Source organism: Pipra filicauda, unplaced genomic scaffold (assembly GCF_003945595.2).
Source record: "Pipra filicauda isolate LSUMZ 115617 unplaced genomic scaffold, ASM394559v2 scaffold253_size2546935_pilon, whole genome shotgun sequence".
NCBI lineage: Eukaryota > Metazoa > Chordata > Aves > Passeriformes > Pipridae > Pipra > Pipra filicauda.
The window spans coordinates 2,243,135-2,387,313 of NW_024104369.1; the positions used below are offsets into that span (position 1 = coordinate 2,243,135).

At 35.5% G+C, this 144,179-nt stretch overlaps 2 protein-coding genes across 12 annotated transcripts in view; one reads left to right on the forward strand and one right to left on the reverse strand.

The window, feature by feature from the left end:
- Positions 1 to 3,303: 3,303 nt before the first annotated feature.
- On the reverse strand, positions 3,304 to 76,797 carry LOC113994484 (sodium channel protein type 2 subunit alpha). 5 transcript variants are annotated; one of them, XM_027733586.2, is made up of 29 exons: positions 76,589 to 76,797; positions 68,064 to 68,314; positions 67,224 to 67,478; positions 61,370 to 61,686; positions 57,580 to 57,698; positions 56,614 to 56,703; positions 54,892 to 55,020; positions 54,108 to 54,199; positions 52,991 to 53,263; positions 52,641 to 52,704; positions 51,607 to 51,748; positions 51,254 to 51,460; positions 48,283 to 48,582; positions 44,734 to 45,081; positions 42,831 to 42,963; positions 40,183 to 40,421; positions 37,176 to 37,349; positions 35,567 to 35,923; positions 34,005 to 34,490; positions 23,827 to 23,947; positions 23,076 to 23,230; positions 21,851 to 22,024; positions 16,089 to 16,211; positions 14,346 to 14,627; positions 11,977 to 12,030; positions 10,685 to 10,822; positions 8,874 to 8,978; positions 7,508 to 7,778; positions 3,304 to 6,673 (listed from the first exon to the last, which is right to left on the reverse strand). In XM_027733586.2, the coding sequence occupies exons 4-29, from the start codon at positions 61,634 to 61,636 to the stop codon at positions 5,481 to 5,483; spliced, it is 6,036 nt and encodes a 2,011-aa protein (XP_027589387.1). In that variant the 5' UTR covers positions 61,637 to 61,686; positions 67,224 to 67,478; positions 68,064 to 68,314; positions 76,589 to 76,797; the 3' UTR covers positions 3,304 to 5,480. The 5 variants fall into 5 exon arrangements, with proteins under 5 accessions (XP_027589387.1, XP_027589392.1, XP_027589389.1 ...); XM_027733591.2 differs by lacking the exon at positions 54,108 to 54,199 and adding an exon at positions 54,296 to 54,387; XM_027733588.2 differs by lacking the exon at positions 68,064 to 68,314.
- A 9,895-nt stretch (positions 76,798 to 86,692) lies between these two features.
- Positions 86,693 to 144,179, forward strand: part of SCN2A (sodium voltage-gated channel alpha subunit 2) — a 76,786-nt gene continuing 19,299 nt past the window's right edge. Inside the window, exons 1-17 of one of the 7 annotated variants that reach the window (XM_027733532.2) lie at positions 86,693 to 86,938; positions 107,696 to 108,015; positions 110,875 to 110,993; positions 113,524 to 113,613; positions 115,300 to 115,428; positions 115,920 to 116,011; positions 117,105 to 117,377; positions 120,855 to 120,918; positions 121,489 to 121,630; positions 122,419 to 122,625; positions 124,029 to 124,319; positions 127,474 to 127,854; positions 128,964 to 129,096; positions 130,615 to 130,853; positions 131,718 to 131,891; positions 133,609 to 133,965; positions 135,586 to 136,065. In XM_027733532.2, coding sequence (XP_027589333.1) covers positions 107,749 to 108,015; positions 110,875 to 110,993; positions 113,524 to 113,613; positions 115,300 to 115,428; positions 115,920 to 116,011; positions 117,105 to 117,377; positions 120,855 to 120,918; positions 121,489 to 121,630; positions 122,419 to 122,625; positions 124,029 to 124,319; positions 127,474 to 127,854; positions 128,964 to 129,096; positions 130,615 to 130,853; positions 131,718 to 131,891; positions 133,609 to 133,965; positions 135,586 to 136,065 — 3,438 coding nt within the window. In that variant the 5' untranslated portion in view covers positions 86,693 to 86,938; positions 107,696 to 107,748. Of the gene's footprint in view, positions 86,939 to 106,119; positions 106,187 to 106,653; positions 107,230 to 107,695; positions 108,016 to 110,874; positions 110,994 to 113,523; positions 113,614 to 115,299; positions 115,429 to 115,919; positions 116,012 to 116,107; positions 116,200 to 117,104; positions 117,378 to 120,854; positions 120,919 to 121,488; positions 121,631 to 122,418; positions 122,626 to 124,028; positions 124,320 to 127,473; positions 127,855 to 128,963; positions 129,097 to 130,614; positions 130,854 to 131,717; positions 131,892 to 133,608; positions 133,966 to 135,585; positions 136,066 to 144,179 lie in introns of those variants that run through there. The other 6 variants (XM_027733534.2, XM_027733529.2, XM_027733533.2 and 3 more) reach the window with 6 other exon arrangements.

Consider the following 144,179-nt stretch of genomic DNA (forward strand, 5'->3'; position numbering starts at 1 on the left):
ATGTCTTTTCTTATATGCATCAAACATAGCACTTGCTGCAGAGATGCATGTGATTTGTCTTCTCTCCTGAGAGATGGTAATTGGCTTCAGTTTACTTAGGCTACTGCAGTACAATTTATTTTCTTAACTTAGCCAAGCCTAATGTTGCAGTATGTTTTCTTCTATGAGGGTGAAGTATTTAATTTGTTAAGTATTGGAGAGTATGCGTTACATTACAAAGATGAAGCACACCCCTGCTCTGTGGTGTTTAGTGGAAACAGATCACAGCACTCCACCATCTCCCTTTACCTTATCTTGTCTTGTTATTAAATTGTACGTAAACTAATTATGATCTTTTAGAAAACATCCATTGTAACTAGCTCAGTAATTTGAACACATGACTAATGAACTGTGGTTGCTATTTGTTGTGTCTATTTATAATTAAGTATTTCTGTGGTTTTGAGCCTTACTTGGTGTTATTTATCTTTTCGGAGGCTTATCTTTGTCTGGATAACCAAACATTCTTCAAAATGGCAAAAATTAGAAAATAATAAAAACTTATTTTAAGTATAAGATTTTGTTGTTAGTTAATAATCTTTCCTGCTTAGATTTATGGTTTTTTTTAAATTTTATCTATCCAGATGAAGAACTAAAAAGATGAACATAAAAATAGCAAATGACACTTCAAGAGAGTTAAGCCCTAAATGTAAAAGCCTTTACACAATTGTGACAATTCATGTATCAATAATAATAATGTATCATGTAAATAATATACTAGAGATGAACCCTCTGAGGGCTTTCTTCATTTTATTTATTCCCATCATGATTTTACCTTCCAAATGATTAAATTTTTTTTTCAATAAAGTACAGTATGCAATTAATGATGGACTAAGAAGTGTTGAGTACTCACCATTTCCATTAATGGATTAATGAATTTCACAGTAAATACATTTGACTGTTCAGGATCTTACCTTGCTATAATGGGAGTGCTGCTTTTCTTTGTTGTGGCCAGTCTGCTCCTTCTTGGAGGAAATGGTTGGGCTTTTTTTGCCACAACACACTGATCTTTCCTCCTTTGTTAATATTACTTCAGTGCTGAATTAGCTTCAGTTAGTTCTGTAAGCTCATTACTCTTTTATGACTGTGCATGTTAGTACTGCCACATTAGTGCATGTGAGACACCGGGACTTCTGTGAACGCTTGCTTGGGAACAGCATTAAGCTGTGCTGCCCTGTGAATTAATTTGTAATGGACTGAACAGGAATATGTCTCCTTTCTGGGCATCCATGTGGAAATTCTTTCATCTAAAAACTCATTAAGGAAAAGTACCGAGCAATGAACTTATACTAGGAGAGTTACCCAGCTCTACTGTCAGCATTACTAATGCTCTCGTTTTGGCAATACGTGCAGATAAGGAGTTTAATACAGAGTGGAAGGCATTTTGTCTGTGATTGGACATGTTGAAAATTCACCTGGATCACTATAGTTATACAATGACAATTTTAGGAGCTAATAAAATACAGGACCCCCCTTTGCTGACTGGAAACAAAGGAGGACAAACAGTGGAGAAGGACTACACGTACAATGTGATGGGAGTATATGACCATGCTTGACTGGAATAGCCATCACTACTGGCTTGCCTAGTAGCACGTAGAGAGTTCTTTCAAGTGGCAAATGTCTTTCAAATGTTCTGGAAGCGTAGGAGAAGAGTAATGTGAGATTTAAATTATACAAACTTGATTGATTTCTGTGGGAAAAGGAATAGGTAGAAGGGAAGAAGTTGTTCACAGAAGTAGCAAAGTGTAATTAGGAGGACACACATGCCCTCAAAGCAGTTAGCCTATTTCCAGTCCAGGTTAAACCAAGACCCTCAGCCATTCCTGCTACTGCACCAAAAGGATTGTCAGTGTTTTCGCACATATAGTACTTGGTAATGAAGATGGATACAATAACCTTAATTTGCAGAGTATTCTAAGAGACTCCAGGTTCCTGAAAATGAATTATGAACTGTCATTCCTCATTAGAACACTTGCCAACCTGTTCACAGAGCAAAAGTTCTGTGGATTTTAGATGCTGTTTTGAACAGGTAATATGAACAGATAAAAGTAAAATACAGTTGTTAGATATGAAGTCAGGAACCATAGAAGCAGAAGAGCTCCAAAAGTATCTGGAAGTAAATTGAATCATTTATAAGGTTAGATGAGGTAGTCAGAGGAGCAGTGGAATAAATAATGTACGTGACTTTGACTTCAAGGATGTGCATACTGGCACTGACAGAAGGTAGAGGATTCTCGCATTTGGGCCTGCAGGCCAGGTGCTTGTAGGGATGCCCAGCCAAATGTGGAAGGCCATGTCTTGAGCTTTAACCCTGTATTCTAAGAGGGCCAGGGGCTAATGATATGAGCAGGCTAAACAATTCTGCATGTTCTTAGTAAGACATTTTTTCTGGTGTAGGGAAAGCCATTCATATAAGCAAGTATGGCTTCCCTATTGCATGGTAGCCCAACTCAGAGACTGCTGCAGCAATTGCTGATGCTTATCGTATTAAGAGATTTTAATAGATTGTAGTGTTACAATGTTCCATTAGTTATTTCATGGTTATATAATCAATTCAATATTTAGCCAAAATATGGGTAATATGGCATTATATCCACATATTAAAAAACACTGAAAACATGTCAGTGACCAAACTCCAGGAATATTCTACTTACTGTTAATTTTTAAATATAATAATATATTTTAAATTCAATAAAATAATATGGTGATCCAATGCCCTATATCCTTCTGCCCTTGAACAGCTTGACAACACCCATATTAAGTCAAAAGTTACCGTGTAACATCCAGATATTATGGTTATGCACACTGCTTAACACAGCTGAGTTTCAGTATGGTTCCTTTCTTGTGAGATCAAGTGAAATGGTATTTATTACTTTTGAGAATTACTGGAATAAAAAGAATCACTGTACAATGAAACCCAACTTTTATCTGTTTGCAATGAGCACTTTGGCTGAATGTTACATGGGGCCAAACAAAGGAACTTCGTTGGTAAGTTTGCATATTTAAAACATGAGCATTGCTCATAAAACATGAGCAGCTTTGGTGGTAGTACTGTGGCAAACTAAAACAATACCTTAGGTACTGAGCAGTGCCTTTATGGTTGAGAAGGGCTCTTGAGGGCTGACAGAAAGGCTGTTAGGTCATCCTGTGTTATTCCCAGACAATATGCTGGTGACAAAATGTAGAAATCAGCAGAGTCTGATTAAAGTTCTTAGATTATTTTTTTTTTATTATTTTACCTAAAAGTTAAAATAAGGTACTTAGCTCTACTGAAAAAGAAAGCATTCTTTATTTGCACCAAAACCAGTTTTTGTCTTGCTTTAACCAAGAGAAGGACAGAGACAAAGCAAAATTAGCACAATAAAAAAAAGGAAATCTTTATTTTTTGGCTCATTTGTAATATTGTTTGCGTTGTTTATGATAATAACAATTTCCTGCATGCATTTCACCAACACATTACAAGTCAAAAGCATTTGTAAAAGAAAGATTCTACATTTCATGTTAGCTTGTGTATGAAACACAAAATGTCCTGATGTCCTTGGTTATACAAATGTGCCATTTTTTTCTTGGGAAATATTTTATTTGTACAAGCCTAATGCAGCGTGATTCAAAAAAGAATAAGAATAGACTATGTAAACAGACACTGCAAGTTAGCAAGGATTTAACGAACTATGAGACTATCTTGGAACTTCTGATGCAAACAGTGCTAGAAATTTGCACGATCCCCTAATGCTTTCCTTGTTATGTCCTGTAACTATTTGGAAACAAGCTGGGTTCCAGATTTACACAATTTACTTCACATTGAAATATATGCAGATATAGTATTAAAACAAGATAGTCTACAAATACTCACTTTTTTTTTTCTCATAGTGTGATTATGCCGGTTTGGAATTACTGTGGTTAGAAAATAAGCCATGTGAATGAGAAAAGAAATATAAGAAACAGTGATCTAAACTTGAAGACACTTTTCTTATATACAAAACTGTTGCCAAATGGTATTTCTTTACATTATTTATATATGCTAACCACATTTTCAACAGGTTAAACAGTTTGTAATATGGCCTGTACAGTCTGATTCTACACCATATAGCAGCCACTTCAAATTTAAAATGCAAAATTAAAAAAGCTCATGAATAGCTGCAAACTATTGCTTAATGATTTGAAAGAATGAGGTCTGGTTGGACAATTTGATTCACTTCACCACTGACACATGGTTTCCTATAGTGGAGACTGTGGACAGTGGAAGGACCAAGATACAGCAGCAAAAGCATTGCAATGCATCAGTGATACTCTCCTAACTATCTATAATGACACAGAATATAACATGTCTTGTGAATTAACCATACTGTGGTACATATCTGATGGAATTCAATGTGGCAAAGCCATTTAATTCTTTGCTCAAATATGCACATCAGTATGCAGGTAATATTTACATGGAAAAGGGTATTTTATGGATTCATTGGATGTTGGCCATAATGAGAGAAGACAGCAACCAAAGAACAGTCTAGGAAAAAATCTGAGCTGTTTAAAAAAAAAGAAAAAATAAAAGAGCTCCCAGATATATTTTGGTGAAGCTATTTTTCTAGTGCAGAAATCACACAATATTTTTTGAGCTGTAAATATTTTAACAAAACCATGAACTTGTTCATGTTTAATGATTCACATAAAAATAAGTCATTGCAGATTCCTGTAAAATAGAGGAGGCTTTCCAGGCACATTAATCTGGATGCACATAATCTGGATGCAGCCATACAAGTAGTTAGAACACCTCAAATTTAAGAGCAACCCTGACATGAAAGTTCTTAAAATCTTTAGCTTTGTGCAATGTCATATTTTTATTTATGCATGAGTGACAAGTGCAGCATGCCTATGCAAATCACTTTTATCTGTACATTATAGAGAATCTGAGAGTAGAACTCCTGGTCCTCAAACCTCTTTCCCCAACATAAAACCTATTACAAAAATAGTCACATATAATAGTAAACAACCTGTGAATTAAAAAATGATAAATACACTAATATCGATTTTGTAAAAATATGACAAATGTAGCTGTTGCATTACAAACAGTGAAGAGAATTACTGTTCTACATATTGTGAAACATAAAGTATCCTTTTGCACTCATTTCATGCTCTGTCTTCTCTGCGGAGCCACTTTTCCCCTCATTCTTAGCAGTGTCAGCTGTAGTGAAAACAGTAACCTCTTGTCAAGTTTTTTACCCTGATTGACAGAGCCACAGTCTGATGATGGAGGTTCACTGTTTTGTTATAGGCACTGACCTTAAGTATATATATAATGTATATATATGCACACACATGCGCGCGCACACACACACACATATGTGTAAAAACTGTCAGTTTGGCATAAACCTCCTGCAGGAGTCCAGTTGTTGCTTCATTCTCAAAGACTGTAAACATGTTGTCCCACAAGAAAAATTCTTAGATCATTATTTTTTATTTTCCCTGATGTCTTTACCTTTGTAGTTCTTTTCTGCTTTATCTTTCTCATATTTTTCTTTGTCTGGCTTTGTTACACTGTCATAAGAAGGTGGGGAAGTTGTAGAGGAACTCTCATCTGTTTTTTCCGGAGTGGAGTTCCCCTTTAGTTTGTCAGTAATTATCTCTTTTATAACTTGTCCATCTCCTTCTTTGTTTTTATTTCTATTATACATACTAGACACCTGTTTAACTTTTTGCCTTAAAAGATAACATCTGTAAGCACGCTGAATGATGACAGCAGACACCTCCTCCTGCTTTCGTTTCAATGTGGTTGTAATTGGTTCATAGGAGACTTTAGAAGGATTGGCTGCCATAAATCGATCTTCCATCTGTATTCTGAGGGCATCCATCTCACCACTTTCCCCCAAAACACGCTTTGTGAAAGCAAACAGGATGTCAAGGCAGTGAATTCTGTCACCACTCACCATGGGCAGATCCATTGCAATGAGCTGGACTTTGTTCGGTTTTGCGATGAGAAGAGGCGGATCTAATGAAGCTGCAAAATCTGATAGTTTACTATATTCTATGAATTGTGTTGCATCGGGATCAAATTTCTCCCAAACCTCATAGAACATCTCAAAGTCGTCCTCGCTCAAGGGTTCAGCGCTTTCCTCAGTAGCAACACTGAAGTTCTCCAAAATCACAGCAATGTACATGTTCACCACTACCAGAAAGGAGATGATAATGTAGCTGACAAAGAAGAAAATCCCAACAGAAGGGTTGCCGCAGTCACCTTTCACAGAGCTCCCAGGATGATCTTTATGGGGATCACAGTCGGGCTCCCCACTGTTCAGAATTGGGGCGAGCAAACCGTCCCAGCCAGCAGACGTGGTGATCTGAAACAGGCAGATCATGCTGTTGCCAAACGTTTCAAAGTTGAACATGTCATCGATCCCAACTTCCCTCTTAACATAGGCAAAGTTGGACATGCCAAATATCGCATAGATGAACATGACCAGGAAGAGCAGCAGACCAATGTTGAACAGAGCAGGAAGAGACATCATCAAAGCAAAAAGCAGAGTGCGGATTCCCTTGGCGCCTTTAATGAGGCGCAGGATTCGACCGATTCTGGCAAGTCGGATGACTCTGAATAGTGTGGGGGACACAAAGTACTTCTCAATCATCTCAGCTAAGAACATACCTAGAGAAAAAAAAAGTGAATAATTAAATCCAATTTTTAATTTATTCATTACCTGTAGAAAGATTTATATATTGCTATCTCCAAAACAATCAGTATAAGGAGTCTATGTTATAGGAAGACATTATATAAGTTATTACATTTTATTGAAAGCTGTTATTAAGGTGGAAGCATCTTTCTTGTGTTGAATTGCTATCTCAGAGAAGGGAAATAAGTAAAAGAAAGTCTGCCAGGAAAGGGAAATTTATGTCTTAGATACAGTTAATTCTTGAAGCTGAGCCTATAACCACTGTCTTTTATGAAGGATGATGTTGGCTTAATTTTTGCAAATCGGTGATTTTTTAACAGATCTACACTGTATCAGCAAATCTCTCCATATGTCACTCTTTAAGAATAAAGGTTTGTCACATGCCTCATTTGCACCATGGAGAGCCATTAGCTTTTAACTGACAGAAATCTATTTACCAAGATCTCAGCAAAAGTAAAGAAAAATCTCACCTCTTTCACATAGTTTTCAGTTTTCGTACTGAAAGCAAACCTGTGGTTAGTTTGTATATATCACTGAACGTTACTCTTTATATTTGTGCATGTTAATCTAATGTGCCAAACAGTTCCTTTATGTCTTTTGATGTGGAAAGTGACAGTAAATCTAATGGGAAAGACAAAAATCTTAATATGCAACATTTCATATATTGTATGCCATAAAGTATGAAGATCTGAATCAACATGTAAGTCAACAAGGAAAGAGAAAATTTCATATTTGGTATCATAAAATTCTTGAAACAAATGTTGTCTATTCCTTCCACTAGTTCTTTCTGGAAAGGGAATTGCTCTTACCTACTATGGAGAGAATCACAACGACAAAATCAAAAATGTTCCAGCCTATAGTGAAATAGTAATGGCGAAGTGAAATCAGTTTCAGCACAAATTCTCCAGTGAAAAGGATAATGAACACCAGGTTAATCCGGGATAAAATTGTTTCCATTTCTTTACTCTGGTCGTCTGTTTCTACCATCATTGTGACCATGTTAAGGCAGATAAGTATCATGATGCTGATGTCAAATACTTGTTTGGTTACAAAATCGAAGATCATGCCTTGGAATTTGTTCTGCAAAAACAAAGATTGAATACAGTTTATACTCTGAAAATATTTGGCTTTACAAATGCCAAATGGGAAAGCAACTCCCTTCAAGATTTAGGAGTGCAGAGCAAGACCCATAAACAATATAGGTGCTAATATATGCCCAACTCATGCTGGTTTTTGTCTCATTCTGTTAAGAGTGAATCAAGAAGTTCAACACTGCTGGCTGAACAAGCAGGAAGGGAAACAATGCAATAATAAGAGTAATAAAAATGACAATTGATATTATTGGTGTAAAAAAAGCTGTTATAACTTGATAGCCAGCAAGAGTACCAGCCAAATAGAAACTAATTTTCTTATCTTTATTCTCAGCTGGCTTTAGAATGCTAGCCCTCTTTCTTCCCTAAACTAATTGTGCTTGGTGAGATCATTAGACCACTGAAGTTACATGTCTCAAACACATCATGACTGCAATATCCTAGTTTTTCTTTAGTGCTTAGCGCAATGTTTATTGCCATATGTCTCTCCTTTGAAAGGCTATTTATAACTGCTTGGTGCATAAGGTGCAACAAGTAGTTTATTTTTTCCAAACACTGTAGGAGTTCAGTAAATAACAAGAGTAGTGTCTTATCTCAGAGACAAATTTATCCTAGTTTATGCTTTACTTCCTAGGGCATTCTTTTATTCCATAAGATTTTCTGCATCTGTCTTTTTCTTTCAGATTAGGTGACCACTGCCCTTTCTGTCTTCAGCAGCAGGGGCCAGTGCATCCCCATCTCCTACAAATTCTCTGTGAGGAGAAAAAAACAAAAAATGAAGTTTATCCCTGGTAACAAGAACCAATAGATGATCCAATCAACTGTGATTTTCTAGGACTTTGGCAGGGAATTTTGAAATTTATCACATTAGCCTCATTAAATCCTACAGTTCACACTTCAGAGTGAATGTTTTTAAATGAAACATGAATGATCTATCTGATGGATCAAAAGGGGACAAATTCTACATTTACAAGAAAATAAGTAAAAAACATATTTTCTTGCCAGACATATAACTTTCTTTTTCAATATCATAATCCCAAATGAATATTTAATATTAGGAGCATATGAATCAAATTGCTCTTACCACTGGCCTCGGAATGGGTTTCTGTGGCTTTTTGGATCCAAGTTTTTTCATTGCATTGTAATATTTCTTCTGTTCTTCTGTCATAAATATATCCTGACCTCCAAAGTAAAGAAATAATATCAAAACTAATTATTATCACGTCCACACATAAAACATTTAACTATGATATGTCTCTCTGTAATATATCATTTATATTTTATTTATATTTTAAAAAAGGGGTTTTTTTCAGGTATTTTTAGTGTGGATGCCCATATACATTCCTAACACATAGAGAAACCCCGTTACTAGTGCCTTGTCCAGTTGACAGTAGAGTTTTTCCAGTGTCTTCACTCTCACATTTGCTGACATGGCTAAAATGGTTGTTTCTATACTGATGATGGTAAATAACTTGCTGATTAGGATATGTTTAGGGAATAGAAGAGTGACTACTGTCTTCCATGTCCTGTATTCTATATAGATTTTTAGGATTACAGCTAGACAGGTCTACAAGTGGCATAACTTTGAGACAAAAGGTGTGTCAAGAGAGTGTGTCTGTCTCTAATCTGTGTGTTTTAATGGCCAAAAAAAATCACCTTTGATATAAACTTAAGAAAAGTAAACCATATCATGCCATAGCAAATTATTAATTAAACCACTACTGGAACCTTGACTAACTCAAATTAGCTCTTGTTTGCAGATGCAAAAGCTGCCAGTCAGATGCGCAACTAACTGACTGAATTTCAGTATCAGTAAATGGTGCTTATTGATGAGTCTGCACTGTCAGATGGAAGCACAGTGTCAAAGTCACTGTCTGCTGAACTGGCTGTCACAGCCTGAAGTATCATCATAATTGATAGAAAGTAACCCCAGGTGTGTTTATGAGTCTTTTAGGAAGCTAAAGAATATTTTCACATGGAAAAAATTCTGTAGTTCACAATTTTCTATTATCATATATTCTGTTTAGTACTGCTGGTTTTTATTTAGTGATTGGATAAATGCAAATCATATGAGAGAGCTTTTTCATACAAAAATTGAGAATGATCCCGAGGTTCTAGTTCTTTTTGGCACTTGAAGGCTAAGAATTGTGATGCTTCCAAGCATCTTAAATGTGATTAATTGTATTTTTAGATTTTTAAAGTTCTTTAAAAGAGATTTGTATGCATTATCAATAGTATTATTTTAAACATACTTGTGTGTCAAATCTATACAGAAAAAAAACACCCTTCCCGTTACACATTTATTATTGATAAGAAATTATAGCTTGTATTTGACTTCATCTCATTTCTCACAAAAGTGTGTTAGAAAAACAGAGCTCTTTTGTACACATTTTAACTTGCATCTAAGCTTATTCATGTAAGGGCTGTTGGATGTATTCTTAACCTACTTTTTAATCAGTTTGCAGATCCATTATCCATTGTATGAACACAATGCCATATTGTATCTTCATTAAATATCAACAGTTTATAAGATTAATTAATTTATCTTAATTCTTTAAAGTTAATGAAAAAAAGAAATTATTTCATGGCAGATAATATTACTTCTAATGAACCCAGTAATACATATTCCCTTTTTTCATCTTCATTTTAGCTATTTATACAATCTGCAAACTATTATGAACTGACTCATGATTTGTGCCTCTAAATTTGTCAAAATGCTAAAACGCAAAGGTCAAAATCACATCCACAGATTTTAAAACAGATTATTATTAAAAAAGAGACATTTTTATTCAAGGTCTTGGAATTACTTTTGATTTTATTAGCCTTAAATAAATAAATTATTAATTAATTATAGCTAATAATTTATAGCACTATGGAAACATTTTAAATACTTATCTTCTTTTTTTGTTGGTTGAAGTTGTCTATAATGACACCAATGAAAAGATTCAAGGTAAAAAATGATCCAAATATGATAAAGATGACAAAATAGAGATACATATACAAGTTGTCCTCATACTTGGGTTGATCTTCTACCTACAAAATATTATAAATTTTATTACCCATGAGAATACTAGATGTAAAAAAATATATATAATTTATAACTAAATATATGCTATCCCAGCTAGGAAAGCTATAAACTGCACTAATTTATTAAAAAGATCCAATATGTCCACTCCTATCAATATTTGGGGAACTGGAAGCTGATAGAATTATTGCTCATATAGAATTTTCAAGTAAATGTGCCCACAGATATGTTTGTGTATGTACATATATAAAAGGTTCCTCATATAGAAGGAAGAAGTAATGTGGGACTTAGAGAAGTCATTAGTACTTAAAATTTTAACAGCAGAAATCTAAATATTTTATACTATATTCAGTATATTTTCATGCAACAAAATCAGTAAATTTTACTGTCGCCTAAATCTCCCTGGAACTCTTTTGGCCTTGCATGGGCATTCTTACATCCAGCTTAGAACAGATGCTTTCAATACATTTCTAGTGAATATATATTTTGTGAAATCCATTAAATTGAGGCAAATGTCAAGGAGAATTTTGTATTGTCTTGATTCTTCTGGATTCCACATCTCAACATTTGCACCTCTACAGCAGGAATGAGCAGGAATGTAGAAATTCTGAAGATAATGAAACATGATATTTTACTCTGGGAGACAATATCACTAACATTAGTATTTGTACAGGTTGGACATAATTTTGGGTTTGTAGACAAGATACAATTCTAATCTCCAGAAAGCTTAACAGATGATCTTCAACCTCAAAATCCAATTGCTCCTAAATATCTAGATAACACAACTGTTCAACCTAAGGAAACAATTAAATGCACAGTCATAAATTACGAAACAAGATTAATATATTCCAGATTTAATAACTGCATTATATAATCTTAAATTAATTCATTCCCATGATTACCAAAGGAATTAGTTAAAAAAACTCTTCTTTGTTCTTTTACATTAACATTAGCATTTCAAAAAAAAGTCTGCCTAAGTTAATTCAGCTTATTTGGCCTAAACAGAAGGAAGTGGGATTAATTCTTTCCAGTAAAAATTTTAAGAGTCAGAAAAATATGTATTGGTTCTGATTGTAATTTTTCATGCTATTTTGTGTGTAGCTGTTTAAATTCTATAACTCTATATCAGAATATAACCAACAGATGATCTTTAAAGTCTTACATCTCGTGAATCAACAGCAGCATACATAATGTCCATCCATCCTTTGAAAGTAGCCTAGAAATAAAACACAGTTGCTTATCTTCCCTGTAAAAATTCAAATTAACTAGGTTATTTATTTATTTATCTAGACCATAACTGTTAATAAAATCAATTCTAAATTTATAAACCACAACTAAAAACACAGGCATAATAAAACATTTTTCAAAGGTTTTTTGAGAACGTATTTTTTAGGTATTTCAAAAATATTAAAAACCTCTGAAGGTCTCAGCAAGGCCACAGTGTGTTTGGAGCTGCAGATGATTATTTTGCAGGTGAAGAATGATAGACAGACATTAATGCTAGAAATGTTTAGGTAGAATCCACTAGAATCACCCATGGCTGCAGCCATTTTGTTAAGTTTACAGCATGAATTGATGAAATCAGCTTCTGGACAGATACCCACATGCATCTGAATGTTTTTTTCTGTGTCTAAACTGACATAGTATTTTTAGAAATGTTTTAATCCCACATAGCTAAAAGGAATAGACTGTTCAAAGTAAAAATATACATTGGTTCTTGAGAGATTTGTTTTAAAGACCAAAAAGTGAACTGTGAAAGAGCTGCGATTAACATCTATAAGAACTTGTCTGCGTTCCTATAGAGACTTTGTCTATATAAAGAGTAAAAAAGATCTGTCATCATTGCTCTAAGAAGGTGATTTTCAGGGATGCAGAATGTCCACTTTCTAAGGAACACCAAAGGATTGGTGTGACATGCTGGCTGGAAGTGTGAGTGCACAATTTTTAGCCAGGGTTTCCATGCTTATTCACAATAAAGAAAAAAGAACTCAAAAGCCTGTGAAATGAACAAAGAGCATCACTCCTGAGGAGATTCAGGAGAAGAACCATCCCAAGGAGTATATTTCCATCTGTGCTTGCCGGAAGTAGCTCTGGTACTTTGGTACAGTTGCCAGTTTTCATGGCAGAAAACTTGCACTCTGGAAGTGTTCATATCCTCCTGAATCTTGTAGTGCAACAGCAGTTTACTGGGAAGGTATGCTTGGAGCCAGGCTTCACAGAACTTTCTGGCTCAGTTGACAATTGTCAGCGCACTTTGCATAGCAATGTGGAGAGGAGGAGAGTTCAATAAGAGCAATAAATGCAGAATAAGAGCGGAGGGAGACTGTTAATGGAGACAATCAGATGAAGAGGTGAAGATGCTCAAGGATCTCTTAATCTCTGCAGGAAAAGTAAAGGTCAGAAGGGAATATTTGAAATGGAAAATTTTGGAAAATCAAGACAAAGGAAAAAAAAAAGAGAAGAAGAATGAAAAGTTCACAGTATTGAAGTAGTCATTAAAGACCAAGACTGTCTGGATATGTGATATGGATGAAATTCAGACAGAGCTTCAAGAGATTAGCAGTTTTCCTTGCTTCTTCAGAGGCAAGTATTGGTAATAAGACAGTTCAGTTTAATCTCCAGTACAAGAGTAGCAACGAGATCTGAAGTCAGAGAATCAGAGTCATCATTCACTACTACTACTCAGCACATGAGAGTCACATTGCTTTTAGAGGCAAAACATTTTAAGCCAGGTAGTTAATTTTGGAATTAAGGTCAACTAGGAATACTGACCTGCTCTGAGATAGAAAGGATAAGCATACAATTCTTAGATAACCTTGAATACCAGAGCTGTAACAATTTCATGACATTTCTGACATGTTTTCATTCAGTGAAGCTGTATGTCAAGTTATAGACAAGTGATTCTACACAGTTCAATCATCTAAATGTAATTTTATGCTTTCTTGGTTGTGTTTTGGGTCGATCCCAGCTATCAGAAGCTCCATTCTAAGCCAAGGAGCCTCTAAAGAGCTAAGGTCTTCACTTCTCTGACGTAAATAAAATATGCTCAGTACTTAGAACAAAGGCATTTCTGTACTACAGTGCACAGGATAAGGAATTGAAGGGGAAACACAATTTACAGATTTTGTATAAGTAGCAGTAATTAATGGAATGAATATGCCATGCAATACAATAACATCTAATACTTCACAAGGATAATACTATAAGTAACATAATGCTTATTTAGTATACTATAATGACTCTTTAATAAGCATTAAGGAATATGATAGTTCTATACTGTGCACCACTAAAAAGATTATACCTTTTCCACAAACTATTTTCACATTATTATTATCATCATCATGAGACTGTATTCCCTAGCCTTGGAATGGAAAACTACTCTACTACCATTAATACAAAAATTACAAGAAACAGTGCAATAGAGCTGTGTGAGCTGCACATCACTGCTACAAAGAAATTATTCCACTACTTAACAGTCATTTTTCCAGATTCTTTAAAAGAAGCAAAAAGAAAATATATAAGTTTACTTACTACTTGAAGCAGAGCAAGATATCCAGCTCCTACATTATCAAAGTTTACTTTCACGTTTTTCCATCGGGCACTTTGATTGTTTTTTATGAGTTCCTGACACTGAGTATAATTGTTGACATCACTGATATCAAACATCTCACCAGTTGTAGTGTTGACACAGTGATAAAATTTTCCAGCAAACAGATTTACTCCCATGATGCTGAAGATTAGCCAGAATATGAGACATACCAGCAATACATTCATGATAGAAGGGATTGCTCCTACAAGGGCATTTACAACCACCTAGTGTACAAATTAGACAAAATAGCCACTTAGTTAATGAAGAGAAAAAAAAATTTAAAACACTTTAAAAATGTTTAAAAAGTGTTAATATGGGATGAGCAGTTGAAATACTACATTAAGATTTATGGAGGAAACATTAATTAAGGTTTAATAAAATGCTAATGAGATTGCAAAAAGCAAGAAATAAAATAACATGGAACAAAAGACAATGCAAAAGTCTGAAAAAAAATCAAAAAGCGAAAGAAAACCTGTTAGTAGCAAGATGGATTCTGAGAATTTGTGTGCTCTAGAGAAAAAGAGAAATAAATGTTAAATTCCAACAATATAAATCAAAATCTATAAATAAAAATAAATAGCAAATAAACCAGAAAAAGCTTAAAAAATGATGATGCAGAAGACTGAATAAAAATGTCTGCATGTAAAACTATCATTACTAATGATTTTATTCTTAGAAACTTTATGTATATATTGCCAGCACCGTATTTCAGTATCCATATACAATGTAACACACTACTTATTCAGAAAGTGCAGAGCTATGACCAAACTATAAACATGTATTGCAGCATTGGAGTACTTTTGGGTGAAAAATTAAAAAGAGATTTCTCAATAACTTTTCCTTGTTTTTCCAGGAAATAGCATAGTCTGCATTTTCAGCAGACAGCTTACAATAGAGGGTTTTAAGGTGGTTTTTTTTGTTGTTTCGTTTGTTTGTTTGGTTTGGTTTTGTTTTTTTTTCTTTTGGTCAGATTGGCAGAATATGAAAATAATATTTTTCCCACAGGAGTTTTAGATGTCTAGGAGGAGATGTAAGAGTACAGCAGATGCATTCAAATGAAGTAAAAAGACATTAGCTGAGAAAACGATTTCCCATCTCTCCCCTTCTGTATTTCCAACCCTATGCTTATTTCAGTCCTTCCAACCCTATGCTCAGAAAATCTTTCCCTAATACTATAACATTTATTGTGGGACTTTTTTTTCCCAGGCAAGTAGACAGGGAGCCACAGTGGGGCTTTAGTTTCTGGTGTGTCACTCTTGTCAGCTTCTTAATCTTGTTTTGGTTTGTTTTGTTTTCTGTCTAATCCTGTTCCATCCTGAACCACTGACAAACTAACTAAAGTTAGCTACAGAAATTGATAAAAAAAGTTCCCAGCTAAACTGCAAAAAAATCTCCAACCCTTTGTTCTAAAATCTGTCATGTCCTTTTACTTTTCTAGGTCCACAAATCAATGAAAATTTCGATGGTCAGTGGGCTGGGATAAGACAACTGCAGCAGTGAGTACGCAAATATAATGAGCACGAGGTCTGGTCTCCAAAGGTGAGCTGTACACAGGTCTTGTTTATAAGGACATGGTGGAAGGCCTTTTTCCACGTTTTTGCATGTATTCCCATTCTGGAGTTCTTTGAAGAAGACATTAATTTTTATATGCATACATTCGTTCAGACTCAGTCATTTTATCTCACCCTCATTCCTTCAAATCGTGACAAGGCTCTTAAAGGTCTTAAAGCTCTTAAAGTCCGTAGTGATTTAATGGCACCAAGTTCAGAATAGCCCAGAGCATTGGCTATTAAACTAACCAATGAGACCTATAAAATACAAAAACAATATTATTTTAAAAATGTTTCTACACTGTTTATTTAAAAAAAAAAACAACAGATCAACAGTGACAAATTGAACAATGCCACAATTTTCATACTTGCTGGAAAGGCAAGAGGTCTCATAAAGGCATGGTTGAAAAAGGAATATATGCTATTGAATGTCTATTATGGTTCAATAATGTTTAACAGTCATATGGAAGCACAGTGTTGGTGAAGGATATGATTTTCAGGAATATATAAAGACAAAATACCCATACTTTCTGTAACTTTGTTAAGGTTTAACCTTCCAAACAATTTAAAATTCTGAATATATTAGAATATTTGATTAACTATTGACAATCTTTTGAATATCCAGAATCACTAATAATATGCTGAATATTTTAGTGGTTAATTTAAGATATTTGTTATAAATATTACTTCTAAGCCAAACACTGAGTTCATAGCAACAATAACGAGGATATTTCTGAAATATGTATTGAAAGAGTTGGTACTTTCTCACTTGCCTGACAAATCTATTTGTTTTTATATAGGAAAATATTTTGTATAAGAAAACATCATGGGATAGATATTAACAGATACTAGCCTTGTAAATCTCGTAGTAAGAGCGTTATTATCTACAACAGTAGTGAGATCCTGATGATTGTTATTGGGATTTTATTATAAGACAATCCACTTAAGTAAGGCACAATTAATTTGCGTCTCAAATGGAACTGAGGTTTAGACAGTGTTAATGTGAAAGAAATTAATTTACTTTGAGCAGTTTTGGAGACAGGAGTGGTAAAACATCATACCTTACTCATATTTTATTCAGTTCTACCACCAAAAGACACATAAATGAACATAGACATATTTCGGTCCTTGAGGAAATTCCTCAAATGTTCATTTCTCTGCAGAGCTCTTCAAATGTTGTACAGAAATAGGCATTCACTGATAAGGGTGGTAAGATTTTGTCCATTATTTGAAACATGGGTATCCTATGTTACTTATATCCATAAGGAACAATTAGATGACTTTACAAACACAAGCGTTACAAGATCATGTCTCAAAACGACAATCCAAGAGCAAATACAAATCAGTTATTCATAACTATTCATAACTATTCATAACTATGTTGCTATATATATTAATCTAACAGAAAATAGTATTTTAGGGAATTCATATCACTGTATATTTCAACTGGATTATATGCCAGGATGTAATTCTTTTTATTAAAGGAAAGAATTATTTTATTGCTGTAATGGATAAATGGCACTTGCTGTGATTTATAAGCGTATTAGAAAGAAAATCTTACTCATTTTCTGTAGTCTGTAACTGAAGTCTGTTCTCTTACAAGATATAACATTAGTGTTTCTGCCATTACATTAACTTTGTCATTAATTGTTATTAATAACTGTCATTTGTACACCTTATTTGTCTTGTGATTCTGCAGTGAAAGAGTTCTTTGTTATCCTTAGCCACCTTTAATATATTCCAGAGATAACAAGACATGGAATTTTCTGCATTTTTAATAGAATATTCATTTATTCATTCACATCAACAAGATGCCCACATGACAATAAACTTTAGTGGAAAGACAGCACATTTTACGAATGAAAATTAAATTATGAAAAAAATATTAAAAAAATATCTCTGGGAGAGTAAGACATCTCTTTTAAAACTGAAGTCACATTAATGGCTGCTTCATTTTATACCTTTCTCCCCAAACTAGCACCGTGCCTTAGCTGTGTTTCACAAACCAGACTCCTTCCAAGCTAGTTAGATAGTGGCAGCTCCTCTAAGCTCAGTGGCTCTGTGTGCACTGGCAGTTCTCAGGTTCTGATTGTAAGGTCTTGTTTGTGCTTTCTATTTCAAACTATTGGCAGCTTTCTTATCATGGTGCTAATGCTATTACACCATAAACCTGAAGTTGTTTCTCAGAGAAATACTTCATCTGTTGGAAACAACGTTTCCCTCTGAAGGACAGTTCATAGGAGAAGCAAAGATCTGCTTGGAATTCTATTGGATATACAGCTGCTCTGTACTGCTCTGGTGTTCTTAGTCGTCTTAGCTTGGTTTTCTCTCATCCGTTCCACTTATTTTGTTGCTAGTAGGTGAGAAAATAAATGTCTCTATACACTGATAATTAGATTAATTTCTTTATTTTGAGATAAGAATGCATGCAGATGCAGTAATTTCAAGAAATGAAAAAGAACTCAAAATAGTGGAAAGAGTTTCTACATTTGTCTCCTAAAACGGTGGGGTTGTATGTCCTTATTTTTGTTAGTCTTCTAATGTAGAAACCTGGCAGTCACAATTTGCCCTGCTCAAAATCTTCAGTCAGGGTTGTCATCTGAGCCAGATCATTGTTCACACAGCTTCACCTCAACTTTATTTCTATTTAGGCCTAAAAGTTTCATCCATAGGAATTCTGTGCTACTTGGGGAGGGGGCTAATTTTGATCCTATGCTACGATGTATGTATTTCTATATGTACTTAATGAATAACTCTTAATTTAACCTGTTTTACTGGCAAGTAATCAAAATTCATTTTGTTTAGATGCATAATTGCAAGTTATGATTCTGTTTCGTCACTCACTGAACAACAGTGTTGGTGTTTATGCCTATGTCATCTTAATATCCCTTTGAATTAATGAATTAATTTCATTATTTTCTGGATTTTCCAAGCCAGATAGCATACATGTTAGGATGCACGTAATGAAATATGAGACTGGCTAGGAAGAAAAAGTGACATTTCTTTATATATCTGGTTTTCCAGAACATCTATATTCTTATTTTCTATTAGTTTTATTATGAAATTGTCACAGCATGACTTGCCTCTTACTCTACGCGCAGGGCATTTAGTACAGTAGTATAATGTGACCTTGATATTTTCCAGAATGTTGCTGCTGAGTTAATTATTCTGGAAAGCTAATAAAAGGGTTGAAAGCATGGTTTAATTAAATTACTTTAATTGTTTCACAAAAAGGATGAAACATTTTTAGCTATATGAAAGAAATATTAAACAGGCCATCAATATGATCATTTTTTAATGTACTATGACACAAGCACCGTTGGAGGGTTCTACATTTAATTGTTCAAAATCTGTACCCACTGGAATTCTATCAGGTGCTAGCAATTTCAGGGTGGTCAAATATTTCATTCCACTTACAGACCCATTATTGTCCCACAGTATTTGGCAAATACATGATTTTTTTAAAATGTTACTTATTTCCATTTCATGCATGTATGATTTATTAACACAATAATTTAAAAATAAAGTGTCTCTACCAAATTATAGGACCAACTCATAAAGTTAAAAAATATATAGCATAAAATGTTATCAATTAAAGATTATCTAAGATTACACATCATAGCAGAAAATTACACAAACAAATGTAATAACTGAAAAACTGATTGGGTATTCCCTGTCGTCTTTCCTGATGTCCTAGTTAGTTCCTAGCTTGGTATGTGGCAAAGACAACTTAGAATCATTACAGCTGTACCTTAAAACCTAGACAAAATAAACTCATGAGAGATGGCTGTGGAAAGAGGAGTAAAAGCGAAAACCAAAGTACAGGATGACATGTTCCATACAATCTAGTTGTGTTGGGTTAAGACATTGCTGTCTCAAACCTTTACTGGATATCTCTGCCAGAATTAGCCTCCCTCCAAAAACGTGAGTATCAGCCTTATTCACAGCTGTCTGCATATAAAATTCAGTCTATTTGCTGAAACCACTGATAAGTGTGTTTGATCTAATTTACCAGGTTGTAATTTTGGGTACATAAGCCACTCCACCGAAATATCTGTTCCTTGCTACAGACATTGTTGCATCAGGCAGAAGAATGGAGCAGAGAGATGGCATGATAAAGTCTTAAACTGAGGTAGGCAGATGTACCAAGAGTCACAGCTGTAAACTGACAGAGCTGAAAATTACCATTTCTTAGTGTAATTATTAAAATCTAATTTGTTCACAGACAGTGAGAGCAACTATGGTTACTTCTCACAGTGAGGGACTCAGGTATCTGAGATATTAAAGGTCAAAGCCCTAAAGGACTATCAGTGTTTACTCCTGAATAATTTTAGAGAATGGAATTAAACAATTTGATTAACTTTAGTCACTTCTAATGAGGAAGGAGACACTGGTGTTCTCACTGGCAGAATGCCACTAAATCACACCTGTTTAAACTGTCTGTTAAAGCAGCATAGATTCTCTGCTTTTCTATAGGAAGATAACATGAGCTCACATATTTCTTCCAAGTGCTGTCTGATGGTGCTAAAGAAATTGCTGAATTAGCCTTAAGCACAGTAAGGCATTTTTTACCACTTTATGGAACATTAAATATAATTCTTTAAAAGTAGAAAGTTCCAATCTCATTTAGTTATGCTTTTGTTTATAAAATTATAAGTTACAGGTAAAAAGTTAGCAATATATGCTGCTTTAATTACGATGATATGTTTTATAAGTCTAAGGCTAAACTAAGAAACCACAGAGTATGGCTCAGAATAATCTGTTTAGGTGTAAGTTAGAAAAAGAATAATTAAAACATGAGTTATAATTTATCTAAAAAAAAAAATCCATTCTTAACATAATCCTGTAAAGGACCATCTCTCTACTTCATTAACATCCTCTTAAGAAAACCATTCATTCCTGAGTAGAGTAGATTTTCAGGACAGATCTAGATATTAACTGTACAACAAAACTAACTTGAGCAGATTAGAAAAAAGAGGTGGTCTTTCATTTTGAGTTATGGGCCAATCTAGGTAGTTTTTTTTTTTTTTTAGTGGGAGTTACAAATCTGATACATTTCTGCATACATAGGGGAAAAATATTGATGGGACCAGGATTTATGCAAACTTCTCAAGAAATATGGCAGCATGGACAGAAATTACTATCAACTGCCCTGAGATGCCATCTCTCAGTTCCACAATGAGGACACGTGTAGCCAATGAACTGGGTCAGATAATGTGCGAAGGCGAGAAACCAAAATATTCTGGGAGCAAAACCAACTTTGATCCCTTCTGACAACATAAGCAAGGCCTTTGCACAGAAGTCTATCACAGCTGGGAAGGCAGCCAAGAAACCTTGTATTCTCTTTTATCACAAACCCTGCCAAGTTATAGCTGATTTAACTATTGCAGATTGTCAGCCTATTAAAACTAATTAAATTTTAGACCAAATAGCCACAGCCTTTCTGTTTTTGCTAGAAATGATAACAGGATAGTTTTGAGGGAGAAATTTCTGAGAACTCAGATGAAATCTGGACCAAATGTATTTTGTTTCACTTGAAAAGTTGCAGTGTTTGTAGAAGAAACTTGAACAATGAAATATCTTATTTGCTAAGGAATAAAGTAGTATGATCAAAGATAGCATGTTTAAAAACTCGATTTTTTCCTCATAAAATCTCTTGCTACATCATGAGTATGAAATTATTAACCATCAAGAACGTCCAGCCATCTTTTCTGTTTTGGCATAGAAATGTACTTCAAATAACACCACCAGGTCACTGCAGGCTACTATTAATGCAGTATAACTATACAATGTGAATTATTTTTGCATGTTTATAAGATTACTTAGTGGTAATGAATTTTACAACATCAAAAACTTTACTATAGTGAATTTTACGATATTAATGACTGTATACTTACATCAACAATCAGGAAGTCCAGCCAGCACCAGGCATTAGTAAAATATATTTGAAAACCATATGCTACCCATTTTAAAAGCATTTCCAAAATGAAAATATATGTAAAAACTTTGTCAGCATATTCCAGCATGGTCTTGATAGTTTTGCGTTGTTCAATATATATATCTTCAAAAGCCTATAAAAATATATCCAGGTATTACTACTATTTCACAGAATATGGATTATAAAATTAAGGAATAAATAATATTAAGTAAGTAGGTTAGAGCTAATCTTTCCCATTGTTGTTCTTCATCCTCTTATTTTATATCTTTTCCATCTTTAGCCATATTACAAGTTGGAGCAACATTATGTATTCTTCCCTGTCTGGAGTTGAATATATATATATATATATATATATGTATGTATATTTTATTTTACTAATGTATGAAGAAATAAACTCACAGCATGATTTTTTATCCTCTGTGGTATTAAGAATCTTTCATATACACACACAAAAACCCCCAAACCTTTCTTATACAACGTCTAAGATATGTCTATTGCATTCTAGAAAGCAGCTAGAGGGATTCCATTTCTATCCTCCATCAATCAAACATATGTCTAAAAGTCAAATTAAAAAGCAATGTAGTTGCTAGAATGTACAACTATGCACATTTATATTGTAGCAACTGTTCAACTTGAGTAAAGCTGGAAAGGCAGGTAATGTAAATCTCTTTGGAAAGTGGTTGTTAGGTTTAATTTGCTGCTGCACTCTTCCGTAGCTCCTGCCTTCAAAAAAGGAAGAGAATGAAGTAATTATTCCATTTCTTGGTATAGTCTTTCATAAGGAAAATTCAAGGAATGGCTGAGCCTAGAAGGAATTAAGGATTTAAAACCATACATTTAGCTATATGCACATAGTTAACAGTCCTTTGTACTCAAATCTCTTGACAAACATGCTGAAAATTGGCAGGCAATTTAAACTTTGAGCTGCTACACTGTCTTAAAGAAAATTGCACAAGTTTTATTTTTACACTGGTAAGATAAAAGTAGCACTAAAAAGGTGCATGTGAAATTTATCAAACTTTTTCAAGTTTAGATCAAGTTTCATTCCATCCTGAAATGATAAAATGCAGGGAGTTTTATACAGCTCCAAGGAAATCAAGTCTTTCTGAAGCAAATTTGATTTTTGCTGTTGCTCCTAAAGAGATATCTAAACATATCAGCATCTGCAATTTTGTTCTACTTACTAGTGCTCCACTGCTGAGGAGAATCATGAATACAATGAAAGTCTCAAACCAGTTGTGTTCAACTATGCTGTAGCAGGTCTTTCTAAGATTCCACCAAGTTTTTCCTTTGCCATCCTCTATACTTACTTGACAACATGGAAATTTTTGCACACAACCTGCATTAGATTAAGAGACATTAGGATCCAAGAGCCAGTTACTTTAAAGTCAATATTTACTGTCATATCAATATTGTTAGAAGCTTTAATTTTATAATTTTTTTTTAATTAATCACTGGAATGCTGAATAGGATATCACATCACATAGGATGCTGAATATCTGAATTTAGATAGCTAATCTTGAGATAAACCAGACAATAGGAGACATAATTATGAGTAAAGTCAATCCAAAAAACATTGATTTTTTTTGACTGTTGGCATGTAACTGTTCCAACTGTTGGTGGAGTCACACAAAAATTTATTTGTTCCAAATTTAAAGGGCCTTTTCAAATAACTGAAAAGCATTTTAAGAGCAGAAAAGTTAATGACATTTCTTCATTACAAAATGTATGCAGTGGCCAGATAGATAAAGTTACTTAAAGCCTAGGGAAACCTTGGTTTTGCATCTGATTTCCAGCATTCTAGGCTAAAAGTATTTTCTTTTGATTTTTGAGGTCAAGAAGGCCCACTAGACTTGAAACCCTCAAGAACTTAAATGTGCTAGTAATAATGTCATTTTAGCAATACATCTCTGAAGTCAACAGGTATTCAACAACCTTCTGTAAAACAGGCTTCTGGTTCAAGAGCTTCTTCACTTTCAATTTCTGCTTGCTCGCCCTCTCCAGGAGGAGCAATATCAACTGTGCTGCCTTCTGATGAGCTTGATGCATTTAGTTTCTGCAAGTAAAGTTCCACAGAACAATTTTTCTCATTAGATACATATTCTATAAGAAATGATGCTGAATCAAATCATGCCAGTCTGACTTTTGAAGAATGGTAAACTTACAAATATGCATCACCAAAAGTAAATCCACGGTAATGACATGTGCATTGTATAGTTCTGTTTCCCAGTTTATCTTCTCATAGGGAACATTTAAATATAATTTAGCTACTAACCTGATCCGCGTACATGACTTCTGAAGAATTCTCAATAGAATTAAAACGGGAGAGTCTACATGTACCCAACTCTTAAATTACTTCATTTTCTTTACTATAATACTGGATTACATTGAAAATGAGTCTTAGTTCTCTGAGTGAAATGAACTAACAGAAATCTCCACTAACACACACCTTATCTGGATTTAAAAGCTGTAAATATAATAGCATTTAATGGCAATTTTCTGCACAATTTAATTTTTGCATAAAGCACAAATTAACAGATCCAAAATATCTTCTTTGCATTCCAGTCTCGTGTACTTATTGAAAGACTTCCTGATGTCCCTTTTATCCCAAATTTTTCTTTTTTGTATAGTGAAATACTATAGCCCTTACTACAGTAAAAGCACTTCTAGATCTGAAAACTGCAAGAATTGAAGAGTGACATAAAACAACTCAAATAAAGAAACTTTTTACCAAGTACATTAAAATTCTGATCAGGTCAAAGTATTCATCAGTCATGCAAGACTGTCCATAATTTTGTCCTTTTTAAGAAAGTGTATTTTGAAAGGACGAACCTGCTAATAATGCACAGAACAAATGCAATAATCAGACAGAGTTTATAACTTGTTTTCAGTTGTCAATACTGTTGTGTCTTTAATTGTTTTCATCCAAAATACATTCTTTTTTACTGTGAAATAAGGCTTGTAATCAGAAAGTAACATTAAAAAAATCATGGCAGTGAAATTCTTCTGATTTATCCCATGTAGCTATAGTACATAGGAATTTCAAGGGGGAATGTAGAGTGCACCTCTAACTTAAATCAACTGTACAAGTACTGATGTAACAAAAGGGCATTTGGTCACTGACGAGATCTGTGGGTTCAGTTTAGCAAATATGGTCATGTCCTTTGACCTTTGGATGAAGGTCATGTAGAGAAAGGATGAAGACCTTTCTATACAATTTTGTTGAGAGAATGTTTAATACCAGCTACATTTCACATTTAGTTTTCAAGATAGTGACATTTTTAGAATATAAAAAAACCCCTTCTGTTCATAGGATTTGAATGATTTTGCAACAAATAATAACAATAACTTGTTTTTCGAAAAAAGAGGCATTTCCATGTAGTCTCTTCTTCTTCAGAGACACTGCTGCAAATTAGAACTAGTTATTCAACTCTTCAGTTAAAACCCAGTCTCTTCAGGAAAATCTATTCGCAGCTAAGGGCTTTCTCTGCCAGAAATTAAGTAAATGGCACATATATCTTAATATAGCTTTGTAATCAATTCTTTCCTCATATTCAACTCTTATATGAGATGAATGAAGTTTAAAATAAAGGTCATGTTGGGTAATGGATAATTTCAGGGCTAATTTTCAAGAAGCTGACTTTTGCACACACATGCAAATGTAGTCAGTATAGGGTCACTCAGACATCAGGTTGTTACTGCACTGTGACCAAAAATAAAGGACTTGTCACATAATAGAAAAGATTTCTGACAAGCACACAGGTATGAGTTTAAAAACCATTCTTTCCCTTTTTACATATCATGATCTGTCATACATGGAAAATCATGCTGACAAATGTGAAAAGATTTGGATAAATACATTGAGAACTAGATGCTTCCAAAGTTTAGGTTTTTTGCTTAGTAAACATGTTAAAATACCTTGTTTCATTTTTTCATACTCCGCTTACTGTATGATTTCCAAAATTTATATATGTAAAATAGTTACAGCCATATTGCCTCTAAATGGAATCATTTATTACTGGTCATGTAAATCTGTAAGTCTGGAATAAAATATTGCATATCTCATATTGTGAGAATATTTTAAATTTCATGATCTATATTGCATTTACAAACCAAAATGCCCAGTAATGTACACTATATTAAGCATTATTAGCACACCACCTTATTATCCACACATAAGGCTCTCTCTCCTTTAAAAAGGGTAAAATACTTGTGAATTAACTCTCTTTTTATATATCATAGAAATACCAAGAAATAAGAAGTCTGAAACTTGTCATTGAAATTATAGGCAGTTTCTTCATTAAATAAAAACCAAATGTTGTGAACATAATTATCTGTCACATTCAAGTTAGGGAAATTAAAACTAATTCATGGCCTGATCCATCATCATTAAATCAATTACTGACTTAACAGCAGCAAGGTAAAAATTCATAGTAAGCATCAATTCTAAATCTAGGAGTGCAAATTAAAAGGCAGTCAAAATTTTAACTGCATCTTTCTATGTAAACTCTGCTGCAAATAGTCCTGTCAGCATAGCTGCTAAAAACCACGTGACAAAAGTGCAGTTTATAACCCAAAAAACCTACTATAATTCTATTAAATAATTTTCACATAAAGCATTCCCTTCACTATTTTTCAAATAATCTCGAACAACTGCATTATTAAGAAAAAAACCCTCATTAGTTAGTAAAACTCCTCTTCTTTGCTTCAAGACCCTAAATTAGGAAAGAATCAATACATTTTAAATAAGGTGACATTAATGATATTCTTTCTAGCAATGAAACTAATAAAGCTAATAGGAAGCTCAAGATTCATGATAGATTAGCACAATCTTCTTTTCAGCTCATAAATGTGATTATCAGCCTCTAGAACACACCATGCCCTGTAAATACTTCTTTGCATCTTCAATGATATCGCATTTTCCTTTATAAGGAAACATTTGAAAGCGATTGCTTATGATGCAGCATTCTCAAGGCCTGAACCAGCAAAACAACATGCTTGACTAGAGCAGAAGCCTGAGCAATACTGTGAAAATCACACACACACACACACACACACACACAAAATCAGACTACCTCAATGGGATTATATTTTTCTGAAAACAGCAATATCAATATTATTGTGTAGAATATAACAGAAAAAATGCTTCATCACCAACCCAAATACTTGGTTAATGTATGTATAATCAGCTTCCATAATGTCCTTTCAGAGCAATGCATCTCTTATCAACAGCTTCGATCATTAAAACAAGCTTTGACCAACAGCATATTAGTGTGCCCATTTACAAGAAAGCATTCACTTAAGACCCAGTCTTGCTCTCATTTGATTCTATTCTAGATTTCAATAAGAGCAAGAGCAGGCTACTAAAATTTTAAGCTTTACAAATGGCTTCATGATTCAAGTGACAATAAAAAAAAGGGATTCAGCCATTACAAATTGCCTTTAGTAATTCAGCCATGTGGTTTTATCCTTTGAATCTTGAAAGCTGCACTGTAATTGAGTGAAAAAATATAAAATAATGAAAATTGATGATTCCAAAGTGATTCTAAACTGACTTTAACTCTCGGATGTGATGATATTTGATTTTTATATAATATTAAGAAAATTACTTTAAAAAATCTCTTTCATTAGAGGTTTATTTGATGTTTAGAGCATATCTTGGTTTAAAATTTAATCAGTAAAATCTGAGAATTTTCAGAATACATACCAATTTTAATTTCTTTTGGCATCTCTGGGCAATTTAGACTACAATTTAATATAGGTAGATAATACTGTACTATAATCAAGGGTACAAAATTAACTACTTGGTGGTCCTTCTGAAGCCAGTAAAATGCCTAAAGGAAACAGCTTTCAATCCTGCTATAGGACTGAAATGTCAATCTCCTCAAAATTTTGATGCCTAGTTTTACTAAGATAATTTGACCTCCTTAGTTTCATATAACTTTGGCTCCTGTGCTGTCCCTATTCCTGAAGGCTCTGCCAATTTACTCATCAATGGAGGGCATGTTTGCCTATAATGAAAAAACCCTTAGGCTAAATATATATAGAATTTTATAAAAATTATGTTGACTACTCCATAGTCTTTCTAATTTACACAAAAGTCTCCCAACTCATTTACAGACCATTATTGTGAAACACATTCCAAAAAACCACTATTTATGAAGGAGTTTAAGATTTGAGAAAAGAGGATTTGTAAAATGTTTTGCTTTGAGAGTTCTTTAAGGAGAGTTATTTGCTGTCATTTTAGCAATTATGAAACTGTTTTCTCTGCTTTCAGTTTATAAAACTCAAGATATGCACTGTCCAAATGAATCCAGTGCAGTTTGTAGCATCTTGGATATTTGCATTACAGTGCATTGTAATTTTAAAAGTTTCACACTGTAATTTTTACACAAGTAGCTACTGCAATAATTCAAATGTTACTCAACAAGGAGCTGAAGTCATGGCAGTAATCAGTTCATAAATCACTTAACACATTTCATTAAAAAATTACATTTATAAGGGCTGAATCAAAAAGGGTTGTTTTTATTTTTTAAAAACTATGCATGCTCCCTTTTTCTTTGGCTTCTTTAGCATATAACATTCCAGTACTTTTATGATCCATACTTCAAAACCTGAAGAGCATGCAGTTATTGCTAAAAACTGTATTTAAATATTCAGAAAAATCATTAGCAGAGTTAAAAAATATATGTTGGGGTTGCCAATCCCACCTGACCATGCTGTGATGTGAGTCCCGTGACTCAGCAGAGAGCAGCTGTGCATGTTTCTACTGTCTTGCAATGGATAGGGAAGGTACATAGCTGAAGAGCATGCAGGCCAGTCAAAATCCATTAAAAAGTGATTATATATATATATACATATATATGTATAACTTGCTTAGGTAACCTGTGTGAAAGTGGTGACACGTTGCTCTACCTGGTTAAAAAGCACCAGAGCTGCATTCTTGATTGCTCCAGCTTGGTTTTACCCCTGTGAGAAGTAAGAATGGTAGGTAGTGAAGTTCAAGACACAGGATCACTAGTTTTCCTCTTTTTGGAATCTCTAATTCAAACATGGCTTTAACACAATTAAAACATTATTATTAAATATTTTATTATTAGTTGGAAAAAGGGAAATACATACCACCTGAAATATTCAACAAACTTTTCTACAGAACTTGTTAGTTTATTTTAGAGAAATTAGAAATGCAGAAGCTAGAACTAGTAATCTGCACTCAGAAATTGTGATGCATAAATAAAAATAGAATGAATAAAATTAACAAAGACATGGTTAGCAGATTTGGAAACTATTTCTGTATTTATATAGTGCTTAATGCATATTATTGAGAATTTTAAGGGGGTTTGTTTGTTTCATGTTCTAGTCTTCATTTAACTAAGTGATTATCTCTTTTATTTGAAAAATATATACATACAGTAGGCAAAATACTTTGAAGCTGTATGGCTTCCCATTCTTCCTTCATCCTCTAATAATGATAGAACTTCTAGATCTCAATGAAAATAAATTTCTTCAATTTCTTTTCAGATTAAATGTGATGAATTATCATATTGTGTAGGTTTCTAGTTTAGATTTAGTATGCTATACACTTCTGACTATAATCTTTATCTAATTGTTTCAAAAGAGGATTGTATTGGTGTCTTACAGTGGAACATCAGTGTATCCAGAGATACGGTATAAATCATTATCCACAGCCAGTCTATAACTTAAATAGTTTGTGAAGATACTGTCCCAGAATTGGTCAGTTTTAGAAAAGATAATTTAGCTAGTTAGACATTTTAAACATGGTAAAGAATCATCCAACAAATTGATCAAATACTACTGGGTCTATTTTGGCTAAGACATTTATTGAAGCCCAGTGATAATGCTTAACTTTTGGGAATGCAATGACTGTGTTCTTGTCTTTTTAACTTCACCTAGGCACAAAGGCACTAGTGAAGCCAATCAGAAAACTAAACTTTTTCCTTGTTTTGAAAATTTAGTAGATCAGATAGATGATGAAGGATATTTTTAATTTTATCAAAATCATCTGCGGTGATTTCAGAAGTCAATTGAGTAGTCTTACTTCTCCATTCTGAATTTATACTTACTGTATATATACTGTAGATAGAAAGGGTTTTGGAATTTTGAATGATAGAGACCTATAGGTATATGCATTTCTTCAGTTGTAAAATAAGCTTTCTGTAACTGAGGAATATATATTTGAAATTATTTTTCCATGTTGAAATGCAAAACTTTATTTATAAAATTGTGAATCAGATATAATGAACAGTTGTTAAGTGGCATACAATATACAATAGTTAGGAGTCATGTTTGGTAAGATTACCATAGTGTAGTCATTTTACTGATTAGAAGCATATTTTATAATAGAAACAGCACCCACAATGCTAATGTTAAACCCCACCAAATTATCCCCATTAGTTACTTCTAATTTTCTTATTATCTTCAAAGTTAATGGTCTTGAGTATCTTATTTTCAGAACAGAAATCTGGGGGTTTTTGTGATGATTATTTCATTGGGTGTTGCACCTCTATTTTCTGATTATTATTTAAAAAACCTTCAAATATCAATGGAATGTTTGCTTCTTTCAGGTACTTTCAGCCAACTATTGCTCTAAAACAGTGGGTAATTTATAATCTAATAAATATTATTGTCCTGTTTCATCCAAAGAGAGTTCCTCAAATTTCTAGTGATCTGTATTAGAAAGATCTTTTTTAGGTCTGAAAGGTGCAACCAGATTTCAGAATAGGTTCTGGCAGTTTTGGGAAGTTATTAACTAGGAAATTAATTAGAATGTGTTTTCATGAAACGGAAAAAAAAACCCCAAACAGGAAGAAAATGAACTAGCCTCCCAAAAGAAGTTCTGTGACTAGAGTTATTTTGTACCATAGTATGTCTGATAATAAAAATAGGAAATATTACAATTTGTTCCTCACTCACCCTCAATTACAATTTCTATAGTAATTACCTGCTCCTGGCATATTCCTCAGGGGCACACAGCCCCTACCCCACTTTTGGCATGACAGACTTCAAATAATATTCTGATCTTAATGTCAGTGACAGTCAGTAAGACACCAGAAAAAAATGAATCATTTTACAGTTCCTACGCAGATGTAGCTTCCCACAGCTCTGTTGTTAAATAAAATGTTATTATAGGGGATGCCTCTTCAAAGTATTTTAAATGCTAAGCACTGCCACAGTTAAGGCAGGGAAAGTTCTGCTCCATCTCTTACCCCTCCTTTTGCAGACCAGGCCTTCTAGCGGAAATGTTGTCTCATTTTGCCATGAGAGGCAAAACAAAGCAAATGATGGTGTACTGTCCTAGAGAGGTGACTTAAACACTGCAACAGTGGACTCTTTATCTTCCTTAAAAGACAATCAGAAGGCAGCAAAAGATTCAACAGTACTGTTGACATGGTAGGAGAAGATTGGGAACCTTCACCAATTCCAGTCACATGCCAGAACATCTGTTCATATATTAACAAAGCCAGTGGATTTTTATACACACAACAAAACCCCCCCACTTTATACTTTCCCTAGAAATCATCCTAAAGGAATAAGGAATCCAGAGCCAAAAGTGCAATTAATAAAGCATTCACAATTTTCAGGGCACTGTCTGATTAGATACTGTTCACACTTGCACACTTGCACTGTATGAACACGTCAGAGCCAAACACTGTGTGTGAGCAGAATTTGCGGGAAGTGTTATAGCTCCAGCTTTGCAATGGTATCGATTGTAAGGAAATACTGAGGCTGCACAGAAGTGCTAAACCTATCCTAACCCCACCAAAAATTTCTCCACGATTTCTTATTATAAACACCATCTATCAGTTACTGCTGGATTTCCCACAGTCACCTGAAATTTCCACTTTCAAATTGCTCATACGGACTTCTGGATTTGATTTCTCTTCCTGAAGACATATGGATACAAGTCCATAAAAACCCCCACAAAATCTCTTTTGATTTATTACCATCCAGAAATTTCAGGATGGCCTTAGAAAACAAAAGCATAATGCCTGAACCAAGCAAAGATGGGGATGAACAGAGCAATTGACTTGTCAAAGTCACCTTGAAATTGGTATTCAGAACTTCTCAGCACAACAACAAGGGCTTTTACTCCTTTTTCTTGTGCACATATATCACATATTCACCTGGAAAGCAGAGGAGTTTCTGTCTTAGCATTGCATTTGTTTTTGTCCTCAGCTGTTTTGATAGAATATACAGCAGTACACTGTAAACTGAGCCATTCAATCTACCTTAAAGAAGAAATAAACAAATAATACCTATGGCACAACCAGTGACCTGCCTTATAGCACAGACCCACAAACAGCGAGGCAGAGAAAGGGGTAAATACTGCCAGGGGATCACTAGCCAGGTGTGGATGGAAACTTCCCAAGTTCTTCTGCTGCTGAGGATGACATGTCATGCAACCACACATTTAGCATCTGCATAGACTATAAGCCCCTCAACTTCCTAAATGCATATTACAAACCTTTTAAAAAGTAACATATACAGAAAATTTTTAGGCTTGTAACTTCATAAAATGAAGTTACTAGCAAGGCACTTATCATTGTATTTATGAGAACTAACCACAAGGAAAGCAGTAAATGTATAGTAAAATATAATTTAAAAAAATCAGAATATATGAAAAGACATAGAAGACTTTGCTAAAAGTTCATTGGAAATGACAATCAGCTTTTATTAGATCAGCTTACAAGAAAAATACTGAACTCTCAGGCTGAAACTCTGAATGGGTTTTTTTGTGATACTAATTGATCTCATAACTTACACCACTTTACATTTCCTGTATCTCTTATATTCTTAAATTGCCATAGATAAGCACTACTGCTACACCGTCTTATATATCTACATTGAAAAAATTTGTTTCATAACTGAGCAACTTAGTTGGGTGATAGAATATCTTGTTCTTCATCTTACAGCTGTTACACAGAGCAACATTCTTTGCAGCTGCAAATAAGCACACACTCTTCATGTTCCTTTATGTTCTTTAGCAAAAGACCCATACTATGATTCAGTGGATCATGGCTATCCCCTAATTTCATGTGGTATAGTTTGATAGTGCTGAGGAATAAATAATTATTTGCAAATATAGCAGCTATACAGCTATGATAAAGTCATGAATGCAGGGCTTCTTTATAGAAGAGCTTTCTTCATGGTAAACAAACCCTTTTGTATCAATGAGTTATCAAACAACATCGCAGCTTCTAATCTAATTCAAAACAAATTTATCTATGGTTCCTGACCCCTTAAACCTCAAAGTTCCTAAGCTTCTAATGGCACTGAATATAATTATATTCTGATAATGCAATTATTAGCTTGTTGTTGATCACTACTTCAACAAAGTTTTCCTTGAATACCATCAGCACCTGTTCATGATCACTTCTGGTGTTCGAGCCACCTAGATTTCAAAGCACATGGCATTTGGTTTTTAGATCAGCTTCTGTCAGTTTGCACAATAATAATAGCATAAAGCTTTCAAGTAAGCTGTTTCCACATGCATCTGTATTACAAGATCATTCTGCTCTCCAGCATAACTTGAGATACTGCTTTACCATGACATTCTTTACTTTAATGGTCTCTGAACCCAAAATCTATATGAATATTACTCACAAAACTTTTTAGATGATCCAGAATACATTACTGATTTGTGATGTCTCAGGGTTAATTTTTAGAACTACCCTAAGTATCAAAAAAAATATTTTTTCTCCACTTATATTTGCTTGGGTGTGTACTCTTGATTGGTCCTTAGCCTTCTACCCTTACTCTAGAAATTCTTATTGCATTGTAGGCACTACAGAAAGAATGCTTTATGAAATGTGTGCTAGTCTTAAAACCTCAAAAACTGTGAAAGAAATAATCACATTTAAAACCAAACATCTTCCAAATGTTAATAAACAAAGTACTAAAAATATAAACTCTAAGGACCTTCTACTATACCATCATATAGGGTGATTTTTTTTCTTGAATTATAATTACATAAAATTCTAAAACATAAAATATGTTTACACAGGATATTACAGTTTTTAAACAATTCTAAATATGTAATTAAAACATAAAAATGCATGACAATTCACTTGTTAAGATATGAAAAATCCTACCTGTTTGCTTTCTTCCATATCAGATTCGCTGCTAAATTCTTCTGTATTTAAATTTTCAAAATCTGATTCTCCAACTGCAATGGGCACTGTCACAGTGAGGCCTGGGTTGTTTATAAATGACATATAATCATTTTCATCAATTACATATTTTTCCACACTGCTGCCTGTGCCCACACCACTGGTGGTTCCATTCCCGTCTTTCAGATAATTCAGATCTTTGCTTATTTCAACAGCAGTATGATTGGAAATGCAGCTGTCTTTCTTGTTGTTTAGCTCTTCAAGTGCTTTGATTTCCTCTAAAGATTTCTGCTTTCTAACGAAGGCTTTTTGGATGAACTCCTGTATCTTTTTTTTGACATAATCTATTCCCTTCTGGATCCTTGCCACAGCAATCTGGAGATTGTTCATTTCATTATCATCATCTGTAGCAGCAAGGTTGTCTGAACTAAATGAGCTCAGCAGCAAGGCCAGAAATAGGTTCAATACCTAAAAGATGAGAGAATACAGAGGTTTAGTAAATATATACGTATAAGAAGTGTTAGACTTGGCAATGCTAGGTTAACAGTTGTACTTGATGATCTCAAAAGCCTTTTCCAATTTAAACGATTCTATGGTTCTAAAAAAATTAGTAGAGCAGGTTACTGATCATAAATAACTTTCTGGGGCTCAGCACATTTCTGTTGACAGTGTCAAGACTGCAAGGTCATGGAAAAGACTGGGATACAAACATTTTGAACTCTATTTTATAAAAATTTAAATCATGTTAAAATATGTCACTAAAGAAAGAGAATTATGACAGACAATGAATTATAGGTTTTAAGCATATCCGAATGAACCACAAAGTTTAACAATAAAAGAAACTTTAAAATAAAGTGTAAATAATGCATTCTATTTATAACATTGATTTCTAAGAAGTTGTCACCAATTCGATATTTATCAATTGAAATTTTAAATTTTGACTTGTCAGCTCGATTTAAAATTTTTCTATAAAGGTTTCTTGTACAATTTTGAGTTAGAAGATTTTAAGCGCATTTTTAGGCTGGATGGCCAATCACTCCGTGTTTAGTTTTTTGGGGTTTACACCTAAAAAGCCCCAAAGTTCAGTACTTAAATTCAAGATATTCTAAACAAGACCAGATACAATATACATTATTTTTATTAAGTCAGAAGTACAAGTGCTGGAGTTAGCTGTAATGAGAGTACTTCTGAAGAAGCAGCTTTCCAGAAGCTTGTGCAGCATAAGCGGTATTATTTCAAGAGTAGTGAGGAAGACATTTGAATTTAAACAGCACCTCTAAATTAGCTGCAGCACTCCCATGATAAGGTGTTTGATTTGACATTTTGGTGTACTTCTAAATTCCTATACCCATTGTAAGAGTACTTCAGTGTATAAAAATGAGTGAAAAAAGGAGAAGGGAAATATTGTATGTTTTCACCCCGAATTAGTACGTTCAGATTAATTTTTTAATTCTAAACAGAAGTATGACAAACATTTTCATTCCATAGCTCTAAGTCCTGTACATTTGCATTAGAGTTAATGCTCAAAAATGTTCATCACGTACCACTAGGTTTCCAATCACCATGACCAGCATGAAAACAATAAGGCACATGGTTTGGCCAGCAACCTCCATGCAGTCCCACATCGTTTCTATCCATTCTCCACACAGCACTCGGAATACAATCAGGAAAGAGTGGAAGAAGTCATGCATGTGCCAGCGTGGAAGTTCACAGTCACTGGAGATCTTGCAGACACATTCCTTGTAGCTTTTCCCAAAGAGCTGCATCCCAACCACGGCGAAAATGAACACAATGATGGCCAGCACCAGGGTCAGATTGCCCAGAGCCCCCACTGAGTTGCCAATAATCTTAATCAGCATATTTAGAGTTGGCCAAGATTTTGCCAATTTGAAAACTCGAAGCTGCAAAACAAAAATGCAGAGGAATCTTTAGTGTTAGTTATGAAACAGAAGCTAGGATCAAGTTGTTTAGCAGAGCATATCAATTTCTGTAGATTAATTTGTTCTTCAGTAGGAACATACTATTATTTTAATGGAAAGCAGCGAACATGAAGTATTTGTCAAAAATGCATTGTTCAGCATTTCTTTCAAGTGATGCACGTAGTAAAAAAATCTAAATTTGTGTTTGTATGACATTTTAATATTTTTAAACATCTACTTAGAGATGATTGATGAACAATTCTTCAAGACATTTTAGAATTTCATACTCTTTTCATCACCTTCACCAAACCCTTTTTGCTGGTTTGGTTGCACATTTTCCTCAGCACTGCATTAAGCTTTTCATGCTTAGTTAGAGGACAACTTTTTAAGCAAAAAGTTGATGCTGATATTGTGATGTCCATTCAAATCATAAACACTAACTTAAAAAGAATATTCATGACCCAAACTATGTTATGTGAAGCTGGTTACCATTGCAAGTAGTGCTAATAAGATAAGTCACTGCTTCCTATTCTATATATTAGGAGATAACCTAGGTTTCCAAGTCATGTGATAACTACTGGTAATAAGGACTTTCAAATCATGAATCCTGTGCCTCTAGAAAACATCTATAAATTAGTGTACAATACTAATTGATATTAAAAATAAATTTTTAGTAGAAACTCAATAATATTTAAACATAAATGTTATCATAATCAGCTTTTTGACTCTTTGTTATATACAATGGAGTTACCAGAAGTTTTTTGTTGCTGCCCATTGAAATAAATGTGTAGAGAGGGTCTGCTTAGGGTCTTTACAAGTAACACAAAGCAATGTTCACAATATAAAGACAAAAAATGTCATGATACTTTATGCTGGTGACAATATGTATGTTTTTACAGATATTTAGCTCTAATGATTCTTAATGAAATCAGTGTAATGAAAATGTACAAAATTTTTAAAAGATAGCAGTTAGGGTGGCAAAGGATATCTGTAGGATAGAAGATCAATAGAATAATTTTGATACCAAAAGATATTGAAGGATATCAGTCGACAAACACCTTATCAAACATGGCTTGCAAATTAGGCATATAGGAAAAATAATGACAGCTACTGAAGTTTACAATATATATTTAAATATAATTAAATATTTTAATTGTTACAGGCACTAGCACTTTTTTTTTATTATTTTGAGTGAGACGATTGCATGCAAATATTTAATTGTCAAGGTATTTACCAATCTGAATGACCGAAGAACAGATAATCCTTCAACATTTGCCAGACCAAGCTCCATTAAACTAAGGCTAACGATAATACCATCAAAAATATTCCAGCCTTCTTGGAAATAATAATAAGGGTCCATGGCAATTATCTTTAGTACCATTTCTGCTGTGAATATTCCAGTGAATACCTAAAACAAAATGTAATTAATTAATTGAGTTGTTAGGAGAAATTTATATACCTGAGTAAATTGCTTTATGCAACTCGCATTCTCATACCTGTTACTATAAAGAACAGCTGATTGGTATCTCTAAATGGCATTTAAGTATTTCTAAACACTGAAAAATAATTACTAAGTCAGGACACATATAGTAGGACAGAGGTTTGATAAACATACAAAAAGCTATTGACCAGTCAGCAGCTCAGCTCCAGCTCAGATTTGACTGTGCGTGCTGGACCATCCATGCAGCAAATGATGTGATGTGATCTGGTGTTTTCAGTCCCGTTTTAAGAGGATAGTCCCAGTAAAGTAAAAGAAGGTTTGACAGCAATTTTTTTCCTAGCTCACAGTCTAAATTAGAAGCGTTAGAAGATACTCTCTAATGTCTGACTCTCTAAGGACAGACTCTCTAAGGTCTGTCTTGTAGGAGAGAGTTGAGGAGTTTGGGTGGAATAGACAGGAGAATTTGGAGTTTCTTGTACTGGGCTTTTTGTAAGGATATAGAGGTTTCACACACAGCTACCATGCTGTGTGACAGCTACTTCCTTTTGTGAAAAAGAACTTGAGAATAATAATGTTATTTGAAATATCTGGAAGTGCTGAATATGAAATTATCAATGCTTCTTAGTGTTTTAAGTCCAGAACGTAACTCAACAATCTTGCAATGAGTAGTGATCAGTAGTTCATGCAGCATAATAAAGATGTTTTGGAGCATGATGTAAAACCATAAAAACATATGAATATTCTGCACAACAATCAAAAGATATCCTATATCAAGTCTACTAACGTACACCAATGTACTCTGCTGTTGCCCTGCGAGAGTTCTTTACCTGGTTTGTTCTCAGTCCTACTACAAAGTTTTATGGTAGCAAAGCTAACTTTTTACAGCACTATATAACTACACTCATAATTACCTATTAGTTTAAGAGCATTAGGAGGTGGATATAATGCTGCAGAAACATTCACCATTGTCCAAGAGTAAATTTTAAAGTGTATACTTTTAACAAACTAGAGCTATAGTCAGAAACATTATGCTATTAAATTGATATATAAGAGATGTTTCTGTATTATCAGAAGAATGTAACAGGTATTGCTATATGTGGTAAAAAGAACACAACAAAGAAAATTATTCTTGACAAAACTCTCATATTTGTCAAAATAATTGAAAAAAAAAGCCATGAAAAACATTTCATTTCAAGATATTTCCTATTCCACCCACAAACTACTTTTTCTTCAGCATAACCCCATCCTTAAATACATAAATACACTTTAACAGAAGTAAACGCAAGTTTTCTTATAATTAGGAATTTGAATACTGAATGAATTTTAGTATTATGGAAAATTAATCATTGCATTTTAGAACTACTTCTTCAGTCAGATTTGTCGTATTTAATTTATTGTCAAACACACTGTGATGTCACAAGCAAAGAGTAAATTAACATAATTTGAATGGAAAGCACAAAATTAAGGTTAATAGATTAATACAGCAAGGAACAGAGAATTTAATTGAAACCAGCAGGAACAGTATTCAGTGCACATATATTGTCCTAATTAAGGATACCAAATTGTTACAAAGGTAGTTAAAAATATGCTAGCTTAGAGTAAAAAGAAAAAATATGAGGTGGGAAAAAGCAGAAGACCTTGTAAACATAAATAATTGGAAAGAAACAATTTTACCAATATGACAGACCAACATTTTAAACTACAATATTCTGTAATCTGTCATGAACATAAGAATATGGTGCAGTTAGATCTTAGTCCAGGAGAAAGGAAACTAGTGCACACAAGAACACACAGGTAGTAAGTTCAATTTTAGTTCTATTTTTAAAAACCGTCATAGAAGGATGTATTGCTAGTACATATGAGGAAAGTGTTTAGACTTTAAAACATTCTCTGACTGAGAAATCTATTAGTGGTCCATTTAAACATTAGCTGGCTTTTCAAAACTAATCTTTTTGAGTGATTAGTTCAGAACACTTGCTTGGTTTTGATTTTCAGGACTGCATGCTGTGTGAGTCAATCCAGACCTCTCCTATGTAAACTACTGGTAGTTACAGGAGCTGACAAAAACTTAAAATGTATGAATCTGCCTCTGAAATAAACACTTGCAAGGTTCAACCCTCTGCTTCCTCAGCACTAGAAGCAAATGGAGAGAAACAGATAAGAACATGTAAGTGTTATGTTACATTCAGGTATCTGCTGAGAAAAGGAATTACATGTAACCCTAAATCTCTGGATCAGGTTAAAAATGGGAAAGTCATCACCAATAAACTCAGAGATAAAACATGCCTTTTTTTTTAGAGATTAAATAGTAATCTCGTTTATTAAGTATTTTTAGTCACCTAAAGTGGCAAGGACTTACTGGTAACAAGAAATATGCCTTTTTTTTGGAAAAGTACTTTCACGGTAGTGTGACAAAAAAATTCTAAGAGAAATTCTGACATCTGAATATTTAATTTTGTACAGAAGAAAAATATTTTCTGCTATGGAATATCAGTACCATAATAAAAATTACATAATCTACCTTAACATTTTAAAGAAAAATCCCAAGGTAGACATCAAGAAATGTGGCATTCCAGTGAAGACTGCACTTCCATACATATTCAGTTATTTCATTATAGTAGTTACAAAATAGATTCCTGAAGGTTAAAGGCCAGGAAAAATTGCTTTACCTGTGAAAATCATATATAGAATTTCTAAACCGATTATAAAAAAAATCGTAGAATAAATTTAAAAGGAATTTATACATTTCTTCTTTTAGAAAAGGGTATTTACACCAAGTAGTGCATGACAAACCACTTACCAGGTTCCCCACAGAAAGGACACTGCTAAACTGTTCTGTCATTGGGTAATGTTCCATGGCCATAAACAAGGTGTTTAAAACAATGCAAATAGTTATAGCAAGATCAACAAATGGATCCATCACAACTAAATTGACGATGTGCTTTACTTTTAACCATGGACTCCAGCAATCCCAGATCAAGAAAGTATTTGCAAATCTGTACCAGCACGGTGGGCATTTCTGTCTGGATTCTTCAAGCTCTGAAAGAAAATAGAAAAAATGAATATTCCAATTGTATCCTCTGGAAGTTCTTGTTTAAAATATGGAAAAAGATTGTATCATTCAAATAAACAACTCTTCCTAACATAGGTTTTCTCTCACTTATGTTTAGCCACCTAAAAGTAAGGCACCTAATTTATTTAAGCTCCTCTGCAATCAGTGGACAGTGAAGTACATTCACTAAAGGGTGAATCATCTCAATATCTGCCTAAAGAGAGAAATGTGTTTGTCTTTCCCATGACAGTAGGGAGAATCTAGACATTTAGTTTAGGTTACTTGTCTTGCTTACAGCAGATATCTTAATTTTGGATATTAAAAGTTAACATGACTCACTCATCAGAGAGCTGATGTATATAATTAGTATAAGCTTCATAAAAGATTAACATTTTTGTGTTAAGTGTATGAGGACATATTTTGATTTCAGATACTAAAAGTGTTATATTTGCTACTACACTGAACCACTACAATATCAGATAAATGATTTGGTGTGCGTATCTATCATTTCTTACTTGAATCAATATTTTTAATATACTGAATGCCTATTTTCTTATTTTAATTAGTATTAGCAGAACAACTCTGTTGAGCAACTGCAGAACAACTGCTTTCAATTAGAATCTTTTCATTTCCATTTAATTGTCAATATTTTCAAAGTTACAGAAGAATATTAACTTCTACTGAGTTAATAATAGCAAGGATGAATATCTAATATGATGGGATGTTTGAGGACAGCCCAGAAGGAAGTTTGATGTTTGCCTAAGTGAGAAATACTTATACTAAAAATATGTAAGATATGGACACAAGTTTTGATAAAATTTCTACACAGTGGCATCAACCCAATTCTGAAATTTCCCATTTTTCAGGCATTCCTTAGAGCACAGAGAGATCTCTATCATCATGAAACTTATGGGTGATTTTGCTAAAATAGCAAGCATGCTGTTTTACAGATTTCCTAATAAGGACTTAGTGCAAAAATCTACATTTTGAGGACCAGTAGATTGAATTTTTGCTTCTAATATTGTTGTATATGGGTGGAATTACTGGAATTTCAAAGGTCTGTTTTCAGCTTTCAAACTGATAGAAACAAACAAGTTCTAACAGAAAAGGGTATCATAAGTAGCAAAAGACTTCTACAGTCTTTATAAACCATAACAAACACAGTGCTTCTGAAGGAATAATCACATTTCAGAACATCTAACTCAGAGTGCTAAAAGTAAGGATACCAACTGGGCTTGGACAAAAGAGGCCACTCATACGGGACACTGAGTTGACACAGGAAACTCCATTGCTGCACTTGGCAACTTCTGAAGTAGTGGAAACCAGATGTGGTAAGGAGGTCACTACTGGGACAACTTAGTTTATGTTGACATGTTTTTTCTGGTCAGGAGGATGGAAGGACAAACTATTTATCTGGAGGAAGAGTGCAGCACCCTCTAAGGAGACATCCTGCTTACAGAGAGGAGAACCAAGAATTGCACACTGAGAATTTAGAGGTCCCAACAGCTCAAACTTGCTGTAAAGGCAATATAAACCTTATATTTCTGACTACATTTAGTTTGGGATCTAACTGAGAGCAAAGGGCTTCAGAGCTCACTTAAAAATTAAATTTTGATACTGGCTTAATTACACTATAAAGTTTCTTGGTAATTTTCTGTCCATTTAGAGCATGGGTTGAAGCACATCTGCAGGGTTGGTCTGACTATAATAACTGCCACACTGCCAGTATCCGGTTGGTAGATCCTTTAAGCTTATAAAATACTTTAAAGGCATATGTGTGAAAAGTGAACATACTCAGTTTCCATTAAATAAGAAAAAAATCCCAACATTGTATGATTTTTAATATAGCAAGTATAATATTTTTTTATCTTTGATGGCTAAGAAAGTTTAAGAAATGCTTAAGAAAGACACTGTGTGCCTTGGCATGAGTTGATTACAGCTGTTCTTTTTTTCTTTAAAACTATATTTCTCATTCTAATTTCCTATTGCCTATCCTTGGATTTAAGTTTTAAGGGAAATGACTCTTCTAGCACGTCACTGCCTTTATCATGGCAATTCCAGTCTACCTTAATTGATTTTTCGTGCAGATGTCTAATGGGAAGAAAATCCCTATATACTCTGTTTGAGTCTGTAGCAATCCCCTAGCTATGATTATTTTATCTCTGTTAGTCCACTCAGTAGAGTAATATTTTGGAAGGTGTCATGAAAAATAAATGGCTAAGAATTTAGAATGCATAAATTATCTTGGAAATGCTCAAAAGCCTTTTGCATCTGATGTACAGAGATTTCACATGTCCAGTTTTACATTTACAAAGGAAATTATTTAAATAATTTTTCTGTACATGTAGTTAGCAGAAATTCAATGAACTGCCTGTCAGATAAAATGCATCAAGTACCTTCCATTGTATTTGTAAGTATGCTGGCTATGCTCATTGCTCTTTGTCTTGCAGCAGACTCTTCCAGCATTTCCATGGAAATTTGATAAGAACTCAGTCTTCTTTTCCTTATTTCTGTTTCTGTAGTGGTGCCCTGTAAATGAAATACTGAGGAATTAGATCATCCTTTTCAACAGCCAATTAACAATTGTAGTGAAAATCAAAATCAGCTTTGTGCAACATACTAAGCTTTTCTTACACACTGAAGGTTTCTGTTCCTGTAGAGATTTCTTTCTTCTTCACTGAGGAACTCACTACTTTGTACATTGCTGTAAATAATCAACTGGAAGACCCAGTATCAATGCAGTGTGGGACCAGAGGTAGTTGTCATTTAAATGACTGGCAGAACAAAATTTTTGCTAGGTATCTTTTGATTATTATTATTATTTCCAAAAAAATGCTCAAAATTGAAACCTGACACCTTAATTTCCCACAGCTAGTCATGTTAAATAATGAAAGAGTGAGTACAGAGAAAAGTGAACTTTTATTTAAGAAAGTAACCTGGATACAAGAAAAATGAATATAGTTTTAGGAAGTAAGTATATCTACAATACCATTTAATGTATTCCTAACCTGATAAGTGTGGTTGGAAAATTTTATAGAAGAAAAACCCCGCATCTTATTTAATATTTCTTCTACCTAATTCTCACCCACCACAATGCTCATACAGAGTTTGTGATAAATGCTTGCAATGAATTTGCAAGTCCCCTTTGTTTTGTATGGCTTCTAATTATCTTTTCAAAGCAATAATGCTCAACTCTGATTTAAATGTGACTAACATGTCACTACTCTGCATCATGTAGGTGTCCTTACAGTTGCTTTGCTTTTCTTCTAGACTGTTACCTAGCGATCTAAGCATAGGAGTGGGATTAAAAAGCTCCTAAATCTTGGTTCCTGCTTTACCACTGATTCTGTGATTCAGAGAAATCACTTACTCTTTTTCACATTATTCTGTCCCCATTCATGAAAAGGGCAAAAAAACTTGCAGAACTCATAAGGGATTTTAAAGTTATCTTAGTGTGAAGGTGAAAAATCATCTTTGAGCATTCACTAGTACTACTTCTTTAGAGAAGACTCCTGAGTTGAATTGCTCATTTCAAGTGAATGTATTTCTGAAACAGAACTATATACGCATAATCGCTGAGGTAATCTGATGGAATTTCTAGTATGAAGGTCTATATCAAGACAGAAAAAAAAATGTGTAATAGAAGTACTGAAAACTCAATACTTATTTATAATGCAAATATTTTGCAGCTTAGATAACAAGCTATTATAGACATCAAAATACCATACTGAATCCATAGTAAAATACTATATCTGAAAAGGCTCGTCTTTTTGAAAGTTTGAAAGAACATCTTAGCTTACAGAAGTCTGAAACTGAGACTGCAATGTAATGTAATTGCAAAGGTACATAGGAATTTATGTATTTTTCACATGAAAGTTATGAGAAAAAATTCCTCAAGATAAACTCAGTAAGGAGTATTTCTATTAACTATCATGACAGTAGTAACTGCATTCTGCTTAATTTTACAGATGTTTTCCTGTACATATTTCCAAGCCATAGCCTTAGTTATATATAGAATCTCTACCTTTGTTGAAGTGAAACTTTATACAAATTGTCAAATTTGTTTTTTTTTCTTTCTATGTGTAGATCTCTTGCTGAAAGCAAGGAGAATATACTACTTTACTGAGGCTCAGAAATAGGAGGTTGAGGACTTATTTTGCTTTATGTTCTGTTATTTAGAAACTATTCCAAATTATTTCACATTGCTCTAAGAAATTATAAGGAATGCAGAGATAAGGAGTAAGACAAAATTCTGTGCCTGAATCAAACTGTAAATATTACTGATTTACTTATAATTACCTCTGGTATGAGCTGACCAGTGGGTGAAGTTAAAGTTGAAGGTCCTCCAACCAAGGAAACTACTCCATTGCAATCCACAGTGCTGTGCATCTTCCCATTTACTGGAAGGGCTGGTATCATTCTAGATGACACACTTGCCTGACTAACGTTACTGTTGCGCCGTTCTCCATGTCGATTTGGAACAAAGAGAGAATCTCTTCTGCTCTCATTGTCTTCAAGAGTGCTGTGCTCATCATCAGCAAAGTCATTTTCAGATCCTACATCCTTTGCATGACCTCTGAAACTGAAAATGCTCGTTTTGCTGTTGCGCCTTGGTGAGAACAGAGAACCACGAATGCTTAACAAAGACTGTAAAAGATTTAAAACAAACCAAACAAAACAGCATTAACTGAAGTTGTAAGTTCTTGGCTTTTCAAAGAATAGTTACAGTGCTGGAGGAAGGATAGTAAATTTTTTTCCATAGTATAAGTGTGTCCATTAGGTGAATGTGCTCATGGGGGACCTGAAGTAGACGAGCATTTACCATAATATAGCAGGACTGAGGAAAAGTTGTGCAGAAGATATAAGTAAGGTTGAACAGTTTTGAGTGAAGAAGGTGCACTAAACTGGTATGGACCCATGACTGTGCTGGAGGCAGTTTTCAACAGCACTATTAAGGATTTGCAGATATTTGTTTTTTACTCCCTGGATTCCTAGGGATAACAACTAATAATGCTAACTCATCATTGAAGTGATCTTCAGTTTGGCATTAAATTTAGTCTAACCTGATGTAAAGAACTTGACTGACCTCTTCACAATAGGCTCAGTAGTGTGGGAATAGCAGTTCTTCTCCCTTACTACATATTTTATTAACAGCCTTCATGAATAAATAAAATGAGTACTAATTGTGGAGAAAAGAAACCTTGTATTCAGCTTTCTTCAATTCTGCATTGAATGCAAATTCTGCAATCAATTCTACAAATTTTCACATCTTGGTACATCAAAAACCCGGTTTGAGATGATTCTCAATTTTTCACTAGTTTTGCAGGTGGAAAATGTTCATATGTAATAGCAGTGGGTTTTATCCCAGGATAATTAAAGTGAAAGTGAAAATGGCCCTGAAGTGTATAAACCTATGTTAATACTGTGAAAACCAAACATGGAATATATAGATATATCAATCCATATGTATCTCTGTATATGCATAGTCAGATGTATAAATTCACACATAATATGTGTGCTGAACTAGTAGCACTGTCTGTTATAAGGGCTAACAGGTCTTTACCATTATGAGATATATTTTTTTCTGCTCTTACAGCTATACCAAATTTTAATATTTAGGGATGAAATTTTCTATGCTGGCTGTCAGCCCCAGGCTGAGTTACTTGAAGAATATCAGCCAAATGGTTTTGCTAACCCACTTATGTAAACTTGGCTGGAGAAAAAGTGCTGTTTTGCTTATACTGAAAGACAATTTTATCCAAAAAAAAGCTCTAGCTTCTACAGAGTATGACATTGAATTTTGACAAAGCAGTGAACTAATTACTACACCCTTTTTACATTTCTTTGTAAACGTATCTGGCCAACCTACAGTCCTTCAAAAAAACATGTGCCCACTAGGGTTTCGTACGACTACCAGTGATACCCTTATTCTTTTAGAGAATGTTCCCATGGCTGCTAGGTTTTATTTGCAGGCCAATCTTTCCAGTATGTGTTACCATGTTCTGAGCACAGCTAATTGCATCAGCCCCCTCAGGGATATGGGAGGAGTGATGCCTGCTCTGCAAGTCTCTGCTGCATTGAGACAAAAGATATAAGCTGAAATGGCTATAATTTTAACACATGTAGAGGCAGAAATATATGTATCTACATACTCTTGGAAAGTAAGGTCTGAAAGGAAGGCTTGACTTTTCTGGCAGGCTGCATCATTCATTTGGAAGTGGAATATTGTGTCAAAGGACAAAAACTCTCACAGGGGCCAACTGAGCAGATTATCTCCTCTTACCATTCTGCCTCACAGTTTCATGCTCTGGACCCTGTCTCACCAGTGAGATACTGCATAGCTAACAAGACAAATGAGCTCTTCCTTTACTAATGCTACTGTTTGCAATTCTTTCATTCTTGTGGCACCTCAGTTTTAGTTATATGCCGGCAACTTTTGCCCCAAAGCATTGTTACAACTGCAAAAACAATCATCAAGAGAGTCTTTAATTAATAAATTATCCTCAACATGGGTGATACAGGTAGGCCAATGTCATCTCAGACCACACATTATCATTTTGAAGAGATGCATTTTGAGTGATTTTTTTCTACAAATGCCATAACTGTGTGCAGCCTTGAAATAAGCAAAGGTATCTCAGAATCACAAAATCATTTAGGTTGGAAAAGACCTCCAAGATCATCAAGTCCAACCTTTGACCAATCACCACCTTATCAACTAGACCATGGCACTAAGTGCCACATCCAGTCATTTCTTGAACACCTCAAGGGATGGTGACTCCACCATCTTCCTGGGCAGTCCATTCCAATATCTAACAATCCTTTCTATGAAAAAATTCCTCCTGATGTCCCACCTGAATCTCCCCTAGCACAGCTTGAAGCTATGTCCTCTTGTCCCGTTGCTGGTTGCCTGGGAGAAGAGGCTGACCCCCACCCGGCTACAAACTCCTTTCAGTGAGTTGTAGAGAGTGATGAGGTCTCCCCTGAACCTCCTTTTCTCCAGGGTAAACAACCCCACCTCCCTCAGCCTCTCCCCATATCATTCACTCTCTAGACCTTTACCAGCTCCATTGCCTTTCTCTGGACACATTCCAGCACCTCCATGTCTGCCTTGAAGAGAGGGGCCCAGAAGTGGACACACCTCTGGTGCAGCCTCACCAGTGCCAAGTACAGAGGAAGTATCCTTAAGTGGTAGAAGAGATCCTTTGATTTATGGGAGTAGAGCTTTGAAGTTTGGACTAAATGATTTCCAGAGGTCCTTCATAAACTACTTTTTTTCTACAATTACAATGATTCTCCATAATGTATAATGAATTTCTAATGATAAAGAATGGTTTGACTAAATTCTTATAAATACAAGCCCAAACAACCCTTATGTAGTTCATCTTTATTGTGGAGTACTAGCACTACTTCTCTCATTATCTATCTGTTAAAGAAGCTAATTAAGGAAAATAATAGAAACTAATGGTTATGTGGGATTTCCTATGCAGGGTATTTTGATGTTGTAGTCTGCTAAAAAGCCCACATATCTATATACTTTTGAAATGGATGCAGAACAGAGAACCTATGGTTGATTAATGCAAATATATGAATACTAATCAAAGAGTCTTTGATACTTTCTCCAGTCTATGAGATACATCTTCAGAAATACGTTTTCAGAAATGTGTTAATTAAGTTTACAATTGTTCTTGGTACATTCTTTTTATACCTGTGCTAATAGAATGGGTCAAACCATCTCAAACTGTAACACTGGGAATGGTACTACCACTGTTTTTTTCCCTTCACTCACCAGTTACATAACTTTCACCATATAAAGCTGCTGTAAAGTCCATGAAAATGAGGGTGCTGTACCTGGTGAGGAGATGTGAGCCTTTTTTCATATGTCAGTTGACTTCCTTCTGTGGAGAAGCGGAAACTTTTTCTTCTGATACTGTCTTCTGACTCGGACTTGGGGAATTTATCGCTATCTCCTTTGTCCTCTGCTTCAGACATTTCTCTCTGTCTTCTTTTCTTCCTTCTGTTTCTTCTTTCTTTAGCACTCTTTGAGCTCAACTTTGATGCTTCTGAAGAGCTTTCCAAGAGTTCTCCTAATCCCCCTACACCACTGAAATCTCTTGATGCAACTGATGCCGCTGCTACTGCTGCTGTTGTCTGTCAGGTTACAAATCAAGGTATTAGCAGGCCAAAAAAAAAGAATAATTTTATAGTCTTTTATCAACTTTTTTTTTATTATCACTGTGATAATAATGTTCTTTGTACACTCTTAATTATGTAAGTATCCAAATCCAAACAAATTAAACTGAAGATAAAATACTGAGTTTTAAAGCTCCTCATTGTTAGCAGCATCAGCTACTTGAAGCACTGACTTCAGCAGAACAATAGCCACACTATTCATTAAAGAATTGTTGCACAAGTCACTGGTCTAAAATAAAAGTAGCCAGAAAAGTATAAACATAGTGCTTTTTCATCTATTTCAGAACTGTTATTCCATTTGGTCTTGAGAAAAGCCCCATAACATGCTCTAACTCAGTTAATGCCTTCTGAGTTCTTACAGAGAAAACTAATGCCTAGCATTCACTACATCAGTTAATGTATCATAATCCAACTACAGCCTAAAAGTAGTTGGATCCAGCCTTTCTTCACTGTCTTTATAGCAAGGACACTCCCCTTTCTTTCCCTCTACCTTCACTGGGAACAGCCACACTCTCCAGACATATCTTCAAGCCCTGCCTTCCTCCCACATTTCCCATGCTATCAGCGCTCTATGTCTTTGTTATAGATATGCAAAGATACATTTATTGTCTGTTGGTGCTGCAGCCAGAGATAAGAAAACACTGAGATTTTTTCTCTAATGGAAAAGAGTAGGATTATTTACTGGAGCAAAGAGTCATCCCAAAACTCAGGACCAGTATCTTTAGCTACAGCGCTCGGCCTATTTGGTTTGCTTCATTAGGGAAACAGGTTCATTCAGGCATCAGAAAAGGAAGAATTGAGAGTATGTTCAGTGATGTTCCTAGAAAGAACTGTGGGAGATTCTATGAAATTCTGCAGTGGAAAATACGTTTGGGAAGGTAATAGATTGCTGTGAGCTTACAAAAAATGGTGGTTTGATAAATGGCAAGAGACTAGGGTTATATAACAAAGATAACTACTAATTATCCAGCAAAACATTATATTCAATGCCGAGTATTTCAGGAATGATGACATACCTCTCTACAGGGGGAAAGGGTAGTTTGAAAGCTCATAGTAAGAATTAATGTCTTTCTTTGCCACAATATACATCCCATGCTATACAAGTTGATTCGATACAGACCTTTTCTGCTAAAAGGAGCATTAAAAGGATTCTGAAGTGTTTATAAATCAAAAAAGTGATACTCCAAGTTTTGTCATACTGGTTCACACAATATCATCCTTCAAAGACTAACAGAAACAAAGGCAGCAGATGCTGAGTCATCACCCATCTACTTCATAATAGTAACAGCAAAGGTCAAACAAGTGGAGCAATCCAAAGATCACTGTGATGACTTAATTTTGTGGATGAATGGGTTCAGTGTCCAGGGGGGTGAAGAGATGGGTCCCAAATTCATTTCTCATTCAACAGCTCAGTGATCCACCTTGTAATGGCTACTTTCTGCTAATATTTTCACAAACAAAAAAGATCCTGACTGTAATAATGCTTTACTTATAATGAATTTATTGGTCATTCATTTTAAAAAATGTGACTTTCCAGAGTCTTTATCCAACCTGCCTTATAGACTCTGTTTCATATTCTGTTCTTCCTAATTCTGAATCAGTTTCATCTGTCCCAATTCTCAAACATACAGACATCTAGATGAGCCTCCTGATATCTTTTTATATAATCTGATTTAGTGCCTTTAATGGATTAAAATAACAGATTTAAGAAAAACCCAATAACATACTCTTTGCTGACATTTAACATTTTAAAATTTAAATAGTACCAAAAATATAGTTTCATAGAAGATTCTAATTTGCTTGCATTTTATAAACACTGTCCTGTTGAAAATTACTAAATACCATTTAAAAAGCAATGGAAAGTCAGTTCAGAAATTAGACAGGTGGCCAACTCACAGAGCTGAACTTCTGCATACATTTTACTTTTGGATAAGAAAGCCTTTCACAAAAGTATCTACTAAAATGTCTTTTTCTCATAAAACTTTAAATAATTTTCTTCTCTTTTCAAAGAAAACATAGATTACTTTAAAAGAATTATGAAGTAATACCTCTGTTAAAAATATTACTTGTCTGGTTATGAATATTGCTTGTCTGTTCTAAGGGTATATAAACTTCTGATTTACTTCAGTGTCAGTTACGGATATGTTTAAGTGCCTTCCTGGACAGAAACCTAAAAGAACACTGATTACAATCCTTCTCTCTAGTTGACGAATATTTGTGAAGAACTACTAAGTACAGCAAGCCTGGCAATTCTCACTCAGATATAAACAAGAAGTAACATTACTAGACTTTTTTCATGCTGTTCATAAGATCTGTAAAATAAAAGCGTCATGAATTATCACTACTTATAGTCAGGTTTCTAGAAGGCTCTTATCACATATATTTTACTTTTCCAGTTTTTTGGTGAAAAAAGTATCATTCTTCTCTGTACCATTAGCTTGCTTTTTTTGCTATTTGCTTAGTTCCTGTTTTAATTTCATTGTTTCCACATTTATAACTTGCATGATAAACAAGACCTTTCTTTTTTTCCATAATTCACTGCACATTTCATACATGTTCTAATTCATAAAAGATTTTTATCCTTGCCTTAAGAACAAGGCTGTTCAGAAAGTACAATTTCCATCACTACCTGAGCTTCTTCTTGTTGCTTCTTGAGTTGCTCCAGCATCTGCTGAAATTCTGCCTCTTTCTGCTCTGCTTCTTCCATGGTTGCTTGATTCTGTTCTTCATAGGCCATTGCAACCACAGCCAGGATCAAGTTGATCAGATAGAAAGAGCCCAGAAAAATCACCAGAACAAAAAATATCATGTATGTCTTCCCAGCAGCACGCAGTGTCTAGGAAGTGGAAAGCGTATGTTATTCCACCACTCATCTTTGTTACTGTAACAGTGTTATGCTTTCAGCTCATGTAAAAATAAGCCTATTTATAAAATTTTGGATGTCACCAACAGTTTACTTGTTATGTCATAACAATTTCTTACCAGCTGATACAGGTTTTCCCAGAAGTCCTGAGTCATTAGCCGAAACAATGACAAAAAAGCCCAGCTGAAGGTGTCAAAACTTGTGTAGCCATAATTGGGGTTTCTACCAGCTTTCACACATATATACCCTTCTGGGCATTGCCTACATGAAAACCAAACAGGAGGTACTTAGTCATAACTTTTGTTCCCCTCTAGCACATAATTATTATCTGTAGGAACAATACACATTATTTTTCCACAGGAAATCCATAAATTACAATTGAATTCATTCAGAAGAAAAAGTCCTAAGAAACTAACTAATAACAGCGTAAATGAAAGATACCCTTTCCATCCATTCACTGGTCGAAATGATCTAAATATTAAACTTCTCCTCAGTCATGTTTTGCAAATAGAATCTTTATTCCAAATGAATCAATTCTGAGCAGAAATAATTGCTAATTGGTTGTTAAGGTTACAGGCAGATTAAACAATACTATATAGCTAAATCCAATTGTAGTATTAGGGATCTCCCTATCTGATATATATATATATGCTGATATATACATTTTTAGAAAGCCTCTTCACTGTTGCCAGCCAGATATCCAAGTTCAGCTGACAATTCTAAGGTCATAAGTGGGCACATGTGAATGGCAGAATTTGCCAGTAATGGAAGAATTCGGCTTGAAGAAAAAGATTCAGTCTTTAACTGTGAAGTCACTGTTGTGCTTCCTTAATATTTTGCAGGCTCTCTTTCTTAGTTCTAACTTTTGCTTTCCTCCTACTTTTTTCAATCAGAAAATCACCAAAATAGACTTTACAAGAGTTCAAATTTTATCATTAATATCAACATCATTTTCCAATTAAGCAGGAAAAAAGGCTGTTAATTAGTATTTTGTTTAGACAGAGAGTAAAATATTTTTACTTAAGCAAGAAATTCTTGCTTAGCAGCAAAACTCCATAAGTTCTATAACCCTGCTAAATATGGAGTTGCAACTAGGTTTTGTGTTATTGTTTTTTCTACAGAGGATAACAGAGAATTTTTGAAAGGGTCTTACCCTGCATCAGAGCTATTACCACAAAGTAGGGCATCTCTTTGTCCTTCCAAAATGTAAAAATGAGCTGTGTAGAAAGCATTAGAAATATATATGAATAAATCAAATAAATCTGAAATTGCTACAAAGTAAAATAAAAATAAATTGTGTTAAAGCGTCTAGCTGCTTTGTAGCTTGTTTAGAAACCTCTCTGGCCATTGTACATTTTATTGTATGTATTTCATCTCTTTCAGTCAATGACTGTAAGCAATTCTACATAATGCAGAAATATAAACTACAGAATGTTCTTCGATCAAAAATAGTTACATATTTTAGCCACAAATGTATTAAAAAGTTATATCAGATATTCTTACTTTCGTCCTCAATGTAATCCTTCCAGTTAAATGTGCTCACTGTCATATTAACAAATGTACCATTTTCATTCATTGTGCTGTTAAAGTAGGAAATAATGCTTATTTCAAAAGTAGAATTGTCTGGAGGCCACTGCAGGCATTTATTCCTCAAGTTGCCCATGAACAGCTGCAGCCCTATCAGTGCAAATACACTCAGACAAAACACAGTCAGGATCATCACATCCGAGAGCTTCTTCACGGACTGAATTAGGGCTCCCACAATAGTCTTCAGGCCTGCAAAGAAAAAAGATCCATAAAATTATCAAAGAGTATCTTTGCCCTTCCCATATAATTAAGTTGGCATGCAGACACTTAAATCTTTTATTTTTCAAAAAGTAAAGCTTCATGAGCAGCCTCAGAGCTTGTGAAGATGAATGAAAGAAAAAGATTCCTTTTTATGAATAGGCAACATACATATATTCCAATAAACCAAATATATAATGTTATTCTCAAGCAGGAAATTTTATCAATCATGCTTTCCTATTATAGATTTGATTACATTTCTTAATTTTTCCCTGCATTTAATATTCTGCCAATAATTCAATTTCTAATTAATATTAAACATGACTTCACAACAGTATGAAGATAGCATGAAACAGAATTGCAAGTAACTTTGAGGAAAAACTCATTTGCATTTGATAAATTTTCCTGTGCATCATTTATTTCCTTTTTGGTAGCTTTTGTTGTTGTTACTTCATTTTCTGTAAGACTAATGACAATTTTAAGTGGCAAAATAAAGGAAAAAATTCAAAACCAAGAAAGCCAGAGCACTAAAGCTTTTGTAATGTAGAGGCAAGTTTTCATAATAAAATGCAGAAAAACAAAGCAAAATAACCCATAGGCCTCATATTTTATGTTTCATGCAAGCATCTGTTAAACTCAAAGGCTGATTTTGCAAAATAAAAGAAGCTAACGCTGAAAAGGCAAAGAATCATAATCTAGGTTTATGATCCATGCCTTTTGCTTTTTTTCTTTTTTTTGGCAACATGAGCAGCAAACAGCAAGACTTATGCTCAAAGGAAGTGAATTCGACTTCAATGGAACAAAAGTCAGCCTCGGTGTTTAACCTCGCTCTCACCTGGAATGACTGATATTGTTTTCAAAGCTCGGAGAACTCTGAATGTTCTCAACGCTGAGACATTGCCCAGGTCCACAAACTCTGTCACATATCTGTAATAGGGGAGTTCACACACAAACACAATGACAGCACACAAATAACAGTTGGAGATACGAGGGGCCTAACACCTTACACCAACTTCTTCTTACCTGGAATTACAGAAATAGTTTTCAAAGCTCTCAATACTCTGAAAGTTCGAAGAGCTGAAACATTGCCTAGGTTTACAAATTCTGTTACATACCTGTAGGATTAAATCACAGTTATTCAGAATTGAGGCAGAGCTTATACTAATTATGTGGGTCTTCAAAACCTCTGTGGCAATACTAGCAATCATACTTCAAAAATTTACCTGTCTCTTCAGTACATCTCACTTTAATACTTATTTCCCTCAATTTTTCTTAAAGGTCATTGAAGTGAAACTCACTGATTTGTATTAGAACAGCTAATTAAACTAACTAGCTTGTAATGGGATGGTGACATGAAGTCAAAGGGATGGCTTCCTTTCTGGTGAGCAGAAAAATGTAGGACATGAAATTAGTGTCCCTCTAGTAATTACACTAGTGGCTGACACTCTGTGTCAGCTCCTGCTGTATTTTACTTTGATTTGTGCATACTAAAATGTGTGATATAATGTCTAAACTTCAGAGGTTGCAGAAATTAAGTGTTTAAATATATACATTTATTAGAATAATATTTACCACTAATTTCATGCCCTAAAAGCTTAAAAAGTTCTTGAACCACTTACGCCATTAAAATGACACTGAAGTCAAGCCAGTTCCATGGGTCTCGCAGAAAAGTAAAACCTTCTAAGCAGAAGCCCCTTGCAAGAATTTTGATAAGTGATTCAAAGGTATAAATTCCAGTGAAAGTGTACCTGAAAATCATCAAAGCAGGAATAATGGATTTTGCATACTTATAGACAGTGCCATTTAGCAAAGATGACTTACAAGAAAAGTATTTAGAAGTGAAAGAAGTAAATCGTTAACTTCATTTGCCCTAAACATTGTAGAACATGATATATTTGCTACTCATTTTCTAAAAGTTTGATTTAATCTCAGTTCATGTGCTTGAAAATAATTTCAGACTCTAGTATTTATAAATACATTTCAGGCTTTGATATTTATATGTACATTCTCTGGCACTAACAGGGTTGCCTCTTTGCTTGCACACATAAATCAGGTAGATGTCTAAGTGTTACAAAAAATGAAGAATTTTTTTGGTGTCAAAATCAGAGTTTTGTGAAAATCAGTTCTGGATAATAACTATACTCATGTCTATATTACATGTTTATTTCATAAATAATCATTAAATATAAGAAAGCATGCTCAGACTGTTATTCTTGAATACTTGGAGCATGATTACCAGTTTACCTGTGTGGGAACAACCATTCATTTAACAACATAGAACAGTCAGTTATAACCAGCATAATACAGGCACTTCCTGAGACCCACATGGATCTGTGTGGACCTTCAGAATAAAACAACTCTACCTACTTACAGACCATACTGCTCTCTTTTCAGACTCTCAGCAACTCTTAACAAGCCACAGTCACTGCTGAGCATACTGGGAATGGGTTAATAGTTGTGGTTTCTAAACACAGCATTCAGAGTAAGGCTCATTAATGCAATGAAATAAATAAATAAAAATCAATAATGGCTATTTGAGAACAGGAGGGAATGAAAGAAACAAGTGGTTAGAACCACGTTTTTCATGAGTAGTATTATTTAAAACAAAAACATAAGGGCTTTGAGCAACCTGGCCCTGTGGAAGGTGTCCCTGCCCACAGCAGGGGGTTGGAACTGGATGATCTTCAAGGTCCCTTCCAACCAAAACCCTTCTATGACTCTATGATTCTACAATATTTCAGAGGAAAACACCTATCTGTATTTATAACATGCATTTATAACCATGAACAAGAAAAAGGTAGTTTGATGTTTCCTTACTTCCATCAGCTCTTTGTTTCTCCTTCATAGATAAGGCCCTTTCCTCAGCCGTTTGAGTTTGTTGTGTTTGTTGTTGTGTGTGCTTGCTATAGCAGACACTTATGAGTTCACATCAGTGAGCCACAATAAATGTCCCACTGTGATAAGATCATGGATACTCAAGCAAAATATGGCTGGCCTCACCAATGGCATGCAACGATTTTACATGCACATTTGTAGTTCTGGAGTTCCTTTCCCAATTTACAGCTCAGAATATCCAAGGACAAGAGCTTCTTGTTCATATTTCACAGTAGAAGTTCAGATACTCCTCAGACATAATTTTAAAGAACAAGGTTTTACACTTAAACCCTTTAAGTTATTCACGAGGAAACCAGAAAGATATTGATGATCTCATGGAATCTGATTCTTCATGACTCTGGACAAGCCCATTCTGGCATGTAACTTTTCATAAATGCCTCTTGTTTGGAGTCACACAAAAACAAAGATGAAAAAAAAAAAAAAAGAAGTAAAAATGTTTAACTTACTCTACATTCTTTGTCCAGTCTGGAGGGTTACTCATGGTCATAAATACACAATTGGTCAAAATAGTGCACATGATAAGCATGCTGAATAATGTAGGTTATAGTCAAGGCATGTAAGTCAAAAAAGCATAACAGTTTTATAACACTGATATAAAGTAAAATTACTGGGTGTGCAGAAATGTATACAAATAACTTGACATTGTAATTAACATCTGAAAATAAAGTTTTGCACATAATTTTATCTATTTTAAATGGTATGCCATCTGGCATGTTATGGTGCACTTCTGTAAAACAATGCATTACTTTTGTAATTATAGCAGGTTTAGGTTTTAAATGAAACCTAAACACATCCTTAAGTCCATAAAATATGATAAGACTGCCCAAATGCAATTACTCATTGAAGACAGGGGGATCATTCTAAAAGATCTTTAGTCAGAGGTTGGTTAAGCTCAAGTTTTCCTTTGGATGTGATTGAAATGTATTTGAAAATACTGTTCTTTATCCTGAATTTTTTATAGGACACCTACCCCAATGCTGAAAATACAATGCTGAAAAAGCAGCTCTTTACACATGCTCTTTTGTCCTTGCTAAGTGAGTCTAGTTCATGAATAGTACTACTGGTCTTGGTAAAAGTGTGACCTTAGATATGTTCAAGTGCAATGGTTTGTTACTAATTTGGCCTTAGCTGCAGGGCTCTGTATGGCATCAGGTCTCCTTTTAGATATAAAGCCTGATATTTAAACTCTGACAGCTTTAGGTGGTTCAGTAGAGAATTCTCTTGGCAAGAATGAAGATCATACTGTAATTCATGTGTAATATTGCTCCTTTTTTAAGTGTGAACAGCTTATATTTATTTAGCATAGTACACCCCCATGGACACAATTTGTATATCCACATGAAAAGCATTATTTCAGTCATTAAATAGTTTTAAATGGCAAATCTTAAATCAACATTAAGAAAAAAGGATATGAATGTACCAAAATCTTGATAGCAATTTTTCTGATAGGATTAAAAGGAGTTAAAATATACAAGGCAGATGTGGCGCTGAATCGGAAAATTGCTTTTCCCTTATTCAATACTATGAAAGTCTGTAAAAAAGAAATATATAATTAAAATACAGTCTTGACTACATAAATATCTTTACTTCGTAGTAAAATTTCCATTCTCCACCTGAGAGGTACAAGTTCCATTCTACTGTCTACCTGTGGTAGGAAAATAACTGATTTCTATAAATACAGTTAATTAAGCCTTCCACAGCCAAGTCTCCAATTTGCAAAGTTTCCCAGCATGTGGACTGCATTCTGATGATATTAAAATTGGTGGGAACTATAAAAAATGACAGTTTATCAATAATAGCAAAATGCAGCATTTTATCAGTAAAATATTTCTGTTTTATTTCTAATGAAGTCTTTGATTAAAGCGAGTTTCAAATTAATCAAATACATTCTACCTTGTAAGCAAACAAAAACAAAACCAAAATATCAAAAGGGCAATTCTAAATGCCAGTTTGTATTTGTAACGAATCCTTGACAGAATGATATACACATATATATGGCAACAAGGAGAAAGACCTGTTACTACACAACCAACTATAACTTTAAAATAATCTTGCTTTCATTTTATATTTTAAATACTACCAATATCAATTACAGTTATATTCTAAAAATATATCTGTGAAAAAAATAAAAAGGATTAATAAATTACCAGCTGGCATAGTTCTGAGGAGTCTGAGACAAACATATACCAGAATTTGGTAACCTATGACAACAAAACTTTTTTTCAAAAAATTGCTGGGTTTGATTCTAACAATATGCTCTTATTTCCCCTATACGTGAGCAGCAAATTTAGCTAGTTATTATCTTTTAAAGTTTGACCTGATAAAGCTGTGGTTTGTGTTCATTTTATTCTGTTCCTGTTGGCAGTCACTGCCTAAGTGTATTTGTGCGTGAATGAGGTTTACTTGCATCTCTGGTGCTGCTTGAAATTTCTTCAGGACATAACTATTCTTCATTCCTTTTGCTCTTTGTCGATGGTAATGGCTCTGCTTTGTGTTAACATAATAGAGTCTTTGTTACACTCTCAGCAGAGCTATACAGTATCACTGTTCTCCATGTTGATTTCCGTTCTCTGTAAAAAGCTGGCTGTGATCAGAAAAATGCTGCCCTCTCCACGGCCTTTAGTGCCTATCTGGTCTGTCATCTCTGGCAGGGAAAGCAAACCTCTCCACGATGGGAAAGAAACTAGGTAAAGGAGTGTTGCTGGTGCCTGTTCGCAGAATAACTCAAGGAAATGCTGAGGGTGGCAAAGAATGGACACATACTCACTGGCATTTCTCTCTGCCCTACAGTCCTTCACCCAGCTGGAAATGCTAGAAAGATGTTGCCTGTCCCAAGGTCACTGCTCCAGCAGAGCCTGAAGACAGACTACAATCCACGTATGATTTTCTCTGCACTGATGAGTCAATGATTAAGAGTAGCTTCTGCTCTACACGGGGGGAGGGATGACTAATTCTAGCCCATCATTTATAATATCCATTTGTTTTCTGTTAAGCACAATTGGACTGGTACATAATATAAAGACAAATGTCAGCTGTGACAAAAGATTATATAGTTTACTAATTGCTCTCATAGACTAAGAAGTCCATCAGTAGCCTGAGTTTTTACACTTTTGCTCCAAAAAATCATACTACTTTTTCTGATAAATGGTGGTTAGAAACTATGCTTCAGTATTTCTCAGTTTTCTGATACTTCGCTTGCAGAAGGCTTGTTCAGATAACTTTATCCCTGAACTTATTTATGCAACTTTATTCCTGTTTTCGTTTGTTTGTTTGTTCTGCTGGTTTTGGTTTGGGTTTTTTGATTTGGTTTGGTTTGGTTTGTTTGGGATTTTTTTGTTTTGTTTGGGGTTTTTTTGCAGTTAGTCCAGAAACTTAGTGCAAACAATTATATTGTAAGTAATAATTTGCATGGAACTGTTGATATAACCTAAACCATAAACATTAAAATAACCCTTGGCAATGCTTCTTCTCTGATTTCTTTACATTTCCTTAATAATGTTAATATTTGTGCTATCTACAGCACAGTTTATTTAACTTCGGCAACTGTTAGGTTACACAGTTACATACAGATTCTAATTTATTTTCTGCTTTTTTCCCCTGTTTCCGAATCCATAATTTTTAAACCAGTTTTGCAAACCAAAGGCAACCACAAATTTAGCCACAAAACTGAGAGTATTATGTGCATGATTTTTTTTCCTAACAAACAAAGTAAGTTTCTTTAGACTTTAAAATATTTTATGTCTTGATTGTTTTATAGCTGCTCAATGTCAAGTTTCTTATCTCGATGGCAGCCTGGAATGCTTCTAGACGTCATCAGAGCAACTGTGTCCATTTCTCTGTTTCAGGGAGACAGAAAAAGATAATCCCAAGGACTTATCCTTCTGCATTTTTTAATTTAGGGGTGTTATCCACATCCTGATCTTCCTTCACTCTCCTTACCCACTACACTTTGCAGGTCTATCAGGAACTGAGAGAACATCTTGATACTGCTAAAGGAGCACACAGAAATAAACAGGAATATAGAGGAAAACCTGCTAGTCCTGTCATACGTACCTTTCACTAATCACTGCAGGACATAAGATACTTTTAACTCTTCCCAGGCTGGACCATTTCAGACCCTGGAGGAGTTCAAAATGGTCTACAACTAAACCTAGCTATGGAGATATACTAGTTTGTTCCCTGTCTTTCTCTTAAGTCAAATAATGGTAGTCTGTTTCCAGGCTGAATGGATCATTGCTACAAGATCAGAAGACACACACTCTACTGCACATCCTGACTTTTAAAAAGTCAAACCTTTTACTTTAATGGAACTGTTTGAACTACCCTTTCTATATCCAAGTCACTGGTTTGCAGATCATGTGAAAAGTAAGAATCTGTATGACTGTGGAAATTTTAAGGGAAAATGCACCTGTTTTAGGAGTTTACATTCTTCATGGAGCAGAACTATGCTACTAATGGTCCCGTTGTGTTACAGCCTCACACATATAACTCAGAAACATTGCATTTATCTCACAACATGTAACTCTTTACTCTGCTCTTTATGTAAAAAAACTCTTTAGAACACCAGAAATGTCTTTTTTCGATTCTTTACTCAAACCCCAGATTTTCCATGGTGTCTGCCACAGACTTGTAATTGACAGCTGTCCAACAGAGATCTACCACAGCAATGCCAAGCACCTCAAACAATAGTTTTCACTGTGATAGTTTCATATGAGCCGAGATTTACACAGTCTCTATATGCTACATATATAGAGATAGATATATTTCATACATACATATATATGTTTACATATGTTATATTGCTATAATAGAAACAAAGAATATGGTTACAGTCCTTTATTTCACTAACTTGTATGGATGCTACCTGGCTATCTACAACTATGCCCATTGCAAAACCATGCTCAGAACATCTCTTGTGTCTTATCCAGTCTTACTGCTATATTGAAATCAGGAAAATTCACTCACATTCTCAAGTTCAGGCAAGATCATGGAAGTTACATCTTCCTTACAATTAAGTAAATTACAAGTTACTCAACGGAATTGAAGCAGTCACAACACTAAAGAGCATAAATCAGTTTGGTTAAATGAAAGGATGTTTCTGTATATTAAGTGGATTGATAGCTCTAACCACCATATTTTGTGATTAAACTTTCCTAGTGTAGGAAATTAAATTCTATTCTGTGCAAAACATTATTCACTCACTTTTTTATTGATATAATATGGGTCCAGGTCTTCCAAAGGTTCAGATACCATTCCTGGAGGTATGTCACCGTAAATAAATGGCAGTGTCTTTCCTGCCTCCAAGTCACTGTTTGGTTTTGGACCATTTTCATCATCGTCGTCTGTATGTTCTTGCTTGGGCTTTTTAGCTTTTTCTTCTGCACAACGCTTTTCAATAGCTGCGAGAGAATCTCTAGTAAAATAGCGGAAGCTTTCAGGTCCAGGTGGTGCCAGCAGTGCCTGTGCCATGTTTTCATCCTGCAAATTTAATTACTTTTAGCTTCTTGCATAAGAATGACCTATAAAAGAAAATTAAATAATTTAGTCAAACTAAATTGTACCAATAGAAAAAAAAAACAACATTTGGTCAGAAACTCTTTCCAGGCGTAAATAGAAGCAGCATATTTCAAGGCTGAACAAAAGTTAAAAACAACTGCTCAGAATTCATTTATATATTTTATAAATTATTTTTTGGCTTTTTCCCGCTGATTCAGAAAAAGCACTATTCCTGCCCACAAACACAGCTTTGCCTCTGTCCTTGGACTCTCTCAGTTAAAGCAAACTGCTGATACGAGTGTTTTAACAGTATGGCTTTTTTTTTTGTAACACCAAGTGTAAACACATGTTCTGTGAGGTACTCTTGAAAACTGTAAACCTATATTTTACTACTTAGATTTTTTCTTCCCATATTTTTTCAAGTATAAGTAATAAAACTTTACAAATGCAAATACAAATTAAATGAAAAAGAAAGTTTTGCACAACTAGTGCTCTTTAAATGACAGCAACTGAATTATGGGAGGAACAAGCATAATTCTTTCCTACTGACAGTTAACTGTGGTGAAGGCTAATATTAGATACCAAAGGTTAGGTTGCATTTATTGACTGTCTGTGAGCTGTGAATCAAAACCACAGGCCTTTTAAGTAAAAGGAAACAGGATGTACAATCAAGACTATGTGGAAAAAAGTACTGCTTCTGATTTTTTGCAAGGTAAGTGTTACAGTATTATTTCAGACTGAAAGTAGTTTGAAATCTAAGACTCTGGTTCCCTGTGAATGTCTTTAGTGCCAATGCTGGATGATGCTGCTTTTTCCTGCTCTCTGCACTGAACTCTCCACTGTACAGAAGGTCTCTATATGAAGCCCTGCAGTGCATCATCTGAAAGTAGTGTTATTTTGTCTCTTCCAAGTCCTTCTGCAGGAGGACCAGTTATTTAAACTGATGCACTGTACAGCACAGCTGTACTGTAGACATGAAGAAAGCTTCTCTCAAGGAATATCCTGGAGAACTATGAGTTAATGTAATGTGCAGAATGAGAGAGATCCTGGAGTGGCTGGAGGTACAGATGCAGTATAAATGGAAAAATAAACTGGAAAGCCAGCAGGCAACCTTATCACAGGTTTCTATGCTGAAACTTCTGCTACTAATTTTTACTTTGTACAAGATGTAAGCCTTTGCTGATCCCTTTTTTTTTTTTAAATTAATGTAAATCCCAATTATAAGAATCCTAAACTCAAAATTACCCTTTCTTTCAGAATTAAAAGAACATTCATTCTCTGGATACAGTCCACAGTCCTTTGATTATTACTTTTGCCCATGCAGGATTAATAAACTAAGAAGATATTAAAAGTTTCCCTTTGGTCTTTCTGAATAATTCATTGCTTTATTTCACACTTTACAGGTCTGTGATTCAACTTCTCAAGCTAGGTGCTTTTTCTATGAAACTAGTCTTAGAAAGTGCATCCAAAAAGAGTCATCAATGGGTCTCTCTTGTCCTTAGAGTTCAGTGCATCAGTTTAGGTTGCTTTTCATGCATTAACAGTTACAGGTATTAATGCTACAACACAATGCATTGCCCTCACTTGAAATAAATGCATTTGTATTGCTAGAATTCCACAAAGAGGCCAAAAAGTAACATAGGAAAGTATTAACAGCCTTGGGGTTTCACTGTATTTCTCAGACAGGCAAACAAAGGTGCTTTAAAAAAGTTTTCCTGACAAGCTGGAAACATTACTTGAGACCTGCCTCCTCTACTCTCTAGCACAGTTATATCTTTCCTGGCTGCTGCTCTTAGAGAAGGGTTTTCCTATACTAAATGTGCCCCAAGCATTTTCGTTCAGATGACGAAGCTTAATAGAACAACACAGAAATAGTATTTGATTAGTGTTGCTATACATGCAGTAATTTAATGGAACAAAACAGAACAAAAGTTGTTCTGTTCCCTGTACCGAGCCCTGAACAAGCCCTTCGCAATCCTTGAATGATGAACCACTCATTTGTTAGTGATAGCTTCCCTCTCTTTCCTTCACTGGTTTTAAAATAATTTTTTATCTGGAAACTAAACTGCCAGGACGTGAATGATACTAGGCAGAATTCAGAATAACTTGCATTAAAAAAAAATCTTTAAAGAAATAGTCTCAAAAATATGTGTGGTGCAGGCCTCTCAGTAACCTATGCTGCTCAGCAAAGAGTTTCAAGCATTTGAAATACAACTTGGGCCTAGATACCATATGTATAATGGTCTATAATTCAATAAATTTCATTAGGAAAATAAGGTTCCAATTTATTAAAGACACGCTTTTGCCAAATAAATCCATTTAGCTGTAACTGAGCATTGCATTTCATAAATCCTTCTCCAGTTTTCCTTCAGTCACTTCCTTTAAATAATAAGATTGAGCAATAAACAGTATCCATATGTTCTTAATTTTACACATATTTCAGCTAATTATATTATGTCTATGGATAACTTGTTAAACTTTTTTAAAATATAATTCTTGTTAAACCTTTTTTAAAATGTAATTATCTTCTCAACATTTACAGAGAAGATGAGTCAGAAAGTAAGTAAAATATCTGTGCTAACAATGTCAAATTAATTTTTCTGTGTCTCCAAAAAAACCAGAAGAAGTGGCCTGAAGGTATCTATTTTTGTGGTATTTTAAATAGGGCAAATGGTAAAAGTGAAAGTATCAGTGTAAGTAGCAGGTAGATACTAGGATTATTTATTAAAATCATCAGGTTATCTAACAGGTTATTTGCACTTTGCCTGAAACAGTCCACACACACCTTTCAAAATTTTCAACGTGGAGAAATAGCAAACCTTGAAGTGTTTGGGTTTTTTTTCCCCTTTGGAGAACTGGCATGAGAATTATTTCTCTGCTAAAACCTTGAAAAAGCTGACTACTGAGATTTTGATTCCATTAAAACTGAAACCATTGGTTAGGGTTGGAATAAATGCAAATAATAGCAAATGGAATCTGTAACATGACCAACTATCATAGTTTTCTTATGCTAATCTTTTATTTGAGAAGCTGTAATTTGGGACTAATATCTTCCTCTGTGCCAAGCCCTGCAATAGCCTCCCAGATGCTAAAGCCTGGATTAAAAACTCCCTCTAAATCACTAGTGCTAATAAGACTAGCTGTCTCACATTGAAATAAAGCTATTTGTCCAAATAAAACAGGTGGGGTTCCCATGGTAGGAGAGACAGAAACAACAGGGCTATTGGCACCACCTCAGCATCAGGTGGGGATTACTTTCTCCAGGTTAGAACTAAAAAGTGTAGCTGCTGGGTGCTGATATCATCAGAAAATTACCTCAACTCAAACTATCACTGTCCTCAGGAGGAAAGGGGTACAGAGGGAGCATAGGGACAGCCTAAAGAGGTAAGTCTTAACTCCGTTTCTTAGTATTTGGGAAGTTGCTCTGCCAAATTCAGATATTGGTTTTCTGGAAGTGAAGTGAAGTTACGTGTTTAAGTTACTACCCTCTGATCAAATTACAAATCAGGAAATGCTGCCTTCAATTTGTTCTAAAAACAAAAGGATGGGTAAATATTAGTTTGTTGTGGACAAGATCTAAAATGAAATATTTTTATTGACATTTCTCTTGGCATTTGTGCACAGAGACTAATTTCATGAAGGAAAATCAATCCCCTTATCTGCTAAAGTGCTTTGAAATATTTAAGTTATAGATCATTGTCCTTTCATAGCTGACATTTATCATGTTTTTCCTGGCATATCCACCCTATTTTTTACTTCTTTAAAAATATTTGAGTAAGAAACAGAATTTTGAAAAGAAAACAAGAGACCCAAAATGTCACTGCCATAGTTCACAGTGGTTCACAGTGGTAAACGCAATGCAAGGCAGATTTATTTGAGATATCTAAAGAGACATCTAGTCAAATCTATCCGTGGATCCTAAGGCAAGGAATCCATGCAAGTTGGCTTCACAAAAGTAGGTATTTCAAGGAAAGGCATGACTTCCTTAAAGCTGAGAACAGCCTCCAGCATTTAGCACCTGGTCAGAACCTGCCCCTTCTTTAAACTGTAATCTACTAATTTAAACTATGATAGTTTGTGTTTACAGATCCTCACTGACAAACACACAGGATTTATTTTCTTCTTTCCATTCAATTCAACATTTACCATTCATCCATTGTGTCATTTTCTTTAGACTATAATTTATCTGTAGCAATGACTATCATTTTTGTCTGTATTTGTACAGTCAGCCTCAGTAGCCTATAGGCATTAGTGTTACATAACTATTCAAAATAAAAATAATGAAATCACCACCAGGTATGTATTAATAAAATTAATAACTCACAAAGATAAAAACAGTTACTTGTTGTGAGAATATGAAATCAACTTATAATGGTATGTCCCAGAAACAATATTCCTTAATAAAAACTTGCTTTATAATTTTTTAGAATGGGGTAGTGATAAGTACTGGTAGTTCACACTGGCTGAAACCTGACCAAAGAACAGCAAATGCAGTAAATACTTCAGGTGCTTCAGGGATATTACATGCAATTTTATTTAATATCCTCAGTAATGCCTTGCAATTAAGTATGAAAGCACATTAACTAAACCTTAAGAACCCCAACCTCAACAAAAGAAAACACTGTAAGAGTTTGGAAATCTGGTAGAATATATTATATGAGGTTCAGTCTGAGTGGTGAAAGACTAGGCAGATGGGAAAACACCCAAACCAGATTAGATTAGAGACTGGAAAGCAATTTCCGAACTATCTGAAAGATCCAGAAGCTGCATCTTGGGAAAATGTTGGACACGGCTCACTCTCACCAGACCTTGCTGTGGATAGTCTTTCCCCCTGCTTATTTGCCTGTTTATGCCCATTGCCATCCCACAGCCATCTCTTTTCTTCCCTCTATCTCACTGCAACATTTGCTTTTGAATTAATTTGTTCTTATTTCTTCTCTCCTCCTGCCTAGGAGCGACAAGTAATGGATTATGATTCCTCCACCAAGGCCAACTGTACATAGTAAACGAGAGTAAAAACTGATAGGTTATGTAAAGGCATGAATCTAGATTCCTCACATATGAGATATGTACCTGCAAGTTGCAGAACTCCCAAAATAAATCATCTGACCCATTTATTTGTAAAAATTCACCCAAACCTCTAGGAATTCTTTAAATGGAGGCCTGCCTTATATTTTCTTCAATACCATAAGTTGCCTCTGAGAAGGTGTGAAAAGAGATCAAGTGTCAATACTTGAAATATTGGAGAAATCTGAAGGAGAAATGAAAACCATGTGTAATTTAAGAGGAAGAAGAAGGGCCTCTTTCTTAGCCCATTAACTGAGTTGGAATACAGTACTTCATTAACATTTTGCAAATACCTTCCAGTGCTAAAGATCCTTACATTATAATGAAAAATAGCTACAACATACATAACACAAATTTCTATGTCTAGACCTCATTAACGGGGTTCATTTCATTTTCCCACTGGTATTTTAGTGAAGGAATGCAGTGCTATATCAAAAGGCCATCTTACGAAGTGAAACATTATTTCCGGCTGAGAAAAAAAGATAAGTCTTACCTTTATTTTTCTAAGAAATGCCAAATCTCAGATTTTAGCCCATGTATCTTGTGCTAATGTGAAAAAAAAAAAAGGCTGCATTTCTAGCAGAATATGGAATTGGCAAGAAAGGTTTCTCCTTGGGAGCTGAAGCTTCTTCAAGACTGAAGTTTCATTAAGACTCTCTCATTCTTTGCTCCTGTGTCCAAAGCTTCTCAAAGTTAATTGCAGTAGACAGAGATAAGTTACATATTCACATAGACATATTTTTCCAACCTAAGAGCACAGAGAGGTAGGAAAAGCAGGATTCAAAATAGATTATTCCACAAAACCTAATACAGACCAAAAGTACATTTAAGAATATTCTGTAGGTGATATGAGTTTCAAAAATTCCTTTTAAATTCCATTTAATCTTTTACCCGCATGCTTTAACTAAAAGGGGAAAATTAGTCTTGTTGACATTACTGCATGACTAGTGGAGTCTTTAGTAGACATGGGATAAAGATAATTGTGTGCCCTGGCTAACAGGAGTGCTTCCATCTGGCACTTGGGGAACTGCACAGTGTATCATTACTCCCCACTGGATTTACTGTCTTTAACCAGGAATAGAAGTTAATTAACCCTGTATTTGCATGAAAATACAGACACTTCTTCAAGTTATTTTTCTTAGAGAATGTTGGTTCGACTGTTTTTCTTTGCATAAATTTTTTTCTTCCATGTCAAGTAATGTAATAGCAGAAAAAGACAGTATCTTCAGGTTCCTAAATTTAAAGATTGCATCATTGCAAGAGCTGACCAAAGGCTGGTTGTGGCTTCCTTGGTCTTTAATAATCTGAATAGTTAATTAAATAGTCTACTTACATCTTACAAATTTTAGTCTTCAGCCATTCAGATTGAGATGAGCTGTCTTTGAGACATTTATTCTCATTTGGATATCTCATCTAGATGTATTTCTGGATTTTTTTGTACTTTTAATATTGTTGTTATTTTGCTTTTACTCCTAGAGAAGAAAAGAAGGCATCCCTCTCTTTTAGGTCTCTGCTCCTGCCAAAGCAGCCCTCAGTAATACTTTTATCCAAATATATTGAGAATGAGCAGCCACTGTAGAAACTCTGTAGATAATATAAAGAAAATCTGAGTAGACATAGATCAGGTCAAAGAGAACACAGAAGGTGGAAAAACAAAAAGTGAAAGCTTTCTATTAGACCACTGCTTCTCCTGTTTTTCTTGTCCTCTGACAAGAAAATATGTTTCAAAAACTAACCTAGTATTAGTTCCTATCAATCTAGAATTACATTTTCCCCAAAGATACAGTAAGTGCTACCACAATTATAGCTTCCATTGTTTAATAATGTAACATCAAGTCATTCCAAGGATTGCTAAGAACAAATTCTTTCAATGCCTTGGTCATTTTGAGTAAGGCACTGATTCAGCACATTTTGCTGTGGTGAGTCACTACTGGAGAGGCTCCACTGAAGACATCTGAAAGCTGTGTCTCCAGTACTAACCTCAGGGGATCATGACTGCCACCAGTGATACTTATCCACCAATGCATATTTTACACTGAATGCAGCTTTCCCTGGGGGTATGTAGGGGACTTCCCCATCCCTTTTGCCTATTGGGCGCATCTGGATTCTGCCTCTGAAGCAGCGCTGTGGCTGAAATCAGATCTCATGGTCAGATACAGCAAAATGTTTAAGTGCTGTTGCCCGCAAGTTTAAAAATAATATGAAAGGGATTCTATAGCTTCCTATTAAAAGAGTAATCACTAATACTAAACATTCATATGACATTTATTTTCAAAAGAGTTTTACAACTATCAAGTTGTAAAATATTTGCCAGTTTGAAAAATGCCGAGGAAGCAATTTTGAATGTGAAAATTGTTAATAACACTAGCCGTGCAGGTAGGTTCAATAAATCTGTATTTTGAATTAAAGCACAAGGCAGAGAACTTTCTTCACATGTAACCCTATCACCTCGTCTCTATCTTTATGCATCACGGTAGTATAGCAGTATCAGTTGTAGTCACAGCAAAACTTGAAGGAAGGAAGTTGGTTGAACTGTGAGCCCTTGGTCCTGAATATATAATAGGCTTAGGCCATGTCAGTGTAATTTCATTACAGGATTTCAATTAATATCTCATCTCATATAGTTTTTAGCTTTTTTTTTGTATAACACAAATATTTGCAATACACTAAAAAACCAAACAAAATCTGGTATTTTTTTTCTTAAATGCATGTCTTTGGTTCTCACACCAATACCAGAAATTTTCATAGGTGGGTCCAGATTATACAGTTTTACGGTAGCTGAAGGTGATGATAGAGAATTATTTTGACTGATAACACATTGACCAAAATAATTTATATTTAGGGTAGCTTATCTTGATTCATCTCCCAAGAATGAATCATAGGTAAAATCTCAGGCCTAGTCAGAGGTGATTCCTGATGGACAGACCATATATATTGTTTCCTGTAAGGCTCTTTCCTGAAGTCTTCGGCATATATGGCATGAGCATTTATTTTAAGACTGGTGAGAACATCTTTCAAATTCTGAGACGTGATATTGCTTCAAAAAATATTTCAAACTATATCCTCACGCACTTGAGCTCCCTTTCAATGTAATGATAAAATGGAAAAGAAAGAAATGGGGTTATTAAAAATTAGATATTCTCATCAAGACCATTATAGGGCAATATGCCAGGGATGGTGTCAACTAAGTGAAATCTAATGTTAGAGGCAAATGCAATGAACAGAAATCGTGGGCAACCATATGGACATTTAGTGTTAAGCAATTATGAAAGTGTCAACCCAGTTTTAGATTAACAAGAAACAGAGTTATCCACAAAATTAATTGTACCTAATTCAACTAATTCCTAATATTTTGTGTACTCAAAATTTAAATGCGCTGACAAGTGAAACACTGGTACATTCACCAGTATCCACTGGGAAGGTGTTAAAAAAGTTACAATAAAACATCAATTAGCAATATCTAAATACATCACAGTATTGATTTTGCTTGTAAAAAAAAAGAAAGCTCAGTTTGTAAAGTAATACCAGCTTCTAAATTTTTCTAGGTAAACTTACGAAAATGCATTTGCAACAGCAAATATTGCTTATGAACTTAAAAAGAAATAACAAACTAAACTCAGAAAATTAATTGAATCATTAAGAACCACACAGCTGGAACACTTACTTTCCTAGTCTTACTATGCCCCAGAAACTAATCAATACAAAATAGGAAAGAATAAACATCATATAGCACAAGATTAATGGACTGTATTTAGAATTTGACAGTTGTCTAGGAAACCGAAAGGGAAAAAATGGAACTTCTATTTGAGAGGCTTACACACAGTTCTTGGCTGAATGTGATTGTTACTACACAGGGAGGAAAATGCACAGAAAGTCAACATGAAAATAGAATGCTTTATACTGGGGTTTAACACAGCATATTAAAAATGTACATAGATTTCTCCAAGGCATTTATTCTAGTATCATGGAAGTGTCTAATAAAACTTAACCAAGCCTTAGGTTTGGAATGTTTTCCAAATGTATTATGGAAGTATGACTTCAACCTAGTCACACATAATAAATCCAAAGGTGCAAAGCTTTCTACCATCTCTTTAAAAGTTATCCTTGTAATACTGAAATTTCAGTATATTAAAAAAATATTGTACTAATTAGAGGCCTACAGCTTTAAGTAACATACATTACAGAATGATAGCTAGTGTTACAGCAGCTCCTAGAATTCTAGTGTTCTTCCTATTATAACACTAACTAAAACAAATTGACGTGTAGGAAATACATAGCAAGAAACTTAAACTGGTATAAGTAAAAACCTTTCAGGAAGGCTCAAATACTCAGTTACAGCTTCGCTTGGTAGGTAAGAAATTCCTTCATAATACAGGTTGAAGTTTATTTATATTGCTTTTGGTCAGAACTTCTGACTCAGGTCATATTTCTTCAAATGAGCATTTTTGGCTTTAAATATTAGTGACAGTCTTTTCTTTAGACATTTTATGTAAATGACAGTAAACATTAGGATTGCCCTTCTTCAGTTCAATCTGACCTCGGACTCTTGGGCTCTTTTGAGATTACTACTAATTTCCATCATCAAGTTTACACCACTCAGACCTAAAAATAACATTGATTGCCTTTTTTACTGTAAACCTAGTACTTTAGCTTTCATCTGTCATAAACAAGTTCTACAGATCATTGGACTATTAAGTTAAAATAACCTTAATTTTTTTTTTTTAAAGATTCAAAGCTGTTTGTTATGAGTGGAGTTTGCTCCTTGATAAGATGCAAGAGTGCGAGTTAGGTGTATGCTTTCACTCACCATTTAAAGTGCTCTTTATGTAACATAAAAGTTATCCCACAGTTTAGATTTAGAGAATTATTTTTCTATAAAGAATGCTATTCAATGGAAAACACACTCAATTATCTGTTGAAATAAAAATAATTATCTGTGGTGAGAAATGTCTATCTCTGAGTGTCACTGTAGACACTCACTGTAGCCACTGTTAGGTTAACTTTGCTAAAATGTATAGGGATTCTTTATTCTTATGACTTAATATCCTAATTTTGTAGTCTACCAGCTTGATCCTTACTATCTAACTGCTGCACAATCACATATACATTCAAAAGTAAATGCTCTTCATACTAATAACTGTGGAAAAATCTCCATGCTCAAGGAAATCAAGTTGGTATAATGTTAACTGCATCTGAGAAAAAAAAATCCTGTGTTTTTAGGTGGGATGGAGGCAAATTCACCTTCAGATTTCGAAGACCACCACACATAGATTTCAAATATTAATAAAAAGGGATAAAATACTCTTGTATCAAAGTCTTGGTACAGTCACACAGTTGTCCTCTGTGGCTGGCCTCTGAGAAGGCAATGAGAGTTGTTTGCTAAGTGCACTCATTTTAACATCTGAAAACTTCATACTTGGACATATTTAAAATTAAACCAAGAAATTTGGTCTTCTGAGAGCATATTTTGAACCAATGGAAATTTGGAATTCCTCAGTTTGTCCAAACATTAAAAGATAGCACAATAATACCTAAGAAAGGGCAGAGTTTTCAGGATATTCAAACCAAAGCAGGCAAGAATTTGGGACATGTGGGCCCAAAGTCAGGCTACATGGACTCAGGAAATTTCTGCTTTGATTCCAGGACAACCAGGCAATGAAAGGATATGATTTATGAGAAATGATGGCAGATTATTTTCTCAATTAATACAGAAGCCGGGTCACATAGTGCTATGTTGCCCTGTATAAAAGAATTATTTTTCTTGTGAGCAATTAATTTCCTTATTTAATTCTTCATCTGCATTTTTGTAGTGATTTTGAACACAGATTGTAACTTCCTAGGAACCAATATAATCATACATAATATTTTATGATTAAGAAAGTAAAGGAAGTTTCTCACTTCACATTGTTCTTAAAATAAATTATGCTAAAAGACCATAAACATCGCTCCCCTGTCATATTGAAAAGGGGGTCCTTAAAATGAAATAAGCATCATCTAATTTAAGCATAAATAATCTATAAATGGAAATTTCCTGTAGATCACCCTGTTAATTAACAGTGGTTATACTGTGGTATGATAAAGGGGATCACAGAGCCAGTAGTGCTGATATTCTTCCCAGCCATTTTCCATACTGGCATCTGTGATAACCTTTCAGAGTTACTAGTGTGCCTGATACTTTTGTTCAGGAAATCCTGCAATGAAATACAAGGATGTGCCTGAGGCATTGCAGGGATAGGGAGTCAGCTATATGTGCTCTTCAGACAATCTATACATATGTAGTAACTTCAAAACACAAACCATCAGCTTTGCTGAGCAGATACAGCAATCAAAATATCTGCGATATACACTCAGTATGTTCCAAATCTGATGATTTGATAAGGATATATGACATTGGGCAGGTGGACCCAAAGAAGTGGCAGGAGAAACAATTCCAGGTTGAAAAGGGGACCTGTGAACATGGTAGCTCTATGATTACACTTCCCTAAGTAAAACTACTCAGTAAAAAAAAGATCAACAGCAATAAAGATCAATAACTAGACAAATAATTAATCTGATCATAAATAAGCTTTCCCTTAAGGTTTTACATGTGAAAGAGCCCCATAAAAGCTCGAGCTTTTTAATTCAATTTTAATTTTTTAGTTGCAGTTTTCACTGTAAAACACATTCTGTGATTTGACTTATTTGATAGCATAAGAGAGCGGTAATTTTTTGTAAGAAGACATTACAAAACTGATGACCACATTAAAATTTAGTAACAATTTGCAATCACAATTTTGGAGTAGATTAGCTCGTGTTTTTTGTTTGTTTGGTTTGCTTTGTGGTTTGGTTTCTGGTTTGGTTTTTTTTTTGTAATGAACAAATGAGATACTAGATACTTTTGTGACCTAGAATTTAACTTGCTTACTCCTCCTTAGGATTACAGTGGTAGTACACACACATTATGGTTACTCCAGAGCATATGGTGTTCCTACTCTATATTTATATTCAAAGTAATACAGCACTTGCCTGAGCTGCTCTTATCCCTATTCCCTCTGCTTTACCTCATCATAAGACAAGGAAAGTCAAGCAGTAACACTATCATAGTAATATACTAGGGATTCCAGCTGTTCATAGAGATAGTTTTGATGAAAGCAAATGAACTGGTTGTAAGATACCAGCTCCAGTATCCAGATCCTATGGCAGTCCTATTGGTCAATATCAAACTCAGAGAGATGTCACTACAATGTGCTTCAGAGCTTTTAATCAGGCGTAGTAGATGTAATGAGTAACATCAGGTTTCCAATTAGGAGGATGACTTTTCCTATAGATGGATTTTGTGGTGGTTGACCCTTGATTTGATGGACTCACTGAAACCACAGTTCAGAGTCTGTACATGTGTTCTGTAACAGTCTGAACTAGTGAGCACCAATTTTATTATGATACTTCAAACCTTGGGAGGATAGAAAAGCCAATATTTCCTGCAAATGGCAACAGTATATACTACTGATTAACAGCTATAAGGTAAATAAAAAACACCAAAGAGTTACACTGAGTGGAAAATAAGCTAACTAGAATTTGGAATGTAAAGTTTCTAACTTCTAACTAGAATTTGGTGATAAAGAACAGAGTAAAGGTAACTTCCTGAAACTTATTTTCAATAGCCATTTTCAGAGTTCAGTAAATAGATCATCTTAGCAAATAAAATACCCAATATCAGAAACTTGCATTTATTTTCCTTTAGGTATAACTATAGCAGAGTTCAAGCAGTTTTTTTCATTTGTCATGTTATGGTGAGAACAGCATATGGGTAAAAAGGGCCAAGATTTGTACTTTAGAGAACAAGGTCACAACTTGCTTGCCTTATACAAAGAACTCTCTTAGTATCTTCTGTTCTCTGATTCATCAAAAGTTGTGGGACTCCACTAATATAATTAGTACAGAGCATACACACAACAAACTATATTGGGCAAGATATGAGCAGCAGAACAAAATGGATATCATCAGTCAGAAATTCCATCTTACATCCTACCGCCCTTTTTCCTTCTAAAACCCTCACTCTTTTGAGGGCAAATCTCTCCATGCCTAATCTTCATAAGGTACAAGTTAACTCATCTCATGCTATCTGTGAAGAAGAAGAGTTAGAAGCACAAAATGTGTCACCAGCATACTGATTAAAATCCCCATAGTTTCTATACTTCCTTCTTTCCCTTGATCCTTCCTCACTCTGGGTTACCTGATAACAAAGGGAAATTACCAAACTACCACTCTGACAATCTAAGAGGGCATAGGGGATTTGCTTTATGTTCTCCATTGAAAATGTGAAATTGTCTACCTTTGCTAGCATCTAGTATTATCTAAACAGAATTTTGCAATACTGTGCTTAGTTGGCACAGCTCAGAAAATTGGTATAGGTGCTTAACTTCTGCTTATTAGAGGGAAAAAAACATCAGCTGACAACACAAGCATAATTTCTGTAAATATCAAGGCCTAATAAAAAACAGATCTGTTTAATAGGTGCTACAAAGCTTTGAATTACTGCAGCAGCTCACATTCTTGTCTGTAACAATCTTTCATTCCCAAATGGAGATGTGCAGGAGAGCAAATATTAAATATTAAACTGCTGGAGTTAAAAAGTCTCCTTCTGAAACTGTTTTCTTGACAAATCAATTATAAAAGCACAAACATGATATATTTCTAAAACAAACATCATCATTATTATTGATTATTTATTTTGAAGTTACACAAGGACACCACAGGAACATTGATTTGGCACCATAAAAAAATACAAATTAAAAACTTCATTCTTTCGTGCCACTACTTCAGGTACAGGCCTCACTTGCTACTCTGAGTACCACCTGAGACCCAATCCAGCTTTCTTGTCATGTATGGATTGAGGTGGTGATTTGTAATCTGTGGGTTTCTTATTCTGCTGTATGGGTTTTTCGGCATTTTTTTATTTCTACTATTTTCTTTTGGAAATAATTTCCAAATCAATACTAACATAACACATATACTTTCAATGTCTATGTGTCCGTAGAACCACTAGTGAAAAAAAGAATTCACATATCAAAGTGATCTTCAATAGATATTTTCCATTTACTTTTAATAACTGACAGCTTTAATTATCACTGATAACAATGAATGAGACAATACATGAATGGAAAATAAAATATAATAATTCTTGTGCTGATTTCTCCAAACAGTCCTGTTAAGAAGCACTTATTAAGCTTGACAGTAACGTTACAGACAAAATGTGAACTATATATTTAGTGTGGAGCTCTGCTTAGTTAACAGTTGGTGAGCCCATTCTCTCATACACACAGACACACAAGCATGAAAAAATGGCAAAGAAAGAAAATATTTCCATATATATTTTTTGCAAAATTTAGATAATAAAGAATTTCTTCAAAAACATATATATATACATATATATAAAAAATAGCAGTAACAAACAACATAGATTTTATTCCTGAATCATCAGAATCTGAGATGCTCAGAATCTTATGAGACCTGCTGTTCCTGAGTCTGAATATCACCAGATTTTTCTTCCTAGGAAACAAGGAACAAGGTCACTTCAATAAAATGCTTGGAATTAATGTAGTATACCTTGATGATAAAATGATCTGATTTTGCAAGTAAGAGTACTGCATCACAACATCACATGAAGAGTAGAGGCCAGATACCAGATTTAACGAGGTTAAAAAGAAAAAAATCACACCATCATCACAGTCAGTCAGTACAAAATGGCTTTGAATTCCCCATTCCATCTTTGGCTCTACCTTAACAGCAAACCAGAGGGTACAATCCAAGTCTGAAACGTGGAAAAGATCATGTTGCTATGATTTATTATGGGTAAAATGAAATGTTTTTCCGGCTTACCTGATTGAAGGAGAATGAACAATCACAGCAAAGCCCAGCATCCAAAAATAATATATGTCTCCTCCTGAAATAGTCCAGATTTCCATCCACAAAGCTTTACTAATTAATTATAATTTCTGTATTCTCCGTGGAAAAGAAAACAGAGAGACCTTTCCAGAATCCTCTCTGATTCTGCCTCCGCTTCCTGTTCTCAGTCTCACTCTATGGTACCCAACATATATCAGAAAACAGCTTATTAGGAGAAGGGGGGCTGGAGGGAGGGGGGATGGATGGAGGGGGAGAAGTGACGAGCCCGCAGCACCTGACGTGGCAGCTCCACCTACTGGTGGCCAGAACAACAGGGACCGAGCGCAGCCTCCGAGGCGGCTCCATCCCAGGCGTTCTGACCTGCACTTCAAACAGCTCCTGTGTAATAACTTCCTTCAGGCAAGAAGCAGAACAGATCAACAGAACCATGCTGATTATTGAATAGCCCCTTAAAATACTTTTTCTGAAAATAATTAAATTTAAATTCTCTGTATACATGGAGCAGAGCATTTTGTTTTAAATGTGCTGTTTCCTTTAAAAATGCATGGGAAGGGAGGAATGTGTAAATAACAGAGCATAGCTACTGACTGCCCCCCCTAACTCGTGTATGCAGAACTTGCTGATTATCTTGATACTGTCTTATTCATTAAACACCACTATGCATTTTTTGCCATCATGTTCAATTCTTTCACATGTGTAAAATGTACTATGCCTATGTAAAAAGCCTAGCTCAAAGTCTTTCCCTGAAACAGAATTCCTGGGTATGTGCAGATTTACATCTGCTTATCTAGGACTCCTCTGGCCCTCCTGAGAAGGATTATTAGAGCAGTGGCTCCAGCATTGCCTGGTCCAAGGGCACCATCATTGAGTGAATAATGTCCTTCAGGCAGCATATTATTTTGTCCTGCATGTCAGTTTAAGGAGTATTGTGTCCGTGGAAAGGAAAGCGTAGGAACGCTGAGCAATGTCAGCAAGTGTGTGCAATATATTGACCCGTAGCCTGGGGTTAGAGGCCACTACAGTTCCCAAAGAATTTATAATCAAGCTACTAGCTTTGTTCAGTCATGTGGGATTTAATGAACAAATATTATTGCACAAAACAAGAAGACAAGCATATAAAAACAATGAATATTTTGCTTTCTTGTAGCTCCTGTAATTCCTTTAAATACCTTCTCTGCAGTGCCTAGAAACAGCCCAATTCTCTGTTCCACTGGTCACACACTTCTTTTTGGAAGTGAGAATCCCAGGGCACATATCCAGCCTGATGGTCACTACCAAATCACAACTGCACAAAGCAGCAGTAGTGGTGGTAACTGCCTATGATTCATGTCCCGCATCTCTAATATCAACAGACATCCCTTTTTCAGTTAGCATTTATCCTTAAGCATTTGTGCCAGTTTGTGAGTAGTCCTTTAGATTTCAGTTACACTTGCTGTGTGCTTGACAGACATCAATACCAAATTCCTGAATCTGGCAGCAGCAAACAGAAATACATTTTTAGGGGATGTACATATTCTGTATGTACAGGATAGTGTAAGTGAAAGAGATGTACCCCCACCTTGAAAATGTTTTTTTTTGTAAAACTGGACCACACAATGATACTCCTGATCACATTGTTCAAGCAAATCCCCTTTTTGTTTCAAAAAGACTTTGTGAGCATGAACATATACCACATTCTTTTTTTAAAAAAAATAAATTTTTTCTACCATTGATTTTAGTGTTTACATTTTCAAACTTCTAGAAGTTAAGAAGGAATGTATTTTTAATAAAAAAACTGTTCATGGGCTCTACAGCATAGGTTTTGCTTTCATGGGATTATGCTAATTTAGCAAACCCATGAGTGAAGAGAAGCTGATGTCTACATTTTAAACTGCTTAGGAACATTGTTTTGCAAATGTACTGTGTTTTGAAAATCAAACCAGTCCTTGGGGAGGACTTTCATTTGCATAAACGCTGCATTTCTTTTATGTATCATTTTTAATCTTAAAAAAATTTCTTAGGGGTCTTTGGAAGTTTTCTTTAGAAAGTCTTTATGTTATTGTCCAAATGTAATCATCATCTAGTAATGTCATAGTTAAGGAGGAGTTATACATGATGAATCTGTTTCTCTTGGAAAAATAAAGAAATTCTAATCTACATAACAAACTATTTCAACCTTGTTAAAAAAATAAGAAACATAGTCCTTAATACCAGCTGTGTAATTCCAACAGAAACGGGTGTATAAAAAACACTTCTGAACCTAAGCTGGTTCAGAGATTTGAGTCTCTGATAAGTTTTACAAAAGTATAGTCTTAGAATAGCTAATTTTTGTGAACTAGCGTTCCACAAGATGGTTATATTAACGTCATATTACTAGAGAACCCCCAGTCCTACTTTTTTGTGGTCCTTATATGTATTACAATTTTCTGTGGTATACCAGTTGATACAATGACTGTACATAATGTATTTGTTGATACCAAGACAGCCTTCTCGTAGGTGTAGGTCTGATATTAGAGAAACGTTCTGCCACTGATTTAAACAGTTCAATTATCAACCCTCACACTACAAAAAAAAATCCAGAAAATATACTTTTTGTTTGTAGAAATACTCATGCCACACAAATTTATGGTAAATATTCATTTATGCATATTGCAGAATCATGGAATGGTTGGGTTGGAAGGGACTTCTGGAGAACATCTAGTCTAACCCCTCTGCTACAGCAGGTTCACCTAGAGCAGGTTGCACAGGATCACAGACAGGTGGGTTTTGAATGTCTCCAGGCAAGGAGACTCCACTACATTTCAGTTTGTGTCCATTGTCCTTGTCCTGTCACTGGGCACCACTGGAAAGAGTCTGGTCTCATCTTCTTGACATCTGTCCTTAAGATATCTGTATGCATTGATAAGATCCCCCCTCAGTCATTTCTTCTCCAGGCCAAACAGGCCCAGATCATCTATAGCTCATATATGACCTATATTCTTCTTTAATCAACGTCCAGGATTGCCTGTATAGTGATTCAAATTCACTGAAACCATTCAGAGTCTTTGATTTACTGAAAGAGAGTTTGAATTATGCTCTTAAGAACTCCTTACCACTCTTAAAATCTATCAGTGGAACAACAGGGCAGAAAAAAAACCCCTACATACAATTATACTATAAATACATCAAACCATCTATATGGAAAAGCTGCTCCCCAAAGCCCTGAATTTTTAAACATGAAAATATCATTTAAAAAGTCCATATAAAATGTATATATGTGACAGATACTATGTATACAAAATATCTCTCCTTCCTTTCCTCTTCCTCACTAGATTCCACTGCCAGATCTAAAAATCAGAATTGGTCATTCAACAAACAGGCTGCTTTGACAAAAGTAATTTATAACAATGCCAGCCTGACACTTGTTTCAATTTAAATTATTTGTACAACTTCCAATGAATCATCACTGAAAGTTCAATTCAGAAATTACATTTAAAAATCTAGCTTGAAAAGCCTTGACATTTCTAAATAATCTGTCTGGGAATCTTGCCCCAGGTGCGGTTATGCTCTCAGTAATGTCTGAATAAATGCAAAGCTATTCAGTCACTTTTAACTAAACAGCTGAAATACAAATGTTGAAAAATCTTAGTTCCAAAGAGAAAAATAGTTTTGAAGTGTTAAACGTGAATGAATACAGCCCCTGTATGAGGTCTCATAAGGACAAGCCCATGTAAGTTTTCATCAATGCAGTCATCACCCTGGTTATAACATCAAATATACTGTTTGATTAATACAATTACTTTTGGACAATAATTCTCTTTATTAATTCTCAGGCACTTTTGTGAACAGTAACGTGTACTTAAGGGCACCAAAATAGAAGACTTTATGTCATAACTATTTCTTCAACTACTTACCTGTATTAGCCTTTGAAAGTGGTTGAAATTGCAGTATTTAGCTAAGTGTAATGAATCTGACTTCAAGACTGCCTAAGTGTATAAAACTTTTTCTTCATCATTGGTTTCTCTCCTTTTTTCTCCTTTTGTCTCTAGTGTGCAGAATCAAAAAACCCTGCTTTTAATAAATTTTGTACCCCCTACTAATGCATATTTACAAGTTGTGGACCTGACATAGTGGCTTTTCAACAAATAATCTACACTTTCGCTTGAGAATATTTTTATTTGACTGCTGCATACAGTGGTAAGCAAAATTTAGGGAAGTGGAACTGCAGTAGAAATATCTGGCCTAACGTTTTAGGAAGATCAGTGGTAGACATGCAAATGAGTTTCTACCATTTCTTTTTATTCGAAAACTTGTAGGTTGCACATGTGGCATTTCAAAACTGGGAAAGAAAATACAAAATGTGGCTAGCAGTCAAATGCTACAGAACAGAACTGCAGAACTTCTTGGGATAAAGACAAGCCTGAGGATACAACTCAATGGCACATCCTCATTGTATCTATCATCAGTAATAACATAATGTTTGTACAGGCTCACTTAAAAGTATGACTTCATAGTAACTTAAGCCTTTGACCACTAAAATATTTTAATAGGATATAGAGCACACTATCTGAAAAATTAGCTGCTTTAAATTATTCCTAATATCATAATAAAGATATGTGATCTGCAATCTGTACTTTAATGGTTGTAGCTTTTAATGATAATAAAAATATTTAAAAATTAATGTTAATAAATAATAGTTAGACCCCTCCAACTCTTGTAGAAAAAACAATACAAAGGCCATACAAAAGTGGACTCAGTTGTGATAATTCCATTGGTTTAGTAAAAACGAAGTAAAAATAAGCCACAAAGCATAAACCACCCTAACCACCTTCCATATGTGCCTAAGTGCTTCCAAAATATTGACCTCAGGTTACAACTTTCATATGAGCTACAATCACAGTTATAAAATTGTCATGAGGTGAACAAAATGTACACAGCAATCACAGCTCAGAGATGTCTTAAAATATTCAATTTATATATGCACACACTCTGTTCATATATTTAGAAAGAGTGGGAATCCTGTTTTGAAGAAATGAGATCATCATGTGAGACTGATGTCTGTTTAGTCTAAGTTCAAGATAATTAGCAACAGGCAATAATAAAGTAACTGGTCAACAAAAAGATTTTTTTTTCTTATACCAGTGATCCTCAAGCTAGAGGTGGGTCTAGGTGGCACAATGCTTGGCTTCAGGAGCTTCACAGCCAACTCCACTTGGCATTGATAATTACTTAATGAGAGAGTTGGTGAAAAGTTCCATAGGTTAACTGGAAAGATGGAGCTTTCCCACCATGTATCTTCTAGATGTTTCTATCCTCTAGCATGTAGCAGGCACCGCAGCCGCTGCCACTGCAGAAGTTTCAGAATTTCTGATTACTAGAAGAAACATTCCTTCTAATCACGTTAATCTTGCTTGATAAGATTTTTTATTTTATGTCTATTTTGGCACGACAAAGGAGAGTCATAGAAGGCAACTAATTTCTTAGGAAATACTTTTTTGCATGACATGTAACATACCTGAAGAACTTCCAGAGATACAAGCCAAAAGCTTAGGAGGATTCTGAAAAACACTAGATATTTATGTGAATAATAAGAGTTAGAACAGGGAGCAGGCACTGACTCAGATAATAAGGATTCGGTATCTAAGGCTTGCAAACTTCTTGTTTACCTTGCAGAACTTAATGCATGTATGTATCTCAATTCCTCAACTATGAAATGGAGATAATTCCTGACTTCAAAAGGGGCTATAAGATAAATGAATTTTGTTAGCTAACCAAGCTATAGAGATCAAGAGTGAAGAAATATTTTAATATTCCTAGTAATGTCCAAAGGGGCCAGCCAAGCCTAGGAAGCTATTATTTCAGGCCCTGTATATTCACAGGACACAGACCATGTTCAGAAGAATCTACTATATATATATGACAAGACCAATAAACAAAGATGAAATGCAAACAATCGATTTCAGAGTGAACAAATACAATTTAAGATAGGCAGATTTTAAGAGGTGGAGAAATGAATTAAATGATACCTCAGCAACAAGTGCCCTAGTGCTCTCAGAGCTAGTAACAAAATCTAATAATGTCCTCCCAGGACACCTATAAACAGAGAGATTGCATTCATACGTTTTCATTCCATTTATTGCTACTGAGTCATGTGGTTTAATTGGTCAGATGAAAGGTAATCATCACTTGGAGAGAGGGGAGGTTTTGCTAAGCAAACCTCAAGTTATAATTTATTTATATGCTAGTCTTTAAAAGCCGAAATGCTAGAATAATTGCTCTGTTTAATAACATATGCTTGCCAAGTTGATTTTGCATTTGAAAGTTTCTCTGCATCTCAGTATGCCTAGGACTTAGCTGCACTAAAAACTGTACCTTTATAACTAAACTGTGAAAATATATTACAGAGAGATGACAACAAATTTCAAACAATTGACTCTAATATATTAAAGAAAAATAGCTGTACTTTGATCTGCTTTCAGCCAAGAATTATGAGGATACAGAACATATAAACTATTCAGTGCACCGAACTGAGAAGTAAGCACAAGCTAATGCCTTAATGGTTCTACTATAGGCATACAACATCAAGGAGAGCAAAAATGGAAGTCAAATGTACTTTCAAATCTGTTGTACACATTCCTTTTCAAATCTGTCTTCACTGTTGTTCATTAAAAGGGACTTCACTGTTAGCCCCAGGTAGCCAAGAAATTACTGGTTTTACATTTTGAAAACATTATGAATGTGATACAAAACAGTCCCTTCTTCAAAAATAATTAGCAAGACCAAATAGTTTTCGTTACAGAGAAAAATATTCAGCAATCTTTTAAATTCCAAAGCTATCTTTCTTAGGCAAAGGTAAAATCTGGCAGTCTGCACTAATACACCTCAGATGCAAAGATTTTAGATATGACAGAAAAGCAACAGAATAAAAAAGACTGATGATGCTTACTAGTCACTAATTTCTCTTTAAGTAACCCTGGAACAGGGAAAAAATTATACATCATATTTAGAATCATCTCAAAGTTCAGTTTCACTTCAATTAGTACTTTGCAAAGGTGACTCTCAGACTTTGAAGGCAAGAATGATAGGCTTTATGATTTCATCAGAACTAAATAACAAAGTCTAATATCTTTTGATTGAAATTAATTTATGTCTTTTAAAAAGATGACCTATCAAGGAACCCGGAACCTGTTCAATCTGCAGACCTGTCTTTTGCCTTAGTAATTTAGAGATTCAGCTCTAGAGTTTGAGAGTTAAGAGATTTGTGGATTAAAAAAGACAAAAACAAAAATAAAGGGTTCTAAATATCTTCTTTGAAGCACGTAAATGGCAGGTGTAGACAAGTGTCTGTTGGCCAGAATAGCTGCTAGCATTGCTCCTCAAGCTTAACATCCCATGTGCTGTGGAAACTGGAGTTTGACCTTTTGCTCCATCTCTTCTGGGCAAATGTTTTTGCATGATTTAATAGAATGGTTATTTTTTATGCAGATGACTGTTAGCCATGCTCTGAGAGGCAAAGAGAAATTTCTGGTAGAAATGAGCTCTATCAGCATGGTTGAATAAGCAAAAAGATTCTTCCAGCTATGCTAGTTTTAGGACACTTAAATAAAAAAAAAATCATGAGATTTGTTCAATGGATACTTGTTTTCATTCCTATATTTACTATAATTACTATGATTAATAATACCATGAATAAACCATGTTGAAGGTGTTGTTGGAGAGCTTAAGGAGACTTAGAATCAGCTCTGAGAGATTTACTGGAATCTCTCTGAATCTCTTCTGAATTTTTCATAGAAAAACTCTTATTTTCTCACAGACATGTAACTGAAACTTTATGCCACTGAAAAATGCAGTTTTTCTGGGAAAATGTAAACTTAGAAAAATGCTGTGAATTTCAGCAGTTAAAAGTCTATTATCTTTGACTTATTGTGGCATTTTATTGTGATATATGTGAGATATTACCATATCTCATTTTCACTGTACTCTTCAAGAAGACACAGAAAATCAAATCTTGCTTTGCCAATGAGCTTTACCACTAAGGTGCAATTGTCATAAACCTACAGATTAAAGAAGTGAGATCATAACAGACTGTAGAAGGATTAAGATTACAGAATATAAAACAGAATAAAAGTGTCTATGAGTTTGTGAGGGAAAAAATATCCTGTATAATGGAGTGGAAATGCATGTTTCTTACTAGTACACTTTTAACTAAATTGTTACACTACTGCTAAGAATTATATATTAGTGTAAGTAATAAAAATTCATACAATCTCCAAGTCTCTTATAACAGTTTTATCTCACTTTTAATATTTCAGATTTTATTAGTTCAAATTATGTATATTTTTAGATAACCTAAAAGTTTTTGTTTTATTTATGAAGAAAGTTGAATTAATATTTGAAATTTTAATGTTACATATTCCAATGAAATTATTGTTTTGTGAAAAGTACCTTCAAGAAGTGACTTTAGAATTAGGCTTAGAATATCAGCTTCACTATTTTAGGTGTAAAGTAGGCCTATATTCTTTCATATTTATACAAAGTTGTCAAAGTATATTCCAAAGTATTTCCTGCTCCGTGCCCTCGAGAGTGCGGGAGCTGGGATGTGCAGTGCCCGTGGAGCCAGGCCGTGCTCCAGCACCGCGGACAGCGCTCACTGCGGGCAACGCAGGCGGCCCTTCGCGGGGAAATCCTTCACAAGGCATAAATATTCTTTTTGCATGAAATAGTACTTTATAGGAAAAAATCCTTAAAACAAAGTCAGTCTACAGTGTATCTTTTTTTTTTTTTTTTGACAATAGGATTTCTAAGACGCTCAGTCCATGCTCGCACGTAGGTGTTCTGACCTGTTATTGTAATTACTTGAACTATTTTAATACTTCAGAGTTCTTACATGGTCCAAGATCTCATTATAGGGATTGAACAAGCATAGAGATGGATCATTTTCCTGAAGACACTCCAAGGGTTTGTGATAACCATGATGAATGGTTTAAGGTGACACAACTGCAAGTTGTTACTCAAAGGGACTGTCTCTCGAGCTACTTCCCCGTGTTGACATCAGTGATTTTTGTAATGAGTCAGATCACAGATCCTAATTAAAAATTCCACGGTCTTCATCTAGATTCCATGGTCTTCATCTAGATTTATTCCTAGTTAACTTTTGCATTTTTTCCTCCCCCAAACCTCTCCCATGTTTTGGTATGATTAAATTTTCCTCCACAGCTGAGAACTGTTGAACCAACCCCGTGTGCAGGTGGCTGCTGTGTGATGTGACAGAGCAGGTGTATGTGATAGAAATAGAAGATAAAAGTAGAAACAGTCAGCTACCCAGCATTCCAGTATAAGGTATCCTTTAGTAACAGTAAATCCAACACTGCTATTATGGGAATAGTGGCTAGAGACAACTGGGTGAGGCAGCCAACTTGTATATTAGGCTTTTACAACTTACAGTGTCCTGAGTATGAAAGATCAGTTTCAAGTCGCTATAAAATGCAATACAGGCTTGTGTTAAAATATATAAAACAGGTCACTCTAAAAACTCTTTACTAAGCAATAATGTAATAGTACTGGTGAAATCTAAGCATCCATTCCTCCTGTCTTACATAAAGATCTTTCTTCCTTTGTCTTTCAATGAGTATATAAATGTAATTTATAATTTCGCAGAATCAATACTCAAAGGGAAAATATCAAGCACTCTTATTTTATACTATTTTGTAGTTTTGGGGGGGTTCTGAATAAAGAATGACTTGTTTATTTCTAAACATAAAGTGTATTAGGACATAGTAAAATAAAGATATCTGGCAGAACTTGAGTTTTCTGCAATTATTTGTATATTAATGTATACTTCAATGTAAAAAAAAAATAGTTATGGAGTTTAAGCCTCAAACCCATTTTCAAATAGTTGTAAGCATTTATTAGTCTTACTTTATTTTAGAGCTGTGCAATCAGGGGCTAACTGCGACCCACACCTCCCCGGTGGCTGGGCAGGGTGTGCGGATCCAGCGGGCTCGTCCTGTGCCAGTAGGTGGAGCCCGCACAGAACCCGCGGCCGCCTTGTTTCCTCCCCCTCCGCTCTTCTCCCCCCTCCCCCCTTTTCATTTCCCCCACGACCAATTTTCTGATCGATGCTGGGATTCAAGGAGTGAATCTCAGAACAGGAAGCAGGCGAAGAGACTACAGAATACTGCAGAGGTTCCTTTGTTGCCTCTATGGGAAGGTTCTTTCTTTATTTCTTTCCTTTTTCATTTCAGTGAAATTAAGAGTTTACAAGCTTCTTTGCCCAGGAACCTGTACCTGCAGTAGGAGCCTCTCATCTATCTACAAGTGTATGGATATTTCTTATGCTATGATTTTTAATTCTCTTTTAATCAGGTAAGACACTATTTTATTTAATTGGAATGCTTTAGACAACAAATTCCAGTTGTTTTATACCAAGATTCTTCTCTTGTGGTGCCACACCTAGTTTTCAATTAATATTAATAGAGCAAGAGGAAAGGAAATCATAGCCATCTTTGCCACTGCATGGATTTTTCACAGCATTTAATTAGGTCTTAGCACAATAATAAAAATGTTGTTGCTCTTTGGAGGTTTCTGATCCGATTTTTTTTAAGCTTGCATGTTTATAAGGATTACTTTTGAGTTTCTGTTTTTCATCCTAATTGTGGTAATTTGTTGCTGTGATTTTGAGGTGGTCATCCACAAGTGTTTTCTTTTTCTACTGGAGGCTATACTGTGCTGTATTCAGAATACAAATTGGAATGTGTTTTAAAGCACACAAATACATCCCTGGGATTGCACAGCTTTGATGCAGAAATGTGCTGTTGCTTCTTTATGCTATCTTCAGACTGAGGCTTTCTTTACTTCCTAAATTCATCATTTTATTTCTGTGAGGCATGGGAGGTTTACAGGATTCTCCCCTCTCTCATCTCCCAAAACAGCCTCTCCCTGATGGAAGACAGAATGGAGGACTTGTCTGTCACTAAACATGGTTTTGCACTGCTGCATATACCATATGAAACACATATGTTTTGTGAATTGTTTTACGTATACAAGAACAAAATTTTTATTAAAAAAATACATTCCATATTGCATGAGAGGGAAAAATTATTCCTTTCGTTATTTTTTTAGAAGCATGATACACACTGGGAGAGACAGCAGAATGACTCAGGAGGTGGGAAGCTCATGCAGCACCCCCTGACTCTTCTTTCAAACCTTCGGGTCTTTTTTCTTACCTTCTTTGAATTACATTACATATGTTTAGTTGGGAAAAACAACATAGAAATGCACAGACTTACACAGTCACAGATCAGAGAAGGGGCTCAGTAGCCAATTTGTGAAAAAATAATGTGCAATCAGTTTAAATGCATTTTGCTTTTGATTATAAGGTGGTAAGTAGCACTTAATCAAAAATTTCACACACCTGTATAAAGGCGAACTTTTTTCTTTTAGTGGTGATTAGTGAAGCAACAGAAAATTGCCTGTTGGGATTTGAATGCTGGATGCTGCGTTGGGTTTAGATGATTCCATAGATACATGTGAAATGTTAAGAAGGTTCACGCTCGTTCTCACCATCTGTGCAGGTTGCCTGCTTGGCTGTATTTTTGTGATTGATGTTTACAGTATGTATATCTGTGTATGGCTCAGCCATTGTAGTATCTGAAAATCTCTTCACTAGTGGTAAAGGATCCTCAATTCTTGAACAGATCTGGAGAAATGATGAATAATCATGTCCAAATGATCCGCAATTTCCTCCAGTGACAAATGCATTAAATAAATTATGCTCTCATATGTCTATATGCCCCACTTCAACAACAAACAGGCATGTCAATGGGATGACTCACATTCTTAATATTAGGCAAGTGGACAAGTACCTGGCTCTGTTATCTTGATTTTTAGACTGCACCAATTTTAAGGGAAAGAATAACTTTTGTAATCACAGAAATTTTACAGTGTTCATAAAATGCACCTAGTAGGCCAGATGAGCATGTAGCTTCAAAGACAAGCTATAGATTAACTTTTATGTTAAAAAAAGAAAAATCCATAGAGTTATTACAGGTTTTGAGTATGTTCATTGTGAGCATTAGGTCTTGGGAAATAAGAGGCATATAAATGGCCATATTATATCAAAGCATGATCCAGTTACCTACCTGGAAGGAAGTAGGATATTTCTGGAGAAGTTCAAGCAAAACTTGACCCTAAGAGAAAGTTGGCCCTCTCTACCTTTTGTGAAACTTAATTTTAGGGGGTATTTAAGCCTTCTTTCTATTTTTGTTCATCTGAAATACTCTAACAGAAGTATACTCATATAAGCATCAGATCTCCACAGGAGATCCCAGCATACCTCCTCTGCAGCCAGAGCAAGAGCCCAGCATCAGTTACTCTGCCAGGGCTGCTTGCTGTTGATTTCTTTGTCACAGACCTGGATGAATGGTTTCATTGGGTCACTGCCTGCAGCCCCGCTCTATCCCCGAGTAGCCCTAAAACTGTCCCACCGAAGGGATGGAGAGGACACTGACATCTCATATAGTCTACCTGCTCGAATCCTACTTGGTAGCAAGAAATGCAACCATAGTCCCCTCTTATGCATACAGCTCTTGGCTGGAGCAGGAGAATGTAAAACAAGATTTTACTGTGTTGCTTCCAATGTTTCAAAGCCATGCGCATGCTCACACCTGCTTCTCCAGAGCACAGTGTGGATCCTTTGCAGCCGCAGACCCTGGGCCTGTATTCCCCCTGAGTGGGAGCGGCCTCTTGCCCATCAGAGCCCTCCTGTTCCTCTCACCCTCAGTCCCAGCTTGCCAAGCAGGCGTCAGGGATCCCAGGGCCTCCTTTCTAGAGGCTTCCTGAAGTCACTGGAATAAATCTGTTCCTTGTGCCTACTGTCGTCTCACTGACACCTACCAGCCTCAGAAATGCTGGGTTAAAAGGCATTTCTGCCAATAGTGGCCTGAATCTCCTGTTCTTCTGTAATTGTCTTTGAAAGGCAAATGTACCTGATTTTCAAGAGGTGTTAATGACGGGAGGCAAAACACTGATTAACCACATTCATGTTATTCAGTTTGAATTCCAAGTTTGCAACTTTACCTCTCTTATTTCTGCTCCTGAACCTACTATTGTTCCTTTTTCCAACCCCTTACCTCCAGCTGAAGTTAGGCTGCTTCCTCTTTCTGCCTCTGACTGGTTTGGGACCAGCTGAAGGGCTTTGCTTCCACTCCTGGTTTCCATGTTTGATGCCTCAGCAGCTATCAGTGCTGCTGAAGAGGCTGCTATTGCCAGGCAGAAACATAGTCAACATGTGGCAGCTCTGTAAGTATTTATTACAAGATGCTAAGAAGCTTTTTCTGAGCATATTTAGAAATTACTTTAGAGAAGTGCTGAATGGCCAGATTTCAATAAATTTAAACAGGAGCAACAAAATTCAAACTCTTATATCGCCCGAGCAGCCTACTTGACACAATTCAGAGTAAACAGATTGTAGCAAAAGTTCTCAAAAAAATGGCTGGAAATACATTTTAATGCTGCAATATTACCATCATGCTCATTAAATAATTACAAAAATAGTTTTTAATCTTTCTATTAAAGAAACAAAGAGCATAGGTTCATCGTTCTTGCCTATTGGTTTATAAACTTGTAGATTACTGAAATAATGGTTTCAAACTTTTTCCAATAAGCAGACTACAAATGTCCTTTTTCTATTAAATGGTGATGATTTTGTTGTGATAAGCATTCAAACTGTATCACGAGGATACATGAATCTGCATTGTCAAGTTAAGCTTTTCTTTCTAACTTCATTGAAAGAAGTATCTCACCATTTATAGTGTCATTAAAGAAATAAATCCAATCTCAACAATTAATGTTTGGCAAAGCTGAAGGCATAATGAAGAGATTAACATGATGGAAACTATTAAGCAAAAAAAACTCTGTCAGCTCTGTTCATACTATATGGGAAAAAAATGTTGGTTTTTTTTTTTAAGAAATCGTGAATAAGTTATTTTTTAGGTCTCTAGCTGAAGTTCAGTGATTGTTTCTGTATGAAGTTTTCATAAGTTTTGTGTAATTGCAATCCCATTTGCTACTCGATTCTTAGCTTGGCTTCCCTTAAGTGTGAGCAGAATCTGATTTTGGCCAGAAGAATTGTTCTTGAACTGCTAATGGTTCTCACTCATCTTTTTGGACATCCTCACAGGTACTTCCTATTATGCATTAAAAACACAAACTTCCCCTACCAAGAAACAGGATCATGTTCGATAAGATAATGATTGCTCTATGCAGGATATATTTATCTTACCTGCACAAGCTGGTAACATACAGCGTGAGCAGGCATGCATTTTAAGATGATGGACGTCCAGGTTTTCAACACAGAGCAAGTGGTCTTCTCATCCTCTAAAGTGGCCTTGTCATATCACAGAAGATGCCTGATTTTTATGGCATATGGTGCTGCTTGTCTGGTCTTAAACGGAGTTGTAGCGTATGGCTTTGAGTAATTTGGAAAATGTCAAATGGCCCACTCTAGCCAAAAAAATTGGGTACCATTCAACCCTGCAGTAAAAAGCATGACAGCAGTAGGTCTAGCCAGCTCTCAGCTCAGCACTTTGGTTTCAAAGGCAGTGTTTGTGCTGTATGGAACTATACAAACCCACCTGATTATTTTGGCCTGCTAACTTATCATTCTGTAGCTTTCTGGTTGCTGGTACTGAGTTAACTTAAAGCTACAGTATTTCCAGATCTAGTGCTGTCATTCCTCTAACAGCAGGGTGAATTTTGCCTTAGATGAATTACTACCAGCAGGTTTTTACAGTGGGGCAGAAACAGTCTTCCTGTCTGAATGGGTGTTATTTATACCTTTTTTTTTTTTTGCTATACCAACCTCACCATGTCTCACCATTTTCAACGTAACTGCAAAATCCTCCACAGACTTTGACCCCAATGTAGTTTTGTTTGATGATAAATGTAAATGACTCACTCTGAAATTAGGATTCTGACTCAAGTTCTCTAAAGCAATACACTGTGTTCTAGACTCACCCATTAGTCTCAGTAGGATCCCAGATATATTAGGAGCTAGATTCCATAGATGTATATAAAATGGAGTCAGATGCATCCTGAAAAATTTGACAGTCTGTGATCTTGATAGAAATAGTGGCTGGAGTTTAATGCATCGTAAATTGCATGTAGCAAGGTTAGAAACAAATGTCCTTTGCTTGGACACTGGGATTGGGATGTGCTGTTTAAAAATGAGTTCCATAAACAGGTGCAAAGAGAAGGTTGAAGGAGCACCTGAGCATCTAAACAGACTATGTGCTTATAAAGAGTGTATGGCAAATTTCTATACAAACACTATTATGAAACAAAAGCTCTGCCCAGGGTAGTTGAAATTTGACAGCCTATCTCTATGTATACTCATTGTATTTTTTTTACTGGTAAATATTTGTACCAAGTAAAAACCAGTGGAAAATCCTACCTCTTGGGCCACAAGGCAAGCTTTCTAAGATCAGTTTTCCCTACTGGAAGTCTCTGGCAAGGTTATTTTAACTGGGACTGTGGCATGCAAGGTCATATCACAAGAGTATAACAGGTGTATTTGTAGAGTGTGTGAGCTCTGTGTGTTTCTCTTTGCTGAGAGTCAATAATGCAACCATGGAAACTAAAAGATAAGTACTGACACCAGGCAGAATGAAAAAATCTTCCATCTGTAGTTGTGTTAACCTGAAAGCAGACATGGGGCAAACACTGCACGATTGTTTGCAGATTGAGACTTCAGTGATGGCTGCACAAACACCTCGTGCAAATGCACTCGCACAGGTTGGATTTTGCAGTGCAGAGGCTGGTTTCCATTTTGTAGAATGGGAAGCACTGCAAAAGTGCTGACAGGAGACGGCTTCCAAGGTACACCTTAACACTACTGAAAATAGTAGTATTCTAATTCTAATTCTCCTAGTGAAGCAGTGAGAATACGCTTTGAAAATAGGGTGCAGGTTGAGCTAACCTTTTATTTCCATCTGGCTTCTGGAAAATACCGATAGACAAAAGGGAAAGTGCACAATTTTACTGTCAGAAGCAATGGGGAGATGCAAATGTTAAAAATTATTAGGGAAATCAATTTGATTAGAAAGCAATAGATTGTAAATGTTACTAGGCCACACTTATAAGAGTCACTTTTCAACAGAATAATATTTTACATCTTGCAAACAGTTTACTTTAGTAGTTATGTTGGCTAAACATATGCAACAGTCAGAACATTTTCAAGACTTATTGTTTCAAATTTTTTTTTACAGTACTTTCAGTTAGAGCTAACATTTAAAGCGCCTCACAGCCTTCACATTTGTGACTGTAAAAAGATATCTGTGCTTTTGCCAGCTGAAGTTTTTATGAATTACATGATCTTTGATCTGAAACAAAGCTTCGGCCCTCTAAGCCAAGCCAAAGGCAGGCTAGTCTCACAGAGAGAAATCTGGGACTTTACTCCGCTAGTATCCTTCGGGGGTGGGGGAAAACTGAACATAAGCCTCAGGGTGTGATGATGATGATGACCTTTAATGTTGCACGGAACACTTGGGTGCTATTACTCATGCTGATATCTTGCTCTGTGGAGTGGTAGAGGCTGGGAACCCAGAAGCATTCTCCATTGCTGGGAAAGGGATTATATAGCTTTTCTCAGTATTGACCTCACTTCCAAATCCGTTTAAGGATTCATACATTCTCAAAATAATCTGTCCTTAGTGAGAAAGATGATGGATATGATGCAGAAATTGAGTGAGCTGGTATAAATATTGGGAGGATGGGTGAGTGACTCTGGAATTGCGGTAAGGAAAGGAAATATCCCCTGGGAATCTAGAGAAGAGAGACAGATGGGGGGAAGGCAGTTAAATGTAAGAGGGGGGAAGTGAAATTTTAGGAGGGTATACAAATTCAGTTTATATGAGAAAAAAGTGGAATACATTACAAAGGAAATCTTGACACGTGTATCCATGTTCCTTTATGGAATTAAGCAGTGTGGCATGCCTGGCTCCAATGGGAAAATCTCCTTGCATTGGTACAGCTCCAGGTCGCAGGTGATGCTGTGAGCAAGGAATGAACCCTTTGGGGAGCTCCTGCATTCCATCTAATCAGAACCTGTTTTGCTGGCTCAAACGTAGTGGGAAAGGAAGAACTCTCCTGAGGAGGTTTTCAGCATCTGCTCCCTTGTTTTATTCACATATACCAACAGATGCAAATGGAATATATTCTAAGAAAATTTACAGTTAGGAAATTATTCTAAACTGGAGAAAATTATCAAACTCCACAGAAGAAATCTCAGTTCCAAGTCACTCAGTTATAATGAGCTGCAGTTCTATTTTAGCCTACAATTTTGTAGATTATCCTCAGCAATCCTTCTTTTCCCCATAGAAATAAAACACTATAATGAACAAGCCTCTACTCCTTTTCTTTTTTTTTTTTTTTTTTAAGTTACCTTGAAACAATCTGTATTTTTAAAGAAAGTGACTAAACTTTACAGCTCTTGGTTGTTTTACCCCTCTTATGAAAAAAAATCAGGAGCTATAAAAAATTAGTTTTGGGCAGATATATGATGTAACTATTCAGTTTTCCATTTCTGGCACATTTCTGTACTTAAAAGGAGAAGTGGTACAGAAGTGTTCTTAACATCACTACCCAGGAAAATGATGTCTAAGTACAAAGCAAGCACCCATGTTATTGCAATAATACTTTGCCATCAGGTAACTTACTAAGGGCTTCTCATGAATTTGGCATGTTCCAGCTGAGGCTCATTTTAAGTAAGGAGACTGATATAATCCTTACTGTGCAGAATGTCAGAATAAACACACTCATAAACACCTGCTCTCATCCTACATTTATGAATCTGTGTTGCTCCTTCCGGCCTTTCAAGTTTCTTGATGGAATACTGATACTACCTTTCTGCTCTTACTTAACTGCATGTGTCTGCCATATGCATTTTGTCCCTTAGGACAGCCTGATTCATAGAGATGTTTTTAGAGTGTTCAGTTCTCAGTTCATGTCTTGATGCGACAGTTGGGTTATCAGGACACTGTAAAAGGAAAACAGAAATTGGGCCTGGTAAACTGTTTCAGGGGGTTTTAATGGCATTTCTATTTAATTGTGGGCCAATTAACTACTCTGTTTCCTTTCAGATTAAAAAAAAAATCTTCTAAATTTAATAGAGACCTGTTTAATGCTTTCTAATGTTATATGTCTGACTGAGCTTTTCATTACCCAGAGAAACAAACATGCTGGTCAGGTCACCAGGGAGCAGTGGTGATGTTTGCTGTCTTCCTTTGCACAGGAGGGATGAAGCTGCAGCTCTAAAGTTTTCCAGTGGTTCCTGTATGATGATCTGGGAAATGCTATATCACTGCTTGGCTGTTCTGCACAAGTCACTAACCATATTACTCATCATGGCATCTAATTTCATGCTGTTTGGTTTAATTTTTCCTTTTCAGTTGCCAAATTTTGAATATACATCCAGCCTTGTGTGTCTTACACTGGTGACATCTTCATTTAAAAGATGTAGATACTCAGCTGTAAAAATGCCTGTAGTGTGAAGTTTTGGACAGTTGGCAGAACTGTAATACATAATAACTATTAGAATTACAGTAATTAATCTATATTGTTAAGTACTACAACAGGTATATTCAATTCTCACCCTGTCTCTGTTATTGGGTATCTGTCCACAAACCACATATATTTTCATATGTCATTCTGGTTCCAAAACCACACATGGTTCTTCTTCTCAGAACGCAAAGTAGGAATAATAGTAATGGGTGCAAAGTAAGTGGCTGATATTTAATAAAGAAGCGTGGAAGTAAAAGGATCCACTAAATATTTCGCATTTTAAAAATCACAGTAAAAGTACCTTAGTAAGTGACAGAGTCAACCACTCAGTTGTGGAACACTAAATTAAGGCTGCCTTTACCTTCTGGAAATCACACACATGATTTGTAGCCACCTGTGAAAGCAGCAGTTTGAGTGAATTGCCTGCCATCAGGCAGTACTGAGTAGGATTCATCTCATCTCTCTCCCTTTCTAGTCAGTCGAGAGAGACGGGCACTTCTAGAGCAAAACTTGCCTCATCTTAAGGTAGATATCTGAAATAGGTCAGAAGAATTGCCTTTTAAAGGACTTATTTTTCTTCAGTGAATATGAAAGGAGTTCAGATTGGCTTAGATGTGGATGCCTAAAGATGCAGGCACCTGAGGCCAGAGAAGGGGAATCCTCCTTCATGACACAGGCAGAGGTGACACCCAGTTCCCCAAGACAGCATACAGATCTTGCACAGAGGACAGTGCTTTTTGCCCACATAGTTATCATCCTTTTTTCTCTTTTCTGCTAGTCAGTTCTGCCAATCCCTCTGCACCACCAACGAATCAAGGAAGTCTCCTTCAAAATTAATCTCACTACTTGTAAGAGCTCGTTCATATTGTATACTGCAGAAAACAGTGAATATTGCATTACTGTATCTACTGACAAATGGACCAAAAGTAAAGCAGATCTCAATTTGAGTATATGCTGTCATTTGAGTCCTTCTGCCTGCAGTAATAGGTGTTATTTATTGGACTGTTTGTACACAATTTTAGGGAGACCATATTGATACCCATATGAATGATCAGGAGTTATTTAATGTACATTCACACATACTTCAGAGCTCTAAACTTGTCATCTTTATAGTTCTTTATAAACTCATTTGCTCATCTTCATATTTAGCCTTCCAATTAATTCCAGTCCAGTTATCTCAGCTTTTTATTCCTTCTCTTGCCCATTCATCCCAAGCTGTTTTGCTTTGTCCTATCTCAGTTTGCCCCATTATAGTGGCTCCCCTGCTTCCCTTTTCCTTGACTTTTTCCCAGCCTGGTCTCCTTTGAGGTCAAACTGATCAACTTACATGAATTTCTTGATCATAATAATCTACAAGTCTTTGAGCTTTTCATGTCTCTCCAGCTAGCCTCCAGGACTATTGCAGCTAATTTTGAGACAGTCTCTTTATCCAGGCAGACAGTTCTTACACGTATCATTTCCCTGGAGGTTTTTTATGCTGTCTGTCTTCAATCTCAGATATTTCTTCCTAAATGCCCCCTTTTCCTTTTGTATTTCCTTCTAGATTTTGGTGGAGTTTTTCTTGCTTGTTTTTGTTTTATTTGGTCTGGTTTTTTTTAAGAAACAGCATATAGGATGATTTGGAACACAAAGATGAAAGCATTCCCACTCCTGAGTCAGCAGAGTCCACAAAGACAGACTTCAGCTGCAGGAAAATCCCCTCAGATGGACAATGAAATGTTAACAGGAAAAGGCACTATCTCTGTAATTCACACTTTTAAACCTCTGAGGTCTTCTTTCAAATATATGCAAACTAATTTTTCAAAATTTTTCAACTCTGTATTATAGAGTTGAAGTATTATAGATACCATTCCAGAAGAAAAAGTCCAAAATTCAGAATCCTGTTTTGCAAAAATTGCTGCAGGGGTTCATATTCCTGCTTTGCAAATCAGAAGCTATAAAATTTTAAGGAGAAATATGTATATGTAGCTTTTTCTTGGAAATGGTTCCATCATCTGACTTGAAGCTTCCCTCCAAAAATCAGTCTGAGGGAAAAATGGAAAATTTTGGCCCCAGCACTTCAGGTTTGGCATAACCAAGCAAGGGGGGAACAAAAAAAAATGAAAAAAAGGACAGGTTGAGCATCTCAGTAATAAACAGTACCATCAGCCTCATCTGCAGTTATCATGAAACATGACAACCTGTAACTAGTAGTTGGCTTGGACCCATCTGCACTCTGTCCCTAAGGATATAGTAACAACTGCTACCCCATAAAGCATCATAAGACTAAAAGAATATTTAAAGTAAATATGGGACCTCATCTGTGACTTAATTTCCAGAATCACTGAAACCACTTTGCTTCTGGCTTATTTAAAGTGGTACTTTCCTGAAACAATGCCAGTTCTCCCAGTGCAGTGGCAAAGGGAATCTGGTGGAGACGAGTTGTGCTTTGTAGTTGTGCTTTTTTTGTGCGTTTCTATCTGCTTTGGAGACCTTCCTATGTTTCCAGGTGCAACTGCATAGTAGGGGCATGAGTAGTGCATATGAGGAAACATTTTGTGGCATCCTGCCCTTGAAGGCTGATAGATATCCAGGGAGTTAATGCTTCTTTCAAGCTGCATTAACCCCTGCAAGATCCCCTTGGCAGCTGGTGCAGTGCAGCTGCAGGGAGCCTGTCAGCTTCAGTACAGTTCCCAAGGGGGAAATTCTCATCTGTTATCCATGGAGATATTTGTTTCCCCCATGTGGGATGGCCCTCACGCTTTCCGTGTCTATTGTGTTTCGGGTTTGGAAGAAAGTTTCTCAAGAAGCAGTTGTGTTGTTACTACTAAGCAGTCTTTGCAATTGCAGGCCCATTTAGAGAGTGCTCCGCTTAGATCCAGATTCTCTTTGTTTATTTTGCGAAGTTACAAACTGATACGTACCTTCTTCATGCCTTCTCGCATGTACTAGACTGAAACCAGGGCACGTAGTGGATGTTTTTTCTTAAAAATGTACCAACAGCTTGAAGTCAGTGGAGACGATGTAAGAACTGTCCCAGCGCCCCATTCCCCATGTCCGTTTCTATGGTTTTACAGTCATCGTTTCCTATTTAAAAAAACTCTCAACACTCCCCTCAGCCTGGAGAAGGGGAATTGGCTGGCTGCAGGCAGTGAGCAGCATGGCTGACTATCTGTATCCAATACAGGCGGCTCACACATTTAGCAGGAGGAGGGATGGTGATCCCCCGGTTGCTTGCCGCCCTGGTGGTAAAGCCTGAATTTTGCTCCGTCGCTGCTCAGCTCAGCTCGTGGGACAGCGGGAAAGGACCTCGCCCGGCAGGGCTCCAGCCCCGGACTGGTCCAGAGCCTCGACTGTTCCTCGCAGGCGAGTCCTGAAGGGCGGGTTCTCCCCATCCCCGCGCAATGCGGCCGAACCCCCGCTTCTCCACAGCAACCCCCTCCACGTCCGCCTCTCCGCGACCTGCCGCTATCTGCCCTTCACTAAACGCCTGCTCCTTCCCTCCCCTCCTGATTCTCCCGTGTGATCAGGTCCGGCTGAAGCTACCCCCGCTTTGCTGCTGGAAAGGCCCCGTGCCGAGGGGGTTTCTCGGGGAGTCTCCGCAGCCCGCGGGCGGCGGCGGCGCTCCCCCCGCGCCGCGCGGTGCCGCAGCCGCCGGGCCGGTTGCCTGGCAACCTCCCCTCGGCGCCGCGCCATTGCGGAGCCCGGCGGCTTCCCATTCGCCTCCCCAGCCCGCTTTTCACTCGGGATTGTCGCTTCCAGCGACATCGGGCTGCCCACCTTCCCTGGTTTTGGCAGCTGGGGGTGCCGAGACCCGGGGCGCTGGTTCGGTGCCGCACCTGCGGCGCCCGCCGGCGGGGCGGGCTGGGCGGTGGCGCCCGGCGGGCTCCGCCCTGGCTTCCCCCTCCTGCCTTTCACCCACCGCCTTCGCCTTCCCCACTGCTTTCCGCAGCGCTCTCCGCAGCGCTCGCGGTGTGGGCATGTTGGCGCTGCCAGGTTCCAGGGAGCGTGTGGAAGTGTTTTGGGTGGCAGTGGAAGCTGGTGGCAGCGGTTCACTGAGACGGAGGGCTCGGTCCTTGGCCCTTTGTCCCTGGCTTGAGAGGAGCTTGGCCCGGCTTCGCTGCCGGGACCTGACGTGGGCTTACGTAAGCTATGAGTGAAAAGGGACAGTCTTGTTCATAAGTTGTTTGCAACAGAAGACAGAGGCTTTAAAAATGGAATCACACTGTATTTCCCACAATCACTTGTCAGTAGGTTCAGAATCATGATTTATGATTGTTCATCCAAAACTGCTAGGCAGATGTTAGGGGGATATTAGAATCTTCTATCTACCTGGTGTCTTGTATTCAAAAGGATATAAATTACTTATGAATTTTCTGTAACCATTCTATAGTTAAGATTAATGGAGATTTCATTCTAAACATCTTTACATAATGCCCGTACTGGGAATGTTAAACTCTGAGTTCTGGTTTGTCAGGAAAGAAATCACAGCATGTTTTATTAACAGCATAAGTAGTCAGCACATTCTCCTGTTCAGGCATCTGGAAATATCTAGCTCATCCCATACATATGGCATTTCTGTTATCATTACATCTTTGAATTGTATATTCACTCTCCCCACACAAACACACTAAAAATGGATATATCTCTAGCCTGACACACAAGACTGTACTTGTGGGGATATGTTTCTCACAATGGATATCAGGGCAAAGATTGATTTAAGAAAAGCCCACAGCAACTAGATAGCTGAAAGGCCTTCATCACTTAGCCAGCTTCATTAGGGATTTGGTGAATAGTCTTGCATTGTTTTCCCACATTTGCTGTTTGCTTTGGAGACAGTATTTCTCTTTTTGTGAAGGGAAACTTGAACTATTGTTTTGAATCTTTCTTGAGTGGGAATCAGCCTTTGTTTTTTCCTCTGGTTGAGAACTGGAGGACCTCACTGGAGTCTGGCAGAAAGTTTATTTCACTATATTAAAAAAAAAGGTTAAGAATGGTATTTTCATCAAGTGAAAAAACCCAAATTTTCTAATGCTAGAAGGAGAGATTTAAGGGCCTCTTATCTGGAAAGACAAGTAGCTTTTTTGTTCAGGCACTGACATTTGGTTGAAAATCAGCAATTGTTCAAAGGCCATTTCTGATAAAAGAGTAAAATGGAGTAACTTTAACAAATGCAAGTCATTGCCCATTATTGGTTAACTGTAAGTAAAGATAACAATCTACTGATTTTTAACAATGTGTTTTTCATATTTCTTTGGAGTACATCTTGATATAGCCCTATGGGTAGTTTTCTGAAATAAGTTTTAAAGAGAGTAAGAAAACTGATTTGAAGGACCCCCAAACTTTCCCAATAGGGATCTTTGTATACCTGTTTTCACATTAGAAGATCCTTGCTGCACATTTCACAGAAAATGCTGTCCTGACGTCCATGTTGAAAGGTAAAGAGTAATCCTGATCACCTTCTGGTCTTGGAAGAGCAGTCCTGAGACTGCTGTAACTGAATGCAAATGCAATTTTGATCTTTAGATTTGCTAGTGTTTGGGCATTTTAATAACCCTTTTTGCTTTGTTATCCTACTTACGCTGGGTTCTACGCCAGGTACAGGCTCTGTGCCAATATTTGTTGACTACAACTGTAGAGCCCTGTTGTGCTCCATTATTCAAGAACTGGAGATCCATTTATTCGTGCTCTGGCACCTTAAGCCCTCTTGAGTTTGCACGTAGGAGAAGCATTAAAATTTGGACGACACCAAAGGTAGTCAGCTAGTCCTTTGCACTCTAAAAGTGCCTCTTAACTTCTTTTCTGAAGTGCGGTAGATCAGTTATTTGATCTGTCTGAAATCTGGCCAGTTATTTACAGTTTTCAGCCAGACCAGTGAGCTGATCTGGCTAAAATGCAGAGGTGCAGAAATGCTCAGACCAGCACAGTGGGAAATGAACAGGGTAAGAGCGGGTGGAAAATGCGTCTGTCCTTTCTGACAGCACTATCTCATATTGGCTTAAGATTTTCAGTAACTGCATTTTCAAAGGTGATTTTCTAGTTATACATCCATTTAAAATGTTGGAAAATGTGTAGGAAGCTGTATTTTTATATAGCTCTTCTAAGAGCTATTTGGAAAAATTTGTTGTGCAGGAACACCTACTGTTCAAAGTGCACAGTTCAGCACGTCGATATTGTATGAAGGGACCTCTGTCACAGCTCTGGCTACTGAACAGACAGTGCAGCGTTGTATGAAACACACAAACCTCAAGCACAGGAAAACTGATGTTTATTTGCTGTCTAATTTCAGCCATGGAGTAGTGAGCCCATAAATCTTAGCAGAGATACTACACCAGCTGTAAACCTTCTACCTTCAGACAGTGCCATCACATGTTATACAATCTTTCGTGCTGTGCCATAGAGTGCTGACAGATCCAGAAGGGTTACAGAGATAATACTCTGTGAGACAGAACAGAGTATTTCCAGGATTTATTTTACCCATGTATAAGAATAACAGTAATGTGAGCTGCAAGTAAGAGAATGGACTAATATAGCTTTTCTAAACTCGATTGTTTTAATTTCTTTTTGTCAGGCTAGGTAAAAAGGAAAGTATGGAAGGAGAGGCTAAAGAAAAACTGGGGGCAGAACTCTCCTATTCCACACTAGTACTTCCTTAGATACTCTTGTCCCTTTCTCTCTAAAGAAGTGTTTAGAATTTCTTGCATGTGATGTCATTTTTTTCTACACTGCACCCCCACTGAGTTTTCAAGAACTTTCTCATTGCAAAGTGACTGAAATCAATCCCCCTTTCTTTTCTGCTTCTCTGGTATATAAACAATAAGCTCTTGCTCCCTTGAGGCCTGGGGAGAAAAATAATAGATGAAGCAGCATAAAACAATGAGAAACCTATGCTTATTAAAACCCTAACACAGTGACGGCCTGTTAAAAGTTTCTTGATTCTCATCCTGATCAGTTTTGCTACAAAACTCACTCTGATCTTGTTTTTTTCCAAGATCTAACCTTTCTTAAAGCACTTAAATGATTGTTGTGTGTCTACTCTGTTCATTCCTTTTTTTCAGTGGTAAAAGGTTTTCCTAACAAACCTCTCTTGCTGCCGTTTAACCCCACAACCAGTTTGCATATATGCTAGATAAAAAGAAAACTAATACCTCCTTTTTGTCGGAGGAGCTTTCTGGCCGTATAAAGACTGTCACTGTGTCTTCAGTCAATCTTTCCAACGTAAAATTAAGGCAGAAAGAGCTCAAATCCTATATTTCCTTGGATTTTTTCTCATAACTTATGTTTTATTGCTGTGGTCTGAATTCTTTCCATACTTTTTGAAATGTAATACGAAGTTGGACATACTGCTCCAAGTAGAAGAGTAGAAGATCAGTTCAAAAGTTTATAAATCCAAGTAATTGCATTTTTTTTTCTTGCAAGACTGACAATTTTCACTCATGCTTGGTCTGTGATGTCGTAAGTACTCTAGATCGTTTCCTGCAGAGCTATCATTGGATTCTTTCCTCATCCTATAATTTTTCTGTTACTTATTCTTGCCTAAATAAAAAAGGTGGAGCTTTTATCTCTCAAGTGAATTGAATCACTTTTTGAGCCCGCTGTGTTATTTGCCAGTACATTTTTATTCTAATACTATCCTCCTGTTTACCTGTAGCCCTCCCAGTTTCATGTCATCTCAAAGTTAACAAACATGTTTTTCAGTCATCTAGATCACCATGAATAATTTAGTAGTATAGTGTTTTAAGTAGCATGGGAGGAAGAGGTGACAGGAATTCAGTGTATATGATTAAATGGATACTATTTACAAGAAGAAAAAGCTCTGCTTTTCTACCCCTTTTGCTTTTCAATTAAAAAAATACAATTTCATTTTAGAGCATAAACTTCAGACTACTTTTAAGATTAAAGTTTTTAGGGTAGTACTAACATATCTTGCAAACTACCACAAGTATCACAGTAGCCTACACTTTGGCTGAAGTTCCTTGTCATTGTTACAATTTTGGGACAGATTTTATTTAAAGTTTAATTTATTATTTCATCAAAGAAAATGGACAAACACCAATGTATTTTGTTCCTATCACAAAGTTGGAAGGCATTGTCAAAGACTGAGCAAGCTATTGTACAGAAAGGACTAGATGAGCTTGATGACTGGTGTTACTGGAACGAGATGAAATTCAGAACTATAAATGAAAAGTCATGCACTTTGGGGCAATCTTGTATAGTACAGGAACACACTGCTGGAGAGTAAAGGGATCACAGAACCATAGAATGATGGTAAATTGCCACTTGTGCATTTTAATGCTATACTTTACCACTGAACAAAGACAATTAATTTTTACAGATTTCTGAGGAGAAACTGTCAATGTGTTTTTCTTCTGATTTTATTAATGAGGATTGTTTGTAGATGAAGAGCTGCTCGGCAACTAGGAAAAGACTCACAAGTTTCTCTTTGCTCTGTCCCGTCAAAAATCCTTCACCCTCATGTAGAGTTTCTTTACATATGACACTGAACACTTCTTCATCTCTACCCTTTCTATGGGCCATGTGTTTCACCAAGTCATTAAAGGATAAGGTCCACTTCAAGCTTTCAGATGTGCCGTAGTAGAGGGAGGATGGATACCACTAGTGATACAATTGTTCATAAAATGTACCCATAGCTGTAGATGGGAAGCTAGACAGTAGCCAGAAGTTACCTATTACCAGAATTATTATACTTATTTCATATTTATTTTTTAGGTAATTTTTGACAATGTTTGAACAATAGTTTTTAAATATAGGCTATGTTGGATTGGGTTTTGATTGATATTTGCTATTCAATTTAATAATTTTCCCTTTCTATTTCTATTAATTTTGTCTGTTACATTTATTATAGTTATGGTATCTAATTATTTTAATATACTTTTAGAATTCTTACTAGCTTCTTTAGATGTATTACTGTGGTCTCATCTGTAGAAGTAGATATATTTCTCTTCTGCAAAGATCATATTGCATTTCCTGTCTAGTCTGTCTCTTTAAAATATTTGTTCACTTCTTTTTACAGCCTAGTAAGACTAGACCCTTAGAGCATCTAAGGCAATGGGATGCAATGTGTCACTGGCTATTTCCTTTTTGTCTTCACTTTTCCCTGCCTAACACTGTGCATGTAGATTGTATAGCACTGGTGGAAATCAAATTGAGATCTTGGGTAATTTCAGTCCCATACGATACGAAACAAATAATCAGATGCTGTATCTTAATATGCCACTAATGGAAGAATGAAGCTCCTTTTCCATATTGTGTGAATGAGCCCAGCTTTTCAGGTATTTGATTTACTGTAACTTTCATATATAAGCAGCCGCATAAACACGTACGTGCATATCCACACGAATAAATAATCAAAATGCTTTTGTAGTTAGAAGCTCCTTTACTTCTCCTGTGAATCTGTGCTGTCTCAATCCTCTTATTTTGAGACTTCAGAGCAGCTCCAAGTAAACCATAGTTCTAATTAGATCCAGCCAGAAGTTTTCATCCAAACTTCTTTTTAACAAAAACATTGGTTAAGTGGAATTGTTTGTAAACTTTTTGTTGATTTCATTGAATCATCTGTGAAAGTAGAAAATCCTCTCAAATAAAACACTTTTCTAGAAAGGCTTTAAACATTATTTTAAAATGTTGTGTAATACTTACATAAGTCAAAACTAAATCAATGCTTTTGATGTGTTTGAATTACATTGCTCATTCAGCATATATTTTCTTAATTGCTGAAAATTTAAAAAACCTTATTTTGATTAAGTCAAACTGATCATTCTATCACCATGATTACCAAAGAAACAAAATATCAATATTTTCCTTCTCTTCATTGTTTCTTTTTCAAAGCCACAGTGCCATTTCTTCAGCTACTGTATTCTTTCCTTCTCCAACCTCTCTCACTTTAGAATGACCTTTTGCTTTTTATTACTTTCCACAGCTTTTTCTTGTCCTCTTCACAGCTGAAGGAGGGGTGATGGTAGGGAGTAAATGACTGCCAGAACGTCTGAATGTATAGATACAGCAAGACCTGTGTGCTTGAAAAGTTTGGAAGAGATTTGTGTACGTGTGAGAGAAGGAGGGAAGGGCAGAAGGTCGATGGTGAGGTAGGAGAGAGGTAAAAAGTTTTATTAGTGCAATGGGAGAAAAAGGACAAAAATCAGTAAGCAAAGAAAATAGAGAGAAGGCAGAAGAGTGGAAAGAGGTAGGATGGCATTTCAGTGGAGTGGTGCCCAAAAGCGGTGTCTTACTGATTTGCCACATGAAAGGGGCTTACAGTGCTCCTGATCACCTGCTGTAGCAGGGAGCAAGAAGAGATGATTTCTGTACAGGAACTTACCACTGCTGTGAACACTCAAAACTGCCCTCCTTCTCTCTCATTGCTGGCTTTCCAGATTTGGAAAGAATACACATTGAATATATTGTATGCATTTATTTTAGAAAATTTACACAAGCTATAGTTTAAAATAATCTAGACTGAGAATAATACGGTTTCAGCAACTGCTTTGGTTGTACACTGCCATTGTAACCTCCATTTTTTAACTTCTCTTACTTTGCTATCTCTCCTACTTTCTTTCTCTTTCACCTTCATAGTTTTAGCTGCTATGGTCTCCTCAGCAGTAGCTGCTATGCATTCAAAAGAATTTTTGAGAATCCCGAGACTTGGCTGGTTATATAAATTTGTGTATTTTAGTCCCAGAATCTCAGTTTAAGCAAATGTTTGAGCATGCAAAAATTCTTTACCATTTCTAACAAGAATTTATGGGTGTATATCAGTACCATCTACTGGCAATAAGAGTTACAGCGCTTAGTAGGCTCACACAGGAAATGCCAGATTTGACTTCAATAACCAGGCTCCTTCAGCAGGAAGTTAGGTGTGGTCTGCACAAGAAGAATTAAAAAAAAAAAAAAAAAAAAAAAAAAAAAAAAAAAAAAAAAAAAAAAAAAAAAAAAAAAAAAAAAAAAAAAAAGAGAGAGAGAGAGAGGGGAAAAAAAGAGAAAAAGACATGATGGAATTTTAGCTGCAGTCTTCCTTGGTGCCATTCCAAACCCACATAAGTGCAAGATTCTTCACTGGTAATGAATTTTTAATTGTTTTCTGCAGTATTAAAACAGAATTATGCTTTTTCGTTTTGTTTTTTTTTTTTCCTTCTGTAATTAAAAATATAATGAACAGGATTCTGCTGCAGGACCACTTTCATTTTCCTAATTAACCTTTCTGCTGCTACTAGTCAGTGCAGCTTCCAGCAGCAGTTTGCTACAGACCCTCTGTGACAGAATGCACCCGGTGCATTTTCCTGCAGTGGGAGAGCATGCTCAAGGGAGACCTGCAGGAGTTGGGATGTGTGTGGATGTTTGTGTAGGTGTAAATGGCTGTGTGCATATGGTTGGAAAGGAGGAGAAAGCATCATGTTGCAGCTTCTTTAGCAGCCTTCAAAAATACGAGTTTGTTGCGGCTGTGCTGGAGTCTGTGTGTTAAGCGAGGCAGTAAAATAGGATCCTGCTGATTGTATTCAAACTGTTGTATCATTTTAATTTGATAACTCTTTCTGGGTATATTGTCTTACTCAAAATTTGTTGCTTTATTGCATTTGCCATATTTTTAGTGTGCTTACTCAGAAGGACTCTTGAGAAAAATTCTTGTAGACTACAGCAGAGATCCCGTTTGTGATTTCAGATCAAAGTATTTGCATTGGGAATATTTTCCACTTGTTCTTTTTAACTGAACTGTCTGGAGACATTAAGGAGAGATCGTCCTGCTCTTGCTAGTGAAATTTATGAGAAATATATACAATTGATATTATATATCAGACATATAAGATCTAAGAGTAGTATGTAATGATTAAAGAGCATTTTTATTCCATTCAGCAATTCTTCCAGTGCACAGTGTGTTGCCAGGCAGGGGATCTGTATACAGGTGCTTATGCTTGAATCTTGTTTCCTGAGCTGGCAGCTCTGCAAAGGCAGCATATTTGTTTCCAAAGAGAAGGAGAATCTCGTATTGCTTTCAGCTGATCCCTCTGGCTATACATGGCAATAGTGAATTCTAGGAGTCATTTCTGGTCCATATAGCTAGAGGGAGGATTGGTCCAAGATGCAGCTTCCAGGAAAATAAGGAGGTGAGTTGTCTGGAGTCTTGCTCCTCGACACCAAATCAAACACTTCAGAACTGTTGTTTCCTCACACTGAATGTAGTGGAAAATATCTCCTACTTTAATCACTGGAATGGATAACATTACCCTTAATAAAGGCAAAAATATGTTATTGTATTGTATGTGACTTTTTTATCAGTCTATAGAACTGACTATCATTGCAGGCACTAAGTTAATTCAAACGAATTTTAAACTAAATGTTTTAAGAATTGATACCTTCAAGACAACTCTAAGAGGCAAGCTGCAAAGGAAAATGGTTTGTCTTGAAATAAAAACAAATTTAAAAATTCATTTCACAGCAGCCTCCTCATGGATGATGACTATTGAATTTAACAAGATGTCCCACAGAAAAGTCTGTGGAAGTATATTCCTTTACACTGTTTGTAGCTGTCTGTGTTAATCTAAATTTTTTCTGTATTTTTTATATTTTTAGCACTTTTTTTGTGAGAGAGGCTAAACAGTAACTAAGAGGTGCAGGATGAAAAGATGGCACAATCAGTGCTGGTACCACCAGGACCCGACAGCTTCCGCTATTTCACAAGAGAATCACTTGCAGCTATTGAGCAGCGTATCAATGAAGAAAAAGCTCAAAAATCCAAACAGGAACGCAAAGATGAGGATGATGAAGATGGCCCAAAGCCAAATAGTGACTTGGAGGCAGGAAAGACACTGCCATTTATTTACGGTGACATACCTCCAGGAATGGTGTCCGAGCCCTTGGAAGACCTGGACCCGTATTATATCAATAAAAAAGTGAGTGTGTTGTATATTTCTATCAGACTGTTAGAAGATTAAGTAACAAAAATCCCTTCGCATAGTATTTCTAGTTTTTTTGATCCAGTCCTTCAGTCCTTCTGTCTAATACATTCCCCCAACAGCTGATCTGATTGGCAGAAATCTCCATTGTAAGAACAGAAATTAGTAATGCAAGTTTGCGGGACCTGGTCTGTCAGTAGAGGTACATTTAGATTTATTTTAATATACCTGGCATTTTACAAAAACTGTACCTTTCAGGGGTTTACACACAGGCAAATTGAAGAAGTAGCACAGAAGTTATCTTTAGAATTATTACGAATTGCTGTATTACAGATGTGAAAGGAGCAGATCTTCAATATGAAACCCATCTCAAAGGTAGCCAGGCACCTTGTTACTAGGTTTGTTCACTGTCATGTGGAAAGTCTGAGTTGCATTCTCTTGGTGCTGGGAAGGATAGGGGAGTATGTAAAGGTAATTTCTTAGGATATGATGAAGATCATCCACTTCCATACTGTACTCTATAGAGGCATCATATATCCAGCTTAGTCTGGTTGAAAAAGTTTTGACATCCAGCTCTATATTTTTTTATGATTGTTTTCGAAGAAGAGGTGTTTAAAAGAGGGACATAAATAAAGAGGAGGTAGGAATTGCTCTTGGAGTGTTGACAGAATGTTACATAATTTTAAAAATATTTCTCTGGAGATGTTAGTTTAAAAAAAAAAAACACACATGCTTTCTTTTTGTTTAAAGTAACAACAACCATTGTGGCCAGAACAAAAGTGCTGAACTTCAGAATTGTGTCCAGATGGCCTTGGTTTTCCTCCAGAATTTCAGTCCCTTAGATTTTGGCATCATATGTATTGCACCATCATTATTATACCAGTAAAGAAGAAATTAACGATTCTCTTTCCTGTTTTCATAATTTTTTTCTTGTGCTTGCTTTTCTTTTTCTGTGGAAACTAGCTAGCAAATAAAACCAAGTGAATTTAAAAACAAACAAACAAAAAACATGAAAGCGAAGAAGCTACTTTAAAGAAAAATGAAGAAAAACCCCAAGAATTGTCATGAGTCAAACTTGAACTAAGTGAAATAATACAAATGAAGATATTTCCTGCAGGAATTAGGGGTATGCCTCATCTGTAATATGTTGAAGCAATAGTGATATAGGCATACCATGAGGAACTAAACAGAACAGCTCACAAAAAATCAGCTGTGCCTGAAATGTTCATTGCAGAATTTCTGAAACTCAGTTCATGTGTGGAGAATCATGAGTTAAATTTGAAAACAAGGTTTGCAATTAAATATCATGTTCTTCTCCCTTTACTCAGGTGGTTTACCCTGTTGAAGTCTGGAAGGCAAATATTATTTGGGTCAAAGTACTGATTCTTTCCTTCTTTCCCTGTTCTGCAGTAGTAAAAATCTAAATTCAATGCTAGAAATCCTAAAGTTAGAGCATGTGTTATCATGCTTTGGAAACCAGAAAAGTAATTCTGCAATTAAATGTGGATGTGGGGTAAAATCCTGAGGAATGCTTGTTCCTGATTGAGAAATTCCCAGCAGTTGTATTGATCTTTTCCAAAAGCATAGTGGTTTCTAGTAGGAGATGCAAGACTTCAAGCTATATGTTGCAATCATAGTTCCTCCTATTATTTTTCTTGGTGTTCTTTGAATATCTTTGAACATCCTTGTTTATGTCAGGCTCAATTTTTTCTTTTTAATATGTCTTGATGAGTCAGCAGCACACAAATGATACTTCATCAGACATTTTGTCAGAGTAAAGGGAACAGAAAACCTAAGAACTCTGATTTTTAGAGGCTATATTTTAATGGACTCCAGGAATGATAGGAAGAGAGTTGAAAAATGGTGATAGTGAATGGCACATTACAGACCAAACCTTTCTCCCCTACAATAAAGGACCAAAGTGTGGATTGAGAATCAATAGTTATGTGGGAATGCAAACATGCTCAGTTTGAAAGTCTGAAATGTATTATTTCAGGCAGGGAGAGGCATTGTGTTTTCAGGATTTCAGCTGCTCTGTTTGCCACACCTGCTCAGAAAAGTAGAGCATAATCTTTACAAATGCTGCCCTCTGATTCCAGTTGAGGCAGATCATGGCTGCTGGCAGTGTTCCAGGTCTGCATGGCTGATATGCCCTTTGGGCTTTCTAGGACTGCCACAATGCTGGCTAGATCCACTTGCTTTCAACAAGCGTGAACTTTGACCCATGTGTAGAAAGAAGAAATTATAGGAATGGATAAGAATTTCCCCAGATGTGTGGGAATCAAAAGAATTTTAAAAAAACTTAAAGACTTTATTCCTCTTTGTTTCTCATTTTTTAAGAAATTATTACATTCAGAAATGCTTTTTTAAATGTTAGTAATACACAAGTTATTGCTGAAACTGTGGAGAGGCAGTGAAAATACATGGATTAGTGAATTTTGTATTAGGTAAAAATAAAGCATGACTCAAGAAAAATAGACAAAATTGCAAGTATAAAGCAATAGTTGGAAAGGGAATACATTATTCTCAGAGTACAGCAAAAACTACTGAGTACATTAGTGTTACGTTGAAAAACTTGTTGTTGAACACTCTTCCATATTTTCATGATCACTCTTGGAATTTAGATACTTTGAGGTACTATTGTTGTTGATTTCTAAATAAACTTATTAAAATGTTTTCATTCAATTATGTTCATCATAATTTGGCTGGACTCAATGATGTTTGAACTGGACAAGGAATTGTGTAAATGAAAGAACATATTGGCCAAATACAATTAATGATGAAATAAAAATTATTCTGCGTTTGTAACTTGTTATCTTGTAAATGCTGTTTTTCATTCTGTTTTTCTTTTTCCAGACCTTTATAGTATTGAATAAAGGGAAGGCAATATTCCGATTCAGTGCCACCTCTGCCCTGTACATGTTAACTCCTTTCAATCCTCTTAGAAAAATAGCTATTAAGATTTTGGTACATTCATATCCTTTTCAAGTGGTTAGTCTAAAACTGTACTGAATGAGATGTTACTTAGTATTTAAATCATTCTCTGGCACATGTCCCAGGATCAATATGATCTGTAGTGCTTTGTCCCTCTTCTATCTACTATTTCTGTCTTCTGTTCTTTTTCTTATTCTCTTTTTACATTTGTGTTCATTGCTGGATCCTAATATAGTAATACCAGAAGCCAGACAACCAGTCATTGTCCTTTACAATTTCTTTCTCTGTCCTCTTCCTTCCCCCACATATTTTTTTCCTTCCCTCTTATTTTTCCTGTAATCACCATATCTTTTTTTCATCTTTTCCCCTCCTCCACATTTTTCATAAACTGCAGATATATTGCTCAAAATACTTACAGTTCTTCGCTGTGTGTTAAAATCATATCTTTGATCCCAGGTCTGTGCTTGCATGAATATTTAGTTAAAATATGGTTTCATTATTCCTTTTCATTTTCTTATTCTGATAACAATTGCAGAAAGATAGATTCATAAACCAGCTTAGGTTTCTTGTTTTATTATACATTCTCGGTCCTATATGTATCTCACCTATCTATTTTATTTCTTGATCATTACTGCATTATACACATAATCCTGTTGATGTTTTAATTTCAGTCTTCAAGTAGGTCATGAGATTTCCACATTGCAGGTAGAGATTTGAAAAGCTAAATTATTATAATTACTTACATATTATTTTGTCTTTTTCAATGTTATGATAGCTACCTATAGTAGGCATCCCACTGGTCTGATCCCAAATGCTCGTAAGAGAAATGAGGGCATTGACTTCAGCAAGTCTGCTTACTTAAGGAGCAAATACAAATGTTTACACACTTATTTTTACAAATACCTAACGTAAGCACACTGAAAGTAGTTCTGTGTGTAGCATTGCATATAGGGATCCTAAGATCATGTAGAATAAATCTTGAAAGGATTTCTTCCAGTCTTGTTATAGTGGAAGTCTGATAATTACAACAGTTGTTTTGTGTTAGATGTTGTTATCAATGGCTAGCCTACAAATGGCTCCAGAATCAATCATAATACTACATAGCCTGTTTTGAATTTTCTTGCTATAGGTGCACTACAACTAATTATTTTTCAATTATATAACACTCCTTACCATATTCTAGAGCTTTATTCAGTTATGTGGAATAATAGAAGACTGTAGGGTTGAGATGATGGTGAAGAGTTAGTCACTAAAGTCAGAATGTTAGAAAACGTTGTTCAAACTTGTGGGAAGGTATAGTTATTTCTCCGCTGATGAAAGAATGGTGAGGACTTGCAACTGAGAGGACATTTCATCAAAAAGGATTTTGAAAGCCTATGTAAAATACAGGCTGGGAAAACTCATAACATGGGTTTTTTATGTTTTAAATATTCCTTTCTCTTGCGTTCATATATGAGTTACAGAACAAGAAGGTAGTTTCTGACTAAGGGATTTAAAATACATTTACTGAGCAGAAAACCAAGGAATTGTTGAATTTAATGCCACAGTTCAGAAGGCAGAGGTATTTATTGTCGTTTGAAGGTTTTTTTAATTAATGTAGACATGCAAAGAAAACTTCATGAGGGGAACCTCACTGTACTTCTCACCCCATTATATTGGGATTTCTGTTTAGGAGCACTACATGAACCTCCAGCTAAAGCTCTTCTCAAAACCGAGCTTTGTCCTGTCTCTAGTTTCAGGTGATGGTGCCATCATGTGGACATTTTGTGATTCACCTATGTGGTTTTCATTTTGGTGGTTGTGTTTTCATATCTTAGAAGAATGTCAGCAATTCTGAGAGTGACAGGTTGTAGATCTAGAGCAGTTCTCTTAAAATAAATTATTTATGACTTGGACCTATTCAGGAATTCTTTTTAGATTTCTTTTTTTCCCGAGGGGGGAAATATCGTGTGCCTTCCCTTCCAACTGCATTTATATTACAAAAGTCATATAGAACTCAAACAGCAATAAATAATAATAAATAAATAAATATATAAATAATAAAATACTTCTCTCCCTAAGATTTCCCTATGTTGTCTCCTATTATGTTGCAGCTAGCTTTAATATATGTATCATAATGATAAGCAAAAATTTTTATATGTGCCAAATTTTATGGTGAAACAATGAAGAAAATGTATTTTTCATTCTTTTGTATGCATGAAGCACATCAGATTTGTCTAGATCATCTAAAAGTAATGATTTTTGTATTACTCCAAGAAATTGGAAGCTACTACTTCAAATTTTCACGTTTTTATTCAAAAAGAAAAAACAAGATCTCCTAAAATTAAGAGATGGGTCTTTCCTTCTAGTATCTTTCAGATTTTCTGATTTTTCATAGATGATTGTTCTCTTTTTAGCTATAAAGTGGTGACTGTGAAAGATTTAACATATTCAAGGCCTTTCCCTGGCTGTTAAAAGGGCTGGGTAGGGTTAAATTGCTCCTGAAAGTGAAAATCTACCAAAGCAGTGTGTTATTTGATACTCTTTTTATAAGATTTTTTTCTGACTTATATTCCTTAACTCTTAACCTACATTATTCAGCATGCTTATCATGTGCACTATTTTGACCAACTGCGTATTTATGACCATGAGTAACCCTCCAGACTGGACAAAGAATGTAGAGTAAGTTAAATGGATTTTCTCTGAATAATAGTAATCAGAAATAAACTGCTGTAAATTATTTTATATTAGAATGGCATCCCCTGGCAGCAGGTACCTTGTTGGCATATCCTTTCAACAGCTATTCTGATGCTGGTTTCTTCACTGTGGTGTTAAATACATGTAATTGTCTCATGACAAGTTGTTTAATGTCCAGCTTCTGTTTACAGTATTAGGGGATGTAAGAAGAAAAGCTAGTCTTATGATCATACAGAAGAAGTGAATTATAAATGTTTTTTACTGCATTCTATCTTGCATCTGTGGAAGAATGCAAAAAAGGCACTCTTTCATCTCAATTGCAATAACCATTAACAGATAAAGGGATCATCTTACGGATGGCTGTATTCACTGTACTGCAGCTTTCTTTTGCCAAAGCCAATCTAACAATGGAAAGCATGTATGCAAAATAAACTATTAATGAAAGTATTGAAATGGTTAGCATGATGTCAGCTTGTTGCATAAGTGGTCCGTTTTGGTGTCAGCTACATGGTGCCGATGGACAATGACACTTCCAAGGCTGTAGACCATGGTGTGAAACACTGCTCTTCATGGTGCTTCATTTTTGCAATAGCATTTTATGCTTCTGATGCTTTTTCATTCCTTAGTGCTTGGGATGATACATACCTGTTTAATCTCCAGTAATCAAAAGTGAAATCATAGGGCTATTAAAGTCAACAAAGGCATTCTCATTTTGAGTTCAGTGCGAACCTATATGTATGTCTAGCATGTAGTAAATATTTATGATAAAGAGTGATTGCGTGGATATTTCTTCTCGGTTTTGTGTTGTGCCATTAAGATTTACAACTTGTCCTCATCTGTTAAGTAAAGTTGTGCAGGAGACATTTTTTAGTGATTGAACTGAAAACATTCACATTGGAAAACGGTTTTCAGGTTGGCTCAGTTAGAGTAAGCTTGTTAAGCAGTTTAATTTGAATTCTTTTTCATTAAAGATATAAATTAAATTAAATTTCAAGATGACGTCATTTGGATACAGAAGATTGAAATGACACAAAATGCTGGAATTAAATATTTTTTTAATTTACATTTCAACTACATTTTTTTAGTCAAAATGAGTAGCTGAATTTTATTGGCATTCATAAATATTTTTGGTTGTTCTTGCACATGATTTTGCATCTGAAATTACTTGTTTCATTCCAGTACTGTGTCTTGCTGAAAGTGAAGTAGTGGATATACCTGCTCTATAATGAATGAGGGCTGATGAGGGTTGGCACTTGTGAGCTCATGGTACTAAGCAACATTTCACCATAAAAATAGCATTGAAGAAAGAAACTTTTAGTCTGCAAGCAACTACTGAAATCCTAACATATTCCATCTGTGTGTTTTGTTATGACATGAGTTCATACTGGACATAAACATGCAGCAGTGAAGTAACTGGGAATTTTGCATCTCTCTTATTGGTATAGATTACAGAATTTGAATTTAAGATATGGGTTGTTATTTAGGTTTTTAATCCTAATTTCATTTCTCCTTCTTTATGGTATAAATTATGCTTAAGAAAAAGTTGATTATAACTGCCATTAAATTCTTATGCCTCTTAAAGAGAAGAAAATGAAAATAAAGTAACTAGAAAGCATAAACTGTGAAGATAATGTGTGTACCTGTAATCTCTGTCTTGCATATTTTCTTCAGATACACTTTCACTGGAATTTATACCTTTGAATCACTTATTAAAATTCTTGCAAGGGGCTTCTGTTTAGAAGATTTTACATTTCTTCGAGACCCATGGAATTGGCTAGATTTTACTGTCATAACATTTGCGTAAGTCTTCTACTTTTTTTTTTTAATAAATATTCTCTCTGATAGCATGAGATTAGTGACTAAAAATTGCCTCATATCTTGTCAGCCAGAACATTTGGAGCCTGGACTTCCTGTGGTTTCAATATGTTTCTTCTACCTCTTTTACACATTTTAGTATTTCTAACCAAGCATGTGCTGCAGAGGCCAGCATGGTGTGCCAGCCCGTTAGGATTGGGAATGCCATCAGCCTGAGCTGTTCATATCCTGTCTCCTTTCTGCATACCAGAATTAAAAGGAATCCTCTTGACTTCGTGCTAATAGCTGACCAAATTAGGTTTCAAACATCATGTCAATGTGGTTTATTTTGATAAAACTTTATTTAATTTTATGGGCAGAAGTATATTTATAACAAAGGCAAAATACAGTGAACGATCAAGAGGTCTTGATCAAAAACCCGAGCAAATAGGATAAAATCTGCCTCAATTCTGAATAACTGTGATTTAATCCTACAGGTATGTAACAGAGTTTGTAAACCTAGGCAATGTTTCAGCTCTTCGAACTTTCAGAGTATTGAGAGCTTTGAAAACTATTTCTGTAATTCCAGGTAAGAAGAAGTTGGTGTAAGGTGTTAGGCCCCTCGTATCTCCAACTGTTATTTGTGTGCTGTCATTGTGTTTGTGTGTGAACTCCCCTATTACAGATATGTGACAGAGTTTGTGGACCTGGGCAATGTCTCAGCGTTGAGAACATTCAGAGTTCTCCGAGCTTTGAAAACAATATCAGTCATTCCAGGTGAGAGCGAGGTTAAACACCGAGGCTGACTTTTGTTGTACAAAGGCTGTATTCACATTTTTAAAGCATAAGCCTTGTTTGCTACACATTGTCAACTAAACAAAAAGCAGGAATCAAGACATGTAATTTTATTTAAATTGATTCATGCTTGTATTAGTTGTATTTTCTTTTTTTAAAAAAATCAGCCTTTGAGTTTAACAAATTCTTGCATGGGATATTTGCAGTAAACAACCTATTGTGATTTGCATCTTATGACATCAAGCTTTCCTTTACATGTTTTAAATATAAGTTAATTTTAAGCTTTCATAGTGATGCAAATTTTATCATTTATTGAAAGCACTTGATATGGCAACTTAATTCAGTTTTAACTCACGTATGAAAAATTAAACTCTAAAAGATAGCATGGGCCATGCATGGGGTATTGTTTTAAAGATGTCTTTCTTCTCCAAACCATCACCCCTCTTATATTGTAAGAAGATTATTACAACGTCATTTAAACATGCACTTATAATGTCTTTATAATGGGTTTACTAATGTAGAATACATTATAAAAGGTTCATATAAGAAAGGTTTGGGCAAGAAGCATCAGCAAAAAATGAACAGTGCTATTCTATGTAGGGTTGAGATATAGCATGGATAACAGAAGCACTTGTTTTGGCATAAACAATGTGTTTGGAATTACCTACTTTTTATTTCTGTACACTATAAAATAAGCATAAACTTACATCTTTTCACTCATCTTCACAAGTAATAAGGCTTTTCATTACGGTTATTGTATCACAAATATTTGAGTAGTTTACTAGGCTTTTTGCATGAAATCTTTATCAGGAAAAAAATGAAGTGAATTTTTTTTTGTGTGTTTAGTATCTATTTAACATCATAATAAAAATATTTTCTCTTTACAGGCTTGAAGACTATTGTGGGAGCCCTAATTCAGTCTGTGAAGAAGCTCTCAGATGTGATGATCCTGACAGTGTTTTGTCTGAGTGTATTTGCACTGATAGGGCTGCAGCTGTTCATGGGCAACTTGAGGAATAAATGCCTGCAGTGGCCTCCAGACAATTCTACTTTTGAAACAACTGTTATTTCCATCTTTAATAGCTCTATAGGTGAAAATGGTACATTTATTAATACAACAATGACAACATTTAACTGGGATGAGTACATCGAAGATGAAAGTAAGAGTTAATTATATAATCTGCTGCATTGGTTTTCTGGAATTTATTTAAACAAATACAAGAACATTAGTATCTTTCTCTTGCCTTTAAAAGTGTGTAGCCTGGCCAACAGACATGAGAGAACTCAATTTCTCTAGTAAATAAAAGAACAGTCATAATATAATTTAACATACTCATAATACCATACTGGATGCCAAAATATGTTTTTACCTTTTACCGAATATAACTTTTAAAGTAAAATCATATCTCAGCTTAAACCAGAAATTTCCATGCTAGCTTCAAGCCTCCTGAAGTAGAGTGACAGCCCTAATATAGGATCTGAAATGTAATAGCTGGATTAGTGCAAGTTAATGCCCAATATCATAAACCCACATTTGAACGTCAGTTAGCCCATGAGTTCTGTCATAGCACGTCAACGCAACTATGTTGTTTCTTTACAACTTGGTGAGTGTCTCTGCATCACGCTCTCTTGCACAGCACAGACATGCCTTTATGACAATACTGGAGATTTATCCCATGCTTCTCATCCTTGCAAAATAAGAATTAGAGTCCATATTTCTGTCTTTTAATTTGTTTCCTTTCTTTGGAAAATCGGGAAATGAGCGTGTTCGTCTCCTTTGTATCTCGTAATACAGCATTCTACTGTTTTAGGTAGTTAATGTCACCACCGTGTTAACAAAAATAGTTTTAAAATTCAGGTAGAACAACTGTGAACATATCTATAGTAGATTGCTATTCTGTCTTTCATCATGATAGTATCAGTTTCTCCTATTTATCTGTTCAACCTCTTCTATTTATTTTAGTGTATTTTAGTGTTTTAACTTCATAATTAGGCATAATCTCGGGTTTTTTATAAAGTCTGTATAAATGTTGTAACTGATGACTATATCACTGAAAGTTAGAAAACCTCAGTTTAAGAACTAAATACCTTTGGATCCAAGTCTCATTGCCTTATAATCTTTTAATATACTTATCATCTCAGCATGCTTGTGTCATGGAGAAATATTGAATGATAAACTATTCATAAAACCATCTGAAGACCAGATCCATTCCATTCCCCTTTAGTTGTTTCTGGTACTATATTACACAAATAGAATTTTTTTTTCTAAATATCTGACCTACATTTTCCTAATTTCAGATTGAATATATTACTGCTTCTCCTGTAGAATTAGAAATAAGATAATCATAGACTAATTTGTATTAGTCTTTATGATCTTTAAAAACTCTTATCTTCTTTATTTCTGGTCTTTTCTAAGCCAAGCCATGCTATTTGCTGTTTTGCATTTTTTTATACCTATTTTCACTTCCTTTTTTCTATTTTGGACTCTTTCCAGTTAGTCTGGGAATTTTTTTTCTTGTTCTTCCATTGCCTTTTTTTGTTATGGGATTTGGTTGGTTGGGGGGTTTTATGAGATGTTTAAATTGGGTACTTACTCCTCTAACAATTACTTCTAATTTGTATCTTTACCTCATGTGCCATATATGCAACATTCCTACTAACACATTTCAAAATTACCTCAGTTTTATGTCAGCACTGTATTGTTGATTCACAGTCAGCTGTGACAGTCACTGCATCTTTTTCTACTGTGGTGGCTGTGGCCACATCCTGTCTGTTTTACATTTACATATTTGATTTTGCCTTGTCAAGTGTAGGATTTTGCACTTGTCTCTATTGGAATAAATCCATTTGCTTTTGGACCAGCTTGTCTGTTTGTGAAGGTCATTCTAAATTTCAGTTATCTCTCCTAGCTTGATGTCTTCAGAATACTTGATGCATTTTTTTCTGTTGTTTCATGTCTTGAGTTGGTAATGGAACTTGTTATGAAAACTGTGTCTAGCACAGATCCCTGGAGGATCTTCAGAGAGGTATCCTTATGAATTGACACTGGGTCACTGGTGACTCCTCTCTGAGAATTTTTTTCAAGTATTTTGTGGTATTTCCAGCCAGAAAATATCTCCTTTATTTGCATATGGAAGTGTCATGTAGGGCTTGTACACATGACTGTTGTCCTGTTATTAAATTGGCAGGAGACAGGAATAGTTTTATATATGGCATATTTTTTACAAACCCATGTTGACTATTTTTATTACTTTATCATTATCTTTTTTTTTTAAAATCTTATTTAAGTGTTTTCAAAAATAGTTGGCTGAGAGTTGAGCTGACTGGATGGTTTAACTGGATTCTCTGCTCTCCAGAGGAGAAGCTGTGCCACATAAGAATATGAATTAGGCCGACAGGCGATTTTGAAAGTCCTGCTTGAAGCCTATTTGCATCTTTAAACTTCTTGAACTGTTTAGGTAGAGGTTAGATCTCTCACAGGGTCTGACTGTGTGATCACCAGAATGTCTGAAAATCCTCTGATTTCTTATCTGATATCTGAGACTAGATTGCTGATGTATAAATTATACACATAATCTCTCTCTCTTTTTAAAACAAGCAGATTTTATGCTGCCTCTGTCGTATACAGGTGGTGACAGAGTAGAAGCAGTCAATAGGAACTGGTTGCAATTCCCTGCTTGTCTGCTTAGCATTAGTCCTCAGTTAGTTCATGCCAGCTAAGATAGTCTGTGCCAGCTGGCAGTGAATCTCACAGAACCATCTGCTTCCTGGGAACAGCCAGAACATACCTAATTCTGGCAACTTTAGCTTAATATGCCACCTGACCCAAAAATCTCCACTAGAGATTCCCATTTTACCATAAGAATCCCAAACTGGAAATCGAAGGCAAATTGTCTTTCCTTTTCTGCTGCAAAGCAGAACAAAGAAAATAAAAGAATGTGTCGGGGGCTTTTAAGAGTTTCACCTCTTTAGATTATGTTTTGCCTCATTTTAGTAGTTAGCCAGTTGAAAAATACGTATAGGTTCTTGAAGTCCATTCCTCTGCTATAGAATTTTGTGTAGTAATTTTGTGTAATGTACAATAAAAGCTTCATTTCTCCCCCAGCTGCTCAAATTAAGATCCAGCTAGCAATTTCTTGAGCATGTTGTGTTCTGTTTTCATGCTGCAAAATTTCAGTATTTTTTTCAAGGAATACTTGGATAAAATAATATGTAATGAAAAATTATAAATTAATAATACTAAGTATTCTATATCGAAATGCACAAACAAGGGCAGAGATTTGCCCTTATCCTTTGCCTTGTTTTCCTGCTGTTTTTCTATTTGCTGACATACACAATTTGGTATTCCAGCCATTGTATCTTAATAATTTGGTTAGGTTTCTGAGAATTAACTGTGCAACTACCTTTCCATTTTCTAAAGAAAGGCCAACTTTAGGACTCTATAGAAAACCACTTTCCTGTCAAGACAGTATTTTCCATGCTTTTATCATTCCTAACCATTGTATGTTGCAGTTAAAAAGTTTGTTAGCTCTGCTAATTTCTTTCAAGTGTAAAAGTCTATATAATTGCTCAATTTCCATTGGGCATAAATGTTACCTTTCTCATCACCTTTTTGATTTTTTTTTTTTTTTAATCAGGTCATTTCTACTTCTTGGAAGGACAAAGTGATGCACTGCTGTGTGGCAATAGCTCAGATGCAGGGTAAGAAAATGATCATCATTTTTCATTATGCATAAAGGAAAAAGAATTAGCTGCTTAGAATAGCTCAGGTGTGGTCAACTTTAATATCAACTGTACTGTAGAGTTACAAATTACCAATGGTTTGCATTTGAAGCTATATCTAAATACAGCCATCTATGTGATTTGAGTTTACACAGGCACTTCCATCTGCATCTTAGGCTACTTTTCTAAAGGTAACCACATGAATGCTACGTGCATAAATGTTGCCGCCAGCTTGCTGGCAACTGTTTATTGTCAGCCATGCTACTTGATGTTCTTCTCTTGTCCTGGTGGAGATGTGTTATTATGACAAATTATGGGGAAAGGTAGATAGAATAATACTAATTATATTATTAAAGCATTGAAATATCATTAGGAAATGGAATTAAAAATTGAAAAACGAGATATATATTTTTATCTTAGGTATGTAGAATAAAATTTTACTTGTTCATAGTTTTGTTAGCAACTGGTACTCCTGAAAAATTTTGTTTTACTACAGCATATGGTAATATAGAGTAGTTGTTAAAAATAGCATTTCCTCTTCTTTTGTAGTCAATGTCCAGAAGGATATATATGTGTGAAAGCTGGTAGAAACCCCAACTATGGCTACACAAGTTTTGATACATTCAGTTGGGCATTCTTGTCACTGTTTCGATTGATGACTCAGGACTTTTGGGAGAATCTTTACCAGCTGGTGAGGACTTATTAAAATAAACAGCACCATCACCAATACCATTACTACATAGTACTTGCATAGTTATTGTCATTCACATGTCCCTAAGGCCTTTGGACCAGAAATCATCTTTAATTTCATGTATGTAAGCTATTGTTTTAAACAGTAAGGCCCTTATTAATGATTTAAGTTACCATGTGCTACTTAAATACATAATAAGGAATAGCTTTTATGAAGGTGGTTAAACATTATTGTTTGTTTTCCCAGATGTGTAAATGAACTTAAGTTGTTAAAGTTTCTTACCCAAACATGCTGTAAATAAATGCTAGTGAAATTTATTTGCAGTCTAGTAAAAATATGTTCTGTTTGAAAAGGTTACATTTTGTCCCTGAATTACACATATCCTTAGTGTGAAGGACAGTAATTTTGTTCACTGTGACATTTTATATAGTACACTGTCTTTGTGACAGTCTAGTTTGGGACTGATGAGACAAGAAGGTAAGATGGGGCTGATTGGCCCCACTACTGTTAAATTTAAAGGCTATAATGTAGATATATAGATTGTTGTTGGTATAAGTTCTGAAGTATTCAGAATCTGATTTCCCTTGACAATAGTAGACATAAAAGTTAGATTTTTGCATATATATTCAGGATATATTATTATTTCTGTATGGAAGAAGTAACTAAATAATCTTGTGCTAACACAAAGCAGTCTTATAATGTATTTATAGATTATAACACAGAGGCTATCATATTATGTAACAGCATTCAAAGTCTGCTAAAAATGTGTATTATCTCTTTTTCTCCAGACACTGCGTGCTGCTGGGAAAACATACATGATATTTTTTGTTTTGGTCATTTTCCTGGGTTCTTTCTACCTAATCAACTTGATCCTGGCTGTGGTTGCCATGGCCTACGAAGAACAGAATCAAGCAACCATGGAAGAAGCAGAACAGAAAGAAGCAGAATTTCAGCAAATGCTGGAACAACTGAAAAAGCAACAGGAAGAAGCTCAGGTATCCCTATAAAGTAAAATTTCTTCTTTCATTCATGACTGTGATTGGATGCTTTATGTCCAAATGTGAGAATACTTTTACTCTCCTACTCCTAACAATGTACTATTCTGTCTCATTGCAAACAATCTTTCTTCTTATTGCAAACAATCTTTAATGTTTTCCATTGCACTGTTTCTGTTGGCTCGAGTGAACCTGTTAATTTGTGACAAAAATGATAACCAACAAGCTAAAACACTGGATTTTCAAACTGGAAGTGAATATCAACTTTTTAACTGAGCACAGTCAAGAGCCGTCTGGATATGGTCCTTGGGCAACCTGCTTCAGGTGACCCTGTGTGTACTGGAGAGTTGGACACGATGGCCTCCAGGGCTTTCCTTCTAACCTCAGCCATTCTGTGATTGTCTGAAATGGCGATGGGGATGTGGGGAGAAAACCCCAAACAGTAATTCTGTTTATATAAGTAACAGAATCAAAACTATTGTAGGTGCTATAGGAGAAATATTTTGCTTCAGCAATATTTGGCTTTTCCTACTCCCTCCCCATCTCTCCCAGCAGAAGGCCATAGTGTTCCAGTTTTAAAGAAAACTGGAGAAAGTGGAGAAACTGAAGAAAACACTTCTGTGGTACAGATGTAATGATTATATACTGCTTTGAAATTCCTTTTCATTTTTCGAAGGCTGTCAAATCTAATAATTGATAATGTCTAGCATGTGGCCACCGACATAGAAGTCGAACTATGTCTTCCATATAACGACATGACTGAAGTCAGCAGTCAGGGGTTTTTGTTTCATTGGTTAGTTGCTCTCTCTTGAGATTTTTTGGTCTGGTTGGGTTTTTTTACCACAGCTTGTAAAGAAATGTTAATAAAATGCTCCACATATTTTGAAAACCAAACAGCAACAGGTATCTAATAGTCTGTAGTTTAACACAATTCTCTGATTATGATCTGCAAAACTGAGATATCAATGCCACACCAGATCTTTAATAGACTAGAGAGTATTCAAAATCCATCAAAATGTTGTAAGAAAGTGTTGCTTCCTGTTAACAGGGATCTTACCAGTTGCTTAAGCCTTGAATCCTTACTTCTACAAGGTATTTCAGATGAAAAATTCATTGCAACATGTTGCTCCAATCTAAAACAGGTGCTTATTCACTTGTTTATCTGACAGCATAGTTTTCATTGGGTTGCTCTAACTCCTGGTTTGTGGAGCAGTGGCAAAATTATGGTCCTTGTGGTATTTCACAAATTAATTTTCTTATGATATACTGGGTTCAGCGAAGTCGAAGCATTGCTTTTATTTCAAAAAAATAACTTTTTTTAAGAATGGCAATAAATGTAAAATAGTGAGTGGTGTGTGTTTTTGTATAAATGTTGTAAATTGCATATATGCTTGTACGTATAGGCCGCAGCAGCAGCTGCAGCAGCTGACTCAAGAGATTATAGTGGAGTAGGTGGAATAGGTGGATTCTCCGAAAGTTCTTCTGAGGCTTCAAAACTGAGCTCAAAGAGTGCTAAAGAGAGAAGGAATAGAAGAAAGAAAAAAAAGCAAAAAGAACAATCTGAAGGCGAGGAGAAGGATGGGGAAGAATTTCACAAATCTGGATCGGAGGACAGCATCAAAAAGAAAGGTTTCCGATTTTCCATTGAGGGAAATAGACTGACATACGAAAAGAGATTCTCTTCCCCACACCAGGTACCATAGTATTATTACCTCCTAAACAGCTTTGTTGTCTACTCATCATATAAACAAAAGCCTGTAAAGTAGTTTGGTTAATTCTTGCAAGATACCACAGATTCATTAGCATCTTAAATCAAAGTATGACCAAGTTAAAACTTGCAGCCAGATATGAAAATGTAAAAATTTGAGAGATTTTGGGTTTATTCTAAATTTATATGTGAAAATTCAAAATTTGTGTGTAATTAACATGAGCTGTATTTCAAGTTTCTTAATGCAAATAGACCTATCTCCCCATGAAGTTGAATGTGTTCAGCATGATCAGTGGCTTCAAAATATACTGCACACATAAAAAGAAATGTAATGTTTCAAATGAGAAAAGTACTAAAATTTGGGATGCAAAAAGCTCATCAGAAATGACATAAATGTTCATGTGAAATTTGAAAAATTAATTGATGTGAGACCATTAATTGTGTTATCTTAAAGAAGGTAGAAATATGTGTGGCAATGTGTCCTTGCATGTGTTCCCTTGAAACACCAGTGATTCAGAGTGCCATCTGCATCTCCCATCCAGACATTTATTTCCTTTGATAGTTTTATGTTATCCCTTCTACAGTTTTCAAAGCTCCTCTTTGTTTGCCCACCTCTCACTCTCCCCTCAGCACTTCAAGTCCAGATCTCACATACATTCTCTCTTTTTTCTGGCTCTTTTTGTACCTCAGTATGCTTCTTCCTTTTATCCCCACCTTCTCAATTCTCCCTGATCTTTGTGATTTGCTTTCTCCCTCTTTTTAGTCATTATTACTAAACTCATTCCTGTCTATTACTGCCTCTGGAAAGCCTGTTTCATCCCTTAATAGATCATGAGCATTCATATTCTCTTCATGTATCATTTTCTCCAGCTTCCATTCTCAAAGAAGCTCAGACCTCTTCATCCAGTGTTTTCTTATTAAGGACTGTCCTTCTTAGATCAGACCACGGTGGGAATATAATGTTTCCGACTTTCTATTTCTGCCACTCCTTCCACTCCTGTTGTACTTCCTTTTTCAATAGTATTGCATCCTTCCCCCATCTCACCTCCTTGGTCTGCCACCATTTTGTGTTGTTAACTGTCTAACTAATCTCTGTAAGACTTCATTGCTGAATTTAGTTCATGATTCATTCTGTTTCTTATACAAATTTTCACACCTGTATCAATTGACTTCAACTTCCTGTTGAAGACCCATCTTCTGATCCCTTAGGTGCATATTCTTGCCTGTGTCTTCATTCAAACAGCAGCCTTATTCAACTGCAGCTCAATTCATCCCTCTTGTGAGAAATGAAGCATTCCTCATACAACTTGCTCTTCTAACCTTTTCATCTCCCAGGTTCATTTACAGCTGTTTGACTATGACAGTCTAGAAATCCCTTCCCCTCTGGTTTTCCAAAGTTAGTTCCTTTTCATTCTGGATTCTAACCACTATTATGGAAGTTCCACTCACCAGTTTTTTCCTAGAGAAAACTCAGTTTTGTACCTCATCTTTGACTTTTTCCTTGACATTTCATTTTCTTTCAATGTAAATGACCATTTTCTTCCTCTTGAAAGCTTATTCTTCCTAACATTCATGATTTTTTGTCCTCTCAATTCTCCTGGTTTAGCTGTGCTTTAGAAGATCCTTTTACCCCTTTGACCGTTTCAAAGGGATTTCCACAAGGCCTTTGGCTAGTTCCTTTTTCTCTCTCTCTTTTTCTTTTTTTTTTTTTTTTAACTCTATTCTGGACCCACAACTGTGAATCATGTCTAACTTGGGCCTCTTTCCATTTCCCAATTACCACTGTATTCATCAAGAATGTTGTTGCAAAGCGCACTAACCTATCCCATTGCTTTTATCAAATCTGCTAGTAAACATATTTACCTAAAGAAATTTTTTAATACCATTAAACATACTGTACCTAAAGTTCCTCCCAACCCACCTTGTCTACTTACAGTAAACAAGTGAAATCCCAGCTTTGACTGACCCATGCCAGCATCCATAACCTCCTGTTAAATTTTCAAACTAGTTTCTTTGAGCTCTTTTTGGTATGCTGCCCCCTCATGCTTGGAAGACGCTCCCATGAGTTTTCACAGAACACTTCATTGCTTTCCTCAAATCCCTCTTTAAAACTCTCTTTTACCATGCTGCCTACAGAAAGCTTGACAGGGAAATGACTTCAGGTGAGCTAAGATGACTGTTTATCATACTCATCAATTTGCCTCCTTGTATTCCCTCTCTTTTTGTATTCATCTGTTGTGTTACACTTAGATGATAAATTCTTTACAGAGTGCCTTTTTGTTCTGCATTTTGCAGTACCCAGAACAGTGGGGCTCAGATCCACAAAGATAAGTTGCAGAAGAGAAACAAAGACACTGCTTTGACTGCTTTGTTATGTATCACCTCTGCTGTTCATAGAGGTCTTGGGTGAAATCAGGTGCTAATGCTAATCAATCAAGCAAGGCAATTACTGATATGAATTAAAATTAAGAACATGTAGAATTATTTGTAAGATTAGAGCATTATTTTTATTCTGACCCTGATAAGATCCTCGCATAGCAGAACATTTACTCACATGAGTAAACTGATGAAGATTAGCGAAGCTGTTAATACAAAATTACAAGCGTATCTTTGCATATTCAGGATAGCTGAGACTTTAAAAAAAAAATCAAACCCTTTTTATGGCCTACTTACCTAGTATCTAAAAAGAGATGTATGTTTTTTAAACTAGGCAGTATTTGGGAGCTACCTCTGTGTACAGACTGAGTCACAGGCAATTTGCCTAAAATTTTATTTACTCAGCCTGTCAGACTAATGCCAACCTGGAGTAAACAGTGTCTAGATACACTTACTCAGTTTATGAACAGTTAGTAATAACACAGGCAGAATAGCAGAGGAAACAATTCTGTAAAGCAGTTTCTTTTACTCTAATTAAACCAGTTGATTTCATATATCCAAAGTAGTAAAATAACTAGTCTTTGTCTGTCACTTATGTGCTCTTTGTTTACTACCCAAAAGGGAGTGTATTGGGGGGGACTGTACCAGTTCATTTCTTTGTAGATTACCTTACCCTTTAAGACATTATGGGGTTTTTCTCTATATGAAAATGTGGTATTTTAAAGAATTTTCGTCTGATAATAATTGTTTTTATTTGCCTACAGTCTTTGCTGAGCATTCGCGGCTCCCTGTTCTCCCCAAGGCGCAACAGCAGAACAAGTCTTTTCAGCTTCAGAGGTCGAGCAAAGGATGTAGGATCAGAAAATGACTTTGCTGATGATGAGCACAGCACTTTTGAAGACAATGAGAGCAGAAGAGATTCTCTCTTTGTTCCTCATAGACACGGTGAACGGCGCAACAGTAACATTAGTCAGGCCAGTAGGTCATCCAGAACAATACCTGCACTTCCAGCAAATGGGAAAATGCACAGCACTGTGGATTGCAACGGAGTAGTGTCTTTAGTTGGTGGGCCACCAGCTCTGACCTCGCCTACTGGACAGCTCCTGCCAGAGGTGATGATTGATAAAGCAGCCTCTGCTAGCAATGTAAGGAAGTCTGCAATAGCTCAGGCATGATGTTCTCTCACTGTAGGATCAGCAACTGTTTCTACAAAATTTAGTCACTTTAGCAATGATTACCTTTCTGGCCAAGCTGTGAATGCTCCTTTCATATATTCCAGTTATAAGCTAAAGGAAAAACTGAAATTGTCAACCACTCATTGACTAAATATGTGAAAATACATGCTAATTTTCTGGGAATTAGCAGAATTGCATGGTAAACTTAGTCTGTGTAGTCTTACACCCATTGATTCATTATTCTTAGACTTAACTGGAAGGTTCTGTACTTGAAAGGATATCCAAATGGAAAAAAATTAATTATATTTACTTAATAATATTTATTATATTTCATATACAATACATTTATTGTATATAATATTATATAATATGTCAATTATATATAGAATTATATCTTTAATATATATGTTTAAATTAATTATATTTACTTAAAATGGAATATATTAAATGAGCATTAACTTCCCACTGACCATACATGAAACTTTTGATGTAACCCTGATACTACAACTTACATGGGTTGTGATAGTGTTCCTGTAACGTAATTAATTTTTCTGTGGGTTTTTTTTTCTGTCAACATTACTAAATATTTTTTCTTCTATTTCATTTGAAAAAATGTGCTAGGAAATCAATAATTTGTTCTAAATTAAGAGTTATCTTAAAACGTAGTTACTCTTTGTTCTTTTACTGCTAGCTGTGTGGGCTGTGCATTTTCATATTTAGAAAAAGACTTCACTGCCTAATTAGAATGATATTTATGGCAGAGCTCATTGACAAGCATTGTGAAAAATTTTATAGTTTAGAAACTGTTTAATAGTCTAAAATCTGTTTTAATGTCCAGCCCTGTTTCAGCAAAATACTTACAAACATATTCTTCAGGCACAAGAGCAATCCTACTGCAGTATTTGACTATTTGTTCTATACAAAATTAGGCATACATTAGTGTATTGCAAAGCCACAGCATGAATGGAGCATGGTGTGTGACAGCAGTATTTTAAACCAGTATGCTTCTACAATAATTTAAGTGCTATTCTTATGAAATGAACCATCAATTAGCTATTTTATCGGTGTTTTATTTTCAGGGCACTACTACAGAAACTGACTTAAGAAAGAGACGATCTAGTTCTTATCATGTTCCTATGGACTACCTAACAGATCCTAGTGCAAGGCAAAGGGCAATGAGTATAGCCAGCATGCTTACAAACACAATGGAAGGTATGTAACACGTATCTTTTTGTATGACAGTGCCTTAAAGTGCTATTAAATGTGTGCAACTTTAAGTAGTAGTGGCGTTTTGAGGCAGCTATGTCAGCCTAGAGGGTACAGACAAGAAGAGATTTCTATATAGAGGTAGGTTTTTTGTTTGTTTTTTAATATGGAATTGCTAAATTTGGAAAAGCAGTCAAGCTTGCAGTATACTGATAGGTTTGAGGTAGAAACAGCAAGCTTCTAATTTAAATGCAAGTGAAAACAATTGTTCAATGTAGTCTTTCTAGTAAAGTTATGTTTTGGGGTAAAAGCTCTTTTTAGGTTACTGAAATGGCTATGCTTCTTGCAGTAGAACGATCCCCTTCTGCCAATTCAATAGACATACTGTTTCACAAAGGAAGGATCACATTCTTCTTTCTGTAAGACTAAATGCAATGAACCTGAATCAGAGAATTAAACAACTATTTGTAAGAAAGGACAAAACATTACTTTGAGGCTTGAATTTCTGTGTTCAAAATAACAGATTGGAAGGTAATAATGAGCAGTTGTGGACAATGTGGACCATAATGCCGTTTAAATAGTTATCTGACTTCAGGTTTGCTCTAAATGTTTATCTTTCATGAGGAAACTTTAAAAAAATTTGTTGGAAGAGACATTAAAGATCACCTGGTTCCAAACCCCTGCCATGGCAGGAATACCTTTTACTGGACCAAGTTGCTCAAAGTCCCATCCAACCTGGCCTTGGACACTTCCAGGGAGAGGGCATCCACAACTTCTCTGGGCAACCTGTACCAGTGCCTCACTATCACAGTAAAGAATTTTTTCCTAATATCTAATCTAAATCTACCCTCTTTCTGTTCAAAGCTCTTAACCCTCATCCTATCACTCCACTCCATGATAAAGAGTACCAGGCCATCTCGCCTGCAGGCCTTCTTTAAGTATTGGAAGGCTGCACGAAAAGGTCCCCTTGGAGCCTTCTCTTCTCTAGGATAAACAACCCCAGCTCTGTCAGCCTGTTCTCATAGGAGAGTTGCTCCAGCCCCTGATCATCTTTGTGGCCTCCTTTGAACTAGCTGTAAGAGGTCCACATCTTTCTTATGCTGATCACACTTCTTTTGGTGCTGCCTATGAAGAGATTGGCTTTCTGAACTAAGACCAACATTGTTGGATCATGTTTAATTTTTCATCCACCAATACCCCCAAGTCTGTCTCCACTAGGCTGCTCTCAATCCCCTCGTCACCCAGCCTGTATGACAGATTTCTGAGACAAATTTCTCTTTTGCATCTTATGTAGCTTGTGAATAGTTCTTTTATCTATTGAATCTTTAGTATACTTTTTTCCATTTTTTACAAATTACAAAAGAAGTTGTAGTTTCTTTTGACTGATTGCAGTCTTAGTTTCAAAATATCAACACAATTGATCAACAGAACCTTGGAAAACAGCATTTAAGCTTCAAGGAAATACCCAGGTGATGCTGGAATAGAGAAACATGTTTAAAATGTTATTTTCATTTTTCTCTCTAGAACTGGAAGAATCCAGACAGAAATGCCCACCGTGCTGGTATAAATTTGCTAACACTTGCTTGATTTGGGACTGCTGTACTCCCTGGCTGAAAGTCAAACATATTGTAAATTTGATTGTGATGGATCCATTTGTTGATCTGGCCATTACTATCTGCATCGTCCTAAACACCCTGTTCATGGCCATGGAGCACTATCCAATGACAGAACAGTTTAGCGGTGTGCTTTCAGTAGGAAACCTTGTAAGTCTTTCATCATGTGCCATGTATGTGAAATGCATTTTTATTTAATTCTTCTGTGACCTATGCACAGAAGAAAATGTTGACCAGATATTTGTAGGCTTGGGATGGTTGAATTTAATTTACATTTAAGCTGTTGACATTTTTGGATTTCGCAACTCTTGCTTTACAGAACAAAAGATAGTAAGATTTACTGACTCTTAAAAACTTCAGCTTCTGTCATTGAAGCTGGTTAAAGAAATTTTTGTTTTCTTCTTGGATGGATAGTTACAAGTCATGAGAAATGTTAGTTCCTTTCCCACAGTTATTCTGCTCCTCACTAGCACCTCCTGAGGTTCTGGGTGTTCAGGGAATTGTAGGGGAGAAAGACCCAGTAAGCATGGCAGATTTACTGCAACTCTGCAGGAACTGGAGAAATGGAATGACAGTGCCTTCCACAGGTTATCTGAAGAAGAACAGTTCTCAACTTTCAGTGTAATTTTTTTTCTTAATGAAATAATTGTCCCTATCATAAACTTATCTTTATCACTAGAAGCGAAAAGATGGCCTACATGCAAACATGACATCTACAGGGCATTGAAATCTTAAGATATTCTCTGTATTGGCACACATGCATGTTAGGCTAGATAAAACCCTCATTTTCCCATGTACCTCTTTTTTTCTGGAAACCAACCATTGTGATGCATATGTGAGCTTCAAATCTTGAATTTTATTCCTAACCCCAGTGTATGGCCATATAAAGAAACTATTCAGATTTATCATGAATTGCTTGCTGAAAATATAACTTACCAAAAGTTGATACCAGTAGTTTTACTTTTTAAATATTGTCTCATTAAATTGGAGTAAGAAACTGTATTTTCTTTGCAGGTGTTTACTGGAATTTTCACAGCAGAAATGTTTCTCAAGATAATTGCCATGGATCCTTATTATTATTTCCAAGAGGGCTGGAATATTTTTGATGGTTTTATTGTGAGTCTTAGTTTAATGGAACTTGGCCTTGCAAATGTGGAAGGATTATCTGTCCTTCGATCATTCCGATTGGTAAGTATACTAAATAAAATATATTTCTATGGTTTTTTTTGTATTTGTGCATCTATACTTCATGTATTTTTCATTAGTACCTTATATATTTGGCTAAGACAGATCTTTTCAGAATTTACAAAAGGCTTGCATACCCACTAGATGGCATGTATCTATTATGTCAAGTTTGTTTTACATATCATCTTAGTAACATCTATTTCTCCTTCAAGACATTGTCTTGAATTTCTAGAATTGTCATCAATTCTATTCCTGCAGTAAGTGTGCTTTAAGGGTTAACTTTTTTTAATAGAAGTATCTCTTAGAGTCTTCTCCCTAGATGAGGAAATGAAAAATGCAAGAGCCACAGGCCCTCACTACTTATGCCTGAAGATTAGTAAATCAATTAGTAAATAATGGGTTAGTTAGTAAAAGTTTATTGACAGTTTTAGCTTATAGACTTCCATTACCAATTGGCTTGCATGGTTAGTTTTAAAAGAGAGTAGTGTTAAGATTTTTCTTTGTTTAGGAGTCTTTCATCACTGCCACCCTTCTTGCCATCCTCTGCAAGGTCTGTCTGCTGTCTAACAGCTTTTCTGTTCAGAAGTCACTGCAATATTTCTGTCTATTATTAGATATTCTCTTTCATTAACAGGAGCTTTAAAAACCTTGATCTTGCTGCAGACTAGGTTAGCATGCAAGTAGATGGCCAAATCCTCTTCTGAAAAGACCTACACAGTAAGAGACATGAAGCTAGAGTTCCTAGTCATCAAGCTAAACTTTTGCCTTAAATAAAGCAAAAAAAAATATTTAACTTTCAATAAAAGTTAAATAAATCCCCTTTAAAAAAGGAGGGGGTTTAAATACATGTTTTCTTGTTCTGTGTGTAACATTATACTCCACTTTGCCAAAAGTCTGATATTATCTGTCTGGATTGACTTCTCTTGCAGTAGCAGAATTCTGGTTTTAAATTTGCATGTATGTATTTTATTTGTATCTCATCTTGTGACATAATATTTAGTTTTAAATTCATTTTAGTATTCTCCTCTTGTCTGAACACTTGCTGAAACTTTCCCATAATTTCATTTTTGTCTGGTTTAAGTTGTACTTTAATATACTTTCCTTCTTTTTCTCCTCTATGTTGTAGGACAAATTTTTTAAGACACAGTACATTTATTTTAAATGACAGAAAATATATTGTTAAAGATATTTGCGAGTAACTTGTATGTCTGACATTAACAACTCCAGCTTGTTTCTCTTTCTAGGAAAACCGTTTCTTCCATCTCACTGCCACTTAATATGAAAGTGATCTGGAAGTGTCTATAAACTTATGATCCTATTCCACTGATCACATTTCATATGTGCTCATTTATTTTAGTAATATTCTCTTAGAGTTAACTAAAGGAGAAAGACTGTCTTGTCCACCTTGTCTAACAAGTACAACTTTTTTGTAAATATCTAAGATCACCAAAAGAGGCAAAGTCTGAATTGGAGTGATAACTGTGATAATTGCAATGTAATTGAAATAAGCATAGAAGACAGTATTTTTGATTTGTTATCATTTAATTCAGGACTTAAGACCTGATGTGTTGTCTTGTACAAAGAATTTGAAACAGAAATTTTGTAACTAAAATTTCTAAAGGTGCTTTAGACACAGGGTAACTGAAATATGAAATGTATAGCAGTAAGTTCATTACAATTAGCAGCATGAATAACTGTATACCATTCTTCTGTTTTGCAGCTTCGAGTTTTCAAATTGGCAAAATCTTGGCCAACTCTAAATATGCTGATTAAGATCATTGGCAACTCAGTGGGGGCTCTGGGCAATCTGACCCTGGTGCTGGCCATCATTGTGTTCATTTTCGCCGTGGTTGGGATGCAGCTCTTTGGGAAAAGCTACAAGGAATGTGTCTGCAAGATCTCCAGTGACTGTGAACTTCCACGCTGGCACATGCATGACTTCTTCCACTCTTTCCTGATTGTATTCCGAGTGCTGTGTGGAGAATGGATAGAAACGATGTGGGACTGCATGGAGGTTGCTGGCCAAACCATGTGCCTTACAGTCTTCATGATGGTCATGGTGATTGGAAACCTAGTGGTATGTAATCAGTGGGGATTTTTTAGAACTCTTAGAACGTACTTCCTATTTTTTATGATTTAGAAATCAGAGAAGAAGACCGTAGGAGGGCTTCAGGAGATCATGTAGTTCATTTGCCTTTTCTCTAAACCAGGTTCAAATACACCTTGATCATTTATGAAAAATATTTGTCTGCGTTTTCTTTTAAATCTCAGTAAGTTGATAACCTTTTTAGCAAGATCAGTGTTGAATTATGCTTAGAGTTAAAAATGCCTTTTAAAAAAACATCTAACTTAAATTACCTTTTACAGCCAATTAAACTCACTGGTCACAATAGTGGAAACTGTTAGTCTTCATGACAACATTTATAATATTAAAAGCTTACTGTTTCCACTTTCAGTCTTTTCTTTCTGAAACAAACCAAGCCTAGCTCTTCAATTTTTTCTCATAGATGATGATTTGTAAACTATTTATCCCTTTTGCTACTGATCTCTGAATTCCTCCTGAACAACATTTTGAATAGAGACCTAAGTACTAATAATGTGGAATAATTATATTTCCACTTCTTACACCCAGCATTCCTTGTAGTACATCCCCAAATGACATGAAATTTCTGTACCAGCATTGCTTTCCTGTTGCAGCCTTTATGCCCTTTTCTATAGTGCTTCCACCTTGCAAGTTTTCACACCTTCTGTATATATACACTTTTCATTTTTTCTAAACAATAACTTCCTGTACTGCTAGTACTTCAGAATTAAATGTCACATTAATTTTCAATTATTTTACCTGATTTACCACGGTTATACTTAATTGTTGTTCTTACTTGTTGAGTGCTAGCATCCCCTTCTCTCTTTGCTGTAATCCAAAAATTGTATAAATATCCTTATCCGCAGGCATAAATATCAACTCTTACCAGACTAATGTGAGACTCCTGTGATATACCTTCTAAAATATTCTTCAAGTTTGAACAAGAAGAATTGACAAATATAATTTAGGTTAACTGATTTTTAATCGGTTTTGCATGGTCTGTCATAATTGCATGCAATCCAAATTTCTCTTGTATGTTTGTAAAATGTCATGCAAGTAATTCTGAAATAGTTTCCTGAAATTGAGGTGTATCTCACCTGTGGACCCTTTATCACATAGCAAGTTTTCTTGCTCAAGACCAAAATAGACTCATACATTCTTGCCAAATATAGGTTTATTGTATTCTGAATTAGAGACACTGAAACTATGGTCTGTTGAACAGTAAAAGACTGGTGTCCGCCTGCATTGTCCTGGCCCATGAACACTACGGTGGATGTAGCTTGCATAAATTACTATATTATGTTGTATCTTACCTCCTTGTGTCATTCTTCTTTTTGAGGAGCAGATCTACACTACCAGTGTGAAGGAGAAAGTCAGAGAACAGCTCTAATTTTCACTTATATTAGTGAAGTTAAACCAGCTTAAAATGTTTTTGGCCACATAATAAAATGTGGGGGACAAGGATTATGGACTGGAAAGAATAGCAGAACAGTGGGTTGAAATAAAGTACTATCTGTGAAATAAAATTTATGTCATACTGCACAACTCATAATGGATTTGCTTTTATGACTTAAAAATAAGAGATCTAATATATTTTACCTTACTGTCTTTTAGGTACTCAACCTCTTTTTGGCCTTGCTGCTGAGCTCATTTAGTTCAGACAACCTTGCTGCTACAGATGATGATAACGAAATGAACAATCTCCAGATTGCTGTGGCGAGGATTCAGAAAGGCATAGATTATGTGAAGAGAAAAGTGCGTGAATTCATCCAAAAAGCCTTTGTTAGAAAACAGAAAGTTTTAGATGAAATCAAACCTCTTGAAGACCTAAACAATAAAAAAGACAGCTGTATTTCCAACCATACAATAGTAGACATAGGTAAAAACCTGGCCTATCTTAAAGAAGGGAATGGAACTACCAGTGGCATAGGCAGCAGCGTGGAAAAATATGTTGTTGATGAAAGTGATTACATGTCATTCATAAACAACCCAAGCCTCACTGTGACAGTGCCAATTGCTGTCGGGGAATCAGATTTTGAAAATTTAAATACAGAGGAGTTCAGCAGTGAGTCGGACCTGGAAGAAAGCAAAGAGGTAAGACTATTTCTAGATTTAAAATACTATGATGCTTTTCTTTTTTTCCGAAGGTTACTAGTGTTGAATTGAAATCTCTCTTTAATTCCTTTATAACAGCATATACAAACTTGTAATGTTATTTAAAATGAATTGATGTAAGGTTGCAAGTTTTGAGTGAGATGGTGGTACAATATTGCATTTACAGTAATAATCAAGATGCATAAGACAATATTTTAGAAAATGTTTATTTAGTTAAATCTTTAACAAGCAAAAGAATCAATTACTAGCCCTGAATACCAGAAGTCATACAAAGTATGTGTGGCTGGTGTGTTTCTCCATGCTTATTTCATCAGTGCAGTTTATTTATTCCTTAATCTGCTTTCTGGAGTGCCTCCTGTCAACTCAGCAGTTCATTCTGATGTTTTTAACCTTACTGATATTGTTGGAATACATCTACATACATCGTAGATAGGTACATTTGAATACTGGACCAGCATCTAAACAATTTCATATAAATCACTAATAATCCTTCTGATAGTAACAGAACCACTGAAGAAGTGATGGCCTTCTGGTACAAAAAGCTTTATACCTCAGTATAAGATCCTTTCACATGACTACCCATTGTTATTTTCAAAGCTTTAAGATATTTGCATCTACTGAATCTACCTACTCTGACTGTAATAAAATGTACCTCTTTCTGGCACAATGTGATACCAAGTGAATAAATCCAAGCTAACACTTAAAGAGTTACAGTGGATGCCAAAGCATTATTATCATGTTTAACCCAGAGGTCTGTCCTGCACAACTGAAAGTGATGGAGGCACACCATGTCAATGGAGTAAGTTTATGCTATGCTTAGTACCAATGCTAGATCATTTGGCATCAGTATGGGTATTTTTAAGCAGTATTGCATGCTGTGGGGTAGTTAACAACTAACATAAAGGTTTTCATAAGTGATTTTCTCATGCTTGAATCTTAGGGTATAAATATGGGTAAGATTCAGTAATTTTCACCCTGAGATCCGTTTTTGTACAAACTGTATTACACGTTTTATGTCTATCTCATATTGGCCTCATTAGCCACCAGCGTGCCTGTAAGAAATGTGGACAGAGCCTTCCTTAATCTTCGTTTGCGAAGCCTGGCCATGATGATGATTACACGTTTAGTCATATTTTATTTTTTTTAAATCTCAAATGTCTTTATTGTTCTTTTAAAAATATTTTTTTTCTGATTGATTATATTAATATTTATCTTACTCTTCAAAACCATGACTTGGGTGTAGAACAAGTCAGAGTTTATTGTAGTTTAACCTGTAATTTTTCTATGTAATTAAGAGGAAGTTTCACTGAATGTAGAATTTTGGTTGATTCTATTCTATCTTTGTACATAAGATAAGAAAAAGAATCTTCTCAGGCACCTTTAAGCCACATAGATCTAGAGCATCACTCTGTCCTTCCGCTGTTCTATTGTCCCATTGTTAACTGTTTCAAAACTTATTGCTGCCAAAGGAGCAGCAAATTCTATTGCTGATCTGGTGAAATTCCACCCATCAGTGAAATCATCTGTAACAAATGCATGTGACAGTAATGGCACAGATAATTTTCCTGTCTTTTTGTGAATCATGTACTTTCTTAGTGTAGATCTGGTCCTTCTGGGTTTGTTCCTCTTTTCAAGTCCAGCCTTTTCCCTGCTTAGCAACTAGTGATAGCCAGAGGATGTCCTGCAAGTTTGGGAATAAAGTGTTTTCAGTTCAAGTTCAGTACTAGGAAACATAATACTTTGGATTTCTTCATCACAAAATATTTATTGCTGTCTTGATGGCATAAGAAATACCTATCTATCGAGCTGTATTTGTCTGTAAGGTTAGTATAGTGTTTTTATTGGTTTCGAGGGTGCTGTCAACCTAAACCTAAATGTTTTTTATAAAACATTTTAAATGCCTAAATTGGAAAGTGTGAAGAAGATACTGTTATTCTGCAGATATATTATAAATGATATTTCAGATTATATTACTCTATGAATGACATTAAAAGAAAATCTGACACAAACACAGTGTGAGATGTTGACTGTGAAATTCCAGTACATTTAGAAGTATGCACCCAAGAAAACTCTTCTCCCTTTGCTGCTTATTTTGTCCTCCCACTCATATCAGATTAATTCTAGTGATGTTACTGATTATGATATTACCACTACTCATGGTAGTAGCAAACCATGTTTTAATTGTCATAAACTTTTCCTGTGCCTGTTCACTTTTAAAAGTTATGAAATTATGTATGTATTAACTGAAGGTTATAGATTATAGATTATAGATTATAACTGATAATTTTCAATTGGCAACTTCTCTGCAAAAATTTATTTGGCAGTGTAATTGGATTCTACCAATTTAAATGACTGAAAAGTAATTTTAAATATTTTCATTAGTGATTATTAGCTTAATAAGTTGCTGAAGTCTGTTTTTAAAAATGTAATCACAGGACTGTTCTGTACTAGTGGAGTACTCTCCATTTCTTTGCTGAAACTACAGTCGTGCAGAAAATAAATTGTGATTCACTGAACAGTAATAGCAAGAAGGAACTTGCCTAATGATTAAGGCATCTGTTTAAAGAATGAAATCTTTTCCTGCTACAAAATCTATTAATACTTTTTTTAACAGTCAGTAGTCAGTGGCTAAAATGTCTTGAAATAGGGACCAAAATCAGGTGAATTCCCTGATCACCAATATTCTCCCATTTGCTTCTTTTTGCCGTAGCTCTTTAACTCTTTACTGCACAAGAACATTATGTCAGTAGAAGAGATGGAGGATACACCTCATACAAACCTCTGTGCTGCTGGTTAGCAGGGCTGAGTATGACCACAGTGACAATGGTGCACCTATTACTTCTTTGTGTAACAGGATGGGATGACTGCTGACTGTTTTCAATAGCCAAATCACCCCTTTCTTCCAATGGAAGGACCCTAATTGGGTAATTCTACAGGGTGACAAAAAGTATTGAATTCCTATAGGGAAAATTTTAAAGAGGTTTATCCCACATTTGAGATGAGTTCCTGTCATTAAGCTTCCCCCATAAATGGAAGGCTTTCTACTCCACATACCATCTTTAGAAGAAAACAGTGTCCTCACTGCATTCTTGGAGGCACTTAATCCTGTTGTTCTTCAGGAACTGCAAACTGATCAGGTGATAAGACAAAGAAATACATATTAAGTCAGGAATGAGCTAGTGCCAAGCAGTTTTGACTGGTCAAGCTGAAACTCGTCTGAGCATATTCAGGACCAAAATTTCTTACTCTTGCAGAAACTGAAGGTGAAAAATTGAAGAGAAAGGTTTACAAATTTCAGGAACTTTAAATAGCAACAGAGCAGTAAGCGAAGATTGTGATCATATTTCTTATTGAAATGCCTAGATTTCAAGTAGATTTGAGTCACAAAAGCACATTTTTAAAATATTAATCCTAGTTCTTACTCTTCACTAGATACTCTTATCCACGATGTTTCTTGATATAGAGTGATGGCTATTAGTCAGAGGACCAACACTCTTGTCATGAAAACGACCCGTATCAAAAGAAGGCATTTTTTAAATTTTTAAAAAAAGTGGCTACAAATGGCTTTTTGTTTAAGGCTTCTTCTTTTTTCCATGCTATAATGTGCCTTACATTTCTGCCCTCTCATGTTTTTCCACTTATATGATACTGCTGTTTCTGAGTTCATCTGTCAGAGACTGCACAAGACAGCCAGAGGCTGACACAGAGCGTGCGTGTGTGCTTCTCCTGGCTTTTATGTAGACACAGAATACACATACTCACCCTGGTATAGGGCAATAAGCTGAATTTCAACGAAGTAGTTGTGATTTATTAACAAGTTTTAATTAAGTATATTAATGTTGCGTGCATTCTTTATTGTAACACATGTAGATTCCAGTATTTTAATGGAAATGTTAACTAGATTACACCTTTCTAGAAACAATACATACAATGTAGTACATGCATAGTAGGTGTGAATTAACATGGAATTTTATAGAAAATTGCCTGAAACCTAAGATTAAATTAGTTATAAGAACACTGTGTCCATAAGAATGGCAGTGAGTGAATACAGTGTAATAAGGGAATTAGAGAACAAATACTAAATAAAACTTTACCATGGAAGTAGGGCTATTAGTAAATGTGGGACCACTGTGCTGAGTCTGTTGTCCTATACGTAAGGGTCTATGGATCTCAGCTGCATTACTGCTATCCAGCATAGAAAGCATAAAGATAATTTTACCATTTTAGATGCTGAAGTACTACAGGGATGGTATATATGGAAAATTTTGTAGTACCTGTATGACTGTGTAATAATTAGTTAAAATAATAGTAATAAAAATAATAATAGCTGGTAATAATTACTGTATGCTAAATATAACTTCTAGGCCAGTAATTACGCTAAGTTATACCAATTATAAGATATTTTTAAATGGTTTGAAAAAATGGAATCTCCTAATGCTGTTGCAGACACATTAATAATCTATATTTTACTTTAAGCAATATTCAGCGCAAAACACCAGAGGTGCTGTGTCCTGAACTTCCTTTCCTACCGTTCTTACTTCTCACAGGAGTAGAACCAAGCTGGATCAGTCAAGCGAGCAGCTCTGGTGCCTTTTAGCGAGGCAGAGCATCGTGTCACCAGTTTTACACAGGTTACCTAAGCAAGTTATACATCTCTATGTATATTCTACTTAACCACTTTTTAGCGGGTATGGACTGGCCTGCATGCTCCTCAGCTACGATCCTGCCCCATCCATTGCAATAAGTACCAACATGCACAGCTGCTCTCTGCTGAGTCACGGGACTCGCATCACAGCATGGTCAGGCAAGATCGGCAGCCCCAACATTTCTGTGGTACAGATGCTATACTGTCCATGATATTTTAAAAGTATTTTGCAGTGCATGCTATGTACCTTTCCCAATCTTTATGATATAGTTTTCAGGTTTCTATTTTTGAAGGGTTTTCTTTTGTTCTGAAGGAAGACAGAATATGTAACACATATGCTACGTTTCTCATCAGAAGCTTATATAAGTCCATCTGTAAGTCATGTTGATAATGAAAAGCTGCTAGCTGTTTTGGAAAACATTCATACTGTTGTATTTTAGCTTATAATGGAGGTAACTTGCAAACTCATGATAGTCATGTTTTTATTTTTCATTTTTTTTTTTAGAAATGCTTTTCTTTAGTACTTGTATAAGCATTTAGTTATTTTGGAGATTAATATGCAGTACTTGAAGCACCGTTAAGCATGAAATTAACTTAATTTCTGCAGTCAAAGCACGTGACCATAATTTGGTTGAAAGGATTCATGCAAAACTGGTATTTGGCTGGTCAAACATTCAGAGATCAGTTCTGCTCTTACTTACGCCCACACTTACAGGTGTAGAGGTGCAAAGAGAAAACTAATAGTAAGATCTGACCCAAATTAGTCTTACTATAGCTCTTTAATTTTTGCTCACAAATTAATTACCTCCCGGAACATCTAAAATTGTCTGGCCTGAGAAACTTGAACGTTCTAATCAGTAAAAAATAAAGTTCAGCAGTCTAGTAAATAAGCTACTGAGTTTGGACCAAAAAGTCCCCAGCTTGAGTGTGATTTACATCTCACCTATTAAACATTGCCAAATATTTACAACACCACAGCCGTATGACGTTGCTTCCAGTTTGGTAAATCAGTGGAATTAAAATATACTTATTGCAGAGCTTTTTCTCTTTTTTTTTTTTACAGAATAATTTATCTGATAATATGTATTTTGATTTAAAAATAGTCATTATTCAAAGTCTTTTGATGCTCTGAAGAATTTAGGCTTTGTATTGTTTGTGAATTGGTCACATTGTATTGGCATATTGTGATTCATAGTGGATTATGTTAAGTTGTTAATGTTAGAGTTAATTAGAGTTTGCTTGTTTAGTCTTTGCAAACAGAAGCCCCTTACTCTGTTCCAGAAATATCCTCTCACTATTTCTTGTGTGAATTAAAGAGCCTTTTTAAGTAGCTTCCAGTGGGAGGGCTTTTTCCCACTGGAGCATATTTCCACTGCTACTTATGATGCTTTTGCGTTCATACAACTTTTTTGCAAATATTTTCATTTATGAAATGCTCATAAATAAGTAGAGAGAAAGAATTTTGAATATCAATACACTACAGAGTGGGCTATAATTAGGGATCCTGGGTTGCAGTATTCACAGCTAACAATCATCACAAAATGGTTTTACCTTAATTAACGGTGTTCTGGTATTTTGTACTGATAGACTTAGTATGCCTGACTGTATAAGAACTAGAAAGAGTGACATCCAGATTCCACTTAATTATACCAGGGGAATCACAGTGCTATTTACCACTTCACTGTTTTTATAGGTGATATATCTGTACTGAAAAAGACTGGATAGTTGGATATAATATTACCGTTTATATCACAGAACATCTCATTTTCATACTGACATCCACACAGCATGAGAAAATAAAAGCAATGTAATTTCCATTATTTAACATTTTCACAGGTATTTGGGAGGAAAGGAAATTGAAAGCAAAACCAAAATGGTTATTTCTCTTGGTGCCATCTTCCTGCTTGTGTCTGTTCTGCTCTTTGCTCCTTCAACAGCTATGATTTCAACAGCTATTAGTGGCATCCTGGCCAATCATGAAATTTCAGGCTTTGTTAAAAATGTTAAGCTAAGAGCTGTTCAGCTACTCTCAGATAAACATCTTTGAAACAAAGAAAGAAAGAAATGTTAGCAGTTAAAAGTGTCCTGGCTGTAAGTGAAGCAGAATTGTATGAATCTGTGAGATGTTAAGGTTCAGAAAGTAATATTGTAAAAAACTTCCTGACCTAATCTTGGCTGCTGCTTTTTGTGGTGCTGCTCTGATAGGCAAGCTGCTTTCCTATCTTGAAAGCTAAACTAAAACCTGTATCTCATACTGTACTGTATTGCTGACTAAAGCATGACTGGCAAGGCTGTTGGTACATGTGATGTAAAAGATATATAAATCTCTATGATAATCAGTATTCTGCTGCTTTAGAAACATGTAAGTACTTTTGTCCCCTTACTGTCTTCTGTGTAAAGGAGATGGAGTATCTACATTCTAAGGTTTTGAAAAACAGATTTCTCTGACAATAATTTCCTTAACATACTATTCAGAAAAAAATCAATGATCATAACTCTCAAAGAGTGTCTAACGCTTGATCCTGATAAATCTCTTATAATCTGCATGACTGAGTACTTTTGAAATCTGGAACCATGGTATAACAAAAAGCTTAAGAGGGATTTACTGTTAGATCAAAGCTAACAGTTGAGTTTGGTGATTATCTTGTTTCTACAGGTTCATTTTTTTTAAAGGCTGTATACGTGTTAAGTATATAGTCATTGCCTAAATCCAGTTTTTATAATGCAAGTGAGCAGAGAACAGTTTACCAGGTACAAAGGTAACTTTCAGATATGTTAAGGTAAAGAACTGGGATATGTCAAATACCTAGTATATCAGGGTCTGCAATTAGGGGTAGTCTGGCTATCCAGCTGGATTCCATGTGTGAACATTGGCAAGTCACAGTAAGTGGTAGAAATAGTCTTCCTATGTATTAAAGCATATGGACAAAGCATAATCAGCAATAACATGGTCCATTTCCAGGTGATGTTGTGTTGAATACGTAGAAATCAGTACAACGGCCCTGCGTCAGTTGCTTTATGCCAGAGCACAAGTTTGCTGTGGAAATTCGTGATTGCTACTGAGAAGTTTTCCTGGCATACTGAATTTAACTGATTTGATAAAATCCTAAGATTTTGTATCATAAAACCTTCCTGGCTGTTTGTAATGCGTACTGAATTTTATAAATATTGTGTAGCATGACATACAATAAGTTCAATGTTAAACATAACATAGCAAAATGAAAGAAGTAATTATATCTCTTGAAAATGTCTATTTTTTCTTCCCCAAATGATACTGAATTATTACAGATTGAATTTATTGAATAATTTTTATAATATCCCTCTTTATATACTGCTCAGGTTGGGGCTAAATTCAGGTATAATAGAGCAGCATGCTGAGGAAATGCTCTATTACATCAACAGAAGAGAAACTGAATTCTCAATGGGATAAGGCATTTAATTGTTGCAT

Excerpts from the sequence above, each read along its gene's own strand:
- LOC113994484 (XM_027733590.2), bottom strand. The coding sequence starts at position 61,636 with ATGGCACAGGCACTGCTGGCACCACCTGGACCTGAAAGCTTCCGCTAT. Across the intron at positions 51,749-52,640 it reads GGTAATAGCTCTGATGCAGG|GCAATGCCCAGAAGGGTATA; the intron begins GTAAGACCCTTT and ends GTTTTCATGTAG. Across the intron at positions 8,979-10,684 it reads TCAACCAACAAAAAAAGAAG|TTTGGAGGTCAGGATATATT; the intron begins ATAAGTATTTAA and ends TTATTTCTTTAC.